Genomic DNA, 135,679 nt, shown 5'->3' with positions numbered 1-135,679 from the left:
ATATTTGTTGGGCTAAAATAAGGCTCGAATTATTGAGTTGACTCACAAAGTTTGGCGGGCTTTCATGAGCTCCAGAGGTTTATGTTCACATGTCACCTACTAAAGAGTCTCAATTTGCAGTAAAATATGTTAGGCCCAAATTATACCTATGTTTAAAATTTTTTTGGATTCTTATGACACCGATTAAAATTAGTAATGTATAAACCATAATTTATCTCAAATAGAACCCACGAAAGTGAATAAGTCCAAATCAATATTACTTACCAACCATAATCTTTTCCTTTATTATTACTGTTATTATTATTTTTATTTTTACCCCCAACAATGGGACTAAACTCATATATATATATATAGAGAGAGAGAGAGAGAGAGAGCAGAGCTATTGTGCTATTAGGAGCACAGCAGCCCTTGTGCTCCTAACTTTCTAACCACTCATCAAGTTTGATGGATGGTTAGAATGAGTAGGTTTTGTAAAAAATATATATTTTGGTAGTTGAATTTTTTTATAGTGTAAAATATATATATTTTGATTTCGAATACTTTTTTGTTAGTCTTATTTTTTGTGCTTCTGATAATTACCGACTGATAATTAAACTAACCCATGATGATTATTATAAACAAGTTGGTTCAAGCACATTAATTGTACTTAATTTCATGGTGGGTCAGGCTTAATAAATTTGATTCTGCGTAAGATAAGAAACAAATTATACAAATATCAAAAAGGCTAGACCTTAAATGGATCATGCATGATATGACCGAAACCTTCGACACATGCAACTCGTATACCAAATTACGTGATGGTGTAACAATACTGATCTTCGAGGCGTTTTGTGATAAATATATTAAACCACACAATGCATATATAATAATTACTACTTACAATTCGATAACAGTAAAAATTAAAAACCATGATGGAGAATATAATGGAATCATATCCATTCAATCTATATCTTTATTTGTTTATATATGTTTTATTTTGTGGAAAGTTAAAAGTCGGTGCATGACATCAAGATTCCTATTCTTATATAATATTTAATGTTACTGGTTGCTGTAGCATGCATGAAATATTCCTTTGTAACTTTGTTCCATTGCTAACATGGAGTATATATGTAGATGTGTCCATCCAACATAGATATTTTGAGATGCTCAAAACTAAAACAGTAACTTTGTTACTGTTTTTTTCACTAATCTAAAATTTATTATTAGTTACATTACCTACTGATTTTTTTTTTATTTTATACTGATTTATTTATTTTATTTATTAGATTTAAATATTTTTAGAAAGAAATCTACTTTAAGTTCATTCCTTAATTTATTCTTTAATTTTTTATTATTCAATACGGAGATAAATAATATTTAAAAATATTAATGAATAATAATAAAAAATAATGTTAATAATTATAATAATTTACTGTTTTATTATCTTCCCACCGCATAGCGCAGGGGCTTTTTAACTAGTATATAATCATTTTATGTTGTTCATTTAACTTATAATTTTAATAAAAATATTGATGTTTTGCTTTTGTTGGACGAATATTGTGGTTTTTGATCAAATCTCAATCATTGTTGAATAGAAATTTTGCACCTGTAACCCTCAAAACATAAATACCTTTCAGGTAAAAAGAAAATAATTTTTACAGTTATTTTATTTAATTTTTGTGAGAACTTTTTAGAGTTTAGAAGTTTGTAAAGCAAAAACTATAGTAACTCACACTTTAGATTATCTTAGAAACATTAATAATATTTATTCAAATGAGACTTGAGAGCATGCTCGGGCTATTTACGAAGATTTACTAGGATCAAATAAATTATAAAAAAAATTAGAGTTAGGCTGTTATACTATCGGTAGTACGGAGGCCTCTGTGCTACCAAATTATTTTCAATGATATGGCTTCCAAATCGACGATCGGCTCCGTGATCTACACTATAAAAAGTATTTGAAAACTAAATTTTATAATTTTTCGGTATCATTTACCTATCAAACGAGTAGTCTAAAAATGAACGGCTGAAAATAAAAATCTCATAAAAAATGGGGAAAACTTCAAAAACCTTCCATGTGGTTTCGTAGTTTCTCACTTTGCCCCCCCTGTGATTTAAAATGTATCAATTTGCTCCCCTGTGGTTTCTTTTTTCTCTTTTTCTTATCAATTTTATTTATTTTTCTTAAATCAGTGATAAAGTTAAAATTAAAGGGTACTAAAGTGAATATTTGATAAATCTAGATGGGTATCTGAAGTTTTTTTTATATAATTTAATGAAATATTAACGAAAAAGCTATCGAAAAGATAAAAACGAAACCACATAGGGGCAATTTGATACATTTGAAACCACAGGGGGGCAAAGTGAGAAATTACGAAACCACAGGGGGTTTTTTGAAGTTTTTCCTAAAAAATGATGATAAAAGACTTGAATTTAAGATCAGAGGTACTGATCTTACTTTAAATAGTGAAAAGAATTTTCTATAAAAATTTTATCAGATTTAGATTATTTTACACCGTTAAATTCACAAACGCATCACATCTGCCATTAAAAATGTCAATTTTGAGACCATTTGATCACTAACCAAATGATGTCGAAAAATTATGAAATTTAGTTTTCAAATATTTTTAATAGTGTAGATCAAGTCTAACAGAGCCGATCGTCGATTTGGAAGCCACATCATTGAAAGCAACTTGGTGGCATGGAGGCCACTGTGCTACCGATAGTATACCAGCCTAACTATATATATATATATATATATATATATATATATATAAAATTAGGCTGGAATACTATTAATAGTAAACGCTCTTTTTGCTATCAAGTTTTTAACCCTTGGATGAAAATTTGTAGGTGTTGCGCTGCCTAAAGTCCCGACCCTTGACCCGGTCAGATATCCTCCTCGAGAGGAGCGCCGGGATAATGAGCGGCTGCGGATGATGACCCTCGAAGTATGCGCCCACAGAGGATCAAGCGATTCGACCGATGAGGGATCGAATCAGCCGGGTTCGAAAACCTCCACAGTAAATTCGCTTCGGCAGGATGAGCCAAATAAACAGGGGAAGCCTATATCTCGGCTGAGGGATGAGCCGAATGGCTAAAACAACACGAGATCTGATCGGCAGGAAGAGCCGAAATGACTTTCTGTTAATAANTATATATATATATATATATAGAGCAGTGCTGCTGTGCTATTAGGAGTACAGCAGCCCTTGTACTCCTAACTTTCTAACAACCCATCAAATTTGATGGGTGGTTAGAATGAGTGAGGGAGGAGATATTAAAGAGAAATTCAAGGAGAAGAGAGATTGAAACACCCAATTTCTCCCCAATATTTCCTCCCTCTCTTATTCTAACCACCCATCAAACTTGATGGGTGGTTAGAAAGTTAAGAGCACAAGGGCTGCTGTGCTTCTAATAGCACAGTAGCCCTACTATATATATATATATATATATATATATATATATATATATATGCTGGAATACTATTAATAGCACCAAGCTATTAGTGCTATTAAGTTTTCTGCCCTTGGATTGAGAGATGGGCGGTTAGGATGATATGGGCCCCCTACGGTTGAGTGGGTTTGGTTGGATAGTGTGATCTAACGGGTGAAAATGATCAAAAGGGTAGATCTAACGGTGGAAAACTTGGTACCACCAAGTGCTTCGTGCTATTACTAGCATAGTAGCCGGACTCTCTCTCTCTCTCTCTCTCTCTCTCTCTCTCTCTCTCTCTATATATATATATATATATATATATATATATATATAATTAGGCTGGAATACTATTAATAGTAAAATGGTTTTTTTACTATCAAGTTTTTAACCCTTGGATGAAAAATTGTAGGGTTAGGATGATAATAATCGATTAGAGTTGAGTGGTCCCCCTAGGGTTGAGTGGTCCCCACTGGCTTATAGTATTTAATCCAATAGTTAGAAATAATAAAAAGAGTTGATCCAAAGGCTAAAAAACTGGTAGCAACAATAGGATTTTGCTACTAATAGTAGCCCAGTCCAACTCTATATATATACTAGTCATATGCACGTGCAATGCACGTGAGAAAAAATTAAATAATTTTTTTCTAAAATATATATTAATTTTAAGTTATTAATGAAATTGAAATATAAACCGATTGTACTACTATTCCACAATTATTACTGTTCAAATTAATTGAGCTTAATTTGAACAAATATTTTAACATTTTTTATACCCTCAAAAATATATATATATATATACAAATTGATTTGAAGAAAATCGTAAAAATATTAATATAATTTTGGGTGAATTTTGAATCTATCCTATAGATTGTCGATCACCAATAATGCGCATAGGCATATATCTCGACCACCGATGACATGTCGGTAGACCATCAACAATGCCGTTATGATTCGTGGACTTCCGTCGATATACATGCAATGTAAGGACGACGACGTCATGCTAGCAAAGGTGACAATGAAGTTGTGCCGGCGAGGAGGATAAAGATGTGTTGGTGAAGGTGATGACAACGATGTGCCGGCGCAAACCATAATAGAGGAGGTGTGGAAGGAATTAAAAAAAAAAACATGTATAGGTAACGGGTATTCTCGTCAGAAAGGAAATTTAGAAGATTTGATATATATTTTAATGTAAAAGAATCAAAATTTTAATTTATTTTTAATTTAAAATGCCACATCTAATTTTAAATTAAATTTATATTTACATTTTAAATTTTAAATCGTTATTGGTGGTGTATGTATATTATTTAATTATTTTTTTCTAACTTTAATTTATCTCTAAATAAGTTTTATATAATTTTAATTAATTTATACTATAAGTATTTTTCATATATATTTTGTAATATTTGAGAAAANAGTGAGACTTTGAGATCTTTAATTAAAAAAAAGTAAATCTAGCTAAAAATTAAATTATTAAAAAACAGATATATTAGTAATAGAAAAAAAAAGAAAAATTCACAAAAAATATATATATTAGCAATAGATATAAGATGAGGGAGAGTATTTAGATTGATGTGTATATAAATTATCAACGCATACATTGTTGACCACCGATGACGGGCATATGCATGTATCTCGACCACTGATGATATGTCGGTAGACCATCAACAACGCTGACATAATTTGTGGACTTCCGTCGATATACATGCAATGTGAAGACGACGACGTCATACTAACAAAGGTCACAACAAAGTTGTGCCGGCGAAAAGGAGGATTAAAGATGTGCCGGTGAAGAAACAACAACGATATGCCGGCGCTACCTATGCAATTACAAATGCATAAGTGGCGGGTATTACGTGTGAAAAAGAATAAGTATATATATAAGATTGGGATAAGAATAAAAAGATTGTGAGGTTAAATTATGTTAGGATATTTATCAAGATAAGCTCGATATCTGAGAAAGATGAGAAAAAGATGATAGGTAGCAAGTATCACTCGTCAGAAAGGATATTTAGAATATTGGATATATATTTTAATCTAAAAGTATCAAAATTTTAATTTATTTTTAATTCAAAATGTCACATCTAATTTTAAATTAAATTTATATTTATATTTTAAATTTTAAATCGTTATTGGTGGTGTATGTCTATTATTTAATTATTTTTTCTAACTTTAATTTATCTCTAGATAAGTTTTATATATTTTTAATTAATTTATAAACGTGCACAAAGTATTGACAGCTATGTCACAAAGAAAATATTTAAAAGGATATTACTAAAAAAATATTATATATTTTATATTTGATAAACGCATACGTAAAAATAAGGAAATACTAATTAAAAAAAAAATTCGGTGGGATCAAATAACATGTAGCAAAGGTGACGAAGGAGATAATATGTTGGTGATGATGATGATGATGAGGAGGACGATGACCATGTGCCGATGCCGGCAACGGTAACAAATGAGAAATGATTTACTAAAAAAAATATTTGAGAATAATTAAGAAAAATATAGGTGAAAATGAAAAAGAATATTACCAAAAAAATATATGCTTTATATTTGATAAATGTATACGTAAAAACAAAAAATATCAAAAAAAAATATGCTAAGATAGTATAAATGCATATTAAAAAAATAAAAAATTTGCAGGTGGGATCAAAATACCTCTCCAACTATAACGAAGGTGGCAAAAGTGACAATGTGCCGGTGTCGACGATGACGATCTACGATATACTAGTGCTAGGTGACTATACCAGTCGAGGATTGTCATGACCGGTGTAAACTGGTCTGGTTCTGTCATGAGTCCAGAATATGGATTTCATGATCGGACCTAATCCTTTGATTGGGTGGTTTGCAGTGTGTATTGTGTCTGGTTGCGAGGTCTGAATAGTAGGTATGAATCATAGTTCTTTTATTTCTTTTCTTGATCTATTCTATATATTCCGTGCTCCAGATACTAGAATAAATATCCGACGAGGTAGAATCATCTTGATAGGGGACAACTTAAAAAAATATAGGTGAAAATAAAAAAGATATTACTAAAAAAATATATTCTGTGTGTGAATAAATATTATAATGAAATAAGATTGGATATATAGTATAGATATTATATGTAAAGATATGTAGATATTATATGCGTGTGCATTAAGATATGCTCTATATTTGAGAAACGTAAAAGATTTTTGTGGGTATTATTTTTGAATATTTTATTAAAAATATTTAAAAATTTAAAATTATATTTAATTAACAATTTAGTTTTGATTAGGTGGATATTAAATCTTTCTAGCAATATTATATGCGAGTGTATTAAGATATATTCTGTATTTAAGAAACACGTAAAATATTTTGGCGGGTATTATTTTTGAATATTTTACTAAAAAATTCAAAATTTTAAAATTATATTTAATTAATATTTTAGTTTTGCTTAGATGGGTATTAAATCTTTCTAACAATATTCTACGTGATTGGCTCACGTATTACGTGTGAGAAAAAAAATATAGGAGATAACGGATATTTTAAGTTATGGCGGGAATTACGTTTGAGAAAACACGTACATATTTGTAAAATGCGTAGGTAGGAGATAACGGATATTGAGGGTATTTTTGTCAAGAAAAGTGACAGATACTTTTATTTTTAATCGTTGGATGATATCTAATGGTAAAAACTTAAGATATATATTTGAGAATAAATTATTATTTGAAAAATTATTTGAAACGNGAGAGGGTGGAAGCTAACTATATGTTGTTGTGACTAACTACATGTTGTGAGTAAAATTTTTTTAGATTCTCGCTTATATGTTGTGACTAACTATTGCTTATATATTGTTACTAACTATATGCTGTGAGTAGACTAACTATATGTTACTAGTGTAGTTACCCGTGCGATACAATTGGTAGCCATTATCGAAATAATTATTATTTTAGAAATAAAAAATATTAGTTTAAATGATCTGCCAAAATTGATGAAAAATTACTAAAGATGATCTTTTCATTCTTATTAATTCAATAATCTATATAATTAAACTTAATAGTTCAGCCAAGAAAATAATAAAATTATAAGAAATGATAGAAACATCAAGTATTTCTTCAATTTAAAAATTATCATATTTTTTTCTCTCTATTGTCTCTTGTAATTTTGCAATCATCTGCTTGTAGAATCAAGTGAAGAATAATAATAATAATAAAACATTTTAGAGTCAACAATACTAAATGCATGAGCAGCATTAGCCATTTAATTTATGATTGTAACTTTTTCTTCACATTTCTTGTAAGGGTTGTAGACTCTTGCTCTCCTGCCAAGGAGTTTAATTTTAATAAAATTTAAAATTATGCAAAAATAATTTTTGATTAGATTTAAAATAAATATAACTCTTAACTTTTATCTTTATGTGTAAGATTCGAATGGATCGAAATTTCTAAAAAATAGGAGATTTGAGATGTTTGCGACACTAAAAGAGTTGATGCTCTATAGTAGGATTGATTACCAAAGCTATTCTCCGTTATGATACATGATATGTTTACAAAATTTGCAAGTAAATTTATATTTATTTTAAATCTAATCAAAAATTATTTTTGCATAATTTTAAATTTTATTAAAATTAAACTCCTTGGCAGGAGAGCAAGAGTCTACAACCCTTACAAGAAATGTGAAGAAAAAGTTACAATCATAAATTAAATGGCTAATGCTGCTCATGCATTTAGTATTGTTGACTCTAAAATGTTTTATTATTATTATTATTCTTCACTTGATTCTACAAGCAGATGATTGCAAAATTACAAGAGACAATAGAGAGAAAAAAATATGATAATTTTTAAATTGAAGAAATACTTGATGTTTCTATCATTTCTTATAATTTTATTATTTTCTTGGCTGAACTATTAAGTTTAATTATATAGATTATTGAATTAATAAGAATGAAAAGATCATCTTTAGTAATTTTTCATCAATTTTGGCAGATCATTTAAACTAATATTTTTTATTTCTAAAATAATAATTATTTCGATAATGGCTACCAATTGTATCGCACGGGTAACTACACTAGTAACATATAGTTAGTCTACTCACAGCATATAGTTAGTAACAATATATAAGCAATAGTTAGTCACAACATATAAGCGAGAATCTAAAAAAATTTTACTCACAACATGTAGTTAGTCACAACAACATATAGTTAGCTTCCACCCTCTCCCTCTGCGAAATTTCTTCCTCCCTCCCCCTCTACGAAATTTCTTCCTCTCGATGCCAAGGTCATTAGAAAATTCGTTCCAAACATATAAACTCGGCATCTCCCCCAAAATTTCATTTGCATGTTTGCCCACTAAGTAAATATTAATACAAACATAAATGTACTGTAAACCCCTACTCATAACACATTGTTAGCTTAAATGGGTCAACATCTTACCCTATGGCATGAGACCAGGTTGGGTTGAGTCGCGTTCAAAATAATAAGAGGTCGAGTTGAGTCGAGTCATATTTGAAATGGTATGAGGCTGGTTAGGCTGAATCATAATCGAGATCCGTGAACGCTAAATCTGTACGCTTTAAGTGAATTAATTGCATCTTTCTAGTACTCCGAGCTTTTAGAATTAATAGTTAGCACCAACGATCCAACGAATGATAATAGAGCCATAAATCACCTTATCGGAATTGGTATGGTTGATTCCTACGTTCAATATTTTAAAAAATTAATTATCAAAAAATAATTAAAATAAAAATAAAATTAAAAATAAAATAGAAAAATAATTTAAAATTAAGTTTGCACCTTATAATTTAAATTTAAACTAAAAGCTAAATATTAAAACTTTGCATCAAATAATTGAAATGATAAGCCAAAATTTTAAGTGTAACTTTTAAAAATTTAAAATTGAGTGGACAATTCAAAATATAAAACTAATTTGTGATTTAACTCAGATTCAAACTTACAATTAATTTAAATTTAAATTTATAAATCAAATTCAAAATACTTGATTGAATTTATATTTTAATTTAATTTCTAAATGAAAATTTAGTGTTAAAAATTTAATTTCTAAATTAAAATTTATATTTTAATTATTTAAAGTCAAAAATAAAATAAAATTTTAAATAAAAAATAAAAAATATAATTGAGATATTTTTGTAAAGTACATTCTTTCCGTCAATTCGGCCTCATAGGCTAGATTGGAAAAATGGATGAGAAAAACTTGCACTCATCTATAATTGCTTACCTTCCATCCCTCCCGCCCTCTCACGAAAGTGCTCGTGCCATGCGCACGTATGTTTGGGATTAAACTCATATGTAGTAAATGATAAACAAGCTCTCAGATAAAGCCAATTTGATTTTGGGCTATCCAAAAAACTCGTAGGCCAAAATAAACTTTTTAAATCATTTTAAATTAAACGTATATCCTCCCCCAAAAAAATTTTAAATCACTTTAAATTAAAAAAATACTAACACAAACATAAACATGTAAACTCAGCCTCTCCCCGAAAAAAAAATTTTAAATCACTTTAAATTAAATAAAAACTAACAAATTACATGTTTTCCCAAATAAATATACTAGTACAAACATAAACGTATAAACTTTACTCAAATAAAATTTTAAATTACTTTAAGATAAATAAATACTAATATATTGTTGGCTTAAATGGTCAGCATCCTATCTTACAATAGAAGGCCAAGTTGGGCTGAGTCAAGTTCGAAATGATGGTAGGTCGGATTGGATCGAGTCATGTTCGAAGTAGCGTGAGGTTGATTGGGCCAAGTTACAATCGAAATCCATGATCGCTGTGTCTGTATACTTTAAATGAATTGGTTGCATCTTTTTAACTGCTCGAATTTTCAGAATTAATTATTAGTACGAACGATACGACAAATTATCAGAGCAGGCAGTCTACTCACAACATATCACAACTTCTCCTCTACTCTTTAATTACATACAAGCAACATATAGGAAATTCGTTCCAAACATTATAAAATTTGGTTCCCTCAAAATCATGTAAACTCGGCCTCCACCCCCCAAAAAATTTTTAGATCACTTTAAATTAAATAAAAACTAACACATTATATGTTTTTCTATAAATAAATAAAATTTTAAATTATTTTTAAATAAATAAATATTAATATATTATTGGCTTAAATGAGTCAACATTCTGTCCTATGTTAGGAGGCCAGGTTGGGCCAAGTTACGATTGAAATAGGAAGACATTGAGTTAGGCCAAGTCATGTTTTAAGTAGCCACCCCACTCTGACTCCCTTTAGTTCCAAGCCCTCACTCCCTTTAGTTCCAAGCCCTCACACAAAACCTACTCCCTTTCTCCCTTGTCCTCTCCTTTTAGTCACTTTCCTTGTCCTCATGTGGACACTTTCAAATATATGCACCCCGCTTTGAAATATGAATGCACTTAAAGCCCCACCCCTTCGAGAGCTGAAATATTTCCCTTTGAAATATCTCGACTATACATTACCTTAGACTATACTTTACCTTACCTTCCGAGAGCTGAAATATTTTCAAAGCCCTCACAACATATATAGTTCACGCCCACACCTTCACAACATATAGTTGAATATATCGACTATAAATAGCTCTCACCCACACTCACACCCTCACAACATATAGTTGCAAGATTAGTTACAATGAACGCCTCGCCATCTTCCTCCTCTTCCGTCGCCCTCTTCCTCACCAATCTCCTCTTCCTCGCCATCCACCTCCTCCTCCTCTTCCGCCGCCTCCCTCAGCCGATTGACAGCAACGTTACAATGAACGCCGACGGCTCCAATGCCGTTAAAGCCGTGGTGGGGGCGATAACGGAGACGGTGATTGTGGGAAGCCTCATAGCAAAATCCCTTCCCGGCACCCTCTCCGTCGCCTACGCCGCCCTCTTCCTCACCAATCTCCTCTTCCTCGCCATCCTCCTCCTCCTCCTCTTCCGCCGCCTCCCTCAGCCGATTGACAGCAACGTTACAATGAACGCCGACGGCTTCAATGCCATTAAAGCCGTGGTGGGGGCGATAACGGAGACGGTGATCGTGGGAAGCCTCATAGCAAAATCCCTTCCTGGCGCCCTCTCCGTCGCCTACACCGCCCTCTTCCTCACCATTCTCCTCTTCCTCGCCATCCTCCTCCTCCTCTTCCTCCGCCTCCCTCAGCCGATTGACAGCAACAACACTGACGATGCCAGAAGGCGACAGCGCACGGGAATTATCCCCGGATAATTCCTATGCGCGTGTGTGCGTGTAGTAATTCGCTGCAGAGGAGGTGGTGCCGCTTGGTCCTGCCGTTAGCTGTGGCGGCGAAGGCTTACGTTGTCCTCAATTCGAAAGCAAACGTTAATCGCGCATGAACGCAAACCCATAGCTGTGCATGGGTGAGGAGGCTTCCAGCGTGTCTAGATTTAGGGAGTTTGCCTTGTTTGAAGTATATGTGTTGCTTTCGCTACTTTTGGTATGTACTACTTTCTCTCTCTTTTTTTTTCATATTGAAAGCATAAATAAATGACTACGTACTCTGCTTTGGTCTCCCCGCAGCTCTACCATCGATTGTAATACTGTACAAGTTTTTAAACTGTGTGTAATAAATGGGTATGTCAATATATAATCTTTGAAAGAGAATGGTGGATGCTTAATTCCTTACGATATTCTAAATAAAGACAAAAAAAAAAAAAACTTTTTATAGAATTTTGGGTCATATCCGGGTTCTCGTACTTGTGTTTCGGGGATTTGTCTTGTCTAATCATCGAGAGTTGGCGGGTTGATCCCAATAAATATTGGGCCAGGCCGGTACAACATTCATTCTAGACAACACGACGAACCGATCTGTGGCCCATTTATGATTGTTTTCCACTTGTAATTTGTACCTCATGCGGCCCATGTAGGCCCATCTTCTTTTATCTTTCCTCTGGTCAAAACAAACCCTGGATCTACAAATACAGAAACAGGTACGGAGCGCCCCCGCTCTCTATTAGGAGCGAGAAGCTTTGAGAGAGGCACCGATGAGGGCGAAGGTGAGACCAATATCTCCCCTTCTTTTTTCCCTCTTTTCTTCTTTTCCTTTCAATTCGATCAATCTATCTCTCAATCCAATCCGAATCGTATTTTTCTTTTCTTTTTTTTTCCGAATTAAATCGTGTTCGATTTGCGACTTGCTTGTAAGCTCGTGGATTCGCTCTTCCATCCGCAGTTTCTGGTGATTCTTTTCGCATAATTAATTAACCTCGCTGTTGTTATATGTTGGAGTATCGTGGTTTGCTCGAAGAAATTCGTTGTTCTTCTCTGATGCATCATGTTATTATAGGGTTTACTGGAAATATCTCGAATTTTTCAGAAAATATTAAAAATATGTGGAATTAAAGCAACGCTCTCGCGATGCTCGGGTTGCGCTTATGTCGGAACACAAATTTGCTTAAAAGATGTTACTTTTTCCAATTCTGTAGAATTTTTTTTAATAATAAACTGGTTTTAAAAACAAACGGATTTTTATTGAGCAATACTATTCATACTCTCCAAAAATACTGTATATCATACATCGATTCTTACTCATCTAAACGGTGAGATTTTTTTTACTTATTACCTGTTGTGACAGATAAAAAAAAATACCTATTAAATGAATGAGGATAAATCATCCACCCATAAATGGGGTGTTGGGTTGCTTTTTGCCATTTTAACTTCACCAGCTATGCTTGATGCATTCGTGTAATTGGGCACGGAATTTTCATCCGTCATTAATACACGTCCTCTTTTCAATACAACCATATATTTATCAGATTCTTTTAAATAATATTTATCAAATGAATACATGCTAATTTGCTTGCTCAAGGACTCACCCTTACTCGAAAATGGTGTAAGAGGATTATGGCAAGAGATGATCCACGTGGATGATGAAAGCAGTCGTGGCAAAAAAGGAAAAAAAAAAAAAAAAGAAACCATGCGGTGGGCAATTTGAGTAGAAAGAAAAAACGTGATCTTCAGAGAAAAAGCTCAAGCCCAATACAGGTTTTCTCCTCACTCTCCTTGTCCCCTCTCCCTCCTCCTTTTTCTGTCCTATTTTTTGACTTCTGACTTTTTATGTTTTTTTTCGTTGTCCTTTTTTTCTTAAACCTGGAGGGCCTAGCTGCCTTTTTAATCCATAACACTTGAATTTTTTTTTTGGATGCAAGACTATCTTGTTCCGTATATTTTTTTAATTTATTTAAAAAATTTGTATATTTGATAAAAAAAAATATGATCTAATATTAAGAATAAAATATTAGAATTGAGTTCTTATACATTTAAAAGTACTAAGTACTAAGTGATTGATGCAGATTCGAAGGATTAAAATAATAGTGGTCTCCTAAAATTAAGTAGAATGGTGGGTGGAATAACATAATCTAAGAAATGAAATTGGTCAAAATGATAGATTTAACGGTGAAAACTTACAACCACCAAGTACTTATTGTTTTTACAAGCATCATAGTCGGACTCGAAATATTATATTCGGCTTTTTAATTTTTTTTTTCAAAATAAAATATATTATTTTGCAAATGAAAAATGCTATACTATCAAATTATGGATAGCAAAAATTTTTGCAGAAACAAAAATCAAACTTTTTAATTACGATCATACTAAAAAACTCTCGTACCAAATAAGTTATTTAGACATCCAAACAAGACCTCAATTAACGAAGCGAACAACCCACTCTCATTTTCTCAAAAATGATTATTTGCTAAATGCAATGGAGGGCAGATGAGCAGATCATGCATGGAAAATTTTCAATTCAGATAGTTATTTCCAAACCGTTCAAAGTTTAGGTTAGTTCTACGCAATTTTATACAAGTTGTTACAAATCAACCCATCAGGTGAAGGCATTTGGGAATTTGGATAATGACTTGAGAATTGTCTGTGCCCTGTGTATTAAAAGGGCCTGTTTGGATGCTCTGAAATTTTGTAGTGTTGGGATTTTTCTATTGTTTGTAGAAGAAAAAAATTATTTATATCATATTGTTTGGAATTTGGACCTTTTTTTTTTTGGGTATCTGTAAACAACAAAATATCAAACGATACTGTAAATTTGCTGTTAAAAAAGTTCTCACACTTACGTATCTTTGTATATGCTTCTCGGTGTAGTGTTGGGATGCACCGGCCGTATACCGTATTACACTAAGGGTGCGTTTGGTTCGCATTATGAAAAATTATTAGAAATAAAAGATATCCGAAAATCTTATTCCTATTCATCCTATTATTAAAAATATAGAATTCCTGTGTTTGGTTGGCACGGTAATATTAATTAGCCATGTTATTTAATATTACAAAAAATATACAATTAATTAATTTATTTATTTAATTAATTTTAGATAATGTTACCAAAAGTTTCAACATCTTTTTAGAAAAAAGGGAGAGAGAGTATAAGTTAGAGAGAGAGAACATAATTAAAAAAATAGAAAGAAAAATATAGTCGAAATTAGAGGGAGTGAGAGAGTTGAAATTTTAGAAAGAGAGAGAAAAAAAAGTTGAATTTTAGAAAGAAAAATAAGTTTAGAGAGAAATATAAGGTTAGAGTGTAAAGAAAAATAATATCAATTAGCCGGCGGGTAGGAAGAAAGAAAGAGATTTGACATATTATGATTATTCCAATCCATTAATATGAGGATACCCACCCTCCCTTAAGGAAATGAGATTAGTACTTTGGTGAATCTTATTCCCAAGTGAATCCAATATTACCAACTAGATTATTTAGTGCGTTTAGTCAAACACCGTCATATTTTTTTATTCCCATTGAATTAATAGAAATCTTTAAAAGATAGCGCGAACCAAACGCACCCTAATTACTACACACAACAAGATGAAACTCTGTAAGGATTTGAATCTTATACCATTAGTTCGGAGGTGAATGATTATGAATTTAATTGTACATGATTAGATATTAAGATAAAAAATATACAAATCGAAGTTCGCAAGGAAGAGTAGAAAAGAAGTTAATTGTGAAAGGGCTTGAAATTTAATTACTATATATGTGGTTTAACGTATGTATAGTATAAAAATAAAGATGTTTTAATGATTTCGAGTGCCCGAGTTTTAAGGAGCGCCAACAATTTATCCATGGTCTTTTGTTGTGTGATTAATGTGAGAACTGTTGGATGGGTGTTATATACGGAGATTTATTTGCTTGATGTTTATGAAGGGGCTTATTTGGCCGATTTGAGCTTCTGCAGGACTGCAGTTTGAATAGACTTATGTACAAGTGAGCTAACGACCTTTTATTAAACGTTCCTTGCCTTTTGCTGTAGCTGCAGAATACTAGCTGTATAAGAAGAATCATGCTAAGCTACTAACTCATGGCTATATTGACGGATTGCGAATCTCAACTGAGTCAGGGTGGTTTAAATTATTCCATTCATCATCGCTTAGATAAGATTCGTTTGAGTTCGAATTTTGCAGGCTCTTAATTGAACCTAACTTCCTCGCCTTTGTTTCCTAATTCCGCATATATGGCTTGCGGTCAAAATTGGCTTCCCTTTGAGAGGAAGCAGTGAATATAGGTAACTAAAATAAATTTCTTTTGTAATCATGTTTTAAGCCTGCAAGGGAAACACTCATTGGGCAAGTGATCAGACCCACTGAATGAACAAAAATATTTTTTATCCGTTTAAGGCATCACAACCTATATGTACAATATATTCCAAATAAGAGTTATTTACATGGATTGTCCAAAATGCCTCTTATTTAGTTAAATAAAGATTAAACTAGTTAAATCAACGAAATAATAATTTTACTTTCAGGGTGAAATAAAAATTTTACTTTTAGGATGTATTTGGTTCGAATTATTTTGCCATGATCACAGGCAATGCTGATGGTTTATCATCTGTAATACGGTTAGTAATGTAACATTACAAATGATGTAAAATTTTTTCGAAAATATTACGGAGTGGGTGGGTAGATATTTTATATTACTAAGGGCGGATAATCTTGCATATTACTTAAAATTATAATTTTACCCCTCTAAAAGAAAACCTTTTTCAATATGTTATTTTTATCTCTTTCTTATCTCTTTCGCTCTCTTTCTCTCCCTCTCTTCCTCCATTTATATTCGTACGAATTCTTATAAATAAGTTTCTAAATTAAATTTTATTTATTTTTTGATCGTATGAGTATGTAATATGATCTTTTATATTTTGTTCTTATGGATTGAGATTAGTTTTTGGCTTTATAATTTTTTTTTATATATGGTCTTTTTATTTATATTGTTTATTAATAGAATTAATTCTAAATTATATTAAATTATTGTTTAGTAAAAAAATATTAAATATGGCACAAGAGGAATTTTGCAATAAGCTAATAATAAATTTTATAAACTGAGTCAAATATAGTAATTCAATATTGAAATTCAGCATTATATTACTGTATTCAACCAAATATGGTAATACAATATCTGATTTAAAATTTTCAGATATCTAGTTATATCGAAATAATCTGTAATGCTCGAATCCAATTTGCTCTTAACTATTTCTTAAAGGCAAAATATTAATACAATTAGGATTTATTCTTTTATTTTATAACTTATAGCATAATTTTTTTTTATTCCTTATTAAGTTTAGGAAAAACTTTAAAAACTCTCCCTGTGGTTTCGCACTTTCTCACTTGAGTGCCTAGTGGTTTAAAGTGTATCAGTTTGGTGCCCTGTGATTTCATTTTAATCTTTTTATTATTAATTTCACCATTTTTTTTACCTTAAATCAGTGACAAAGTTAAAATTAAATGATACTAAAATGAATATTTGATAAATTTAGGTGGTTATCTGAAGTTTTTTTATATATAATTTAACAAAATATTAACGAAAAAGTTATAGAAAAGATAAAAATGAAATCACATGGCATCAAATTGATACACTTTAAATCACATAGCACTCAAGTGAGAAAGGGCAAAACCATAGGGGTTTTTTTAAAGTTTTCCCTTAAGTTTATGACCATTTATTTTTATTTCATTAATTGTTTAGAAGAGCATACTAAATTTGTGGAAATTACTCATCTACAAGTAAGTTTACAAGTTTTTGGCTCATCGGAAGGTGAAAAATAAAATTTAGAAATAGTTCATTCGATTTAAATAAAGTTCTATTATTAAGAATGTTTGAAAATATTTTTGATATTTATAAAGACACCGGCGATACTAAGCAAATATTAATGAAACTATAATTTGGTAAAAAGACATTTAGAAAATTGTTATGTATAATTAAATAATAGCAAAATTTTGAAATCATTTATTGCCTATGTGAGGTGCACTAGGTTGGTGCCCCGTTCCCTTTCAACCCTGCATCTCAATCTCTGCTTTAATCTTTGCTGTCCATTAAATTGCGTTTTTTTTTCTTTTGTTTTTTGGGTAGGGGACTTGGCTGTAATTAAGCCTTACCAAATGTGATTAGGGTGTAATTAGGGTGGGATGATTAGTTTTACTTGTCACATCGAATGAGATGATAGTTTTTTATTTGTCTCATTATTTCAACTCATTAAAACAATGAAAATGATGTGACAAGTAAATACTATCATCTCACTCTAGGATGGGAGGAATTCTACACTATCACACTTGCACCACGTCATCAATAACAAGTCAATCATATTCTTTCTTTTCAACCAAAAATACAATATAAATATTATTTTACAATTATGATGGGACATATATCCCTAAAAGGAGATAATTGATTGGTTTGTTACGTCACGTCATCAATATATCTGTTGCATTCTAGAATTTTTTCTACGATGGATGGGTTACATGGGTATATTCCATGCACCTCCTTCCCAAATTCTAACAAGGCCAAAGGACCAAAATAAGCAGGTTGGTAATAAAATCACTGATCTAAATTTTATATCCAATCTATTTAAAAGTTAAAATAATTTTTTAAAATTTTTAGTATTGAATTTAATATTAAATTTGATTTGATTTGATTGTTAAATTTGAAAAGACTAATAAATTTATTGAACTTTATAAAATTTTTAACTAAACTAAATATAAAATTTAAGTGAAAAAAATTAAGCGGTCTCCTAACTCTAAACCGTTAATAAGTGAATAGAATAGTCTGGACCGTAACAATTGGGTCATGCCGTCTCACTTCCAAAATAACTCACCATGTTCTCAAAGCAAAAGCAGGACATTTTTTTCAATTTAATATTTTATAATTTTATAATTTGTTGAATAATTGTTTAAATATTTTATTTAGTCAGATAACTCTATTTCGTCCTAGTAGTGAGATGAAAGAATAATTAAAAGATTGTGAATCATTTATTATTTTTAATAAAATTTAGAAGACAGTAAATCATTCACCATCTTTCTCTTAACAAAAATGACTATGTATAATTCTAACAACTTAAAACTCACAACTTATCCATATAATCCCAACAATTAAATAAAAATTCTAATAATTCGCATACAATTTTAAAACTCATACAAAAATTTTTACAATCTATAAATGCAATTTTTTTTTTGAGAGAGAGATAGGTAGCACGCTACCCGTTTCGTTTATTTCATTTAGAAATAAATTTAGTTGGAAATGTGAATCAACTAGGATTCAAACTTGGATCTCGGGTACCAACCACCAAGCCCTTTGCCACTTGCTCTAGAGAGGATCGGTACAATCTATAAAAGCAATTAACAATAATCTAAGAATAGTGAATAGATCAACAAAAAGATAATCAGTTGATCAAATAAAATTTTTTAAAAAATTGCTTTGATAAATTAGAAGTTTTTCACAAAATTTTATTGTGAAAACGATCACCACAAACCTTTTCAAAGTATCATGAAAAGTGCATCATCGATCATTCCAAAATGAGATGAGATGTGGGGGTAGAATTTTTCTCGCAAAAACGATGCCCCGGCCCACCCGACCCGTTGCGCCGCCCCTCCCTCCCCTATCTACCAAGGAATTTCCCACAATCCAGCGCACGCGTGGGTCTCCAAAGCGACAGCTGGACTTTTTTGTTTTAAAATTTTCAATTTAACACTTTAAAAGTTTATAATTTACTAAATAAAATTTTAAAACTTTTATTTGGTCAAATAATTTTATCTCATCTAATTTTTATTAGTTTTAATAAAAAAAATAATTGTCTTTATATCCTTCAAAATTTTAAAAATATCTAATTTACCATTACTTTTTTTTTATTTCAAATATGCCTCTCGTATATTTCTCCATTATTCAGAAATACTTCCGCAATTACTATTCGTTGAGTTATCTCGGATTAAACATGAATTAAATATCTACAGAGTTAAAATAAAAAAAAACAAATTACTTTTTTTATCCTTAACTTAAAGATAAATAAGAAAAATCGGTGGTGGTACAAAAATATATTTGAAAAGACCGAAAATCAAAATATTTTTTCTGTCCCTAACTACTTAAAGGACAAATAAAAAAAATGGTGATAATAAAAGGATATATTCGAAAGGATAAAATAGTAATTTTACAAAAATAACAGTTGTTGCTAGTCGTTCACTAACAGAATTTAACTTTAGGGATATATTTGAAATAACTTAGAACATTAAAAGTGTATTTTTAATATTAACATTTTAAGATGGATAAATCAGAAAGCTAAAACGTTTCAGGAATATATAAACAATTGTCTCTTTAATAAAAATTTAGAAGACAATAAATTATTATTTATCGTCTTTCCGTTAACAAACATTACATATATAATCCTAGCAACATAAAAAGTACCGGTAATCTATCCATGCAACTCTAACATTTATAAAAGAACTAATAACAATCTAAAAATGGCAAATGACTAGGCAAAATGATAATTAATTAGTTGATTAGATAAAATTTTTAAAAAATTATTTGACAAATTAGATTTTTTTTTTTTTGAGAGAGATAGGAAGCATGCTACCCAAGGATTCAAATTCAGAATCTTAGATACCAACCACCAAATTTTTTGTCCCTTGCGTTAGTAACTGTTGGTCAAATTGAAATTTTTTTACAAAATTATTGGGAAAAAGACCCCCTGCTCCATGACCCCAAACCCCCGGGAATTTTAAGCTCGTAAACTTGTGAAGTTGGGTAAGGTTGAGAAATAATATAAGCTTACAAAATAATTAGAAGATAATGAATCAATTGCTGTCTTTAATAATTTAGATGACGTGCCTTTCTTTTTCTTTTTTTTTTTCTGTAAAAAAGAGATTATATATAATTCTAAAAATCATATAAAAATTTTAACAAAAAATGATAGATAATTCTCTGTACTTCTTTTTTTCCCCACTAATATGATACTGAATTGGCAAAAGATTATTTAGTTGATCAAGTAAAATTTAAAAAAAATTAGGATAAACTTCAAATACTACTCCTGTGGTTTCGCACTTTCTCATTTTAGTATTTTGTGGTTTAAAGTGTATCAATTTAGTGCGTTGTGGTTTCATTTTTCTCTTTTCATCAGATTTTCGTTAAATTATATACAAAAAAAAAACTTCAGATACCGACCTAGGTTTATCGAATATTCATTCTAGTACCTTTTAATTTTAACTTTGTGAAAAAGGAATTGATAGTAAAAAAAGAAAAATAAAACCACAGGACATTAAATTGATACACTTTAAACCATATGGTACTAAAGTGAGAAAGTGTAAAATCACAGGATGGTATTTGAAATTTTTCCAAAAAATTATCTTAACAGATTATAAATTTGTATAAAATTATTGTGAAAACAAAATAGCCCCCAAAATCCTGTTCCGCTTTTGGTCGCGGGAAAACAAAAATCCAGTTACCATGCATAATATCGCTCCGTAGTGCAATTGACAGTAACTTTTACGAGTGTATTTATTATATCAACTGACCAAATCCCTCCGTGCGGCCATTCACACTAACTTTTGATCACTCCTCTTTGACACAGCACACCCGCTGACCCAACCATCATAAATTCGTTTGGGCTGGGCTATCACAGTAACCTTTACCAGTGTATACATGGCGAAGAAGGGTTGGGCATGTAGATTATATTGGTTCAGGTACGTACACATTTCGTTAACAAGGTGAGCGACAATGAATGTAATAGGAGGAGATCAGGGTGGTGGAGGAGTGTTTGTTGGTGGTGGAGTTGTGGGAGCAGATGAACAAGGAGGAGGAGGAGAGGGAGGTGAAGTTGTGGTAGTAGTGGAAGGAGGAGGGGAAGGTGATCAAGTTGCTGCAGAAGCGGAAGGAGGAGGGGGAGCCGCCGCCGACCGCTCCAACGCCGTTAAAGTCGTGATGGGGGCGATAACGGAGACGGTGATCGTGGGGTCCACCACCTACTGCCCAATAGCAGATTCCCTTCCCGGCGCACTCTCCGTCGCCTACGCCGCCCTCTTCCTCGCCATTCTCCTCTTCCTCGCCATACTCCTCCTCCTCCTCCGCCTCCGCCTCCCTCGGCCGAGTGCTGAAGCGGCGGTGTCGATTGTCGCCCTGGTTCTTGTGCTGCCGGTGGCGGCACGCGAGCCGCTTACGGTNTGGCTGTGCATGGGTACAGGGGCTTCGTGCGTGTCTTTTATTTGGGGACTTGTCTTGTCCCAGGTATATGATGTGCTACTCTATTTTGCCACTTTTGGTGTGTACTACTTTCTCTTTTTTTTTCTTTTCTTTTTTTTTTTCGTGTATTGAAAGTATAAATAAACGACTACGTACTTTGCTTTGGTCTCCCCTCAGCTCTACCCTCCATTATATTACTGTACAAAACTTTGTGCGATAAATGGGCATGTCAATATATATCTAATATCCTTATTGAAAGAGAATGATGGGTGTTTAATTTCTCACGATATTCTTGTTGGATAATATATAACTAATATTTTTTAATTTATTTAAACATTTTATTTATTTAATAGATATAAAATATAATAAAATATTTAGAATGGAATACCTAGTTGCCTCACTGATATTTGTAAAATTCATAGCATTTAAGCCCTCTTTAGTGAACGAATATCTTATTCCATTTGTTTTCTTAATTTTTTCAAAAAAATTTTATTTGATAGATAAAAAATATAATCAAATATTTAAAATAGAATATTATATTCGGTTTTCAAATTATTCTTTCAGAATAGATAAATTAACTCAGAAATAAAATATACTATCCTATTAAATCACGGAGAGCAAAACTTGTAAATTAAGAAACAAAAAATTAAACTACAATCATACCGAAAAAGTTCCATACCAAATAAGTTATTTTGACACCCAAATAAGTGAAATTTATTTCTAAATGAAATAAACGAAGCGGATTATATGCTATGCCAACAACCTACAGTCTTTTCCTCAGAAAAGATAATTTGTTAAATGCATGTAATAGAGGGCAGATGAAGAGATCATGCAAGGAAAATTTTCAATTCACATAATTGTTTCCAAGTCGTTCCAAAGTTTTAAGTTTGTTCTACGCAATTTTATCTAAGTTGTTACAAATCAACACTTCAGACGACGGCAGATGGAAATTTGGACAATGACTTGAGAAATGTCGGTGCCCTATGAATTAGGGCATGTTTGGATGAACTTTGTGACTGAATTCTATACTTTAATCTTATTTAAAATAAAAATTATCAATTTAGCTTTTTTTTTAAAACAATTTTTTTTAATCTTATCATCTTTTAGCTGATTAATAAAAAGAGGATACTAAAATTTTATTTCGGAAGAGCAAGGATTCAAATTAAAATTTTAAATCATTTTATATTAAATAGGGGCAATTGCTTTTATACTACTGAAAAGTTTTCGATTTTCTAATTTATTCCTCTTAGAAAGTTAATATTAAAAATACCCTTTTTACGTTCCTAGTTATTTCAAGTATACCTTTATCTCTTCCCAATATCTCTAATTCCTTATCTTATTGTAACCATCCATCAAATTTGATGGGTGGTTAGAAAGTTAGGAGCACAAGGTCTACTGTGCTCCTAATAGCACAGTAGCCTTGCTCTTTATATATATACTTATATAGGCCATGGCTACTATACTATTATGAGTATTGGAACTCTCGTACTCATAAGTTATTTTCAATGATGGAGCTTCCGAATCGACGATCCACTCCATTAAATATGATCTAGAGTATTTGAAACTTCTAGAAAATAAATTTCGTAAATTTTCGAAATCATAATAAAGTTCATCTAGCGGGCATAAAATGAACGGTCAAAATCGAACGACTTAGAATGGATGATCGGATCCTTCGATTCAAGATCGGAGTTATTGATTTTTATTTAGGTAGTAAATAGAATTTTTTATTAAAAATTCAACAAATTTCGATTCTTTTACACCATTAAACTAGCAAGTATTCCATACCGGCCATTAAAAATTGTCAAATTTGTGACCTCTTGATTGTAAGGTAAATGATCTCAAAAAATTATAAAATTTGATTTCTAGAAATTTTAAATGCTGTAAATAATGTTTAACGGTATGGATCGTTGATTCGGAAGCTCTATCATCGAAAACGATTTATGAGTACGAGAGCGATCGTACTCATAATAGTATAGTAGCCGGACCTATATATATATATATATATAGANATTTAATTTTTAAAATTTATGGTGGCACAGTATGCATTCTCGCAGCCCAGTCCAATCCAAGTGCTTTATTTGGTCTAGAATTAAATTAGGAATATGAGTCTTAGATAATTTGCAATTTTTTTTTTAAAGAGAGAACGGTAACATGCTATCTAACATGCTATCCTTTTTCTTTATTTATTTATTTATTTATTTATTTATTTTATTAGAAAATAATTTAGTTGAAAATATAAAATAACTAGACTGTTTGTAAAGCACATATTTTCATTATTTATTTATTTATTTTATCACAAAATAACTTAGTTGAAAATATGAAATAACTAAACTGCTTGTAAAGCATATATTTTTGCAATTTGTTGCCCGCTTAGCAATAATAACACCATATGAGCTCAATTATTATTAGCAACTCGCATTCGGTTTGGTACTAATTATAATAGTCCGACCTGCTAGTAATAATAATGCGTTAGATCCAACCATCTATCCAAAATACTTAAATTCAGTTATTATAACTAGCGTGCGATGCCTCATATATTCTAATCAGAATTATTTTTTCATCCGATATGGAATTATTTGGACGTTACAAAGCATATATTATGAGAGTCTAACACGTATAATTTTTGAACTGGTCAAATGGCCTAACTAAGATTTTACCTTTTTCTATGTTATAATCATCTTACTTAACATTTTTATGATACATCTCCAATCCACTTTGTCACGGACTTAACGGTTTTGTTCGCAAAGTCCGTGCGGCGCCCGCCTTCCTGCTCGAAAATGGACAAGCCTGCTTCTCTGCTTGCTAAGTTAGGACCTCACTCGTCCTAAAGTAAGTACAAGAGAGATATGAAGAAAGCTCTTTTATTATTTTGAAGTAGAGAGAATACAAATAAGAATTCTGAGTTGAGGGTGGAGGCCACAACTATTTAAAGGCCACTCGCCGCCTATAAAACAAATAAAAAGATACCAAGTGGCACAAAACTATAAGCCAAAATGGGAGGTTACGAGCTCCCAAGAGTCCTAATAAATAAGTCTTTTAGAAATATAGAAACTCTAAGAGATTTCTCGGTTCCTGCGCCATCAGTCTCGAGGTCCACATAGAAGCTTCTAGAAGATTCAAGCAGAACCTCCGACAGATATCCATTTTGAAGTTTGAGTGATTGTAAAGAAAAATCTCGGAGAAAATTTTTGAGTCCTGACATCTTGCTTACCATGCACTCCTCATTCCCAAGTATACCTCCAATACTTCTCCTATACATATGCAGCATACCTCATGGGTGCTACTTCTCAAGTTTCTAAGCTTTCCACCAATGCTACAAAAGTTTCAGCGACCACAGCAACATAAACCATCCATAGACTAACCCACATGATCAGCTTCCTTGCGGCGGTGGCGGCCGCGGCCCTCTGCTGGGGCCCAACCGGCACCGAGAGCACCAGAAGAAGAAACCCAAGAGTGAATGCTGCGAGCACCGCGACCGCATAAAACACCGCGAAGAATTTGTAACGCGACATCGTCGACCTCGGTACGCTGCTACCGCCGCCATGTCCGATGGTCGGAGAGCAGAGAATGCCGCAGGAAGCTATCGTGGATATGGAGATTGCGACTTTGAACATTGCGCCCGTCCTCGGCCTCCATCGACACAGCGGCGTCAGCGGCTGCCGACGTAGGTATTGCTGGTGCTTCTGTCGCTATATTAGACATGTTCAACTTTGGTTGATTTGATTGAATGTGAGATGAAGAGAGAGTTTTGTAAGGAATGACATTTTATAGTACTCAGCTTGTGGAAAAAGCAGTTCCTCCGTTTCCTTTCGGAGATCCGTAAGGGGACAGGAAATAGTTTGTCTCCTAGTTCAAGTGTCAAAAGTCTTAATGATTGATATCCAAAATTTCAAAAAATTTAATTATTTTACATTTTTAAGTAAGTTTGGTTTTAAAAGCAAATGAATGAAGTGAGTAGTATGTAGAGCTAAATCATGCATTTTTTTCCCATCAAAGAAATTTTTTTTTTTTTCACATCAGTCTTATTACTTTTGTATTTTCTTTTTAATGCTAAACATCAAACTAGATTGTTTAAGCATCTGGATAAGATGTAGCATTTCTTACAAAGGAAAAAAAAAAAAAAAAAAAAGAAGTTTGGCTTAGGAAGTCTCTTGGACTTGTACCACCTAGCGAGTTAAAAATCTATCATATGTAAACATGAAAAATTGTAATTATGAAAGTTCAAGTTCATGCCTAGACATCAAGTAGTCGCAAAATGGCAATTGTTATCTCTACTCAGGAGTCAGGATCTAATTCAACTTAGTCGAATTACCTAGTATCTCAAACTATAGACCTGAAATGTTAGAACAAGACATGTCTCTGATAATATGCTAATCATTAATTTTTTTTTACAGCTCTCAAATCTTATTATCATTCGATAATTGACTATTGGAGTGCCGCAGATCTCATTTAACCTGCCAATAAGCTAATTAAAAAGCATGCGACGTGTGGTAACGTAGGACTTTAATCTGAGTTGAACAAAAATAGTAGATCATGTTATGTTGGTTGACTTAAGATAGTCCTGAGCCAAAAGGTCAACGAACAAGACAAAAACGGTAAATGGGTTTGTCCCCCTAAAAGTGGGAGGATGAGGCTGTGGTCTACTGGGCTTGTTCTGCAGTGTTGGGAAAAACATGGGTTAATGGGCCCTTAACATAAGATTTGTAGAGATTATTATATTATTGGCAATATAATGACTTCAAAGCTCAAATAATGCGAAACAAAATTTTCATTTGTAAAATAAAAATATATGATTAGACAAAATTATTCTTATATAAAATAATTGTTACAGCAAAAAATAAAAAATAAAAAATAAAAAATAAAAAAAAAAAAATTGCGAAGCATCTTATACTTTTATTTAAGATAAAAATGTATAACTGAATAATATTGTTTCTACGTGAAATATTTGTGGCAAAAAAATGTTGACTATTTATTATTGGGCTAAAATAGGTTTAACTTTCTGCCGCGTGATAATAAGCCCAAAAGACTAATAAATTGAGTTTAGTGAGGCTAATAAGTTAAGTGGGGCTGCGGTCCATAAGAGGTCTAACGGCAAAAGGCCCAACAATAAATTCCATATCTAGATGGGTTGAGCCAGGTCGAAACCCGCGAGTGCTATGACTGAGTCCTTAAGTATTATAAATACGCTCTTTGTATCAGCACATTTTTTTAATATATATATATTTTTTTAAGAGATAGGTAGCATGCTACCCGCTTAGTTTATTTCATTTAGAAATAAACTTAGCTGGAAATGTGAATCAACTAGGTTTCGAATTTGGGATCTCAGATACCAACCATCAAATTCTTTGCCACTTACTCTAAGGGCATGTTTGGTTCATGATTGGAATAGAAGTCGGAAATGGAATTGAATTGCTTTGGAATGGAAAATGAAATGACGAATCATCCAAAAATATTTGGTTCATTACTGGAATGGAAATCGGAATGAAAATTTAAAATTTTTTAGAGAGGGTTTTAATTAAGAGAGAGGAAATTGATGAAGGGAGAGGAGGTAGGTGTTAATGAAAGAGGATTTTGAATAGTATACTTTGGAATGAGTCAATCCGGAATTCAAAGTTGGATTGGATCATAAATGGATTTGGCCATTTCCATTCCGGAGTGGAATGAAAATCGTAATTCGATTCCTATAAAACAAACAGCAATTATCGGAATCAATAAATTTCATTTCGATTTTATAGTTTAAAATAGATGAACCAAACATGCCCTAAGAACGGTCGGTCTCGTGGCCTCGTGGGAGACAAACACAACTCCAGCTGTGGATTAGAAAAGCAGGTGTGGAGGGGGTGACAAGATGACCTACATCACATCACACGAAGACATTCCCTACGCGCTATGGTCGATTATCAACTTTTTATATAGTGTTTTGATAAAAACATACACAACTGATATAAATTATAAATTATTTTAAGTTAACTATTTAATTTTTTAAAACTATAATTTTACAGTCTAATTTTTTTAATTTATTTGATTTGAGTTAGTCAGCGTCACTTTAATTTTAAATTTGAATCTAATTATTTTAATAAATTTATAGTTGTAAGAAATATATAAAATATACTAACTAAATTTATAATAATAAATAATATATTCAATTTTTATAGTCAAAGTGCCATTAACTTATTCAAATCAAATAAATTGAAGGATTACTGTAGAATAATTAAAATTTTGAAAGGTTGAATAGTCGAATCGAAATAATACTTATATTACATAAATTATATACATTTTTACCTAATATTTTTGTCCATATAGTACAAATTAAAAGGGCCGAAGCATTACAATTTGGAGACGCTGAAATGTAGAATGTTGATAAGAGCTTGAGCACTTGAGGCTTTAGGTTTGATCCGGCTTATGTAGTATGTTTAGTTCTGCTGTAGAATATGATTTAATTTAAAAAGTACGATTTTATTGTGACTATATATGATGCGTCATTTCAATTCACACTTGTTCAAACTTATAAGTAGCTCTGCTCTAAATAAAAATCTCATGAAAAATAATGATAAAAGATTTAAATTCAAGATCAGATATACTGATCTTACTCTAAATAGTGAAAAGAATTTTCTATAAAATTTTCATCGCATTTGGATTGTTTTACACCGTTAAACTCACAAACACACCACATCGGCCATTAAACTTGTCAATTTTGAGATCTTTTGATCACTAGTCAAATGATGTCGAAAAAATCTGAAATTTAGTTTCCAAATACTTTCAATAGTGTAGATCAAGTCTAACGGAGCCGATCGTCGATTTGGAAGCCACATCATCGAAAACAACTTGGTAGCACGGAGCGCTCCGTGCTACCGATAGCATAGTAACCCGACTCTATATATAGAGACTAGGCTACTATACTATCGGTAGCACGGAGCGCTCCATGCTACAAGTTGTTTTCGATGATGCGGCTTCCAAATCGACGATCGGCTCTGTTAGACTTGATCTACATATTAAAATATTTAGAAACTAATTTTCATAATTTTTGATATCATTTACCTATCAAACAAGTATTCTAAATTGAACGCTGAAAATAAAATCTCATGAAAAATAATGATAAAAGATTTAATTCAAGATCAGATATACTGATCTTACTCTAATAATGAAAAGAATTTTCTAATAAAATTTTCATCGCATTTGGATTGTTTACACCGTTAAACTCACAAACACACCACATCCGGCCATTTAAACTTGTCAATTTTGAGATCTTTTGATCACGTATCAATGATGTCGAAAAAATCTGAAATTTAGTTTCCAAATACTTTCAATAGTGTAGATCAAGTCTAACGGAGCGATCGTCGATTTGGAAGCCACATCATCGAAAACAACTTGGTAGCACGAGCGTCCGTGCTACCGATCAGCATAAATAGTAACCGGACTCTATATATATATATATATATATATATATATATATATATATATATGATCAAAAAATAATATAATAAAATTCAATCTTACTATTATTATTATTTTTTGGCCTTTTGGGCGACAGGGCAGGGCGTTTGGTTCGAAGTTTTTTTTTTTTTCTCCTGTTTTGGGCGGTTGGGCCACCCGCGACCGCGAGGCCCGTGAGTCCGCGTCCGTGACTCCGCGCGCAGGCTGGTAGCAACCAGCAACCGGGCCGTTTTTTTGGGCCGAATTATTCGCGAATCCCGTTTAATTCACGAATAATTATTTTTACCCAAAAAAACGCGAATTTTTTTGAATTTTTGGGAAAAATACGAAAACGGCCGTTTTATTCGGGTTTTAAAAAATTCACGAATTATTCGCGAATAATTCGCGAATTAACTAACTATGGTTAAAATTCAAGTTCTTTCCATTGCTACAGTAACGGTTTAGCAAAAAAAGTCAAAGTTAAAACTCAAGTTCTTTCCATTGCTACAGTACCTGTTTAGTCTTTCCTCAAGTTCTTTCCAAATATGTTAATGTACATTGCTACAGTACATGTTTAGTCTCTCCTCAAGTTCTTTCCAAATATGTTAATGTACATATACAAATAATATAAATAATATCCCGTTGCTACAGTACTTGTTTAGCAAAAAAAGTTAGCAAAAGTTAAAACTCACGTTTAGCAAAAAAAGTCAAAGTTAAAACTCAAGTTCTTTCCATTGCTACAGTACCTGTTTTGTCTTTCCTCAAGTTCTTTCCATTGCTACAGTACCTGTTTAGCAAAAAAAAGTTAGCAAAAAAAGTTAGCAAAAAAAAGTTAGCGAAAAAAGTTAGCAAAAAAAGTTAGCAAAAAAAAAAGTTAGCAAATATTCCTCAAGTTCTTTCCATTGCTACAGTACTTATTTAGCAAAAGACTTTGAAGTCAAAGTTAAAACTCAAGTTCTCTCCATTGCTACAGTACCTGTTTAGTCTTTCCTCAAGTTCTTTCCATTGCTCCAGTACCTGTTTAGCAAAAAAAGTTAGCAAAAAAAGTTAGCAAAAAAAAGTTAGCGAAAAAAGTTAGCAAAAAAAAGTTAGCAAAAAAAAAAGTTAGCAAATCTTCCTCAAGTCCATTCCTCAAGTTCTTTCCATTGCTACAGTACTTATTTAGCAAAAGACTTTGTTCCCTACGCGTTCCTCCTCCCAACGCATCGCTTGACCTTGCTACAAACGCACTTCGTGGGCCCCTCTCTCACACTATAAATACCTCCACACCCTTACACATATAGTTGCAAGGTTAGTCACAATGAACGTCGACAGCTCCAACGCCGTTACAATGAACGTCGACAGCTCCAACGCCATTAAAGCCGTGGTGGGGGCGATAACGGAGACGGTGATCGTGGGAAGCACCACCTACTACCCCATAGCAAAATCCCTTCCCGGCGCCCTCTCTGTCGCCTACGCCGTCCTCTTCCTCACCATTCTCCTCTTCCTCGCCATCCTCCTCCTCCTCCTCCTCTTCCTCCGCCTCCCTCAGCCGATTGTCAGCAATGGCAGTGACGATGCCGGTGAAGGTGACAGCGCAGGCGGCTCCGGAGGCGGTGGTGCCGTGGCATTCGCCAAGCGCGCGGCGATGGCCGTTGTGTTCTTGGTCCCGCTGTTAGCTCTGGCGGCGAAGGCTTACGTCGTCCTCAATTCGAAAGCAAACGTTAATCGCGCGTGAACGCATGCCCATGGCTGTGCATGGGTGAGGAGGCTTCGAGCGTGTCTAGATTTGGGGAGTTGTCTTGTTTGAAGTATATGTATTGCTTTTGCTACTTTTGGTATGTACTATTTTCTCTCCTCTTTTTTCCTATTAAAGCATAAATATATGGCTACATACTCTGCTTTGGTCTCCCCGCAGCTCTACCATCGATTGTGATACTGTACAAGTTTTTAAACTGTGTGTAATAAATGGGTATGTCAATATATAATCTTTGAAGGAGAATGGTGGATGCTGAATTCCTTACGATATTCTAAATAAAGACAAAAAAAAAAAAAAAAAAAAATAGAATTTTGGGTCATTTCCGTGTTCTCGTACTAGTGTCTCGGGGATTTGTCTTGTCTAATCATTGAGAGTTGGCGGGTTGATCCCAATAAATATCGGGCCAGGCCGGTACAACATTCATTCTAGACAACACGATGAACCGATTGTGGCCCATTAATGATTGTTTTCCACTTGTAATTTGTACCTTATGCGGCCCATGTAGGCCCATCTTCTTTTATCTTTCCTCTGGTCAAAACAAACCCTGGATCTACAAATACAGAAACAGGTACGGAGGGCCCCCCGCTCTCTATTAGGAGCGAGAAGCTTTGAGAGAGGCACCGATGAGGGCGAAGGTGACCAATTTCTCCCCTTCTTTTTTCACTCTTTTCTTCTTTTCCTTTCAATTCGATCAATCTATCTCTCAATCCAATCCGAATCGTATTTTTTTTTTCTTTTTTTTTCCGAATTAAATCGTGTTCGATTTGCGACTTGCTTGTAAGCTCGTGGATTCGCTCTTACATCTTCTGGTGATTCTTTTCGCATAATTAATTAACCTCGCTGTTGTTATATGTTGAATTTGTCATGGTTTGCTCGAAATAATTCGTTGTTCTTCTCTGATGCATCATGTTATTAGGCTTTATTGGAAATATCTCGAGTTTTTCAGAAAATATTAAAAATGTGGAATTAAAGCAACGCTCTCGCGATTCTCGGCTTGCGCTTATGTCGGAACACAAATTTGCTTAAAAGATGTTACTCTTTGCAATTCTGTAGATTTTTTTTAATAATAAACTGGTTTTAAAAGCGAACGGATTTTTATTGAGCAATACTATTCATACTGTCCAAAAATATTGTATATCGTATATCTTACTCATCTAAACGGTGAGATTTTTTTTACTTATTACCTGTTGTGACAAATAAAAAAAAATTACCTATTAAATGAATGAGGATAAATCATCCACCCATAAATGGGGTGTTGGGTTGCTTTTTTCCATTTTAAGTTCACCAGCTATGCTTGATGCATTCGTGTAATTGGGCACAGAATTTTCATCCGTTATTAAGAATAAAATATTAGAATTGAGTTCTTATACTTTTAAATGTAATTGAAGATGCATGCAGTTGGAAATCCAGCAATTACAACTACATGCATCATGTTTGGTTGGATGTAGTGGAAAGCGCTGTAACTATAAATAATTTATTTGGTTGCATGCAGTTGAGAAATAATTTTTAAAATTTTATCATTTAATATATATAATGGTAAGATTACCTTCAGGGTGCGTTTGGTTCGCATTATAAAAGATTACTAGGAATAAAAGATATCCGAGAATCTTATTACTATTCATTCTATTACTAAGAATGTGGAATTCCTGTGTTTGGTTCACACAGTAATATTAATTAGCCATGTTATTTAATATTACAAAAATTATACAATTAATTAATTTATTTATTTAATTAATTTTAGACAATGTTATCAAAAGTTTCAACATCTTTTTAGAAAAAAGGGAGAGAGAGTATAAATTAGAGAGAGAGAGCATAATTAAAAAAATAGGAAGAAAAATATAGTCGAAATTAGAAGGAGTGAGAGAGTTGAAATTTTAGAAAGAGAGAGAGAGAAAGCTTAGTTTAGGAGGAGCTAAAAAACGTTGAACTTTAGAGAAATATAATTAGAGAGATATAAGATTAGAGTAGATAAGAATAATATCAATTAGCGGCTGTAGGAAGAAGAAAAGTGTTAGTATAATTATGATACATCACAATCCATTAATATAAGATACCCACCTCCCTCAAGGGACATGGATTAGTACTTTGTGTGCAATCTTATTCCCATAGTGAATCCTAATATTACCAACTAGATTACCTTAGTCGCTTAACCGAACACCGTCATATTTTTATTCCATTGATACTAGGTCGGATTTAAAAATAGCAGCGCAGACAAACGACCCCAATTAAAAAAAATTTTATTATTTGCTTAAAAAATATTTTAAAAGGTAAGGTTACCTTATTATTAAATTTTTTTTTTTTTTTGAGAGATAGGTAGCACGCTACCCACTTCGTTTATTTCATTTAGAAATAAACTTAGCTAGAAATGTGAATCAACTAGGATTCGAACTTGGGTCTCGAGTACCAACCATCAAGCGCTTTGCCACTTGCTCTAGGAACAGTCAATCTTTTATTTAAAGTTACACTCTCCAACTGTTGCAGTTGGAACTGCGGCCAATTTGGGCATAGTTTCAACAGCTGCATTTGGACCTCCTCCTGCAGTTCTTACTACAGCAATTGGAGTTAAATATATCAAACCAAACACCGAATTTGTATTTGCATATAGTTATAACAGTCGTGCGGTTACAACTACATGCAACCAAACAGCCCCTAAGTGATTGATGCTTGTAAGTTTTTGACCTTTGGATGCAGATTTGTATGATTAGAATCATAGTGATCTCCAAAAATTGAGTAGAATGGTTGGTAGAATAACATAATATAAGAGATGAAATTGGTCAAAATGATAGATTTAACGGTGGAAAATTTACAACCATCAAGTACTTATTGCTTTGACAAGCATCATAGTCGGACTCGAAATATTATATTCGGCTTTTTATTTTTTTTTTCAAAATAAAATATATTATTTTGCAAATGAAAAATGCTATATTACCAAATTATGGATAGCAAATATTTTTGCAGAAACAAAAATCAAATTTTTTAATTATGACCATACTAAAAAACTCTCGTACCAAATAAGTTATTTAGATATCCAAACAAGACCTCAATTAACGAAGCGAGCAACCTACCGTCATTTTCTCAAAAATGATTATTTGCTAAATGCAATGGAGGGCAGATGAGCAGATCATGCATGGAAAATTTTCAATTCAGATAGTTATTTCCAAACCGTTCAAAGTTTAGGTTAGCTCTACGCAATTTTATCAAGTTGTTACAAATCAAACCATCAGGTGAAGGCATTTGGGAATTTGGATTATGACTTGAGAATTGTCTGTGCCCTATGTATTAAAAGGGCCTGTTTGGATGCTCTGAAATTTTGTAGTGTTGGGATTTTTCTACTGTTTGTAGAAGAAAAAAATTATTTATATCATATTGTTTGGAATGTGGATCCTTTTTTTGGGTATCTGTAAACAACAAAATATCACACGATACTGAAAATTTGCTGTTAAAAAAGTTCTCATACTTATGTATCTTTGTATATGCTTCTTGGTGTAGTGTTGGAATGCACCGGCCGCATACTGTATTATACTAATTACTACACACAAGATGAAACTCTGTTAAGGATTTGAATCTTATATGATTAGTTCAGAGGTGAATGATTATGAATTTAATTGTACAGGATTAGATATTGAGATAAAAATATACAAATCGAAGTTCGCAATGAAGACTAGAAAAGAAGTTAATTGTTAAAGGGCTTGAAATTTAATTACTATATGTGGTTTAACGTATGTATAGTATGAAAATAAAAGTGTTTTAATGATTTCGAGTGCCCGAATTACCGAGTTTTAAGGAGCGCCAACAATTTTTCCGTGGTCTTTTGCTGTCTGATTAATGTGAGAACTGTTGGATGGGTGTTATACACGGAGATTTATTTGTTTGATGTTTATGAAGGGGCTTATTCGGCCGATTTGAGCTTCTGCAGGACTGCAGTTTGAATAGACTTATGTACAAGTGAGCTAACAACCTTTTATTAAATGTTCCTTGCCTTTTGCTGTAGCTGCAGAATACTAGTAGTGTAGGAAGAATCATACTAAGATACTAACTCATGTCTATATTGAGGGATTGCGAATCTCAACTGAGTGAGGGTGGTTTTAAATTATTCCATTTATCATCGCTTAGATAAGATTCGTTTGAGTTCGAATTTTGCAGGCTCTTAATTGAACCTAACTAACTCGTCTTTGTTTCCTAATTCCACATGTATGGCTTGTGGTCAAAATTGGCTTCCCTTTGAGAGGAAGCAGTGGATGTAGGTAACTAAAATAAATTTCTTTTGTAATCATGTTCTAAGCCCGCAAGGGAAACACTCATTGGGCAAGTTATCAGGCCCACTGAATGAACAGAATTTTTTTTTATCTGTTTAAGACGTCACAACCTATATATACAATAGATTCCAAATAAGAGTTATTTAGGTGGATTGTCCAAAGTGCCTCTTCTTTAGTTAAATAAAGGTTAAACTAGTTAAATCAACCAAATAACAATTTTACTTCCAGGGTGAAACAAAAATTTTACTTTCAGGGTGCATTTGGTTCGGATTATTTTGCCATGATCACATGCAATGCTGATGGTTCATTATCTGTAATACGTTTGATAACGTAACATTACAAATGAAGTAAAATTTTTTTGAACATATTATGGAGTGGGTGGGCAGACATTTTATATTACTAATGGTGCATAATCTTGCATATTATCTAAAATTCTTACCCCTCTAACCTCTCCTCTAAAAGAAAATCTTTTTCAATATGTTAATTTTATCTCTTTCTTATCTCTTTCTCTCTCTTTCTCTCCCTCTCTTCCTCTATTTATATTCGTACGAATTCTTATAAATAAGTTTCTAAATTGAATTTTATTTATTTTTTGATCGTATGAGTATGTAATATGATCTTTTTTATTTTTTTTCTTATGGATTGAGATTAATTTTTGACTTTATAATTTTTTTATATATGGTCTTTTCATTTATATTGTTTATTAATAGAATTAATTCAAGTGTAAATTATATTAAATTATTGTTTAGTAAAAACATATTAAATATAGCATAAGAAGAATTTTGCAATAAGCTAATAATAAATTTTATAAACTGAGTCAAACATAGTAATTCAATATTGAAATTCAGCATTATATTACTCTATTAAACCAAATATGGTAATGCAGTATCTGATTTAAAATTTTCAGATACTTGGTTATATTGAAATAATCTGTAATGCTGCATAACTTGAACCCAATTTGCCCTTAACTATTTCTTAAAGGCAAAATATTAATACAATTACGATTTATTCTTTTATTTTATAACTTATAGCATAATTTTTTTTTTATTCCTCATTAAGTTTATGACCAATCATTTTTATTTCATTAATTTTTTTAGAAGAGCATACTAAATTTGTGGAAATTACTCATCTACAAGTAAGTTTACTAAGTTTTTAGCTCATTGGAAGGTGAAAAATAAAATTTAGAAATAATTTATTCGATTTAAATAAAGTTCTATTATTAGGAATGTTTGAAAATATTTTTGATATTTATAAAGACACCAGAGATACTAAGAAAATATTGATGAAACTACAATTTGGTTAAAAGACATTTAGAAAATTGTTATGTAAAATTAAATAATAGCAAATTTTTGAAATCATTTATTGCCAATATGAGGTGCACTAGGTTGGTGCCCCGTTCCCCTTCAACCCTGCATCTCAATCTCTGCTTTAATCTTTGCTGTCCATTAAATTGCGTTTTTTTTTTTTTCCTTTTTTCTTTTTTGGGTAGGGGACTTGGCTGTAATTAAGCCTTCCCAAATGTGCTTAGGGTGTAATTAGGGTGGGATGATTAGTTTGACTTTCACATCGAGTGAGATGATAGTTTTTTATTTGTCTCATTATTTCAACTCATTAAAACAATGAAAATGATGTGACAAGTAAACACTATCATCTCACCCTAGGATGGAAGGAATTTTATACTATCACACTTGCACTACGTCATCAATAATAAATCAATCACATTCTTTTTTTTCAACCAAAAATATAATAAAAATATTATTTTACAATTATGATGGGACATATACTCTTAAAAGGAGATAATTGATTGATTTGTTACGTCACGTCATCAATATATCTGTTGCATTCTAGAATTTTTTCTAGGATGGATGGGTTACATGTGTATATTCCATGCACCTCCTTTTAGGGGTGCATGGTGGATTTTTCCTTCCCAAATTCGAACCTCCTTTTAGGGGGTGCATGGTGCATTTTTCCTTCCCAAATTCTAACAAGGACAAAGGACCAAAATAAACAGGTCGGTAATAAAATTACTGATCTAAATTTTATATCCAATCAATTTAAAAGTTAAAATATTTTTTTAAAATTTTAAGTATTGAATTTAATATTAAATTTGATTTAATTTGATTGTTAAATTTGAAAAGACTAATAAATTTATTGAACTTTATAAAATTTTTAACTAAACTAAATATAAAATTTAAGTAAAAAAAATTAAGCGGTCTCCTAACTCTAAACAGTTAATAAATGAATAGAATAGAATAGTCGGGACCGTAACAATTGGGTCATGCCATCTCACTTCCAAAATAACTCACGATGTTCTCAAAGCAATAGCAGGACATTTTTTCAATTTAATATTTTATAATTTTATAATTTGTTGAATAATTGTTTAAATATTTTATTTAGCCAGATAACTCTATTTCGTCCTAGTAGTGAGATGAAAGAATAATTAAAAGATTGTGAATCATTTATTATTTTTAATAAAATTTAGAAGACAGTAAATCATTCACCATCTTTCTCTTAACAAAAATGACTATGTATAATTCTAACAACTTAAAACTCACAACTTATCCATATAATTCCAACAATTAAATAAAAATTTTAATAATTCGCATACAATTTTAAAACTCATACAAAAATTTTTACAATATATAAATGCAATTTTTTTTGAGAGAGAGAGATAGGTAGCACGCTACCCGCTTCGTTTATTTCATTTAGAAATAAATTTAGTTGGAAATGTGAATCAACTAGGATTCAAACTTGGATCTCGGGTACCAACCACCAAGTCCTTTGCCACTTGCTCTAGAGAGGGTCGGTACAATCTATTAAAGCAATTAACAATAATCTAAGAATAGTGAATAGATCGACAAAAAGATGATCAGTTGATCAAATAAATTTTTTTAAAAAATTACTTTGATAAATTAGAAGTTTTTCACAAAATTTTATTGTGAAAACGATCACCACAAACCTTTTCAAAGTATCATGAAAAGTGCATCATCATTCCAAAATGAGATGAGATGTGGGGGTAGAATTTTTCTCGCAAAAACGATGCCCCGGCCCACCCGACCCGTTACGCCGCCCCTCCCTCCCCTATCTACCAAGGAATTTCCCACAATCCAGCGCACGCGTGGGTCTCCAAAGCGACAGCTGGACTTTTTTGTTTTAAAATTTTCAATTTAACACTTTAAAAGTTTATAATTTACTAAATAAAATTTTAAAACTTTTATTTGGTCAAATAATTTTATCTCATCTAATTTTTATTAGTTTTAATAAATAAATAATTGCCTTTATACTCCTCAAAATTTTGAAAATATCTAATTTATCATTACTTTTTTTTAAAATTTCAAATATGTCTTTCGTATGTTCCTCCATTATTCAAAAATACTCTCGCAGTTACCATTCGTTGAGTTATCTCGGATTAAACGTGAGTTAAATATCTACAGAGTTAAGAAAAAAAAATCAAAATACCTTTTTTGCTCTTAACTTAAAGGCAAATAAGAAAAATCATTGATGGTACAAAAATATATTTGAAAAGACCGAAAATTAAAATATTCTTTTTGTCCCTAACTACTTAAAGGACAAATAAAAAAAATGGTGATAATAAAAGGATATATTCGAAAGGGTAAAATAGTAATTTTACAAAAATAACAGTTGTTGCTAGCCGTTCACTAACAGAATTTAACTTTAGGGATATATTTGAAATAACTTGGAACGTTGAAAGTGTATTTTTAATATTAGCCTTTTAAGATGAATAAATTAGAAAGCTGATGACGTTTCAGGAATATATAAATAATTGTCTCTTTAATAAAAATTTAGAAGACAATAAATTATTTATTGTCTTTCCATTAACAAACATTACATATATAACCCTAGCAACATAAAAAGTACTAGCAATCTATTCATACAATTCTAACATTTATAAAAAAAAGTAATTACAATCTAAAAATGACTTGGCAAAATGATAATTAATTAGTTGATCAAATAAGATTTTTAAAAAATTATTTGACAAATTAGAATTTCTTTATAAAATTATTGTGAAAAAGCCCCCCGGCCCCATGGCCCCAAACCCCCGGCAATGTTAAGCTCGTAAACTTTTAGTTGGGTATGGTTGAGAAATAATATAAGCTTACAAAATAATTAGAAGATAATGAATCAATTGCTGTCTTTAATAATTTAGATGACGTGCCTTTCTTCTTTTTTTTTTTCTTTCTTTTCTGTAACAAAGAAATTATATATAATTCTAAAAATCATATAAACATTTTAACAAAAGTTGATAGATGATTCTCTGTACTCCCCCCCCCCTAATATGATACTGAATTGGGAAAAGAATGTTTAGTTGATCAAGTAAAATTTAAAAAAAATTAGGATAAACTTCAAATACTACTCCTGTGGTTTCGCACTTTCTCACTTTAGTATTCCGTGGTTTAAAGTGTATCAATTTAGTGCGTTGTGGTTTCATTTTTTTTCTTTTCATCAGATTCTCCGTTAATATTTTGTTAAATTATATACAAAAAAAATTTCAAATTCCCACCTAGGTTTATACAAAAAAAACTTCAAATTCCCACCTAGGTTTGTCGCATATTCATTTTAGTACCTTTTAGTTTTAACTTTGTCACTGACCTAAAGAAAAAATTAGTAGAATTAATAATAAAAAAAGAAAAATAAAATCATATGGCACTAAATTGATACACTTTAAACCATATATAGGGTGCTAAAGTGAGACAGTGCAAAATCACATGGATGGTATTTGAAGTTTTTTTAAAAAATTATTTTAACAGATTATAAATTTGTATAAAATTATTGTGAAAACAAAATAGCCCCCAAAATCCTGTTCCGCTTTTGGTCGCGGGAAAACAAAAATCCAGTTACCATGCATAATATCGCTCCGTAGTGCAATTGACAGTAACTTTTACGAGTGTATTTATTATATCAACTGACCAAATCCCTCCGTGCGGCCATTCACACTAACTTTTGATCACTCCTCTTTGACGCAGCACACCCCCTGACCCAACCATCATAAATTCGTTTGGGCTGGGCTATCACAGTAACCTTTACGAGTGTATACAGGACGAAGAAGGGCTGGGCATGTAGATTATATTGGTTCAGGTACGTACACATTTCGTTAACAAGGTGAGCGACGATGAATGTAATAGGAGGAGAGGGTGGTGGAGTTGTAGGAGCAGAGGAACAAGGAGGAGGGGGAGGTGAAGTTGTAGTAGTAGTGGAAGGAGGAGGGGAAGGTGATCAAGTTGCTGCAGAAGCGGAAGGAGGAGGGGGAGCCGCCGCCGACGGATCCAACGCCGTTAAAGTCGTGATGGGGGCGATAACGGAGACGGTGATCGTGGGGTCCACCACCTACTGCCCAATAGCAAATTCCCTTCCCGGCGCACTCTCCGTCGCCTACGCCGCCCTCTTCCTCGCCATTCTCCTCTTCCTCGCCATACTCCTCCTCCTCCTCCGCCTCCGCCTCCCTCGGCCGAGTGCTGTGGCATTCGCCGAGCGCACGGCGGTGGCCGTCGTGTTCTTGGTCCCGCTGTTAGCTGTGGCGGCGAAGGCTTACTCCGTCCTCAATTCGAAAGCAAACGTTAATCACGCGTGAACGCACGTCCATGGCTGTGCATGGGTGCAGGGGCTTCGTGCGTGTCTTTTATTTGGGTACTTGTCTTGTCCCAGGTATATGATGTGCTACTTTATTTTGCCACTTTTGGTGTGTACTACTTTCTCTTTTTTTTTCTTTTTTTTTTTTTTTTCGTGTATTGAAAGCATAAATAAACAACTACGTACTTTGCTTTGTTCTCCCCTCAGCTCTACCCTCGATTATATTACTGTACAAAACTGTGTGTGATAAATGGCCATGTCAATATATATCCTTTGAAAACCAATCTTTTCCATAGCAAGTGGCAAAAGACTTGATGGTTGGTATTTGAAACTCAAGTTCGAATTCTAGTTGATTTACTTTTCTAACTAAGTTTATTTTTAAATAAAATAAACGAAACGGGTAGCGTGCTATCTATATCTCAAAAAAAAAAAAAAAAATTCTTTGTAAGATAATGATGGGTGTTTAATTTCTCACGATATTCTTGTTGGATAATGTATAAATAATAATTTTTTAATTTGTTTAAAAATTTTATTCATTTAATAGATATAAAATATAATAAAATATTTAGAATGGAATACCTAGTTGCCACACTGATATTTGCAAAATTCATAGCATTTAAGCCCTCTTTAATTAGTGAACGAATATCCATTTGTTTTCTTAATTTTTTTCAAAAAAATTTTATTTGATAGATAAAAAATACAATCAAATATTTAAAATAGAATATTATATTCGGTTTTCAAATTATTCTTTCAGGGAGAGCAAAACTTGTAAATTAAGAAACAAAAAATTAAACTACAATCATACCGAAAAAGTTCCATACCAAATAAGTTATTTTGACACCAAAATAAGTGAAGTTTATTTCTAAATAAAATAAACGAAACGGGTAACATACTACCTTTCTTGTAAAAAAAAACACCCAAATAAGGGCTCAGTGAATGATGCCAACAACCTACAGTCTTTTTCTCAGAAAAGATAATTTGTTAAATGCAATAGAGGGCAGATGAAGAGATCACGCAAGGAAAATTTTCAATTCACATAATTGTTTCCAAGTCGTTCAAAGTTTTAAGTTAGTTCTACGAATTTTATCTAAGTTGTTACAAATCAACACTTCAGACGACGGCAGATGGAAATTTGGACAATGACTTGAGAAATGTCGGTGCCCTATGAATTAGGGCATGTTTGGATGAACTTTGTGACTGAATTCTATACTTTAATCTTATTTAAAATAAAAATTATCAATTTAGCTTTTTTTTTAAAACAATTTTTTTTAATCTTATCATCTTTTAGCTGATTAATAAAAAGAGGATACTAAAATTTTATTTCGGAAGAGCAAGGATTCAAATTAAAATTTTAAATCATTTTATATTAAATAGGGGCAATTGCCTTTATACTGCTGAAAAGTTTTCGATTTTCTAATTTATTCCTCTTAGAAAGTTAATATTAAAAATACCCCTTTTACGTTCCTAGTTATTTCAAGTATACATTTATCTCTTCCCAATATCTCTAATTCCTTATCTTATTCTAACCATCCATCAAATTTGATGGGTGGTTAGAAAGTTAGGAGCATAAGGCCTACTGTGCTCCTAATAGCACAGTAGCCTTGCTTTATATATATATACTTATATAGGCCATGGCTACTATACTATTATGAGTATTGGAATCCTAGTACTCATAAGTTATTTTCAATGATGGAGCTTCCGAATCGACGATCCACTCCATTAAATATGATCTAGAATATTTGAAACTTCTAGAAAATAAATTTCGTAAATTTTCGAAATCATAATAAAGTCCATCAAGCGGGCATAAAATGAACGGTCAAAATCGAACGACTTAGAATGGATGATCGGATCCTTCAACTCAAGATCGAAGTTATTGATTTTTATCTAGGTAGTGAATAGAATTTTCTATCAAAAATTCAACAAATTTCGATTCTTTTACACCATTAAACTAGCAAGTATCCCATACCGGCCATTAAAAATTGTTAAATTTGTGACCTCTTAATTGTAAGATAAATGATTTCAAAAAATTATAAAATTTGATTTCTAGAAATTTTAAATACCGTAAATAATGTTTAACGGTATGAATCATTGATTCGAAAGCTCTATCATCGAAGACGATTTATGAGTACGAGAGCGATCGTACTCATAATAGTATAGTAGCCGGACCCTATATATATATATATATATATATATATTAACAGTTAAAACTCCGGGAAACTAGTGATCGGTTTACTACAGCTTTTTAATACTTTAAATCAAAGGTTTATGAAAGTTATCACATCTAGTTCAGATTGCCTCGGCTAGCAGCTAAACTTTCGGCGTAGTAACTTTTGTTGAACCATCGTGCCTCCGGAGGCACGATGGCCTCGGAGGCACGATAGCCTATCATATGGTCGGATCGATATATATATATATATNAATTTAGATAAAATATGACTATTTAATTTTTAAAATTTATGGTGGCACAGTATGCATTCTCGCAGCCCAGTCCAATCCAAGTGCTTTATTTGGTCTAGAATTAAATTAGGAATATGAGTCTTAGATAATTTGCAATTTTTTTTTTAAAGAGAGAACGGTAACATGCTATCTAACATGCTATCCTTTTTCTTTATTTATTTATTTATTTTATTAGAAAATAATTTAGTTGAAAATATAAAATAACTAGACTGTTTGTAAAGCACATATTTTCATTATTTATTTATTTATTTTATCACAAAATAACTTAGTTGAAAATATGAAATAACTAAACTGCTTGTAAAGCATATATTTTTGCAATTTGTTGCCCGCTTAGCAATAATAACACCATATGAGCTTAATTATTATTAGCAACTGGTATTCGGCTTTGGTACTAATTATAACAGTCCGATCTGCTAGTAATAATAATTCGTTAGGCCCAAACCACCTATCCAAAATACTTACATTCAGTTATTTTAACTAGCGTGCCAGGCCTCATATATTCTAATTAGAATTACTTTTTCATCCGATATGAACAAAGCATATATTATGAGTGTCTAACACGTATAATTTTTGAACTGGTCAAATGGCCTAACTAACTAAGATTTTACCTTTTTCTATGTTATAATCATCTTACTTAACATTTTTATGATACATCTCCAATCCTCTTTGTCACGGAATTAACGGCTTTGTTCGCAAAGTCCGTGCGGCGCCCGCCTTCCTGCTCGAAAATGGACAAGCCTGCTTTTCTGCTTGCTAAGTTAGGACCTCACTCGTCCTAGACTAAATACAAGAGAAATATGAAAAAAGTCCTTTTATTACTTTGAAGTAGAGAGAATACAAATAAGGATTCTGAGTTTAGGGTGGAGGTCACAACTATTTAAAAGCCACTAGCCGCCTATAAAACAAATAGAAAGATACCAAGTGGCACAAAACTATAAGCCAAAAGGAGAGGTTACGAGCTCCCAAGAGTCCTAATAAATAAGTCTTTTAGAAATATAGAAACTCTAAGAGATTTTTTGGTTCCTGCGCCATCAGTCTCGAGATCCACATAGAAGCTTCTAGAAGATTCAGGCAGAACCTCCGACAGATATCCATTTTGAAGTTTGAGTGATTGAAAAGAAAAATCTCGGAAAAAATTTTTGAGTCCTGACATCTTGCTTACCATGCACTCCCCATTCCCAATTATACCTCCAATACTTCTCCTATACATATCCAGCATACCTCATGTGTGCTACTTCTCAAGTTTCTAAGCTTTCCACCAATGCTACAAAAGTTTCAGCGACCACAGCAACATAAACCATCCATAGACTAACCCACATGATCAGCTTCCTTGCGGCGGTGGCGGCCGCGGCCCTCTGCTGGGGCCCAACCGGCACCGAGAGCACCAGAAGAAGAAACCCAAGAGTGAATGCTGCGAGCATCGCGACCGCATAAAACACCGCGAAGAATTTGTAACGCGACGTCGTCGACCTCGGTACGCTGCTACCGCCGCCATGTCCGATGGTCGGAGAGCAGAGAATGCCGCAGGAAGCTATCGTGGATATGGAGATTGCGACTTTGAACATCGCGCCCGTCCTCGGCCTCCATCGACACAGCGGCGTCGGCGGCTGCCGACGTAGGTATTGCTGGTGCTTCTGTCTCTATATTAGACATGTTCAACTTTGGTTGATTTGATTGAATGTGAGATGAAGAGAGAGTTTTGTAAGGAATGACATTTTATAGTACTCAGCTTGTGGAAAAAGCAGTTCCTCCGTTTCCTTTCGGAGATCCGTAAGGGGACAGGAAATAGTTTGTCTCCTAGTTCAAGTGTCAAAAGTCTTAATGATTGATATCCAAAATTTCAAAAAATTTAATTATTTTACATTTTTAAGTAAGTTTGGTTTTAAAAGCAAATGAATGAAGTGAGTAGTATGTAGAGCTAAATCATGCATTTTTTTCCCATCAAAGAAATTTTTTTTTTTTTCACATCAGTCTTATTACTTTTGTATTTTCTTTTTAATGCTAAACATCAAACTAGATTGTTTAAGCATCTGGATAAGATGTAGCATTTCTTACAAAGGAAAAAAAAAAAAAAAAAGAAGTTTGGCTTAGGAAGTCTCTTGGACTTGTACCACCTAGCGAGTTAAAAATCTATCATATGTAAACATGAAAAATTGTAATTATGAAAGTTCAAGTTCATGCCTAGACATCAAGTAGTCGCAAAATGGCAATTGTTATCTCTACTCAGGAGTCAGGATCTAATTCAACTTAGTCGAATTACCTAGTATCTCAAACTATAGACCTGAAATGTTAGAACAAGACATGTCTCTGATAATATGCTAATCATTAATTTTTTTTTACAGCTCTCAAATCTTATTATCATTCGATAATTGACTATTGGAGTGCCGCAGATCTCATTTAACCTGCCAATAAGCTAATTAAAAAGCATGCGACGTGTGGTAACGTAGGACTTTAATCTGAGTTGAACAAAAATAGTAGATCATGTTATGTTGGTTGACTTAAGATAGTCCTGAGCCAAAAGGTCAACGAACAAGACAAAAACGGTAAATGGGTTTGTCCCCCTAAAAGTGGGAGGATGAGGCTGTGGTCTACTGGGCTTGTTCTGCAGTGTTGGGAAAAACATGGGTTAATGGGCCCTTAACATAAGATTTGTAGAGATTATTATATTATTGGCAATATAATGACTTCAAAGCTCAAATAATGCGAAACAAAATTTTCATTTGTAAAATAAAAATATATGATTAGACAAAATTATTCTTATATAAAATAATTGTTACAGCAAAAAAGACTATTTATTATTGGGCTAAAATAAGTCTAACTTTCTGCAGCGTGATAATAAGCCCAAAAGACTAATAAATTGAGTTTAGTGAGGCTAATAAGTTAANAAAAATAAAAAATAAAAAATAAAAAATAAAAAAAAAAAAATTGCGAAGCATCTTATACTTTTATTTAAGATAAAAATGTATAACTGAATAATATTGTTTCTATGTGAAATATTTGTGGCAAAAAAATATTGACTATTTATTATTGGGCTAAAATAGGTCTAACTTTCTGCCGCGTGATAATAAGCCCAAAAGACTAATAAATTGAGTTTAGTGAGGCTAATAAGTTAAGTGGGGCTGCGGTCCATAAGAGGTCTAACGGCAAAAGGCCCAACAATAAATTCCATATCTAGATGGGTTGAGCCAGGTCGAAACCCGCGAGTGCTATGACTGAGTCCTTAAGTATTATAAATACGCTCTTTGTATCAGCACATTTTTTTAATATATATATATTTTTTTAAGAGATAGGTAGCATGCTACCCGCTTAGTTTATTTCATTTAGAAATAAACTTAGCTGGAAATGTGAATCAACTAGGTTTCGAATTTGGGATCTCAGATACCAACCATCAAATCTTTTGCCACTTACTCTAATGGCATGTTTGGTTCATGATTGGAATAGGAGTGGGAAATGGAATTGAATTGCTTTGGAATGGAAAATGAAATGACGAATCATCCAAAAATGTTTCGTTCATTATTGGAATGGAAATTGGAATGAAAATTTAAAATTTTTGAAAGAGGATTTTAATTAAGAGAGAGAAAACTGATGAAGGGAGAGGAGGTAGGTGTTGATGAAAAAGTATTTTGAATAGTATATTTTGGAATGAGCCAATTCGGAATTCAAAGTTGGATTAGATTATAAATGAATTTGGCCATTCCCATTCCGGAGTGGAATGGAAATCGTAATTCGATTCCTATAAAACAAACAGCAATTATCGGAATCAATAAATTCCATTTCAATTTTATAGTTTAAAATAGATGAACCAAACATGCCCTAAGAACGGTCGGTCTCGTGGCCTCGCGGGAGACAAACACAACTCCAGCTGTGGATTAGAAAAGCAGGTGTGGAGGGGGTGACAAAATGACCTACATCACATCACACGAAGACATTCCCTACGCGCTATGGTCGATTATCAACTTTTTATATAGTGTTTTGATAAAAACATACACAACTGATATAAATTATAAATTATTTTAAGTTAACTATTTAATTTTTTAAAACTATAATTTTACAGTCTAATTTTTTTAATTTATTTGATTTGAGTTAGTCAGCGTCACTTTAATTTTAAATTTTAATCTAATTATTTTAATAAATTTATAGTTGTAAGAAATATATAAAATATACTAACTAAATTTGTAATAATAAATAATGTATTCAATTTTTATAGTCAAAGTGCCATTAACTTACTCAAATCAAATAAATTGAAGAATTACTGTAGAATAATTAAAATTTTGAAAGGTTGAATAGTCGAATCGAAATAGTACTTATATTAGATAATTATATACATTTTTACCTAATATTTTGTCCATATAGTACAAATTAAAAGTGCCGAAGCATTACAATTTGGAGACACTGAAATGTAGAATGTTGATAAGAGCTTGAGCACTTGAGGCTTTAGGTTTGATCCGGCTTATGTAGTATATTTGGTTCTGCTGTAGAATATGATTTAATTTAAAAAGTACGATTTTATTGTGACTATATATGATGCGTCATTTCAATTCACACTTATTCAAACCTATAAGTAGCTTTGCTCCAAGGCCTCCGAAATCTTAATGCTATTGTGTGCGACAAAACTAACAAAAAGCTATGCAACTGGAGAGATGTTACTAAAGGAAATTAGAACCCTTTTTTTAAAATTTTTTACTATTTTATTTATTTATTCATCTATTAATTTTTGAGAATCGGAAGATTAAAGCTCAGTAAGTATGTGTTATTCTCATTAGTTCTCATAATCCGAGCTTGTTTGGACACCTTATAATTTTCTTGTGAAGTAATTTACTTTGGTATATGCTTGATAAATTTTAGCACTATAACAATAAGTCCGAAGATCTAAAGATTTGAGCTCTTTTTACCTTAAAAAATTTACAAACTGACCCTCAAAAGATCTTTTCTTTACCACCAAGGGCTCAGCCAAAGAGACCTGAAAGGAAGTTAAAAGAATGAAAATGATTAGGTAATTAATAACAATTTAGAATATGTACTGCGATCGCGTGGCCTAATGGATAAGGCGCTCGCCTCCGGAGCGGGAGATTGTGGGTTCGAGTCCCATCGCGATCGAATTCCGCGTTTTTGCACAAATTTCACGCGAACCCGGGTCACGTATATTAATTCGTGTAGTGCAAATTACTAACCCAAAAGAAACTTCTTATATATTATATATTATACATTTTTCTTGAGAAAACTTCAAATATCTCAATTGTGGTAATGTGGTTTCACTCTTTTTCACTTTAGTACCATATGGTTTAAAGTATATCAAGTTAGTACCATGTAGTTTCGCATTTTCTCACTTTAGTATCTTGTGGTTTAAAATGTATCAAGTTAGTATCCCGTGGTTTCGCACTTTCTCACTTTAGTACCATGTGGTTTAATATTTCATTAAGAGAAAAATAAAACTATAGGGTACTAACTTGATATAAAAATAAAATCATAGAATACTAACTCGATACAAAAATAAAATCATAGAGTACTAACTTAATATACTTTAAAGCACATGGTACTAAAGTGAGAAAGTGCGAAACTATAGGGTACTAACTTGATACACTTTAAACCATAGGGTACTAAAATAAAAAAGTGCAAAACCACATGGGGTTTTTTAAGTTTTCCCTTTTTTTTTATGTTTTGAATTTGTCCCCGGCCTTAATGGGAAACTTGACTCGTGTAATTTTAATCCGAGAGAGGCAGCGTTTGAGAATGTTGACACGTGTAATTTCTTCCTTTATCAATAGTCAAATAACTAGTAGAACATGAGAGGGTCGAATGGTCGATAGTGGACCATATGAACAAAGGGAACGTCCTGGTGTGATGTTAAATTACTAAACTTAACATTACAAAAGACAATCTACTTAAATTAAGCTAAAATTCCTTTGTTAATATTATGGCCCTCAATAAAAAGTGTCTTCTACACATAAGTAATCTATTTGCTAGGCAGTTCTTGCCCAGGAACACATTCAACCTGAGAAGTAAATAAAGAGTTTATCCGACCGCATACATGCCATAAACATCATCTTATTTTATGAAATTAAAGTACGCTGGTTTGCTCCAGAAAAACAAAAAAAATAGAGAAAATAATAATAATCCCGGCATGTACAGAGCGAAAACGCTTGGCAGATTAGATTCTCCTGCGAATACCAAAATTACAGGAGAAAACTACAAATCAACATCTCAATTCATCAAGAAATACAACAATACAGGAAAAGATCTTCCGCGACGACAACAAAGATTCGGATCAGCCGAACCATCTCATTTACCTTCTTGACAATCTACATATGGATAATATATTCCTACCTCAAAGCTCATGAGCTCACGGAATCCACAAAGGCAGACAGAAACTGCATTTGCAAGGTATAGCCCAAGACCATGAAAAAATAAATTGCAGGATGATTCCCTGATGCGATATAATCTGTGAATGAAGAAACTTTATCGGACATCCCAATCAAATAAGCCCCCAAGGGATCAAATCCTCGATTGCAACTGCGTGTCCACTCATCACTATCATTCCCGCCGAAGTATAGTCATTTGGTGCAGAAGCTCAATATAACCTTTTTTGTTAATACGAGAAACATGATAATCGATGCTTGAATAGATAAATTCAAGTGAAAAGACTCTGTGATACGGCTTTTTGCTCTTTGCTTAGTTTGGCGAACCAATTTTGTATTTGTAAAGAAAGACTGTACTGGCTTTTATCCAATGGTGATTTATGATCCCCGTCGATGATTTCTTTGAATGTGAATGGAAGAAGATTAAGCAATGCACTGATAGCTGATATCTGAATAGGGAAGCTCTTTTTCTCATTAGCAGGAGATTCCGTAAAGAGTGACAATTTCTCTCTAAGTTCAACAACTTCACTCTGCTCGAAACCACGCTCATCAATACCAAACCTAGCAAAATAAGCATAGATCATACTGAGATTAGAATATAGATAAGAAGTCAAGTTCGATATGGCAAGTCATCTGTTGCAGTATAAACTGATGAAGAAAATGCCAAAAAACTTATGCATTATTATGTAGACGACTTTTACTCACTGTAGCAAATGTTAGATATTGTACAAAAGGGGTGGAAAAAAAAAATTGCCCGCCTGCTTACAAAGCTCATCAATTCGGCAAAAGCAAAATATCAAGACAATTGGCTCTGTTAATGGGCCTTGATCTGAGTCTCAACATGGCGAGTTAGTAGCCCCATTTAAGCAACAAAAGAATGAAAATAGAAGCATGGAATATGTAGCCCCAGTTAGTAGCCCATTACATATTTCTCTTAATCCTTTTATTTTTTATTTTTATTTTTTTGTTGGGGTTGGGTGGGGGAAGGGGGGTTGGGGAGGGAGGGAGGGAGGGAGCGGGCAGAGAGGTTGGGGGAATATTATTCAAATAGGAATTGTACACGTTAACCAAGTAAAAACCATTTCAATAGATTTTAGCACCATAGCTTACATTATAATGTGGAACTAACAGATATGCGCCGATAAAGAAACAAAGCATACAAGGTTAAGAGGGAGAATACCTTCCCAGCTGACCAACCAGCACAAAAAGAGCAGCTGAAGGGGCCTCAGATCTGCATGAGTCCAAAATCTTCAAAACGCGGACCACAACTTCTTTGTACGTCCAATCCCAACCCTAATTGCAGAAACAAACAATTTGATCATCAGATACATGCGATAACAGATAAAGACTTATAACTAGGAATGTTCCATAAACAGACATGTATAATTAATATTCAAGTAATAAGCATAACAGGAAAGTTTTTTTAAAAAATACTTTAAAAAAAAAAAAAAAAAAACATCAGCTGCAACAAAAGTCCATACCATGTGGAACCCAACAAGCTCAACCAAAGAAACTATATCCATGAGGTAGCAAATGTTCCTCTCAGATAAAGAGTCAGTTGAACTAGCATCAAGGTTTCCATACTCGAGTAAATAGCAATCCTCACCACAGTCAAACTTCATACCCTTTTCTTCACTTGCACAATTCACATCTCCACCTATCATGGGGCATTCTGCAACTTGATAAAATGAAGATGGGCTTGAACCAGCCGCACAATCTTGTAGCTTGTCCAGAAGCAAGCACATAAAGTTACTTACACAATCTGAACCAGTAAAAAAGGGGCACTTCTGACAAGGCATGAAGGTTGCTGAAGTTGACTCAAAACCCAAAGGACTAGCAGATAAAGACTTGTCCCTGCCCTCTAGCCGAGAAACCACCAGCTTTATTGCAGTAATGAGAAAGTCATAGTTGTCCAAAATTAGAAATTTCTCCCCGCATATAGAAGCAAAAACATGGAGGCCCAGCAAAGTCCAAGAAACATAACTTCTATCAGCACGAAGAATTTTGTAGGAAAGTTCTAAAACCAGACTGATTTGGTCAGTTCTAGCACAGATGGAAGCCAATACAGCGCACCCACAAATAAACTGTTCAAATGTAGCAGCTGCAGAAGAAAATGGCCCACTTTCTCCCTCCAAGAACATGAAAACTTTTTTGTGGACAACGAAGTCCTCCAGTAAGTCAATGAGGACGCCTAAAAGACCATCTTCCAAAAATAATAAAAGGGTTTCGCCGCCGTTTATCACTACACACACAAAAAATATAAAAGAAAAATATTGAGCATATTTCAGCCAGTTCAAACCTTAAATGAGTAAGGATCTAAGCAAGAATGTAGTCAAAGTATTTCTGTATTTGTTAAGCAGGTAACCACAAAATGATATTATTGTAATTGTTTCCTGATTTTTGCTGACCCGTAAAACAAAAAAAGGGTAAATTTGGAAATATCAAATAGATTGTCTTATTATAAACTAATAATTTTGTCATAGGGAATACATTTCTTGTTTAGAGTTGTAGAATTTCATTAATCCGTCCCAGTCATTGATGGTTCATCTTCATAGAGACAAAAGAAAAGATGTAATAAGAACAAGAGAAATATATAATAGGCAAATAGGCAGTTTCTTGCTACCTTAGACAGTTCTGCAATTTTAATGATGTCCATTAGTATCTGAAAACTAGCTTAAAGTTATTACAGTATATCTACACCCATGATTTCTAGTTTTGTGTGCAGAACCCATGCCTATTTTATACATATTCATTGTAAGCCTTATGTTTCTACACCTTATATACACCTCAAAGTTAATCATTAACCACACTTCAGTTCCTGATCAAACTTTAACAATTGCCCAGATTTTCCCATGGTAGATGGAAAAGATATAGCAATCTACTCCAATGGCATCATAGAGACCTTAATAGAGATCATTTTTCTATAAATATAAAGTCAACTCAGCAAGAACCAAAGCAACAAATAGAACAACAGAAGTAAAAAATAAATAGCAAACAGTTCCAAAAGCATAGTACCACCACCAGAAGAAGTTCAAGGTGAACCAACTACAAGAACTAGGAATGCAGAAGGGCCATGAGTAATCATCTACCAAGTAAATAATAGCAAAATCATAAAATTCACATAAATAGATATTAAACAGAAAAGACAAGATAATACAACGCAAAATGAAAAGTAGAAGTACCTTTATGAACTTGATTTGCAAAAGAATCAATACAAAGAGAGAAATCTCCATTCACGATGCATTTGGAACTCGACTTAACTATCCCAGATAAGTTGCGGAGTAATAATGAGAATGCGATCGAAGCCTTTTCCCTGTTAAAACCAAGAAAGAGAGCACTCAGATAGAGCGTTGAATACAGGTTTAACGTAAAAAGAAAAAAGATTCAGTAAAGAGTAAGTGATTAATTCAAATAAAAAGAACCTAAAAAATTAATTCCGGAAAATAACTTACTCAGATAGAAGCTCTTTGTCCAACGCTATTTTGTGGATTGCTTCAGCAACAACATTAACTTCTTGGGGAGCAGCATATTCTTGACAATGTATTGTGTCCCAATATCTAGCAATCCTACTTATGTTGCTTTCATTCATGCTTGAGAACATGACAAAGTACTCTTGAGTTCTCTTATTTCCATTATTGCCCCTGCATTGATCGCCTGGCGAATTGATGTTCGGTAAAGGCATTTGCTTAGTAATTTCTGTCTTTCTACCGCAGTCCGAGACCAGGAGATGACTAGTTTGACCATATTCTGAAGCTTTGAAGTTTTCTTCTGTTTCATTTTCAAATATAACATCAGTAAGTGCTTACAAAGATTGCTGGTTCTAAATGCATATATAAAATTTGAATTTCATATACCCCTCGAACGTGCAGCTTGCTGGTTCTAAATGCATATATAAAATTTGAATTTCATATACCCCTCGAACGTGCAGCTTTCTTACCAAAATACTCTCATCTTAGGTAGGGAATTCCTCCAATTCATGGAGAAAGATGTTTTGTATTAGATAAGGTTTGTTGAATAAGGGCATCTTTGAAAGTACAACAGTATATAAGTAAGAAATTAGGTTTCTAAAGGGCATATATGAACATTCAAATTTGGTAATGATGTAAATACAGGAATAATTTTTACAAGTTTGCATATGTAAACTCGTCAAGATAATTATCTTACAACAAAAAGGTCAAGTAATGACGGGAAAAGTTGAGATATTACTTACCACCTTCCAAGTTTCTGGCTACGCGATCAAAAACTCTGTGGCTTACACTTGGAGCAAGTGTTTCATTTGATTTGGTAATAAGTTGAGTCGCATTACTTAATGTATTGCAAATCAGAGATGTACAGTTTTCAACCTTCAATAAATTGGAATTGATTTCTAAATCAATGACATCAAATGTAGGATTGGAATCCATTCTCTCAATTTCAGGCAACTCGATTTCAGGCAAAGTGGGCGAAAGAGGCACTTCCATTGCTCTTCTATACCTTTCCTCATCAGCTTCATCATCCAGATCAAGTAGCTTCATGTAATCCCTACCACGTATCATCTCCTCAAAGCAAAGCAAAGCATTGGATGGTTCTTTCACGAACTCAGCATCTCCTTTTGCTAAAAGATCTTTTAACTCAGAAATTCTGTCCCTTACCTTTAGATGAAAGATATTGTCACTAGAATATGCTCGAACAATAGATTCCAGAGTGTTTTCTATCCTCCTTTTTTTATTTTTGTGCTCCCTGGCATCAGGAATGGAAGATGTCAAGCAGTTGATTCTCACATTTTCTTGATGACTTCTAACCACAATCGGATTCGGGGTGGTTCTACGCACTTCAGAAGAAAACTTGCCAATGGATGATCTCATATTGGAATTCTTTTCTATTTCTGCAGATGAAGTTGCAAGAGAAGCATCTTTTCCCTGTGAGCCCATGAATTCTCTATCAGAAAAGGATGTGGGATAGGAACAGTGTGACTTGATTTTGAGAGAGCCCCCAACAGGAGGATCTAACTCAGATCTAATACCTGAAATTGGTCTCGTACAGCTTCTCCTAGAGAAATGAGGGTCATTATGTTCTTTTGTGGAACCAGAACAGCCAAAAGAACTAGTACGGGATGTCTTCATCAACTGAGCATCTACCAGCTTAGGAGGCAAAAGGCTTCCTTTAAACTGCAAGACAAGGTAAAGTAGTGATTAGTAACCGCCAACAGCTAAAACAATGCAAATCATCTGTCTTCACCGAGAAGCTAAGAATGATCTCAAGGAAAATATGTAAGTCAATAAACTGGCATACTAAATATTTTTGATGCTTTGCGATATAAGGTATCCTCTTTGTTGCAGTTAAAGTATAACATGTTTATTTTAGGGTTAGCTAATAAAGCCCCTGAAGCTTGACTGGGAATTCAATTCCATCCTTGGAGTTCCAAATGCAACAATTTAGTCCCTGAATTTATATGTTGGTTACCAGTTTCCTCCATGAAGTTCCACTTTTAACAACTCACTCCCTGCAGTTCAATCAAATTCCAGTTTCGTCAATCTGAACTACAAGGACAAAATTTATCGCAAAGCCGAACTTCAGGGACTAAATTTGTAGTTAGTCATTTACTTCAGAAATGATGTTTAAAGAAAAGACCAGTAGCATGCAGGCACACAAGGGACCTTGTAACACATAAGTTGTTGACACACACAATCAGTCTTTAAGAAATGTGATATTCTAAAGAAACACAAAAGATGCCCAAGCAATTGCAAAAGGACGAAGAAGAATGCAAACGGAAAAAGCATCCAATATAGACTTGCAATCTTGCATGTTTGATAATTATAAGGAACAAGAATCAGCCAATGAAATCAGCAACTTTACTCTCACAACAATAATATTATCCTTATTCAGTTAGCATGGATTATTAATAAATTGGACACAAACCTTTTCCATGTCGTCAATACCTCCAATGCTGCCAGTGAGGCAATTGTCAAGCATGTTGAACCGGCACAACAACTGCACAAAATCCTGCTTTACAAGGTGAAGCTCTTGCCTGATCAAATGGTTTCTAGCTTTCTCTAGATTTGCCATTTCCGTCAAGTGTTTCTTTTGCTCTTTTTTCCGCTTGAGTTTCTCCTTTAGATGCTTTATATCAGCACTTTCTGTAACCATGTCACTATACATCCTCTTTCTCCCAGAAGACAGATCATTTTTTCTTTTATTTTGTAAATCTTCATTCCTTTTCTTTTCCACCTCCAACTTTTTGCACAAATCATCTGCACGGGTCTTCTCTTTGTTTGCCTTTTTTCTTTCAATTTCCACAAGTTTCCTATACTCCTCAACTCTTGACCTCTCTGACTTGGCCCGCTCCTTTTCTATCTTTTCATTCGACTCTTCTAACCTGCGAATATCGACAAGTAACTGCTCTCTCACTTCATTAGCTTCACTCTTTATGTTTTCTAAAGTAGCCCTCAATTCGTTAGCTATTTTCTTCTCTTTTTCTGCAAGTTTTCTTTCTTCTTCAGCCTTAGTCTTTTCCATCTTTAGTAGCCTCCATGCTTCTGCAGCCTTTTTCTTCTCTTCTGTGGCCTTCTTTTTTTCTGAAGCACTTTGTTTTTTCTCTTCCTTCAAAAGCTCTTTTAGTTTGTTGATTTCTGCCTCCAAATCTTTGTCGGCCCTCCTACATCTTTCAGTACTGGCGAGCGAAGAATTTTGTGCTTTCAATTCATCAATTTGTGCCTTCAATTCATCAATTTCCTTCTCCATCTTATTTCTTATACTGGACTCTTTTTCATTCTCTTCTTTTGCTTGATCAGCTTGCGTCCGCTCCTCCTCGCAAGCTAACCATCATTACAAAAAAAATAATAATAATAAAGAAGGGACTCTTAGAGGATAAACTATTAAGCAACAGAAAGAGTGGAAATCCGTAGCATAACAAGAAGCAGATAATTATGGCATATCACAAGCTAATCAGCATAGCATTCAATCACATAAGTCTTATCTTAAGCTTAAAAAACACAAGAAAATGGAAATAAAATTTGCAGTTTGTGCTATTGGAACAGCAAATTTCTAGATAGACATTATTAGAGGAGTAATCTACAATAAACAAAAATAACAACAACAATGACAATAATAATCTATGAACATATAAATAGAGTAATGGTTGATGATTCTAATACTTACCCTTCTTGAGATTTTGGTTCTCACTTTGAAGCTTATCGATCTGATACTCCAAGAGCTTCACAGCTTGCGAGAGAGCATTCCTCTTCTCCTTCAGCTTCTGATACCTCTTCTCCACCTGATAAATCGCAAAAAAAAATCATAAAAATACGTTAGAAAACGCCAAAAAACCCAGAAAAATAAATGAAAAATAGAAAACAGGAGAGACGGAGAGCGAAACCTCCGCACAGCAAGGGTTGGCGGAAACAGATTCTAAGACCACGTCGGCCGCCATTGGAGAGAGGAGAGAGAGCTCGGAGAGAAGGAGGAGGAGGAGGAGGGTTAGGGTTTGGGGGAGAGGAGATCGGGGGTCTAGGGTTTTGTGGCGGTGACGAGACGCCGCCTCGGAGCGGCGAAACACAAGCTCGACGAAGAGGGAGGAGGAGGATTTACTTAAACCCTCGACTCTTTCCCAAACGTGTGCGTTCGCACGTATGGTTTCCGATGAGTAATTATTTACACTACGATCGATTTGCCACGTCACCGTGGACCGAACAAAATTACTACAAGTTTGTAGCCTAGTCCAATGATTTTTTTTTTTTTTCCCCGTGGTAGAAATTAACAAGGCTCACCTGGATTTTAATTTAAATTAATTTTAGCTAGTTGGATTACAATATTATTAAATTTTAGCTTTTTTTTGCTTTTTATTTTTAGCCTTCAGTGGACTATTAACTTCTTCGTATTTACGAAATTATTAAATTTTATATACTTTCATATATTAAATTTTTATTAATAGAATAATTTGAATAAATATAATAAACTATTAATTTTCGATTATTACTGTATAGAAGCAGTGCGACACCAGAATAGAATCATTTTACTTTACAAAATAGTAATTATCTAAATTTTTCTTTGTCCTCTTCCTATATATAAATATATATATATTGTGGACTCCTCATCACCATCGCCTATTTTATTTTAATTTTCAATTTAAAAAATTTAATAAATTTAAAATTATTGGTAAAAATAAATATATGAATATATATACTATCAATAACACCAAATTATTGGTGTTATTAATTTTTTAGCTTTGAATTGAAAAATTTGCGGTTAGAATCCTCCGAAGGTTGAGTGGATGATTTGTTAAATAGTATAATCTAACGGGTAAAAATAATCAAAGGGTTAAATCTAACAGTGAAAAACTTGATAACACCAAGCCCTTGGTGTTATTGATAGTATCCGAGCCGGACTATATATATATATATATATATATATATATATATAGATATAGATATTAGAGAGAAATTGGGTGTCTCAATTTCTTTTCTTTTTGAATTTCTCTCCAATATCTCTTTTTCCTTTTATTTTAACCACCGATCAAGTTTGATGGGTGGTTAGAAAATTATGAGCACAAGGGCTGTCGTGCTTCTAATAGCACAGTAACCCTACTCTCTCTCTCTCTCTCTATATATATATATATAAATTATTCATCATTTTCAATCGGTTCCTAACACATCAAAATTCTAAATTTATTTCTCAATCTTTTAATTTGTTCATTTGTATTGGTTAACGATATTTTGACTTCAAAAGATAAACTAATTATTTAATTTAATAAATTTATCTAGCATTATACTATATAAAGTATTGTAGCTTAATATGATAAACATTAAATTTAAAAATTTAAATCAAAATACTATTGACCCACTCAAATCAAACAAATAAAAGATTGAATACTAAAAGCAAAATTTCAAAAGATTGAATTGGAAACTCAAAAGAATATATATTTTAAGTATGTTCTATATAATTATTTGAATTCAAATTTAGATAGATTATCAAAATTATCATTGCAACCTAAAAGTTAAAAAAAAGATACGGATAGAAGGCCTACTGATGACGTGGTGGACTCGTTCCACCCAGCATCTCATTCGGCAATCTAGATGTCAGATGATAATTGGTCCGGTCTACAGATGACGTGGGACACGAAGTCTACGAATACATTTCCAGTTCACAAGTAAATCATCGGCTTCAAATCTCCACCTCGGCCCTCCGACGCCCCCGAAGCGGTAAAACGGAGCCAAAAAGAAAAGGGAAAAAGAAAGAAATGGGGGAGCGGCGCTACAGCGAGCTCGAACAAGCCCTCGAGATCAAATCCCTTCGCCGAATCATCAGCGCCTATCTCAAGTATCCCCCACAATCCCCTCATCTACAATTTCCTCTATTATTTCATAATTTTTTATTTTTTTTTCCCTTTTTTCCCCTTTTTTCTACTTAATTCGATCATTAAATCGTGTGACCTGTGGTCCTCTATCGATTTTTTTCATTTTTTGAGTATTTTTGGCGATTTACTTGCCTATATTCATCGGTTTTTTGATTCAATTGATGTTATGTTCACTTAGATCGTCTTTTTCCGATCGGGGCCATGTGAAAAACCGCTCTCTAACCACTATTAGGCTAGCATTCTTCGATTAGTGACAAGTATACTGGGTATGATGTTATAGTGTGATTTGGAACCAATGAGGCATGGCTCATTCAAATAGCTATAATTTGCCATAGAACAATTGCTTTGTTAGCTGATAATGGCGTGAAGTAATTGGTATTTTCAAATTGACTAAGTATCTATAATTTGTTTTGCTTTTTTAATTTTACTTTGCGGTTAGGAAAGTACATATCTTATTGTTTCAAGTAATCTGAGTGTCAGTTGGCGTGCTATTTTTGTTGATTCTACTATCCCGAATGATGCAATTGTAATTTTCAGTAGATTGGTCTATTGTTTGTGTCGATGACACTGCAACTGTCAAGGGATGTGATGTGACTCCTATTTCTTACTTGAGCTGGCCAACATTTTTTATTTCTTGTATTATTTATCTTCCACAAACCTTTCCACTTCGGACGGTTTAAATTTTTACTGTCCAAGTTTTTATTATACTTGCTTTGTTTCCTCTGATTACAAAAGCCTACTCAATCATATTATTTTTTTTAAAGAAGTAGCAAACATCACTTGCTAAGATCAAAATGAAGCTAACAATATTCGATAAATCTGAAGGTTCTCTTCATCTATTATTAGTTTCATAACAATATATGACAGAATCAATATGAACCTTCTCCTTACCTGTTATTGGTTTCAGAAATGTGACATATATTACTTGTGAGACTTACCTTTTCAATACCTAGCCTCACTGATTCTGTTATGCATGATTATTGCAAAATCTCTGTTAGTTATCCAGATGCTGCAGAAGAGGATGTCAGAAGATATGAAAGATCCTTCAGAAAGCTTTCACCCACCCATAAGGTGACATTTTGCTTGTTATTAATGTCTGCTTACTGTCTATTTCTGTCATAGATCCCTTCTGATTAGGTCTAGATTTGCCGCCATATGAATTTGCAGATAGTCTAGATACAGTTGTCTTATTTGATTATGCACAACTTGTAGCTTTTCGAGAATTTCTATTCAATGCTTATTATTACATTAGTTCACTGGTATATTTATTTTTCACGCTTGTGCAGGCACTTCTTTCTTATCTTCCCTTAAAATTCCAGAGAATTAGGCGGTAAGTATATATTCAAACCTTCCTTCCTTGTGAGAGTAACTTATATGATGGTTACAACTTAATGTTATATTGGTGTTAATTACTTTAGAATTGGCTGTTGAGATTTATAAGTGGGCAATGGAATTTGCTCGCATTTTTATGTCAGGATGCTGATATAATGTACTCTCGGTATTGAGCTTCTAGGCCGTTAAAGCAGAAAACAAATATTAACTGAAGTAAACATTGTAGTGGTGCCTTGTTCGAAGTCATTTGAGATTTGTTCCACCACGAGAAGCTTCATCTTTTCAATTTGTCAAAAATTGGCTTCTGCTTCTTAAGTAGGGAAACTATTTCAGAGATCAGGCCGGACCGACTTGGGCAGTAGTAAGCGAATTGATTGAATAAACTGTCCCATAGTGAGTAGCATATGATGCTTTTCAAATTATCAATAAATCTGGTATTTAGTAAGTGGCTTTTGATTTTTGAATTCTGAGCGGAGCATGAGAGATGGGCATGCTAGCCTGCTGCCTACCATCACATCATTTATATTTTTGGTTAATTGTGACACTGACGGAGACAATTATCTTGGTATTTGTGGATTTATGATCCACAAATCCCCATATATATATATATATATATGCTCATCTAAGCAAGTTTTTATGTGTTGCACAGTAAGAGTAGATGGTCGAAATAGCACTTACGTAGCGATATGCTTTTGTGATAAAAATGACTGGAAACTTGCAACCTCTTGATTCAGAATATCTGTGCCTAAACATGCAAGATGTTGATTGTCAAGTTGGAAACTATTCTGAACTACTCTTTGACTTTGCAGGTGTATATCTGTGAATTCATATTTTATCATGAGCATGCTTCAGGTATATTTTCTTCTCAGTAAGTTATATTTGTGAACTATTTTATATATCCTCTGTCTGAGAGCTATTATATACCAGTTGGTTGTTCTCATGGTACACAAACCTTTAAATGTTATATAAGTAATCAATAATAGAATTTGGATAAAATGTGAAATTCTTCATGCTTGGCTGCTCTAACAAAGATTTGTGCAGGCATTTGAACCCCCTCTTGACATGAGCATTGATATTGATGAAGATGAACATCTAGAGAATACCGCTGAACATTATCATCCAGAAATTCCTCGTTCATCAGAGAGGAGTAATTGGTCAAGGCACTCTGAGTCTATCACTGAAAGCAATTCTTTAATTCCCGAGCCATCTACTTTTCGTGGAGAAAACAGTCTACCTCGAGATGACATGAGAAGTGATGATAAGGTCTTGTACTTGGAACCTTATATTACAATTAAGGGTAAAATGAATATCCTTGTACTGTTCAGATTTAGTCCTTAGACTATGTCATATATTGCTATATTGCAATATCATTGCTAACTGTGCTAACTGTGAAAAAAAGAATATAAGTTTTTTCTAGCAAAATGACTATTTTATTCCTTCTATAAAATGACTTCTTGTTTTATATTGTGTACAACAAGTCATTTTCTTGAAATAGTCTCGTGCAGTTAGATTTCCTTTAGCAATCAGGGATGGGATTGCACAATATGAGAAAGTTCAGGTATTAATATGTTTAAGTGAAAAGCAGGGACTACCCAATCTTGGGTTAGTACAGGGACTCTCCGTATGTTTTACCCACAATCAAGGTGTAGAATTTTACGCTACTTATTTCTAGAAAGGATGCTGACTACAGCACCTTTCAGGAACTCTTATTTAGGCTTTTTATTAGAGATTTGACTTCTGTAGATAACAGCAGGAGCTGAACGGCAATGCAATTATGGATGGTGCTACCATCTCCCATGCTCAGAAGAAATCTTGTGGCAGTGACAAAGATAGTGTTGGAGTTGCTGCTGTTCCGGCTGCCCACTGTTGTGGCTCTTCTTCTAATGGAAATGTGAGACTATTATCTCCTTGTTTTAATATCTTTTTTCTCCTCACATTATATTTTCTTGTAAAATTTCAAGTATATTATCTATGTACAAAGGATTTAAGTGCCCATCAGCACGATTCGTGCCCATTGTATCATACCGTACTAACAAGATATCGGTAGATAAAACCTCTATGCCGATGGCCAAGCTCAAAACCCTCTTTCCTTTGAAATTAGCAAGTATTTACATCAATAAAGCTCGAAAGATTTGATAATGATGTATACTAGGCAATTAGAATATATTGGTGCCAAAGAAAACATATATTTTATGCCATAAACTATTTTAGAGTGCTGTTCAAGACAACTTGCTTTGAACTTTCAATTCTGCTAGCTTATAGTGGATTAAATTAGTGCTTTATTATGGGATTCACAGGTCTTCTTCAGTGCAGGTAAAACTTCTTTGTATTATCGTCTTCTAATTTATATTGTTATTTTGCCCTTTTGACTTCCCCACATTTTTTTGGGTTCAAGCCTATTGTGTGTTTCTAACCTTAAAGCTGTGTATAAGGTTAATTCATCACGTGATTGGATGGATCCATCTTCGCAGTTGAATGTCCCTCCAGTGGATGTTGACAAGGTACTGGTTTTCTACACAGCATTACTATTCAGTCATGAAATTCCTTAGTGAATATTTTGTTTATAAGAGTCCACAAATTTTTAGAATTCACTCAACTCGAAACTGAAAGACATAACTGAAATAATAATTTTGCCATCAAAACCTTCTATAACACAAAATTCTCAAACCATAGTTTTTGAAAAGTTAAAACTGTTTGCCAATCTTCGCTGAACCTCGTTTTGGCATTATTTTTTATACTTTTTCATTCTTCGATTCTATTTTTATGTCAGGTTAGATGTATCATACGAAACATTGTGAGAGATTGGGCACAGGAGGTATTTGTTCGTCTTACAATAATTATGGCGTGAAATATTCTTCTTAAAGACTTGCAAATTTCTTGTCTTTTGGTAAGCATGTGTAAATAATAGAATTTCTCCCTTTTTTTGTTTCCTGTTTCCACAGGGTCAAAAGGAACGTGACCAGTGTTATAAGCCCATTCTTGAGGAGCTTAATCACCATTTTCCAGATCGACGGGAGCAAAGGTTTACTCTTTCTGCCAGTGGCCATCGTTAATTGACAAGACGTAGTTCTTTTGGCACATTTTCTTTAGTACATATAGAGCCTTGAAGTCTTTTTGCTTAATCTAGTATTTACGCATACCTTATTAGTTATTAATTAGAAAAAGTTTATTCTTTGTATTGAACTTTATAGCCCCCCTTCTTGTTTAGTTCCTGGTGCTGGATTGGGACGACTGGCTCTGGAGATCTCTTGTCTTGGTATGCAAAAAATATTGAAGAACATTTTCTTTTTGGGTTCTTCTCATTGCAAAGTTGTTCAAATATCCTTACAGAGTCAGTAGTTGTGTGCTTGCCCCTAGAAAATGTATTTATATCCATTTGCACCCTTGCTTTACACAAAATCAGTTTTGCATTAGTACCCCAGCGAGGGCGCACACAAATCCAAACATTGTGGGGACATTTGTATAACTTCCCATATTTGCATGGGCGTATATGTGCAAAAACCCTTATTTTTTACCTTACAGTTTTGCTGCTCAAACGGTCACTGCTCTTTGCCTCATTGTGCAGGTTTTGTGAGCCAGGGAAATGAGTTTTCATATTATATGATGATCTGCTCCAGTTTCATTCTGAACCAGTAAGTGATTGATCATAAGAATTAATTTGAGTTATCCTATATTACCTTAAAATGCTAGAGTTTTTATCTATCTGCGTTTGTTTTTTCGTTTTGATATGCATTTTTATTGTTGGTAATTTCATCTCTCAGCACCCAAGAGGCATATGAGTGGACAATTTATCCGTGGATTCATAGCAATTGTAATTCTCTTTCTGACAATGACCAACTTCGACCTGTTTCTTTTCCAGATGTTCATCCAGCAAGGTACCTTTTGCCTTCTGTTGCAATCATTTTGGTGCTATAACTTGCTCATTTTTTTCTTTTTTTATTGTTAAAAAGAATAATTTCTCATTTTTTGCACAAAAGAAAAAAAAAAAAGAATAGTTTCTTATTAAGGATCATAATTTTTAGCTTAAACCTGTTGTCTCGCTGAGTTATTCCATGTAGGGCCTATTCAAGCTCAAAGGTTCTTGCGATCCATTGGCAGATATGTGGAAATTTTTGTTCTTTTATATTAACCATCACAAACAACATTCACACTTCTTCATGAGTTTTTCCTTGTGGATCTTTTAACCTGTTTGTTTTTGGTCAAAGGGCACTCTTTTTGTATGTGAGTTATGTGAATCCTGTTTATAGGCAAGCACATACATATTTCCACCATCATGTGTGATCGACAGTAAGAAAGAACAAACTTAGGCCTTTAGCCTATAATTATCATTACTTGAGTTGAAAGCTTTCTTGAAGTTTTCCCAAATCACTGCAAGGGAGCTCGAAATGACAAACAACTTTCTCAGAAGCATAATTGAACTTTTAGGCAGCGCATTTCCTTTTCATTGCAAGTGTTTGATAATTCTGAAGTGAATTCCATCCTGATTTTGTGGAAAATCTTAGCCATCAGTAATTGGAAATGTGAGACCCCAGGATTTGGAATAGTCCTATCTATAAGGTATAATAGGACTAATACCTCTTAACCCGGCTATAGCATTTTAGGCGATGGCCAGGCTCAAGAAGTTAAGAAGGTTAAGTGTGCTAGTATTAGAGTAGTTTTAGGATGGGTAATCCCCAGGGAAGTGGAGTGTTACAGAAAATATGAGAGGAACATAATTTTGTATACTGTTATGGAAATTGCAAAATGATTACATTATGGGTGTGTTTGGTTCGAAATCGGAATTGGTATTGAAATCGGAATGAGAATAAGTTGGAAACGGAATTGGAATGATTCATTACCTCATTCTGTTTGGTTCACCACCTGAATCGGAATCGGAATGAGTCATTCTCATCATCGATGTTTGATTCAGATAGATATTAGAAATATAATTAAATTAATATGCCAATTTTATCTTGATAATATATTAGTTTAAATTCAAACTGAAAATTAAATATTAAAAATTTACGTCAAAATTTTAAAACGATGTCAAAATTTTAAATATATTTTTTTAAAATGTTAGAAATTGAACGGATAATTCAAAATATAAAACTAAATTTCAATTTATTCAAATTCAAACTTAAAATTATAATTTAAATTTTAATTTGAATCCATAAATTTAATTTAAATTTAAAATAAAATTTGAATAAACTTCATATAAATTAAAATTTAATTTAAATTCAAATTTATAAATTAGATTCAAAATGCTTGATTGAATTTTAATTTTTAATTTAAGTTCAAATTAAAATTTAAATTTATAAATATAATTTTTAAACTTAAACTTATATTTTAATTAAAAAATAAGCTTAAAAAAATTAAATTTAATCCGAACAAATCCATTCCGTCCGGATTCAATTTTCAACCCGGCATCCTAAATCGGATTGGAAAAAAGGGTAATTAGGGGCATTCTCATTCACCCGGAAATCGGAATCGGAATGGAAATCCCCCATACCAAACACGGACAAATGGATTCGTCTATTCCGGTTCCGATTCCATGGTGAAAAATGGGCAAACCAAACACGCCCTATAATTTTACACGGTCTCTAATACATTATTTGATGTTGGCCGTTGTGAATCTTGATTTGTGCTGGCTTCTAGAGCTACTTCTCTTTTCTACAAAGCAGAAGCTTTTGTAAACCACGCATTTATATTAACAAATAATCTAGAGCTTTTGCTATGGCAGAAAGTTAACTCTAGCTTTTCGGTTCAAAGTGCAAAAGCTCTATTTTGAAGCTTTTATTTCTTCTGCAACAAGAAGCAATCCTGGAGATCATGATTAGAAAGCCATCAGTGCTTCTTGAACATCTCTCTATAGAAAATTTAGCCCGGCAAAAACAGGCCCTAAGTATGCTGTTGGCTTTTTACCATGCATTGACTGGGAAAATAAGTGATTCTTTGCTATAGAAAAGTAACAATGATATTTCATTTATGCTTGGAAGTGCCTAAAGCCCAGTGGAAGTTGCTTAATGAATGGTTAACAATACATATGTTCTTTATTTGTTTACAATGTGGAAAATAATTGATACTAGTTGAATCTTTTCCTTTTAGTTTGATCAATTCATGTTGATTTTTGACATTATGTTTAGTGTAGGTAAAGTTTGACATCCATGTAGTTGCCAATCAGTTTAAATGGCAGGTCGAGTTAGTGTTCTCACTCTGCTCTGTTACTACTTGTTCATCTTTTCCATCATTTCTATGTGTTATTTCACATATTACTTTTCTTGGCTTCTTTTATAACTGTTGTTTCACATGATTAACTCATTCTCTACCAATATTTCTTATGTTATCAACAGCGCAGGAATCACCGATGGCTTTTCAATGTGTGGTGGTGATTTTGTGGAAGTCTATAATGATGAAAGCCAAGAAGGTAAAAACTATTCCTTATACGGCATAGATAGCCAACTTCGTCTCATAGAAAATGAACGTTATATCAATATTCTCCAAGTAGGAAAATGTACGATCTGCACATATTTTTAAACTTTGGCATTACTTGGAGTACGTTTATTCTAGCATTACAGATAAAAATCATCTCACCTTCGTCTCTTCGGTCTTTGATTTTTTAGGTAAAAATGAACGGACCTTACTTGAACTATAGTGCATTTTGAAATGAGCACCTCAAGTATAGAACTTTCTTATTTTACTACCTAGCCATAGTGTTTGATTAAGTACTTCTCCATCAAGTTATAACTGTACTTCACTTTTTTAAAACATAATATTCTGTAACTTTATAGAATATTCTGTTACTTGAAAAAATATTCTGTAATTTCCTAATCAAAACTAACAAATTCTAACGAAATTTCCTGAAATTAGAAGTAATGAAGAGTTTGGTAGGAAAACCAAAATTACTAATGTTTGGCTAGAATTTTCAAAATAAGCTAACATTTTCTTCTTGAATTAAATTGTGCTATTCAACAGTCTCATTGCGCCTTACAAGCACGAAAATATAGGAGTAACTTTGCTCTCCTTTATCCAATTTCTCTATGAATGGTGTTTTTTAGGTTTGCTTACTATATGTGTAACCTAGATATACTTAACTCTTTCAATGCCCTTTACATTTTCTATTTATTGCAGCTTCTTGGGATTCTGTTGTGACTTGCTTCTTCCTGGATACAGCACATAACATTGTTGAATACATTGAGATCATATCAAAAATTCTCAAAGATGGCGGAGTAGGTTTTCTCATAACTATTTTTAACAGTATTTACATTTTGTGTAGCGCTCTTTTTGTTGCTACATGATTGTTTATCTCAATTTGTTTTGCAATTCAAATACATCTCAAATAAAGTTTCTGCTGTACGTCTGTGAAGCTTCTGATCAATGTTTTCGAATAAGCAGGTTTGGATAAACTTGGGTCCTCTTCTCTATCATTTTGCTGACTCCTATGGGCCAGAAGATGTATGTTATTTTAGAATTATATATTAATATACCCCGACTTAGAACGGATTAATTCCTTTTCTTCTTCTTTTTTTAAGAGAGGAAATGTGTCCAATATCATGCAGGAGATGTCAATTGAACTTAGTCTGGAAGACGTGAAAAAGGTAGCTTATCACTATGGATTTGAAATGGAGGTAAATGCCGTACTCTTAATATTACACAAGTCATGAGGCTTTTTTCAAATTGGAACTATTTTTTTTGTCCCTTATCTGCAACTTTGTTCCACTTTTTTTTTCCCCAATTTTGACTAGTACATCTTTTTATGGACCAAAATGTCCCTGACTGAAAATTCTGATGCATATATTCATCACATGGAGTCTATGAAGGAAAATGTGGTTGGAAAAATGGGCCAACTTATTTGTAGCAAAATTATTCATGTGGTTTCGTGACCTTGTTTTACGTGTTACAGATGGAGAAAATGATAGAAACAACTTACACTGCGAATATGCGATCGATGATGCAAGTAAGCTCTCTTAAGCTCTCTTAGATATCTCTAACTATAATTTCTGATTTTCTCAATATAATGTAAATCATTTGGTTTTTTTGGATTCAAATTATCTTAGGCCAGTTAGCATCTCGTGCATTGCTCAGATTTTTGGCTAGTAACATTATGACGTTAATATTCTCAGTCATTATCCTGTGCACCCCATGCTACTGTTGGTTGCATGCCAGGCTTCTATCTGAAGGAACTTTTGGCTAGATTACAAAATTCACCATCCATGCACTTTTGCTGCTATCTTAATTACGCCCCTGCAATTTTTATCGTTTCAATTCTCGTAGGTTGATTCAGGACTTTACAAATGCGCTGACAGATGATTTTATAACTAAATAGAAAAAAAATCACATAAATTGATTACATTGTCAAATAATCTGCAAATTTCAGTAGCTGTAATGGAGATCTCTTTCTTTTTTGTTTATTTCTCAACCTGCGACTTAGATGTTCAGTTGTAAAATCCGCATTATATGTGATATGTTCTTGTGATTTTTTATTCGACTTTTGGACAAGATGACAGTAAGGCGCAATGTTGAGATTGAAGCCAATTAAAAAGGGATGATTGAGAAAGGGGGGAAAATGCTGGGGTTATATTTATCATACAGCTTGTAAAAGATTCAGAATCATATAATGAATAGTCAGCATATACTTATACCCTTATTGTTGGATTGCAGAACCGATACAATGCTGCATTCTGGACAATGAGGAAGAAACCCCAATCAAGAAGTTAAAAAAAGCTTTTTCTGAAGGTACAAGTACTCGGATTTGGCGAGCATTTACAGCAATTTTTTTAAAAAAAACAAGAAGAAGAAAAAACTGGTCACAGGGTAATGTCGGCAGGATGAGTTTTCATAGAAAGTCTTACCAGTTGCTTTGTCCTGAGGAATTTGTCGACATGGTAATCGCATAGTTATTAATTTAATTGTTAGCAGAGTTCAGGTTAGTAGGGATTATATCGGTCGGAGGGAAGTCATTTAATTATCATTAGCTGCTGCATTTCTTTTTTTTCTAAGAGGTCGAGTTTCTGAATTTTATGAATAGAGTTTTGTCGACTGCGAGAGCAGCCGGCAATTCGAATGGGTCGACCGAGTCCATTGGGCCGTCAGGCTGGCATGAAGGGCTAAGATTGGGCTTACTTTTGTCCGACCCAAATGTGATCTGGCCTAAAATGATTGTGTAATAGTTTGTTGTGCTAGATATGTATATTTGGTCGTATATTAAACATGGAAGTTAAAATTTTATTTTGTTATGGATATTTTAAGGCCTTTTTGGCCTTGGTAGCGGCATTCTCCTTTCCAGGCTTAGACTGTTGTCGCTTTTTTTTAGAAAATAGTAATTATATGTAATATGTAATTTGAAAGATTGGCAGGGAGACTTGTTGTCATCATCATCGGTGGCTGGCAATACATTTTGGCCATATGAAGAAGGATGATAACTTGTTTAAATAAAGAATTTGAAATTAAAAAAAAAAATTTCTAATTTCTATTTTTTTGAATGTGAGGATTGCATGCACCCACCTTCTCTTCTTATACTATTTTATGTATTATTTGAAAAAATAAAAACAAATGACGGTCGCGCTCACCAAATGTGGCCTTTAATTTTTATCCCTCCTTTCTGTTATTGCAGAAGTTGTAGTAGACCTTGTTGTTTTGTTTTGCTGCCTCGCTGTTAGTAAAATGATACCTTTCCCCACAAGTTCTGTGAAATGACTCGTCTTTTAGCACGCGAAACAGCGGTAAATTGATCCTTTTTGTGTTATATTCTCTTTTAGCAGCCTAGGATGGCAGAACGGTCTTTGAGAATAAGTCCATGGTCTAAACTGTTTAAATAAAAGTCTGGGGACCAACCATTTTCACATTTTTGTCATTACAATATAAAAATCAAAGGTAAACAACCAAGACTATAATGCACAAAACAACCTTAATTTACAACTTTCCAATCTTAGATAAACCTAAGTACAGATTTAATCAGCACTCTTAGTGGTAAAAAGTGCACAAGGTAACGAGTGAGAACCCTCAAATTGACAATTAGCATTAGTTGCACTTAAAAGAGGGCAAATAAATTAACATGACTAAAACACAGGAACAAAGGATCATTTATAACATCGGCAAAATTAGGGGGGTAAGTTATCAGTTGTTTTTAGCCGAGGTCCTGGATGGGGGTAATGTCCCGAATATTATGTCCCAGAGCGACGAAGTAATCCCGAAGCCCTTGTTCTGAATTCTGAAGTGATGATTCAGATGATACTTCTGAGATAAGAGGAGCAATCGGTTTGTTAGAATCATATGCAAATGTCTCAAAAACAGTTGATGAGTTTGTAAAATATGCTAAATTGCAGGTAACTCGAGTGAATATCACAAATTTCACTTTGCCCCGCAAGGTATTGCAATCCATGATTATCTTCATGAACTGTAAGATTTCATCAACTGCGCTTATATGTCACTTTGCACTAGGTCGATGAGGTAAAATTATAGGTTTAAAATATCAAGGGGCAGGTGAAAAACTCGACATTTGCCAGGGATTTTGTGCCTTTTAGCCAATTAGAGACTCACCTTGAGATGTTTAGCTGGGTCGTTCGATGGCTGTCCGTGGTGCAGATAGTAGTGAGTGCAATCGTACATCACATAGCCCAATAGGCCGCCGCCAAACAACGCGGGAGTTACGGATGGGGCAGTCAAGAGTTTAAGCAGATTCCAGAACTATAAAAGGACAGCCATAAAGAGTCGTCGGCAGATTTTTCATGAAAATATAAAAATTATTAAGTAAACTCTCAGTTATGTAACAGTAAGTTGAGAAGTTCAAGGCAGATTATGACAAAATCAAGGTCAGTAGAAATAAATAGAAAAAAAATGCTTGCAGGTATACACATTTACTGAGAAGTGATATGGTCGGGATAACTACACATTTTGTTCTTGTAGTTTGACTCCGATTATCATTTACATCCTTAAAGAGTACTCTAACAACTCAGTCTTGACAAAGAGTTAACTTGTTCCATTAGCCTAACGAACCAAGAAACCATGCAAGCATCATTGTTAGGCCGCAAATTATGCTGACGGGTATTCCATTCTGCTTAGACAATAGGGTGCCAGAAGAATTTACTTGGTTAATTGGTATGCGGAATAAACTTCAAAGACTATATTGTTAAACTTTATAGATGAAATTCATAGAATACTATCTAAAAACAAACATTCACAGTCCTTATTATGGAATGTCAAGCTAGGAGTCATACCGGCACACACAAAATGGCCGTTGCAGCGGGAGGGAAGACAAGACGAAGCCCATCCATTGGGTGCTTATGATGGCACCCGTGAAGAAGATAGTGCAGAGTATTTCCCCTGCCACAATTTTCTAGATCTTTTAGCTCTGTATCAAAATCAACTTTAATATTTATAAAAAGAAACAAACTAAAATAAAAGGGAACAAAATCAAATAAAAAAGTTAACCCACCAATAGCTTTTAGTCTTCATATGGAAAAGGAAACGGTGCAAAGTATACTCGATCAATGTCCACAAAAGTATTCCACCAACAACTGTGAGACCTACTTCAGGAAGTGTGCGGCCCACCCTGATAGATGTGGTTACACACCAAAAAACAACCGGTAGCCATACGACCGGAATAGCCCACCATCTAGTACGTGTTAACAACTGAAAATTTATATTGGAATGAGCTAAAACATAGTGATTTGATCCTTCCATAACATAGGATTGGCAAATAGGCACAGATATGTTACCTCCATGAAGTCATTTTCGAAAAAACGTGGCCCTTCCTTGCTGACAATAGGCTGGTGAACCCATTCCTCATACTGTTCCCCAAGATGACCAACCTTAGTGGTTTCACAACATATACACCACAGATCAATGGGCAGTTTTATAGAAGAATGAGGATCGAAGCTTATAGCAAGAATCGGCAATAAATTATGGTCTTTTTGACACATAGAGAACGACAATAATTAGAATATCAACTAAACATGATTTGCGATAAGAATCCAGCAAAATTGTTAGTCAATATAGGAGAACAGCATAGAATGGGTCAAGTAACTCAATATTCAGAGAAAATGGGATCCAGCAGAAGTTTGCTAGTTATGCTCACAATTCCGATAAACTTTTTACCTTGATGCGTTAGAAAGCAGATGAAATTAGATTTGAGCAGCCTACTTCTATCCTAATGGGTAATAATAGCAGATAAACAATCCTTACCTGAAACACTAGAGGTTTATTCAGATCAACAGTGAACCCCTCCGCAACCATATCTGCGCTTGTATAATTACTGCACAAAGGCAAAAGAAATCAACAATAGAACCTAGTGATATATATACATAGGGATAACTTTAACCGTTGGCCTGTTTTCGGATGACTATCAATATGTAAAAGTTTAGATTTTGCTACCTCAGGTCTCATTGTTTAAATTGAGTCAGTTAATGTCTCTTCAAAAAAGATCCTGGACATGACATTTACTTTCACGGATTTGATTAGAGTATCTCATGTAATTAATGCGGCTCCATTCCCATTAAAACTATCGAGCAACCCAACTTTGTTACACTAGAACTATCAAATTACTCGAGCAAAACAAATTGGAAGATACTTAAAAAAAAAAACAAAAACAAAAGAATTGATAGATTGGGTAGCAAAATCAATAAGCCATTATGAAGACAATAGCACATGCAGAAACTTCTCTTGGCACAATCAATCGTGCGTTTGCGATGGACACTTGGACAGTTCCCAAAAACTCCCCAACTAACCCTAGTTTTCACATAATGGACTTCAAAATTGTGTACCGCGGTGACCCGATAAGGCCCCTATGATTAGGGGTGTAAATGAGCCGAACACGAGCGAACTGGAGTCAGCTCGTGTTCGGCACGAGCTGGCTCGTTAAAGTATCGAGTCAAAAAATTCAGCTCGTGTTCGGCTCGTTTATTAACGAGCTGAACACGAGCTGGCTCATAAGCTGGCCAACGAGTAATAAATTAAAAAAAATTAGATTAAATATATATAAAAATAAATTTATAAAATTTTATCCATTAAACTTTGATCTAATAGTTGAAACTTTACATATAAATNATCGAGCCGAACACGAGCGAGCTGACCCCAGCCCGTGTTCGGCTTGTTTATTAAACCAGCTGAAAAATTCGGCTCATGTTCGGTTCGTTTACTAAACGAGCGATTCGATCTCGAGCTCATTTCGAGCCGAACACGAGCGAGCTGACCCCAGCCCGTGTTCGGCTTGTTTATTAAACCAGCTGAAAAATTCGGCTCATGTTCGGTTCGTTTACTAAACGAGCGATTCGATCTCGAGCTCATTTCGAGCCGAACACGAGAACAGTGAGCTGGATTGCCACCCCTACCTATGATGGCTATTAACCACGAACAAAAAAAAAAAAGAAAAGGAAACTAATAGAACTAACAATCGCATCTATATTTCATTCTTCAAACTCAGAACAAAAAAATAAAAATAAAACCTCAACAAATCCCAACGGAATTTCTCAAAGCGTAACCAGCGCGATTAAGGGATTCGAAGTCGTTTAACCACAGCATCACAATTGCAAAAAAAAAAAAATAATAATAATAATTAAAGAAAAAGAATCTAAACTGCACAATAGTATCATCCGCGTCATAACGCGCGAATCCCGGGGGTTTTTGCCAATTACATAGGAAACATCGTAGTCATTAAACAGAAATCTTCTCAAATGCATAGAAAACGAACAATGTGGCAAACCGATTGGGCTCAAACGAGCCCTAGATCGAATCCGAACGCACCAAAACCGCGCTCACCTCAAAGATCGAGTATCCGCCGCCGCCGCCGGGATATCTCGGAAACCCTAGCGATCTCACCCGTACGCCGACAACGACGACGACTCTTCTCCTCCGATGGGGACGAAGAGGAAGAAGAGGAGGGGGAAGAGAGAGAGAGAGAGAGAGAGAGAGAGAGAGAGAGAGAGGNTTTTTTTTTTTTTTTTCTTGGCCTTTTCAATTTTGCGAACCCGCATTTTTCAATCTTTCGATTCCGCCAATCACTCTCGCCCTACGGTGGTGGGGCCCGGGCGCCAGCTCAGACGCCCGTTACGAATCGTGACGGTAGCGTAACGGCGACTGGACGGCGCCCTGACGAACGCCGTTACCGTTTCTGCCGCCCTAAAAATGTACGGTACCACCTCAACAATTGGCCAATCAAATTCAAGTACTTATCGCTTAACAACGTCATCTTATTTGAATGAAAATTTTAAGAAGTGTAACTCATATAGTTATTACCCTATTTTTATTGAATTTAACTAAAAATGACCAAAAATATAAAAAATAAAAATATGTTTACAGTCAAAATATAAAACAAAAATATAAATATAGTGTCAAATAGTACAAATTTTGTCAACGTTATTTGAGCCAAAAAGTCTTTTTGTTTTGCTGTTAAATTATTTTGTTGCAAATAAAACTAATCAAAAATATAAATAGAGACAAAAATATAAAAAACATATATATAGTGGCAAAGAGTATTAATTTTGTCAAAATTATTTGAGTAGATTCTTTTAAAACAAACATTATTTGAATCAAAAAGTCCGCTTTTTTTTTGCAATGAAATTACTTTGTGGAAAATAAAACTAATAAAAATATAATAATTTAAATACAAATACAGTCAAAAATATAAAAACAAGAATATGAATGTAATGGCAAATAGTACAAAATTTGTCAAATATTATTTAAGTCACAATGTTTTTTTTTTCCAAAAAAGAGGAAAAAACACAAAACGCCGTTGCCGGGGATCGAACCCGGGTCTTCCGCGTGACAGGCGGAGATACTGACCACTATACTACAACGACTTTATTTGTTGTATAAATTGTAAATAATGTATTTTATATAAAATTTATGTGAAAACCCTTCGCTTTGAACCTAGTTTTTTAATTATAAAATTAAAAGAGACAAAAAAAAAAAAGAGAAAAGAAAAGAAAACAACCAACCATCCAAAAACACTGAAAAAGCATACCAACCACTTTCCATGTAGCTTGATTTGCTGTAGTTGTACCCTTCTGAACAGCCACTATCATAATAATAAAGTGTAGAGCTACTATTCTATCGGAAGTATAGAGTATTTGATGCTTTCGATCTTTTGACCATTAAATCAAGAATTATACGGTTTGAATGATTACAGTCCTTTTTAGGGTTGAGTAGTACCCCTAGGGTTGAGTAGTCCCCACAAGATAATAGTTTTAATCCAAAAGTTAGAAATGATAAAAAAAGTTGATCTAAGGGCTAAAAAGTCGGAAGCATCAGATTCTCTATATTTTCAATAGCATAGTAGCTCTACTCAATAATAAATATTAAGTTAATTTCATACAACTCTATGTAGACATATTGAATAATAAAAAGTTTAACTTTGTATATTTATATTTTTATAAAAATCTAATGATATTCATATTTGTCCTTCTGATTTGTTATCGTTACAGTACTGCTTATTTTTTAATAGAGGATAAGTGAAATAACATTTTTTTTATCACAAATATATCCATTCAAAAGCCCCAACTGTTAGAATTATATATAAATGACCTTCAAAAAATTTTCAAAGGTTATTTTTTTACTTTCTGCCATCACGAATAATACAAGAGAGGCAAAAAGGTTAATTTACCTCATTCATTAATTAAGATTAATTATTTTATCTATAGTTAACTATACTTTTTTAACGAATCCTAAAAGCATAGGTATAGTTGAAAACACTAGGATTTTTGTAGGAATAACTATAAAAAATTGATTATAGTGATATATCTATTATTCGATATATTTATAGGAATCTGTATGAAATTTATATATAAAAGAATGTTTCTTATAGTGCATCGGCTATCGCTAGATAGTTTATTTCGACATTCAAATAAATCCAGAAAGTTTAAACAGCCAAAGAATGATATTTAACATATTTTGGTAAGTTGTAAGTTGTAACTAAATCGAGATATAATAAACACTATTTTTGACTCCGCTACATTTTAGTTTCCATGTTATTATACTAGCCGAACTATAAATGATGATTGAAAAAATTCGACCGTTACCCAACGGTCAAGTTGAATCTCTACTCCCAGTATAAGCATTCAAAAAATAATAATAATAATAAACAAAAAGGCCCCTCTCCTCTATTTATACAGCGACCCTTTTGCTTTGAAGCTGCACACATACACAACAATGGGTCTTGTGATTGTACTCTCCCTTCCTCTTATCCTCTTCACTATTTTGCTCGGATTCGGATGCTACTTCCTCGGAAAGGCGAGGGGGCGCGAGGAGGCGCGGACGGGGGTCGGCTCGCAGATCTACGGCGTCCCGCAGCCTCCGCCGGGCTCCGCGGATTCGTCTCCTGCATCTCACATAAAGAAGCAAGGGCATGGGCCAGATCATGTTTGAGATCGAAATGAGTTAAGGAGAGGAAAATGTTTAGTTTGTTTTAATTATTTGGTAATCTTTTCTAAATAGTTAGTTGTTTGGTTTGTTTGGTAATGTGTGAGACATGTTAATTGGTTTGGCACATTTTATAGAGGGTGGAGTGGAATTTTGTATTTGTTCATATGTTGAATAAATTGGTCTTGTTATTAAAGAGAATTTTGATCTTTTTAACTTGTGTTATATTTCTCTTTGAAGATGGGAATTTTGATCTTTTCTTGTTAATTTCTACTCCAGAAGAAGAATTACTAGTTAATTTAGGATGGAGATTTTGCTATCTTTCTTGGGATCCATAATATTTTTTGAAAAATTTAACTTTTGAATCTAATTATTCATAAATATTCTAATCTCTTACTATTGTTTTTTTTGAGAGAAAAGTAACATGCTACCCGCTTCGTCTGTTTCATTTATAAATAAACTTAGCTGGAAATATGAATCAACTAGGATTCGAATTTGAATCTCGGGTATCAACCACCAAGCCCTTACGATTGTTGATTCACTGTCGATGGTGAACGGTAAGATATATCTTACTATCACATGGATTGCAGAACAATCTCATCTGAAGAAAAACGTACAGATAATACACGCTCACAATTATATGGGTTGGATTGTTCACACGCTATGATTAAAATGTAATTGACTTAAAAAAAAAAAAAATCACATAGGAGTTTCTCAAAATTTCTCCTCATTCACAAACTTTTATTAAGACATTCAACTATAGTTCAAAGACATTATAATGACAAATTTTTATAAAAAAAAGATGGATAGTGTACTGACTAGTGATTAAATACTTAGCTTAAAATCATATGATAGTAAATTATCAAAATTTTCCTTCATTTTTTTATATGTAACCTAACAATACAAAATCAAAGGACCTGTGATTTTAGGAAAAATGCTGTATATATGTACACCTCCTGTATAATATAAATCTTACACCCTCGAAATTCAATGGTTTAAACTTTTTTTGAGATTTTTAGTTAAAAAAAAATGATAAGTCAAGTAGAAAACTTTACTCTATACAAAGGCTAGGGTGTAAGATTTGTACATCTGAGATAGATCTACGTGTTACAGATAACATAGCTAATTTTAATTTCAAATTTTCTAATAGAATAAATGCATAAACACCCTATTAACTTTAAGAGTTTTTTTTTTTTTTTTTTCAAAAACCACATTAATTTTTAATTTTAACAACTAGATTTATTTTCTTATCAAAATTTGGGCCCATATTGGACCATTCTCTTATCAAATTTTCTTAAATACTAAAAATTTAAGTAATTTTAAACTTTGTGATGAAGGGGGTATATCATCCACCCCCTTATGGGAATTATAAATAGCATTTTTTCTTTACTTTATGGCTACATTATTAAATTACACTTTTGGTCCTCAAACTGTAATATTCATGACACATTGGTTTTAAACGTAATTTATTATTATAACTATTTGTTCAAACTTTTAAATTATTATAATTAAAATTCACAGTCCTATTTAGAGACTAAATATTAATATTTAGCTAATGTGATAGTACTATTATATCTTAGTAATTATTTCATTATCGATTATTATACTCTACATCACTATTACATTAATAACCCAACCAATTGGAATCAACTATAAAGTTAATTATAATAATATAAAAATTTTGAGTCAAAAGTTATGAGAAATAAAAAGTGCATTATTTTATTATATATTAAGTTTTATTGTTTCTTGGTGGATGGGCTAGGTTGCATACGGTGGTCGAGAGTAACGGGATGACCAATGCGGTGTATAAGTTAATAATAAAAATAGGCTAAATTGCAAGTTTGGTCCTCAAACTACGAGAGTCATGGCTTTCCATCCTTAAATTTTAATTTATTATAATTTTTTATTCAAAAATTTCGAATAGCTGTAATCAAGTTTCGCAACTTAATTTAGATAATAACTAAATATTAACACATCAGTTATATAAAAATAATATAATATATCTTAATTATTATTGCATTATCCACTGTAATATATAATGTATTAATATTTAGTTAATTAAATTAGATAGTAGACTTTGGATTGTAATTTTAGAAATTGATCCTAAATATTATGGTAACTTAAATTTAAGAATTACAGTGTCACGTGGTTTATAGTCTGAGGACTAAACATGCAATTTAGTCTCTAAAATAAAAAGAAAATGCTACTGGTTATTCCCAAAAAATGCACATAGAAAATAAAGCACACAGAAAATAGAAGGAAAAAACAACGGAACTACCGTAAAGAATACAAAATTACAGAAAAGGACAGAATCGAATATTTCCCAATCTTCTCGCCCACTGCTCCACCCTCCCTGATCCCTTTTCCTCTTTCTAGGGTTTCATCTCGCTCCGATCATCTGGTGGAGCATCAAAGCGGAGGAGGAAACCCTAGGTTCTCCTATAACCCTAGAATCCTCGTCGGGGGCGGTGGCGGGGGCGGCGGAGGAGATGGATCCGGAGCAAACCTTCCTCCGCGTCCACGCGCGGCTCTCCGGCATGCTCTCGCAGCTCCTCACGCCGAGGATCCGCCTCGCGCTCGAGTACGCGCACCTCGCCGTCGCTGTGGTCCTCTTCTGCTTGCTCGTCGTCATGCACACCAACTTCGTGCAGCAGGTGAGGGGTGGGATTGGATTATGTTTGTTTTTTGATGTTTAATGGTGTCTTTGATTGTGAAATCGGAGGAGGAATTAGGGTTTCTGCGTGGGGTTTGGTGTTGGTTGTGGTGTGAAATGCTTCAATTGGGTTGTAAATATCGTTCCTTTTGGGACTGTTTGGGCTGGATTGGCCTGTTGCGTGTACTTGTTGAGTGCTTAAGTATTGGGAAGGAGTTAGGGTTTTGACTGTGAATTGAAGTACTTTTGTTGTTATTGTTGGAGCGAGCTTCTGCAAAGATGTTGTTTGAGCAGAGCCGCCTGAAGAAGCATGGCAACTAAAGAATTCTCCAGATTGTTTCCCACTGCACTTAGAAGCACTAACAGTTTCATGTTAGAGCTTCTACTTTTCTTGGGCAGGAACTCATTTCAGAATTCGGCCAAATCCAGAAACTTTATATTTTTCATTTGCTAAACGCCCAAAAACCATGGGAATAAAGCACATAGTTTAATATAGTCTACTGAGATTTTGAACATGATTACTGCTTAATGCTCAATTTAAGATCAGGAAGCTCTTCTAGTCCTTTTTTAGTACCATCTTGATCTAAATTGTTGAAGGATGGCTGGTATTTTTAACTGATATGGTGCTTAGATAGAAATCTTTGATTTTAGGTTAGTTTTCAAGTATTTCTTTGTGATTGGATTACTAAAGATCACATTTTGCTTTGTCTTGGTTAGCACATATATATTCCCTTATGTTCTCTTACTCAAATATGTTATTTTGACATGTTAAGCCCGGCTGTTCAAGCAAGTTCTCAGGAAGTGAATTTACTGAAGCTCAACTTGTTCAGATTAAGGTACACCTAATTTACTCTCATCCTCTGCGTGGTTTGAGTAGTTAATTAGCACCTTTACTTGCTAGATTTGTGATGTTTGAGTTAAAATCCATGTGTTCCCTCAAAACATTATGCATACTAACTATACATTTTCACCTCTAATTCCAGTTCATGAGCTTTTAGAATGATGCAATTTATATTCGACAGGATTTCAATCTTTCTTTTACTTGATCTTTTTTCTATCACATGTTTACTAATATTGTGCATGCTACGACTTCACAATCTTTTAGATAGTCAGTGGTGGTCTATGGGATGCAAGTGCCACTAACCACAACACCGTGGGTTTCCAAAATCATGAAAATCCAACTGAAAACTCCAAACTTTCTGAAGTGAATGGCGATGAGTTTGCTGTTCTGGCAACCAAGTTTTGGTCAAATTGGATCGGTTCAGGCACTAGGAGGAGTAAATTAATATTTAGATCTTCAAAAGGCGATAAAGATAAAGAATTTCACGAGCCTCAATGGGAATATGCAGCTGATACTACTACTACTGCTATGAAGACTATGCAAGGTGAAAGGGGTATGAAAGAATCATTCAGAGCAGCAGTTATCCATTTCTTTAGTAAATGGTACAAACAAATTATTACCTTCTGCAAGAATGCAAGGCTTGTTGCGGTTAATGCTGCCCAATTGATGGTTAGAATCTTCAACAATAAATGCATAAGTTTCAATGTTTTAAGTTGAAAAAAGGTCATTTTGTTGTATAACATATATTTCTTTTGATCTACGAGATTAACTTACCTGTTGCTGCCTTATATGTTCAGTACAATTCAAGGTGGAATGAATTTCTTGATAATTTGAAGAGTCTTCATAAGCTTCGAATGGAATATCTTAGCTCATTGATAGGTAAGATATATAAAATTTCTCAATATTTCATGTTACTATAATGCCTTATCTGTTAAAAGTTTTTGCTAAGGTAGATAATATGAATGGTGCACACATTGAGCTTCCCATACTGTTTATCCCTCTTGACAGCTTGCTTCTGTTAGAGCTATTCTATTCTTCCCTACTTTCTCTGAATAGTTCCAGCATTCATTTTTCCTAACTTCTGGCTAGGTTCTGGTGTTTATTACAGTGAAATGGCTTGAGAAAAGAAGCAAAGCATTTGAGCCAACATATCTTTACACTGTAGACAAGGTATTGCACTATGTACATGTTTATGTTCGTTCATACATCTTGACTCAGGTATAAATAGTTTCATTAACCTCGAGTAAGGATGGCCTGACTCGATGCAATCTTCTTATCTCCAAGCATCTAATGGCTTGAGATAGTTATCTTGGTCAAACATTGGGTTTATCTATCCTTATGTGTTAGCTCCTTCAGGACTTCTCTGTGCTTTTATCATCTTTAGGAAAAAAAGATTTGTTGAACAATATAAAATGCAAGATCCTGTAATCCCAAGTACTTGGGATTGGGTCTTTACTGCTGGATTTGTATGATAATCCTAGGGAAAGAAAAATTCAAAGTTGTGTCACCCTTTCTTAATTATTGGATAATTTGAATAATAAAGATAACATGTGTAGCCTAATTTCTTATTTCATGTAAGGCATATCATTTTAAGAAGTGCCTTTTGGCTTCTGCTTTTTTATTGCAGGGTTATTTCTTACTTTCTGAAGGAGCTAAGTCGCGACATGGTATTCGGACCATCAACATTACAATTTCTGCTCAAAGTTCCTGCTTCGGAAATAGGTTCTTACTGATTTCTTACTTAAGGAGTTTTAAAATTGTGAAATGTGTGGACTTCATAGTATTTTTGCATAGTTACTTGTGGTAATTCCAATATTTGTCAACTTTGTAGCTTCTCGACGTTGTTTAGATATTTTCTCTATTTTGGTCATGAACTTTAACAAGGAATACTGTTCAGTTCTTTTGCTAGGCAACCATAAGGATTTTTTTAAACAAAAAAAAACTTCATGGGGTGTAACGCCATGGCAATCTTTCTTGCCTTTTCAGGTGGCAACAGCTTCTGATAAACAGTATTGTTGGTTATGACACTATTCTTACAAACAGTTTATTGAGTTCTCCTGGGAAAGGTAGGATATGTTCTTCCTTTCATTATCATACAATACTCATTCTTTTTCATCAATTAGTGATGTTATATGCCTTTTCTATTGATTTGTTTTACCTTGCTTTCTTTGTACTCCAACAGTATATGCTTCTTTATGCAGGCTATCTATATAACTTTCAAACGAAGGAATTTTATGATCTCAGTTATGGACATGAACCAGCAACAGCTCCAAGATTCGGAGGTTTGCTAAACTATCATTATCTTTGGAGAATTACTACTCTTTTCTCTTAATCATTCTCCTTAAAATATGTGTCATTTGCTTTGTAATTTAGTTTGCAAGTATGTCTTCTGAATCTTGTATAACAAGTCCTACACACTTAAAAAGTCCAAAAGAATCTTTTCTCCGAGCATAGTTAGGGAATTCTTCTCTGATCTTTGATTATTTTCATCATAATCATAATTGTTTGGTAACTCTAGAAAACCTAGTGAAGTTATGGAAGTATTTACATTTATCCGAAAGTATCTATTAACACGTGTACTCTGTGAAATCTGAATTTTCATACAGGGCATTTACCACTTTTTGAAAACCTTTTTCTAATAATTAACCATGTCCCCCAGTAATCAAATTAGTCATCTACTTTAGATAAGGGTATTTTTATAAGAAATTGCATTGTCGAGGGGGATATATTAGATACAGATTATACATCGGTATATATGTAAATAGATGTTTCAGTAATAAGAATTTAAAACCTTCTTTCTTTTTGCTATTGGGTGTTGGATGCTGTTTTGTGTTTGAAATGTACTACCTGCATTATTTTGACTTATCTACTTAATCTTTTACTCATGCAGACTACTTTGTGACCAAATGTGGTGTGCTTATCATGTCACTATTTGTTTTCTTCACAACCACAATGTCAGTCTCATTTACCTTAAGAGAGACACAATCACGCATGCTCAAATTTACAGGTTTAAGTTGCTTCTCTTATGTTTGATTTGGTGGATGATAGCTAATATTCCTATCATTTATCCAAGATAACTTACTCTTTTTTTTTTTAATAACAAATTCAGTGCAGCTTCAACACCATGCGCGCCACCAGCTTCCCACATTTCAATTGATTTTTGTGCACGTCATTGAGTCGTTGGTTTTTGTGCCGGTGAGAGCATTCTTCTGTAAAATTAAGAATAGGCCGAATGATAAACAGTGCTTTAAGCAAATACTTGTTGAAATTTTTGCATATTTTCTTTCTCATGCTCTTTTTTTTTTCGATCCTTGCAGATTATGATTGGAATCCTGTTTTTCCTATTTGAGTTCTATGACGACCAATTACTAGCATTTCTTGTTTTAACTCTTGTATGGTTGTGCGAACTCTTTACAATGATCAGGTAATTAACTTCCCTTTTATTAGTTGAAGGAAAAGTTAGGTAGGGCTAATGCCTGTTTGGCCAGGCTTGTGCAGCTTTGTTGATAGTGTCATACTTACCGCCAATTTTAATATTATGAATGCAATAATCAAATTGTATTGCTTGATATACAGTGTACGGACGAGGATCTCGATGCAGTTCTTTCCTCGATTTTTTTTGCTCTATTTCCTGGTTTTCCACATCTACCTATTTTCTTATGCTTATGGTATGCAATCTCAAGCCCCGTCAATTCAAAGGTACACATAGCTATATGCCTTTGAAAGAAAACTAATGCATTTATCTTGATACTAAGGGTTCTCATATCTGGCTTTCTCCGCAACTGCTGCATTCATGCAACACTTGATACTGTATTTCTGGAACCGCTTCGAGGTAAGTTATCTCTGTTTTAGTTAGTGGATATTCATTTTTCTCTTGGAACCCTTTGCTATAGATTTTAACTGCCATTTTGTATTCGCTTCCAATCCAATGATTCTTTATAAATTGCCACGTTTTATTAGTTCACTAACGTCTTCTACTGAATAACACCCTAGAGACGTGAAAATTACAGTTTTTACAGGGAGTTTGCTGTATTTAGCCTTCTATCAGCATGTTAGGCTTTTAATCCTTTTATTACTGGTCATTATACTCTGTGTGCCCCTTCGTAGGTCCCTGCTCTTCAGAGGTTCATCAGAAGCCGAGGCCAGCTTCACCTTTCGTCAACCATATACACCTCAACGCTTCACATTGCAAGACTAAATGTGCGGGACAATCTGGAACATCCTCCTCATGATCTTCCAGACCCTTCAAGAACAACTCAAACTCAACAAGCAGGCCCAAATCCTAACCGGGAAGAAGTTGCTGACCCGCTCCGATTTCCGGACCCAGGTGCTCAACAACCGGAGAACAATGGGCCAGGTGGCCCGTTCGGTTCGCTCTTGCTTTGGCTATTGGGGGGCGGCGCTTCTGATGGATTGGTTTCCTTTTTTTCTATGTTTAGAGATGTTCGAGAACAGGGCCAAGTTTTCACAGATACCCCACAGAATGAAAATGAACAAGTGACATAGCGCAATTAAAAAGAAAAGGAGAAAACAAAGAAAAAAGTTGGATGCTTTAATGGTAATATCGAACAACCTAAAGATAAAGAGGAGTTATCTACAGCTACTTCGAAGGATGTGTTTTGTCGCACTACGATGAAGATGGATGCTTATTGCAGCAGATGCGGAATTTGTTTGGATGTGTAATATGCTATACTATTTGTTGATCTTTCGTTTCACTTTTTTGTCATCTGCATATAGGACCAATTTGTATCATTTTGTGATGTACATAAACAAATGGGGTGCATAAGTAGCATACACAACTTTCACTGAAATTGGAAAGATCTGTTTTGTTATTTATTGCGGTTGGAAAATCATTAAATCCGGAACGGCATTCTGAAAGTTCAGGATGGTTGATTTTGGTGAAGTTTGTGTGTTGCTTAGTTGATTTTGATTATCACTTTAAATTTGGTTAAACATTTGAATTGTATGATTGCTAGTGAGATGTTTTTAGCTTGTTTGTCTCGCTTAGAAATCATCCAATTTTTGCAGGCATAAAAATGACTGGCATTTTTGAAGTACAAGATCTAAATCCAAGGGGAAGTGCTTTTATTTCTAGAAAATTTCAAACAAAAAAAACCTTCAACAAGGACAATTTCATCGTACTAAGATGGCGAATAATTTTTATTCTGGGCTTTTCTTCATGACTGCACAGCAGAAAGGTCTAAGAAATTGAAATGTAATTAAGTTGAATGACGAGTGCTATTTGTACTCATTCTATGCACTATTTATTGCTTTTCTTAAATCTACTCAAAAGTGGAAGCTATATACCTAGGCAATGTTATCTTTGTAGCAGTCATTCTATATAAAAATAACATTCAGTCAAAACTCTCTCTTAAAATTATGAAACTAACATTATTTTTTTTCTTTATTTAGTATAAAATTACAATGTTACTCTCATTTAGACTTTTCACCGTTTCATGCTCAATAGGATCGACCAGTTATAAATCCTAAAGAGAGGAGACTTTCTCACAAACAAGAAGATCCAATATTTGCCGTGAATAATTTACAAATAATACAAGCGATGTAATTTACCATCCAGTCCATAATACACATTGAATCATCACAAACAAGACACTACCAATGACCTTTTTATTCATCTCTATAATTTAATACAACATAGACATTACATAAACAACAGTATATCTTACCAAATATCACCACCAGAAAACTCTATTCCTTTATCATCCTCAAAGTAGAAATCTCCACACACTTTCTTAGCATAGTTGTCTACAATCGCATCATATTCATTATAAAAAAAAAAAAAAAAAAAACCTTCTCTATCATTTTATCATCAAGAGCCCTTTTATCATGGTTGGAAAGAACTCTCATTAACTGGTGGGCTCACAACTGGGATATCCAAGCTGCCCCCTTCTGATTCAGGGGAGATTTCTCTAACATCGGCTATTCTTGCATCAGATGGCCGAAAATCGCCCGCCCACTCTGGATCACCGATCAAACCTATGTCGACTCCATCAACTGCCAGCTGCACCATGCTGTTCTCAGAAACCGGTACCGTTCGCGAGTCGCTCAAACAGGCCTTGTCCACGTCATCCTCGGATGAATCCATGTGCTTCGTCAGTGGCGGATTGTTGCGGGCCCCACTGGAGCACGACTCTGGTCTCTCCTCACAGACTTGTTTCGTGCTGCTTTGTTCCCTGAAAAGGAATCGAGCGTAATAGTGTAACCAGAAATATAACTGCCATGAAAGTAACTTTTGCACTTCTCAATTCTCATATAGCAATTATGCAAGTATTTCTATCCAATGTAACCAAGAAATTCACTAACATAGGATAAGACACTAAACAAATTGGAAAGATCAGGGATCCAACTGTAATATTCGAAAGTTTTTAAGGGCTAAAGGAAACCACTCAAAAAGTGGAAGTTCTTGTGCAATTTACCCATGATTCCTAATATTCATCTTTTTGTTACTTGGGATAACGAACCCTTCATTAGAACAGAAGTATACCATCTGTATGTAAATTTTCTTCTTTTTTTTTTTTTTTTGTTTTTTGCTTTTTTGTGTTTGTGCAGTAGTAAATAACTAGTAATTTTCCAGGGATCCATCATATATTCTTAGTAAGGAATCGCAAAAATGTATTAAGATACTAGTTAGCTAGATGTTTGGTTCTTCATATCCTTCTTTAATGATGAAACACTGCTAATAGAAATATTGTAAACAATTATAAGATCATGACCCAAACCTCTGGACTTGAGATTGCAAAAGATTCACAAGAACTAGGAGCTCTTCTTTCTCTTTTGCAACGGCCTGCAGTTTCTCCGCAGCATCCTTTACTCGGGCATCTGCATCTGCTTCTGAAACTCTAGCTTTTTCTTCTGCTCGAGCAACAGCTGCTTCTAACACCACTGCACGCTCTCTAGCTTTCACAAGCTCAGAGCGCCACAATTGTGCCTCTCGAAGGGCTGAATCTCTTTGCTTCAGCAAAACCTCTTTTTCTTTACTCAGGGCTATTACTTTTTCTTCTGATTCTCTTAACTGAGAAGCGCAAAGAAAATATTATTAACATCATTAAGCTGGGCGGCCATTCTGTTCAAGTGGCAAGTTGGTTTTGTATTAGAAAGAATTTCTGTTCTTAAAAGAGGGGCAGTTTTATACGCGCAAGGGTTTTGTATTAGAAAGAATTTCTGTTCTTAAAAGAGAGGCAGTTTTATAAGCACAAGGATACATAGGGCATATGTGAAAATTCATATTCTGCAGGGACGTATGTAAAGAGGTGATACTGCAGGGGAATTATAACAAGCGAATATCTTTAATAGTACTACCCATTATTGGGATTGAAAATTGCAAAAGTTTTTATATTGAACAAAGTTATATACTTCAACTAAGTCCAATCTACCTAGGCAAAATTAGTTGTCAAGTTTAACCAAAATAGTCAAAATTAATTGTCACCTTGAGCATGAATGATTCAATTTGTTTCCCTGAGTCAATTTTTAGACGCTCGATTTCAGCGCAGAGAAGCCGTCTCTCTTCATCCATTGCATGAGCTGCAGAAGCAGCAGCTTCAGCTGACTCGGCAGTCTCAGTTAGCTTATCTGCTATTTCTCTTATTGTGGAGTCTCGAGCACGAATATCCTTAGCTAATTGCTGCAGCTCCTCGTCTTTGACACGAAGAGTCTCCTGTAAATAAGAATAGAGAGGCACTAATATCAATTTATATAGAACTCTTGAAAATGTGTTATTGACCATTACTGACTGTTGTAGCATTATACTTTTCAAATCAACTAACAGAAAGATATGAAGAAAATTTTTTATTTTTATATTATCAAACTAAATGCGGATAACCTTAATAGATGGATATCGTCTATTCTAAGTCCCTTCTACATCCTAAAGCAGCTTCAACTTGATTGAAATAGCTACTCTTTAGTCTGCATAACATATGGTCTTGATGAACATAACCAAACCATTGAAAAAAAATTTCAAACAATTATTCCTCAGCAAAAATTGGGACACCCAAATAATCCCACCTCGGATAACGTCGGGGATTGTGAGGGCCTTAAATATGGCTAGCACTCTAGTACTAATAACTTGGGCTAGAGCATTTTAGGCCAATGGTTTGGACCCAACGGGCTAGGTCGTTACAAAATTAGTCAATATAACTACCGAAAGGCCTTGATTGAGTTACTTAGAGACCATGCTGATTTCGAAGGCAACAATGCATCTATGATCTAAAGTGGGTCATATACATCAGAAGCAAAATTCATGGTTTATTAATCTTAAAACTAAGCCAGTTAAGAAGGCTGGTGTAGAAATTTGATATCTCTAGTTTCTTGCTTATGATCAAGAGAATGAACATTTTGGTCAAAAGATCATAAAAAACGAACATATAATGCAGCTAATAATGCACACCTTCATGATCGTTAAATCATCGAGTGGATCTTCATTGGGCTTACTTGTCATCACGCCCAAAGCTGCTTTCAAAGAAATCTTCATAGCTGCTTCTATTTCTTTAGAGGCCTCCATTGCAGTTGCATTCGCAGCTGCCACCACAGCAGCCACTGTTCCTAATTTTGAAGAACCATTACCACCCAAAGAATTCACCGCCTCTTTATGAGCCCGGAGTACCAACTGAGTCGCACTAATCATTGAACAGGATGCATCATTATCAGAAGGAGCTTTCACAAAAATATCCCTGGAAAACATCTATTTATATATCTGGAATTTCATATATGTTTCTTGAGATTGCAGTTTCTGATAACAATACCCTTAAGTTCGGTAATCATTCAAATCATTAGAAGCTGGTCTCATACTAGAATAATTTTTTATAGAGGGGTATCTTTGCAAGTACAGAGGTATATAACTTTGAGAAATAAGCAAATTAGATCTTGCAGGAATATGTGTAAACACATTTGCGGGAATGTGAGGATGAAAAAGGAGAATATACAGACAAGGAGAGCTTTTGAAACAGTTATGACCACAAATGATAATGCTAGGAAGTGGAACAGTTCTTGAATTGCAAAAATGTACTGCTGGATAAATATAGTCAATAATAAATCACTTTGGATAAAATATATGCATAGTCCCTTACCATTTCTACACCACGACTTAGTTCCTAAACTGTTCACTTAAACACTTTAGTCCTTAAAAAGTTTCTAATACTGGCACTTTGACATATGTGGAGAACACATTGTTTTTTTTTTCTACGAAACCTCCTCAACCTCATTTCAAGTAACAAAACAAGGAAGCATTTTACACGAATGATTGATTATTTTACAGAAAATCCTAGATTCTTTTGACTGCGATGGACGTCATCACAATACACGAGAGAGTTTATGAGTATAGACGTAGAGCAGGAACTATCCATACATATTACCTTATTAATTAAGTTCTTCAACTTCATCTTTTCAAAGGTAAACTACTCGTAGAACAAAATACAATGACTTTCGATTGACTATCCATCCCATTAATCGGTAGATCATGAGTAAATGAAATTCCAAATTACTTCTCTTTGAATGGGACATCATTGTATACATGTTTCCCTCACATCACCACACTAAAAATAGTCTACAATCAAGTGGCCTAGTTTTCCAATGATTAAACAAAGTGAAAGCTTGGCTTGCACATCCAGCCAGCTTACTATATCCTCGAATTTAATAAAGGCAAAAAAGAAGGAAAAGAAAGAGAGAGAAAGAAAATAGGTTTCACAAGAGCACAAGCCTACCGTAAAGTGGATACCCAAGCTTTTGCAGCACCGGGAGTTTCTGCACAAAGGAAATACTCCTTTTTCTGAAGAGTACCAATATCTAATGAGTTAGTTAAGAAACCAACACCATTAAAGATACAGCCAAGAGCCTGAAAAGTAACGAAAATCATAGCATAATGAAATAAAAACCACAGGGATACAAAAACAACAGCCATCATACTTCTGCAATCCACTGCAACAAGCAAGAAAAGAACAGATCAGAAGGTTTTTTAAGTAGCGAACAAGATAAATTAATTCATGAATAGATAACTGACATACTGGAAGTTCACAGGAGATAAAGAGATTGTGCTAGTTGCATCAAATACTATTGCTCCCTTGACAATTGGGTCACTTCTCCGAGTCCTACGCCAAGAAATAAATAAATAAACACAACAATTAAAAGACTAACAGTAATTAGGGTCTCAAAGTGGGGCATTTCAAACAAGCCCAATATGCTTACTTGTATTCCATCTTCCCAGTTGTTGGATCTAATATCACCCACCTCTCATTCCATTTTCTCAACTGTTTAAATAATTTAATTAGATTAGTGCATATAAGTAGGAAAAGCTCCAAACAAGTGAATGATTACAAAGATCCACCATTAGCTGCTCATGGAAATAGTTCGCCATATTGTGTTGAAGATAACTATAACCATAATGACAAATCCCTGTTATTGTTGTGAGCTTCCACGACGATTATTCAACACGCATCCACTTTAGTTCAGTGTGATTAATGATGAATTTAGGAACAAATCTATAACAAAATTTCAGTGTAGTTCAATTTAAACAGTAATTCATTCAAAGAACAAGGTACAGGAGTTCCCACCGTCTCAGATCGCTTGAGAAGAGGCCCCTGAAGCAGATACCTCCCCGACCCCGACGTTAGCTGCCTCTTGATCCTCTCCAAGCTATTCTCCGTATCGGAAACCCTCTAAAATCACCAAAAAATCCAAGCTTTTCACTCATCCATACAATCTGGGTCGAATTTGATCGCGAAAACCCTAATCAGCCAAAAACAAGCGATGAAATCGCGAGGGGGAAGCGAAAACCTACCGCGGGGCTCCCGTTGGAGGCCATGGGAGGAGGGGAGGACGAGAAATTGGGGAGATCGGTAGGGTTTTGGAGGGGAATTTCTCGATTTCTCGCGAGAAATTGTTGGAATGGGGAAAAAAATTGGGGATTTGGGGAAGCAGAAGCTGTTGGGTTCAGCTTGGTGCGACTAGCCGGTGCGGCGTTGATGTCGATGATATCGCACTGCTATGGGTACTCATAAGTGTACCCCGAAGTGTTCCCGTAAAAATACACGCAAGCCCCTCAACTATAAACACTCTTTTAGATGGCCCTCTAAATTTTTTTTTATAAACATAGGTAAACTTCAATTTACCTTGTTGTAGTTTACATTTGTGCTTTCCCACTCTGCAATTTTTAATTTTATTTTATTCTAAACCGATCAACTTTTAATTTATCTTTTTACTTTATAAATTATATAATATAAAGTAATAATATACAATTATAGGATGATAAATTTTTTTTTGTCAATTTATGCTTTAAAAATATATCACTTTATTGGTATATTAACATATGACAATGATTTTATAGTAAATAAAATTACAATTACATGACTAGCAAAATGAAAGTGCGCTAAATCACACTGGAATAAATTGAACTTTATCCTACAAATATTTTTTTATATCTTCTTAACTTAATTTTTTTAAAAAAAATTAAATAATTAATCAAATTAATAATCTAATCATATTTTAATGCATAAAATTAAAATATTTTACTTAATTATTTAAAATAACTTAAATAAATAGGTTATGTGGTAAAGAGAATAGCATCAATTAAGGAAAAAGATAAAGTTGAGTGACCACTTTCAAAGTGTTAAACAGTTTGAGCACATTATTGCCAAAATAGTGAATGAAATTTGAATGGGGGTCTTTTTGGAGTATGCAATAAATAAATCAAGCATATTCCCCACAGAATATCACTAAGATGGGATTATATTTTATTAATGACTTAATTACAATTAATTAATTATAGTAATTAGTGATACAAAAATTTTGCGAACTATGAGCATAAGTGCATAACTAACCGGGAACCTCTCTACCACGTCGTCTATGTACCGCACCAACAAAACTGCAACACGTGTCCCTACGAATATTACTTCCCAATCATTCGATAAAAATTTAACAAATTTACAATTTGGCTTGCGATATTAAAAAAATTGATTTTTACTGCAAAATAACTTTAAAAATAGTTTGACGTAAGTAATTTATTTCACAAATCAACTATAAGAAATAAAATATATAAAAATAATTTTTTATATCAAGAGAAAATACGAAAAAAATATATATAAACACAAGTGACTAGGTTGTGGTTCGCACTTATCACTAATAACTTATCAGGAACAAATTCCTTTTTCCTTTTCTTATTCGTAAAATTATCAAAATATCTCCGTAATATACCGACCATAAACCGACAATCTAATTTGTATTCAAATTGAACAGCGTTACTCAAAAAACACTTATAAATATTAACCGAAACAAAAGAAGATTACAGTAGAAATTTCGCTGAAAACAAGTTGTAAGATGTAAACAATATACAACTATTTTAACCGGAAAGGAGAAAGATGGGGCCCGATCTCTAACCTAAATTCTTTGAACACTTAAAAAAAGGTACCTCTTACTGGTTCCTCCCTTCATGACCTAAAATAGTAAGAACTTTATACAAGAAATGAGAACAAATATATATAAATTATATTTGCACCGAAGTTCGGATAAGTGGAGATTGCCATGAACTTGATCTTCTCATTCTTCACTGCCTCTTGGCTAATGTTTTCTTGAGGCCTTTTAGGATCTTTCCAAACCACATCATGTTCATGATGAATAATATTGTGGGCACTAGAAATGTGAGAACATACCCAAAGATATGCATCTGTTCGATCTGTCAAAAGCAAGAAGAGTAAATTGTATTGTTATAACGGTCTACATAATAACTGCTCGCTTGGTCCGGCGTTAAAGTAGCTTCTCTGCTCTTAGATGCACTTTGCGAACACAAATTTTGGCGTTTTTGCTATGGTCGGAAGCTAAAATGGGTTTCTAGCTCCAAAAGCAGAAGCTCCGATATATGAGAATGTTTGTTCGTGGGGATTTTAAGGAAAAGATGTTAGTGCCACTTCAAATCGCACTAGTAAAGTAGGACTTCAACAGAAGTTCCAGTCGAGCCGAAAAAGCTCTAAAGATCAAAGAGTCATTTTTCAGGTAGATGTTTTACCTGGTCATAGTGCAAATATATGTGATAGAACAAGTAGATGAATAAAAATATTCTCGCCACCTGCAAAAAGTAAACAGAGATTTAGAGAACTCCCAAACCTATTGAGGCAACATAGTAAAGTAAGAAGCATAAATGCTAATTAAAAGTCACAAAAGAAACACTAACTAAAAGTCACAAAATTTTCATACTGTAACATTTTGGAACATGATCAATATATCAAGCTTGTTTGGTACTCCTTTGTTTGTCGCATTATTTTGTAGTACCTTCAATTATGTGAGAGAGAGAGAGAGAGAGAGAAAGTATTTATATACCAGCCATGCAACGAACATTGCAATTCCGTTAACCATATAGGCTTTGGATCTTTTCATTCCAGCAGTGTCAAGAAACCTTAACAACGCACAGAGATACAGAATGTAAAAAGGTTCAAAATAGTATAGTTTCTATGCGATTTTGTGCAAGTAATTTTTTTGTACAATTTACCATCTCAAGTTTATCCCTGGTGTGGTCGTCTCTGAGATGAGAACCATATATGTGTATAACTGCCCCTCCCCAGATAACATTGCGTAAATGATAGCAATTATAGAGAGCAAATGATGGAGAACCTGAAAAGTATTTCATCGAATATTTAAGTAATCCGTCAGATTAATTTGCAAAACTACAAAAGTGCTACTTGAGTAGAGGTGTCCGGAGATGCACTAAATGGCTTAATCAACAGCCTCAGGTTGAAGCACAAGCGAAAGCTTCTGATTTGAGTGGCTAATTTAGGAACTGAGAGGCTTCAATTTAGCTTCCCACCACAACAAAAGCTCAGATTCTTTTGTTTTGTTCAGCAAATATCTAGCTGCTATTGCAAATAGAAGATGGTTACTAACATATTCCATTCCACCGAGGGAAGGATACAGCCAAAGTATCATCACAATGTCCGAGATGAAGTACCCAACGGAAACCTATCAAAGGTAAAATTTTCAATTGTAAAATTAACAAGAGGAAATAATTAGTAAGTATTGAAATAATAAACAAAAAGAAAAAAAAAAAGGCCGCTTGATAGAAGTCTTGTTACCCCTAATGTAAAATTGGAAATGTTTGAGCTTCGAAATGTAACTAATCCTTCAAGGCGATCAGAGAATAGATCTGAGAAGAACACCAGATATAATGACATAACTGTAATAAAAACGGCATGGGCGCTGGACATTCCCCTACAAAAGGTCAAAGAAAAATATTAATGGGATTTTAAGAAAGGATCTTTTAGATGTATATGCGTGAAAAATCATCTATTTACATATATATACCCCTGTAAAATCTGATTTTCCATATATGCTGCTTAAGCATCATTTTCTTACAAAGATGCCTAATTTAATATGGATCCAACTCATGCGGGAAGTTGAATTGAGTAGCGTTCTGTGATTGTAACTATAAGGGGTATATGCCAGAAACTAGGTTATTCAGAGGCATATGTGAAACTCAGATTTTGCAGGGTATAACATGTATAATTTCACAAGGGTACAGATATAAAAATGTCTATAAAGATAAAAATAATAATAATAATAATGGAGAAAGGATAACAATAGCTTGTGATAATTCTCACCTGTTGTTCCACTCAATCCGTTGACTCTTTGTAAGGGATGCATACCCCTTGAAATATAGAGAGCTGATTAAATGTGTGACATTATATGCCTGGCCATGAAAAGATAGATTATTGTAAAATAATAAGAGATGACCCAAAAAAAATCCTATTTTGTAAAATAAGAAGAGATGACCCAAAAAAAAAAAATCCTATTATAGTAAGATGAAAAAAAATTTCTACTGTTGTCAGAAAAGAAGACGAAGAGAAGAGAGGACACAAAAAATTCTACTACAATAAGATGGTTTTGTTTTTAAACTAGACCCACATGCATGCAACATATTTTTTTTCAAGTATTTGGCCTTAATCTAACAATATTTTAGCACAAATCAGCAGAAATCATCAGCCAATCATGAGTTGGAGCAATACACAGACAAGACAAGCGCAAGCTTACAGTTTATTTCGATTTTCATAGATAAAGGTACCAAATTGATAGAAATATGCATCAAATTCAATAAAGTTATAGCCTAAAATAAATCATTAGATCAGCATAAATACTAATGAAAGAAGAGATTTCTTGCTATGAAATTTCTAGATAGCAAATAGGTCTCAATCTTAAGCAACATTGTGACAATAGTTGTTAAAGATGGCTCACTTAGACCGATCGGCCCAAAGTATGATGACTACAATTATGGGTGCAATAGGAAACTAGGGGATATTGTCCAACTATTCATTATCCCATCCTGTAATATACAATGCTGCACAGATACAGAGAGAGGATACAGACATGAGACAATACGGCTATGAAAGCATAGCAAATTCTAACACACTATTCTTAATCTGTTATATATAAAGATGTATAATGGAATGGTTCAGATGAATAATAACATACAATAACAACCAAACCATTTTGTGCCAAAATACAAAAGAATCCTAGCTTTGTTCATTGCTAAAAAGATAATAAATCAGAGCAAACAACAATATTGAACTTGATCAACCACGAAGGCGCAATGCAAGTGTCATCAAAATCCATATTAGCACCAAAGCAAGAAAGCAAAATGAACAGAGTCATGAAGTGGTTTAGCGTTTCTGGTGGAAGGTCTTTAGTCGATTCCAATCTAAACTCAACAAGTCAACATATCACTTGTATCCCTCAACTATCCAGACATTTCTTTTTCCCCAAATAGTTGAAGAGAATCTAATATTGGATATTCCAATGAATCATCCATCATGTATCAGGTGCGTATAGGTATCCAATACGTTTGTGAAATGGGCAAAGAAACCGAAATCAAGTATTTGGTGTATTTGCTTCTCTACTTTGCACAAATCTGCTAACAACTCATCGTGGTAAAATACCCAGTTTCCTCCTCAGAGTGAAACTTATTATACGCTCCATGTTGGTGCATCCCTTTCTTGTCCTACAGAATACTCCATGATTCCAGTTATGCACACTCTCACAACTAATCAAATAAAGCAACATCAAATACCTATTTTGTTAGGTATCCTAATAAATATCATTAGCAAGTTAAAAATATTTATATGGTCTTCTCTCGACTCAAAGATCCCCTTACCCAGCTCTTTACTCTTCCACTATCATACATATCCCAAATTAGCAGCTTACACAATTCATATACTGAGGCCGCAAGATGTGTGGAGACTATACATGAATTTTCATCTACCACCTCTTCTTCAGCATCATCTTTGTTTCCACGATATAAAAGGTCATACGCATGCGAAAATTTTCAAAACCAACTTTGTTAAGTCCACAAAATAGATTATACAAAATGGAAGATCATTACGATATATACCATTTTGCACATGACAATGCCACCGAGAACAGCGGTGTATGGGACGATCGGATCGGCTAGCAAGTAATCTTTAACCAGCGCCTCTGCTTGGTACTTATAGGACTTAACCGCCATTACAGAACTCTTAGAGACCTGCATCATCATATAATATATCCTGACACAACAGCATGATCAATATATTTGAAAAGTAAACATATTTACTTATCCATTGAAAGCCCAAAACACAGTTCTAATCAGATTTATCATGGCGGAAACTTAATGCACAATTGATGAAAAAATATCTGCAAAATTGTGTGAAATTGAAGCAGTCCAGGAAGAACATAAGAATCTGGCAAATTAAATAGGTTTTTTAAGATATAAATTAGAAAACGGTGGCCGAAGAGGTTGAGGTATATCTAAAATTGAGGGGCTGGAAAAAGAAAAGATGCACTTTTTATTGCATAAATGAAGTGATATAGATGTTTCCTACATACATCAATCAATCAGGAGAAAAGGACCAGGCAAATTTAGATCATTCAACTCATTAATTCACAATTTTTCCGTACATTCAAAATTAATCAAGCAAAGGGAAGAAAAGGAAAAATAGCAAAAAATAAATATATATGTGCCCTAAAGAGCAATATATCAAGACTAAGAACAGGGGGAAAAAAATGAAAAAAATGAAAATTTACCCTAATAAACACCAAAAAGTCTCAAATCCCAAATAAACACAAGATTAACCAATAACCGAGATCAAGAACAACAAGAAAGACGAAACCCAATTCGCATTTCGTCCCCTTCGATCTAAAAAAACAAATTTTTATCCCAAAAAGAACGCCAAAAAAGGCAACCCAGATAGAGAAACAGGGAGAAAAAGGAGATACCTTTGAATGGGTCTAGTGGGATTGGAGAGGAAGAGGGTTTGTTGTTGGCGTTGGTGATGGAGTTGGATTGGAGAGGAAGGGATTGAAGCGCACGCAATCCATGGGCCAAAAAGGAAAATAAGAAGAAGAAGCAGAAGAAGCAGGAGAAGAAGAATCGAGGATGGGAACAAAAAAAAGGTCTTTTTATTCGCACAGCAACGATTAATTCACACCACCACTACACGCCCAATAGGAAAGGCACCACCCAATTAATTTTAGAGTAATTGTGACATGTTCTCATAATTAGGGTTACTTTATACTGTGGATTCTTATTTTCAACAACTTATTTTAATAATAATTTTTTATTTAAGTGCATCTATCAGGGCCGTTAGATTGACATACCCATCAAGGAATAGGAATGATTTCAATGCTTTTGGGAAAAACTAGAATACTAGAAAATTAATAATATTTATTTTTTTATTATTTGCTAAATGTCTAGTGTTTACTATTTGATAATAGTATTATTACTGTAAATTTAAAAGCTTAAAAGTTAGTACTAACTATTATTTATTTATTATCAATAATATCATAACTCGGCTCCTTGTGTGTGTAATTTATGAATGAATATATTTTGATTACAGTAAATTAGATTAGATGGATTGAGTTTCTCTTTTTTTTTATTTGTGTAATTGGCCATTGATTTATATATAATCTATTCTAAATGGATTAGATTAATATGTTATAAAATAGTAGATTAGCGTGGACGAGTTTTGTTATTTAGATAATTTGCACTAGTCTATTGAAGTTTAAGATTAAATGAATATATATATATATATATATATATATATATATATATATATATATATATATATATAGAGGTTCCATGGCCTATATGGGTCCAGCTACTATATTATTATGAGTACGATCGTTCTCGTATTCATAAGTTGTTTTCGATGATAGAGCTTTCGAATCGACGATCCACACCGTTAAAAGTTATTTACAGCATTTAAAACTTCTAGAAATCAAATTTTATAATTTTTCGATATCATTTACCTTACGATCAAAAGGTCATAAATTTGACAATTTTTAACGGCCGGTATGGGATACTTGGTAGTTTAACGGTGTAAAAGAACCGGAATTTGTTGAATTTTTGACAGAAAATTTTATTTACTATATAGATAAAGATCAATAACTCCGATCTTGAATTGAAGGATCCGATTATACTTTTTTAGGACGTCGTTCGATTTTGACCGTTCATTTTATGCCCACTTGATGGACTTTATTATGATTTCGAAAATTTACGAAATTTATTTTCTATAAGTTTCAAATACTCTATATCATATTTAACGGAGTGGATCGTCGATTCAAAAGCTCTATCATTGAAAACAACTTATAAGTACGAGAGCTCCAATGCTCATAATAGTATAATAGCCATGGCCTATATATATATATATATATATAGGTCTAATCTTGACCATTTAGCCTTTAGCCATATCGCATTGGATTTATCTTAATTGATGTGAAAATAAAAGTGTCTGATGTCTGATAATGCAAAATCAGATGTTATATATAAGACCACTATTTTAGTATAAAATATGTCGAACTTGATTTTTTTAATAAATGACTATTTGAAATGACCTTTATATATGAGTTTTTCATTATATACATGTGCATGTAAACTTTGTGTGTTTTAAAAACATTGTACAAGAAAACCAAGCTAGGGGGGAAAAAGCATAAAAGTTATACAACTTAGAGAAAGAAAGACTTATTAATCTATGATATGAGCCGAGTAAATAATTATATCAACAAAATAAATGCATTGAATCTAATTAGTGTTCACAAAATTTACCACCATAATATTTAAAATTTGTTAATTGTCCAGGATCACATCCTGTAAAAGTGTGTTCTGGTCAAACAATAATCAAATCAGTGATTTCAACCTGGTGGACACATTATTAATTGGAGGGTCAATTTATCACTTTATTAATAGTATGGTCAATTTGTTGAGGACACTGTGCAATGTCCCTGTAGTATATTCATGAGCATTAAATACCCATATGGAGGATTGGAGAACCTGGAACCAAGCATTCAATTCCACAACTAAAGCTCTCCTCTCTCTCTCTCTCTCTCTCTCCTCTTCTCTTAAATGTTTCTATCCAAAAAAAAAAAAAAAAAATTGTTTGCAGCACAACATATACCTAATAATACTATTATGTTATGTGAGATATTTAAGAGTAACAATCACTAGTAATATAGAACATTTCACTGGAAATGATGTTTTAAGAAAATATTCTTACCACTTTTATATGAATTCCATGACAAAGTAGAAATTATTTTCTCTCTCTCTCTCTCTCAAATTCTGGGTGGTTCTACTTGCTTACATAATGATGCATTGAGGCCCCTAATGCTCATCTTAATTTGTTGAGATTGCATATATTATTATTATTTTTTATATTCTCTTAGCCATATAAAAATAGTAGTATAATTATTAGAATTTATTGCAGGGAATTATGCCTCACCTTTCCACCTTACCACGCCAGTTGACCACTTCAAGGGTGGTATAGACCATAATGCAACATAAACATAACTAAATCAAAAAGTAGACCATAATTTAGGTCTTAATTAAACAACTAAAATATACATGTATATATAAAAAGTTCTTGCTTTAGAATTAGGCCAAGTGGCACAAAACTAGTAGCAACAACACCACTCTAGTATAATCCATATAATAATAATAATAATAATAATAATAATTAGCTTAGATGTGACATGGATACTTCGAATAACCAATGTCATGAGAGATCCAAATACAATCAAATCTAACTTGTGTTACCACCAAGTTCCAGTAGGTTAGTAGAAAGTACCCAACTGCGAAAGCAAATCCTATAGAAAGTACCCAACTGCGAAAGCAAATCAAGCCATCTGATAACTGCTGCTAGTAAAAGCACTTTACCAGCTGAATCTGAATCTATCAGGTGAGTCAATTGACTCTTCTTTTTCTTTTCCTTTTCCTTTTTTTTCTCTTCAGTTCTGCAACACACAATTCATCTTCGTTTCTTACTCATACATTGATTATTATATTAAAAAAAAAAAAGTCTCTCTTTTTCTTCTTCTTTTTTTTCTTTTCTTTTTACTTTTTTTTTTTTGTTGTTGCAATAACAGATCGTAAGCAGCCTAAAAATACAAGCCTAGTTTCCATGTTCTGCAGAACAGAGTTGGGGCATCTTAAATGATAAGACCATGAAATCCACACGATGGGGGGATAAAGAAAAGAAACTATTTGAGTTACATGATGTATTACCCTAATTTTAGATGCACAGCCGACCACCTTGTACTGCTGTAATAAGAAGCACTTTTTCCACCACCTTCGCACATTCGACGACTAAGCACCCATCCCTATAAACAACAACTTCCTCCCATCAGATGATCTGCAACTTCTGATTGGAACAGCATTATACAAAGTCATTAAGCCTTTTCAATGTTACCGTCATGTCGATACTTGATCATATGCTTCCATATGCATCAACCCCAACAACCCCAACATCGTACAGAGGAAGAGAAGACTGAGTGAGAGTACTTGTATCATCGAGAAACACTTCCACGCTGCCGTTTAAACGACCTAATCCTTGGGGTGGCACTAACAGCGCGGTTACCGTGTAAAAAAGGCTTTTCTTGGTGAAAAGGCCTTTGAACCGCAGGTTGGGGAAGAGATTGAGCAGAGACGCTACTTCTATGCATCGTATTATTCCTTGGTTTTTCGGACATCAAGGATTTCAAGAAACCGCTTGGAGAGACGTAACCTGCTCCTCTTCTTCCGCCCCATTTGCTCGGTTCACCCATGTCGGATTTTGATTCGATAAAATCATCAGAAGGGACGATAGTGGGCAAGCCATCATACGAGAGAATACATGCTATTGCGTACATTGATGCTCCAAGCATGGGAGGGAGAACGGCCAGCGGATTTTTGACCTGCAAAAAGGATATCAATTTTCTATAAAAAGTGGATCTGGCAAAAAAAAAAAAGGAAATAAAAAAAAAACAGCTACAACTAAGCAAGTGAAATAGAGGTTGGCTTGAACAAGGTAAAAATTTGCACTTGACACTATACCACTTCTAAAAAATGGATGCCTGGATTCTCATAATCGTGATTTAACCACCTAACTTTCCAATGAACTTGATTTATTTAAGAAAAGGTTGCAGAAAATTTCACCAACTAATAATATAACCAACTACAAAGAAATATTAGGTAGAAAGATCATAACTTTTGCAAGTTCAGGCAGCAATTCCAAATCGCGCTATAGTTCATGCATAAAGTCAGTAACTCTTTTATGTCTTACTTTGAACAGGACTGCAGCAGATAATCGCTCCCTTAAGCAGTACATCTGAGCAACATCAAGTGCGGTCGACTCGAATCTCAGCCATCGATCAACGACAACTGAAACAGTGTTATCTGGATAAGACATAATCTCCTCACCCCGAGGCCCAGAATCTGCATTCATGGCCACATCACCATCCTCATCACTTGAACCCTCATCATCATCATCGTCACCAGTCTCATCATCACCCTCATCATTCTCTTCCAAAGGAGCAACAACCATTTCCATTGCAAGCAACAATAATGGATACGGACCAACAAGAGAACAATTTTTTATATACATCCCACCGTCCCCACGAGTAATCTCATCATAAATGATAAGTGGCCCACCACAATTTTTATTAAAAGATAAATTGAAGTTCGATGAATGCGGATGTAACCTAACTTTGGCCCCACTAGCTGTCTCTACAATCGCTCTTTTACCATTTTTTCTCCTTGGAAGCAATTTCCCCACCATCGGGTATAAACCCGCCATTAGAACTGCTCGTAGAATACCTGGATCTTGAGAATTTAGACTAAAATTGGATATATCCTGGGGAATGAACCCATTCTTTGCAAGCTCGCTTAATAGTTGCTTCCTCATACTGAATAGCATATTCATGGTGTTCGAAGAAACAAAGTACCTTGAACAAAACTGGGATTCTTGACCTCTTTCTCTCGCTCTCCTCCAACATTCAAAAGCAGCAACAACTGCTAATTGATCACTGTACCCACCAAATAACGAAGCTAGTTCAACTTTTGCCATGGCAGCTTTCTTTCTCTCATCTGGGGCCATCGGAAGAATAAAGGGATCTCTGTAATCAGCGGCACAGGCTAGGGTTAGGGCGGGGTCCAAGCAGTTCATTAAGATGGCGAATAGCAGCATCTTGCTTGTGGAGGGGTGAACAGGAAGGGACCCTATTTTTTCACCAAGGTCAGTGAGTTGTTCATCTTGAGTTAAAGCACCGAGATCTTGGAGAACTATTATTGCATTGCGTACAGTTTCTGGGACTGGAGGATCTAGAGTTTTCTGTAGGAAGTTGGCAATTCTACACGTTGGATCAAGGAGTTTCACCTGCAAGGAGAAATTTTCAAGATAATGATTTCGTACTCATCAAATATATAAAAGAACGGATAAATTATGAAATTAGTCCATAATCCTAATCTCAAACTAGGTCATTGAATTATAATTGTAAAATAAATTCAGTCTCTAAGGTTTGTCCAGCATAATAATCAAGTTCATCTATTAATCCTCTGTCTGAAAGGCGTCACTTAATCAACATCACTACAGCTTGTTGACATGACTATCTTTTTGGGCTTAAATTTCGACTACACCAATGTGGCATTCTTTTCAAATATTAGACTGAAAAACGGACTTAATTGTTTTCCTTTACTAGGAAAAAGCACCAGGACAAAACCATTGAAATTGAAGCTTTGAGACCATAGTAGAAATCAGAATCAAACTTCATGAACTCAATTTGTCAGTAACCCTGAAAAAACAGAAATCAATCCTCACCTGCAAGCAGAGTTCCTCAATTGGCATCCTCTTTATTTCGGGAACTTGATACTCTGGCAAAGATGCCGCACGGAACTTCGAGTATAGGTGGTAGCAAGTGCCAGGCTGGCACCTGCCTGCTCGTCCTTCACGCTGCCTCGCACTTGCCTTTGAAATCCAAGAAGACTGAAGAGTTGATACATTGTTATAAGGATCATAGCTTTTCTCCTTCATGCGACCACTATCTATAACATACACCACATCATCAATGGTGATGGCAGTCTCTGCAATATTGGTAGAGAGAATTATTTTGCGGACCCCACCCGGCGGTCGTTTGAAGACCTTTTTCTGCTCCGAAGAAGGAATCAGAGAATGAAGAGAGAGAATCAAGAATTCTGATGCATCTCGGAAAAAAGGAGAAGCAAGCAATCTCTCTCTTGTTTGATTTATGTCATCCCATCCAGGGAGAAATACTAAAATGGCTCCTTCGTCAGAATCGGTACATATTTTTCTTAAGAGTCGCTCTATAAGAACAGTGTCAATGTGTTCTGGATTGATGCTTGCTAAATATTTGTTTAATAGCTCTTCCTCTTCTGCTGAATTTGATGCATCATTTTCTGTATGCTTCTTGACAATTTCATAAATTTCTTGCTGATTCTCTTTCTGAGCCCAATCCAATGCAGATCTTCCTTCATTATCTCGAAGAGAGGCATCAACACCAAATGATAAAAGCATGCAAACATCGCCTACTCTGCCCTTTCCGGCAAAAACCATAAGAGGTGATACACCAGTGAGTGAATGCTGGTAGTTGTAGATTTTTGGGTTCTGTTCAGTAGAGATGAGTTCGAGGAGAGGATCAAATTCATCAGTTGACAAAGCCAGATTGATTGATTCATCAAGAGCATTGCGGTAATCTTCTGTCAATGGGGTATCATCTTTTGTATCATTTTCAACCATAGGAGTAAGATGGTTCTCATCACCAGCTTTTAAAATGGAAAGTACGTCCTCCAAATAGAAAGTTTTTACCTGAAGAACAAATACATCTAAATATCAAGAAAAAAGTAAAGATAGCGCAAGAGCTTGTCTGGTGACTGTTTGGCAAATGCAGAAGCTCACAAATCAAGGGAGAAAAAAAACAAAGTCTGGATTTTAGAATTAATGAAGTATTGGACCCAGAAGCAGAAGCACGAATTAAACTTTTACTTAAAATGTAGCGAGAAGCAGTAGCGGAGATTTAATGAAAAAGCTTCAAAGAAATTTGCTGAAATATCACTTTCAAAAGCTCCAGCTGGCCAAACATGCCCTAGACTGATAACAAGGGAATAAAGAGAGCTCTTACGGGATATGTAAATCCTGGGACTTGAATAATAGGACAGCCATCGAAGTATTGTGAAAATCTCTCAGCATCGATTGTAGCACTCATCAATACCTGTTGGATTAAATAACTGGCTATAATCACCATGGATAACAAGCATGATGAACTATTATATTCTATATTCTGCATTCATAGGATGCTACTATATTAGTATGTAGTGGGAAGTATGAGGATAAAACCAATGCTCACCATGTGTAAATGAGGATAGGCAGGCAGGAGGTCTCTGCAGATAAGATCACAGAAGATAAGTTAAACAAATAGCTAATGTTTATATGATATTAAAGATGATATGGAGGGGCAAAAAATGCAATAATTATAAGGATAACAAGGGGTAAAGTGAGGGATAACACTAATCCATTGATGTGCTGTCATAGTTGTTCCTGGTTGTCCTAGATAATCAGGTTTGACCCAAAAAAATAACCCTAAGTTTTGTTCTCTTTTTGTTCTTTGTTTTTGCTATGTTTGGTAAAGGGAGATCAAGATTTCCTGTTCAACTTTAGGATCAGGTCAACAGCATCAGGGAACCTAGTAAGTGCAACAACTTTAATTGATAGATGACTCAACTACATTGATAGTGGCTCACAAAGGCATGGTCTATACACACAACCAAAAAGAAAGAAAGCTGGGAGGAAGCAAAGTTCAGCACCTCTTTCATGAATTACAGATAAAGTATAAACACAGGAACAATATACACGGACACAGTAATGATAATTATCAACATATCCTGCTTTGAGTTGAACATCAAATGGGCTATAGTTAGAAATGATGCATGTATCTAGGAATAATTTAAACCAGAATGCCGTTTTCAGGTACCTGAGAATTGCCAACATAAAATCAGAAAACCTATCCCTTTCATGAATTTCATCCTGGAAAGAGACAAAGCAAGGCTATAAATTTCTGGTCAAAATAAAGAAAATATATAAATGACTACACAAATAAAAGAGAATCTCTCTTCTGCAAAAGCAGTGCATATCTGGGACTTCGATCAGTTAATTTTACGTTAAAATATATTTCCTCTTCAAACACCACAACCAATTGGACTGTTCTCCATGAAATGAGGAGATAAACTTATTATACTATGTCAGTTCTTCGTACTATGGTCCATAATTTTAAACTCTTTCATGTTGTGTTAATTAAAAATTTCTTGAAGTTTGAATTCCCAGCTGCAAAATAAAAACGAACTGTTTACAATAACGTATACAAAATCCTCAAAACAAACAGCATGTAAATTACTAGAACCATCCCTGTCTGCCAAATTTTCCTTAAGATATTCATGAACATAATTTACATGTATTGGTTTTGGTTTATTATCTACAAAACAAAATTTGTTTCCATACCAACAAACTTCAGTGGTTAACCTACTAAGGACTGTTAAATAAATTTTATCAGGTACAATATGAGTACCACGGATAAAGTTCAGAATATGCCAGAAATAGATACTGTTACGTACCACAATAATATGGGTTATCCCCATAATACTGTCCTCCTTTGAGCGCTTTGTAACCTCTGACTTTGAAATATTTGCACCTCTACCAATCAACAATCTCAAGAGAACACCATTTGTGCAAAACATAATTGATGAGTTTTTCCCACCTTTGGATTCCAAACGAATCTGAATGTTTCCAAACAAATAATGGAGAATAAAAAATTAATCACAAATTTTCAATTAATTGAATAAAAACAGCCTGAGAACTGCACGTGCTATGAAAGAACATTGAGAAAAGCATTCATAGTTGTTATAACTTGGTTCACGGAGTTGTTATAACTTGGTAATGGCCTTACGATAAGCATTTGTCTTTGAATTTTACATGAAATACAGTTTCACAATAACAGTAAGGCATTCTTGCCATCAATAATCACCATCGACACCCTATCATAAAGTTAGATATGCACGACTTACGCCTTCAATTTGAATTGTTTGCAAATAGATTGGTCGACAATTATTCACAATAAAGCTATGCGAACACCATTGTGAAGTACATTTCTGCTTAAATACATTGATGTGCCTCCAAACAAGTTATACTTGTTAGGTTTATCCTTATCAAATACAACTATAAAAACAAGAGCGATGCAGTACTTTCCCATGCAGAATCATAGGAAGCTCAATTTAAAGAATTCTTTTAGTGCACAGTTTCAGAGGAAGCACGTACCTTATATCCTACATCTTCCCCGACAGGTTCTCCTCTCTCAAATGATATTCTCTCAGCAACTAGAGATTTCAAAATTGAAGAGTTAAGAACAGAATATAACAAAAATTAAAAGCAGAAATATCAGATAACGTACGAAATTACCTGAAATTGCTGATATGCGTCTTGGTTGTGTGCAAACAATTTTACATGTCTCACCCTTTCCCCACATACAGTCCAAGATATACTGAGGGACCTGAAATTTAACAGTAATAAAGTACTTAGACAAGTAAGAAAGAGATGACAGATAGGAGGTGTCATAGCTCTGAGCTACAAATGGAATATATTTCCAAGAAAAAAGCAAAAAACCTTAAACGTAACAAAGAGGCAGAATAAGTGGAATTAAATTGGATTATTGATATCCAACCTTGAACCCCCACGTCACATGACTTAGGGTATTTACTTTGGGAGAGAAAATTTCTTGTTAATCAATTGATTCAAATGACACTGCACAAAGTAGAGACAATTTAATGCAGTTCCTTTCGATACAAGGCACTTAAAGGCGCCCTACAAGCTATACAAACATTATAGAGCCTTAAAAACTAAATAAGGCAAGCCTTTTAAATCACAGAACTTTAAATAAACTTTACCCAATTCTTGGTTTAAGTAACACTAAGTGAATCTCATAGCAATATGAAAAATAGAATTCCAAAGAAAGTAAAAGTGATGTATCCAAAGTTGTGCACAGACACACACAGACAATCCTTATTCAATTAAAATGCAATAAAAAGACTCGCGATCAAGCAAACAATTATGTACAATAATATCACTTTCGCTCACAAAACTATTATATTAGAGAAGAAAATAGAGAAACAGTAATACCAAAAAACTTGGTTATCCAAGATATGGATTTCAAGAAGAATGCATCACTTAAATTCATGAATGGAGATTCACCATACACTTAGAATGAAAAAATTAATAAAACGGAGTAAAATAGTAAAAGAAGAATTATCTTTTGTAGTTCCCCGTGGCGGGCATGTTTAATGTACCAGAAAGAACATAAAGCAAAGAGCTGGCAACCTGAGTGGTTTTACCGCAACCCGTCTCACCAGATATCAGCACCACCTGGTAATTGAAAGAAAAAGGGACATAATTTTTCATGCGCGCCGATTACCAAAATTATCTTTCTATAGAGGTAAAAGTGAAATGCATAATAAATCAAGTGATCACAAACCCAAATGTCAAAAAGCTTAGAGGGTACATTAGCTCATGAACAGAATTTCACAATATTAACACTACAGTTCTTTGCTACCTAAACTCATGCAATCATTTCATTATACGCCTAACTCTCTTGATGGTCATAAAATATGCAATCATTTCATAATACGTCTAAGAAGAGTTCCATTACAAGACTACTTATAGAGGTTTTATACAGGTAATTTCACCTCATTCTCAATTTTGATATCCCATAATAAAATTCAGATTCATCATATAGCCACATGCATCCAGACAACTTAAATTATTCACACGATTACTAAATCCTACATGCATCTGAAAGTAGTGAATGGATAAATCTAGCAGTATAAATAAAAGCAGAAATAATCTTACATGAAATTAAGAAAAATAGCTTGATCAACTGTCCAAGCTTTCACACTCTGATTGTGTACTTAATATATCAGCCCCAGAACTAGGGGAGAGGAGATAAAGAGTATATTTTCCATAAATAAAATGGAATGAAATATCAAGCATCATCAATTTTATCAAAGAAGAGAATAAGTTGGAAAACAGGTAGAGAACCTGGTGCTTTTCCAATGATGAAGTGATAGCATCCTTGAAAGATGCAATAGGAAGTTTACTTCTGTCTTCCATAACCTGCACATACATGCTTTCCTAATTACTTAGATCAGATGATATGGAAATTCTGAAACTCACTGTGTGACAAAAACCCGGAGAACTTACACATATAACCATGCAAAATAATCTATTTACATGTTCCCTGTAAAATCTGAATTATCCACATATGCCCTTCAAAAGTTAATATTCATATATAATCCCTCATACTCAAAAAAGGCCTCATTAAAAACTTTTTGCAATGCAACCTACCCCGTGTAAATTGGATGACCTACTGACTTAAAGAGTTTTTTTTAATAAACTGCAATCTTGATGGGTTTAGTAAAATAAGCGTAAGAAAAACAACATTTACACCTATATGCTGCTGCAAAATTATTTATTACATGTGCCCATGCAACATTTTGAATTTTGACATGTGCAGTTCAAAAGTTTCGTATCTTTCACATATATACTCTTGGAGGTTTTAAAAATGCTTCAATTTGTTATTATTTTAATAAAAAAACCATCTTTAAAATTTTTTTCTGATGCAAAAACCAACTTCTACGCCCAAAATGGATGAGTCCACAAAATTAAGAAAATTGAGATAAGAATATTCTATAGCAAACAACAGTTTTTATGGGTACATTAAAAATTAGATTTTATAGGGATATGTATGTAAATGGATAATACTAAAGACTGATAATACATGTGAAAGAGCACCAGAAAAAGAAACAAAAAGAGAAACTCTTAAAACAAAAAAGGCGGCACCTTTTTCAGCTGTGCTGACTCGTTTACTTTAGAAGCAAGCAGCTCCAACTTCTTTGCTATATCAGACTTGCGCATCGAAGGTTTGCAAAAGCTATTATCTTGCTTCCACTGTACCTTACCAACTTTCTCGCTTGAACTATTAGTTAGTGCATCTCCACCCAACTCTCCATCATCTGGGGGATAGCGTGTAAATAAATCCCGTAGAACATTTCTTGTCTCCTCAGAAAACTTCAAATAAGTAACACTATCTTCGTCCTTCTTAGTAGGTCCCTGCTGCTTTTTAGTTTTGTAGACAGATAGTCTCCGCCGTTGTCCATTTCTGTTAAAGTTTTACATGACACAGACAATAATACTTCAAATGCTGTTAAATGTAAGCTACACCTTGACCAAATATTTTGTTTTCTTATGGTAAAATTGGATGGAGACTCCCCTATAGGCGATTTTGAATTTTGCCCCCAAACTTTGCTTTCTTTTTCACCAACACTCCATCAACTTTTGCTTCTGTTAATTTGTCAATCAAGTTGGGGATTCTATCGAATTAAACAGGAGATTCTGTTAAAATTAACAGTTCTCTCAACCTTTTGCCAATGTAACTATTTGTTCTTCTATGAAGTAACAGCAGATAGTAATATAGCGGTTAATTTAACAGATTCTCCAATTCAAATAATAAAAATAACTTAATCAAAACAAGAAAAAGTTGAGAAGATGTTGGTCCAAACTGATATAGTTGGGGCACTATTTCAGATTGCCTATAGCTAATGAGGTCTCCATGCATTGTAACCTTTTTCAATGTGCAAGCATCTGTGAGAACGTATAAATGTATTTTGTGTGTGTGTGTGTGTGTGTGTGTGTGAAGTCCTCCATGCAAACTACCAAAGAACTAAATATATTTGGGTCCATTCACTCCAAAAAGTGATTATATACACCAAAATAAAGCTATATTGTATGCAATTATATTCAAGCTTTCTAATATGGCTGTTGATACTCCAATTTCTCGGTTTTTTCACAATTAAGTGTGAGGGCTATATAAAAAAGGGTTATGTGCTATTTAGAAGAAGCAGTAATATACAAAAAATTGTTCAAACAAGAGTTGTGCTCTCCTTGATCTGAAAACTCATGTATTGTATTAACAGCTATGCTGAGAAGTTTAAACATAAATACGCTCAAAAGAAATATGGAAAAGTTTATGTAAAATATGAAGGACTTAATAGGGCACGTCAGCCTTCCAAGGGAGAAAGCTACAAATACATATTACTTCTATACTCACCCAGAACTTTTTGATATCATACCCATTTTTCTGCACATTTCATGAATTGCAGCTCGTTCTTGTTTAGACAGACCAGGTTCAAAAGTGTGAACTGCAAACAAGCATCAGTGGTAGAAAGCCCACTTTCAGGTCGAGTAATATAATAAAACTAGAATAAATACAAAGAAGACCATGAGAAGACAAATATAATTTTCAAAACAAAAAAAAAAAGACAGGGAAAGAAGAAAGTAAAGAAGATGACATTCAGAATCAACAACCATGTTAAAATTTCAGATTTATATGAACTCTTAATTAATTAATTATTTATTTACCATATAATGGATTCAAAATGTAGAGAACGCCTATTTTGGAAATGTAGTTTAACTTGAAAAAGAAAGGATTTGATATTTTAAGACAATCAACTTCAAAATGTGTTTCATAAGAAAACAATTGCCATACTTAAAGGATTACCTAAACCCTACTTGTAGTGAAAATTCGTCTAACAAAGGGTAAAGAAAGATTGCTCAACATCAAATGCCTTGATGATATTAATTTGTCAAAGTATTGGAAAGGAACTTCAATAGCCGCACATCCTATAAGAAGCAAGGACTTCCAAACAGCAAATTTGAGATCCATAAATCTTGTCATCATTCAAAAAGAGTCAAATTCAATGCAGTACATATCATGAACTACCAGATTCTTTGCAGCAGATTACAGTAAATATCATGAACATTTATAAATCTTTAAATTCAATAAAAAAAAAGATTAAATCATTTATTCTTTAACCGTATATTTCATTATCTACATCGTTATCTTTCTTCAATATCTTGATAAAAATTTTACATTTTCTGCTAAACATACGCGTTTACCAAAACATCCAAGGCCAACAAGACCTGCATCATTCATTTCTCTCTAATTCTTGACTAATTTTGCTTTAAAAAAAAAAGCAAAATTTATCAAAGAAGCAACACAAAACATCAAAAATTCGCAAATTTGAGCTAGAATACCTAATAATAAACCCAAAATAATGCGAAAAAAAAAAAAGAAACTTAATCAGGGAAAAAGAAAATAATAATAATAATAATAATAAAACAAACCTTGGGCATCGGAGATGCGAAACTCCTCCAAGACCTTGCCGATTCGCACGAGCGTCGCCTCGGTGACGACCCCCGTCTGCTGCGGCGCCGGCCCCGCCGCCGCCGCCGCGACTTTCCCCTTCCTCTGCCCCTTCTTCCCCATTATGATTGGTATTGCTGCTACGCTTCTCCTTCTTCTTCTTCTTCTTCTTCTTCTTCTTCTTCTTCTTCTAGGGTTAGCTCGGTTGAGAAGCGCTTCTTCCCCAAGCTTCGGCTTTTGGCGCTTTTGCGGTCGATTTCGATCGAACGATCGATCGAATCGAGCGATCACCGCTTCTTCCCCCCTCTCTCTCTCTCTCTCTCTCTCTCTCTCCAAACGCTTTGGGTTCACGTTTGGGTGCGCGGTGTCGGGTCGGTTACGTGTATGTATGTATTATACGAAAACCTAAAATGAGCGGCGGCGTGTAGAGTACTCTAGAGCAGTAATCCCCTCGCGCGAACTTGTACCAAATCAAAATAGAAATTTAAATTAAATTTATTTGTAAATCTTTTTTTTCAAATGAAAATTTTTATATAAAACAGTGTGTGGGGCATTAAAACTACATAATATAGAAATGAAATATAATAATGTTGTACCCATATACACATTTTAAAAAAAAATTTATTAACACTAACTAGCTTGGAGAATTTCAATTAGATAGCAACTAGGGCTGTCAACAAGCCAATCATTAGTTGATTCGTTAAAATATCGAGTCAAAAAATTCAGATCATATTAACTTGAGCTGACTTATGAACAACAAGTTAAAACAATTGTGAGGGATACGTATAAAAAATTTTTTTGTAAGATCTTACCATTTGACTTTGATCAAATAGTTTAAATTTTGCATATAAATGACTTTTTATAATTGAGTTTGGCTTTATATTTAGATTAAGCTAAAAACTAATTATTTATTTATATATATATAAATATATAATATATGTATTTAAGTTGTTATCGAGCTGACTCTAGCTCGTATTCGGCTCATTTATTAAACGAGCTGAAAAATTAATCTCGTATTCGGCTCGTTTATTGCACGAGTGATTCGATCTCGAGCTCATTTCGGGCTAAACACAAGCTGACTCGCAAACAACGAACTGGATTGCCACCCCTAGTATAGAAAAATGGTTTAATTTATGAAGAGAATGATAATTATTATAACAAAAGTACTAATAGAAAATTGACAATAAGCTTAAAGTTAAAAAATTATGGGCTAAATTACTTTAATTTCTAAATATAAACTCATATTTTAATTTTAAAAAGTTGAAAAATAAATTTAATCCGAGTAAATATCCATTCCGTCCGCATTCAGATTGAAAAAATAGGCCGGATTGAAAAAAATAGGTGATTGGGTGATTCCTATTCCACTCGGGAATCATAATTAAAATGGGACTCTCACGTACTAAACACCCATAAACGGATTCGCCTATTTCGATTCCGATTCCGATTTCATGATGAAAAAGAAGCAAACTAAACACTCCCTGTTTTTTTTTTGTTTCGAAACATAGTTAATTTGATATGAATTTACTTATTTTTACACAAAAACAAAAATTGATCCTATAATATAACTACTAATTTTTACACGTTTATCCCAAACTACATAAACTCCAACAAATATCTAGTCGAAATGATCATAAAATGATAAAATATCTTATCTTATACAAAATATAAAAATATAAATGAATAAAAATATTAGTTATTATTAAACGGTTTAGAAACAAAATTAACTACGTATATCTATGAACTCTTAACTATAACTAATAACTTTTAAGCAGTTAACTGGGAAACAACCAATACGAAACATCTCTATCAAATATATCGTAGAGATAATCATAATAAAATATCTTGTACAAATATATATACAAAAAAAGATTGGATTTTTTTTCTTTTTATTTCATTCATCTTTACAAGTTAAACATTATATAATTTATTTAAATTTTTTTTGAATATTATATCTATTAATTGTTAATCAATCAAATTTTATTTTACTAAAAGAATCAAAATCACTTATGGACTTGATAAAATTTAAAACTTACTCCCCTCACAATCTGATTTCTCCTTACTAAGAGAGTGTCCAAATTTTTTTAAAATCAAAATCTAATTTATTAGATATGAGTTACACTATTTAAAAGGTATAATTAAACATGTTATAATGAAAAAATGTCTTAATATTAGTAATTATTAAACGGTTTAGAAACAAAATTAACTACGTATATCTATGAACCCTTAACTATAGCTAATAACTTTTAAGCAGTTAATTGCAAAACAACCCATGCAAAACATCTCTATCAAATATATTGTAGAGATAATCATAATAAAATATATTGTACAAATATATACAAAAAAAAGATTGGATTTTTTTTTCTTTTTATTCCATTCATCTTTACAAGTTAAATATTATATAATTTTGTTTTAACTAAATATTTGATTAACATGAAAGAAGTTTGGCCTTCGATAATATATTATTGTGTTTGAAGTATTGTGTTTGACAGATTAATTTTTTGAATATATCTATTAGTTGTTAATCAATCAAATTTTATTTTTACTAAAATAATCAAAATCACTTATGGACTTGATAAAATTTAAAACTTACTCCCCTCACAATCTGATTTCTCCTTACTAAGAGAGTGTCCAGATTTTTTTAAAATCAAAATTCAATTTATTAGATTAGATATGAGTTACACTATTTAGAAATATAATTAAACATGTTATATATAATGAAAAATGTCTTTGACACTAACATACTTCCAATCAAATAATAATCCTTTCTCTATTAGCTCTTGATGACACAGTTTGGTATTTAGATAATAAATTTTCAAATTTTTACAATTTTTTCTAATAATTTTTTTAAAGTTAAATATGGCAACATCCCATGAGGAGTCAAAACGGGTCGGTCAAGGTTCGGGTAGGACTCCGACGGATCCCCGTTGGAGTTCGCACCATCCCAGCCCGTCTCTTTGAATTTCGCGCCGCTCCAAATTTGTATTTTTTTTGGTGCGCGGAATTTAGATAGATCTCTTCGTATAACAACTGAAATAATTTTTACGTAAAGGGACCTTANAAAAATTCAGATTTATTTGGTTTATTTACTCTGCCCAGTTCTTAAATTATAGAATCGAATAGAACCAAATTATAGGGAAAATCAGGGCTAATTAAACTTATTAATTTGGGTGGGTTTGATTCGGTGACTCAATTTGGACCCACTAATGCTCACCTGTAGGCCTTTCGTTGGCTAGAGCACATGAAGGGGTTGGTACCGACCAGGTCCCGGAGACTTCGAATTGCCTACTGATATTAACCCGAAATAATAATAATAAATTAATAATAATAAGGACGAGACACTCATTCAGGTTTTTGGAGTGTACGATGGAGAGGGGACCTTCGTATCCGACCTAATCTCCCACATGCCCCATGCCATTTATTTTCGAAAGCGACGCATACATAATTATTGCACATTATTGAAGATTTAGGTTTAGTGGCCACAGTGCCAAGTTATATTATTTGAAGAATTAAATTGCCTTCGCGGCTCTGTTTCATCATCATTAATTAGGCAATTTAATCGTAGCATTGTAGCGCGAGAAAAATATTAGCAAATTATACAGGAACCAAGTTTGTCAGGTAGAGTAGTTTTTCTTTTTTTTTTTTTTTTTTTTTTTTTTAAGTAGCAAGATCGGTTTATTCTACCGGAAAGTTCGTTCTGATGTTTTAGGTCTCCGTGCCGGTCCTGCCGCTACCTCGCAGCCTCGTCGCCGTGGTGCCGCACCACCAATTCTGTCCTCTACCGAGCCCGTCCTTCCAAATCGACAACCTCCCGGCTTTTCACCTGTCATGCCCCGAGCCCGTAACAGAAGCACCACCACCAGGCACGTACACAGATCCGCCGAACAGACAGAATTTTTTCAGTCCGCCGAATACGTCGCACCGGCCTTGCCGCCAGCCCCAACGCCCATTGGGGCAGGCCGTCCCCCATTCCCCTGGGCCGGCGACTGCCCCGCGACCGTCCGCCCCATCAACTGGCTCCGCGCGAACGGAATCACGCACGTCCACGGCGAGGTGCGCTGCGGCAGCTGCGGCGTCCAGAAGGTCGTCTCTTACGAACTAGAATCGAAGGTCGGCGACACCAGGAATTTCATGTACAGTCTTCGGCACTACCTGGACGACCACGTGCAGCCGGTCTGGAGTAAGGCGAAGCTGCTGCCGTGCGATTCGTGCGGGGGATCGGGGTGCGTGGGGCCGGTGATCCCCGCGCGGGACGAGGACATCAACTGGCTGTTCATGCTGCTCGGGCAGACGCTCGCCGCCCTCAGTCTGGCGCAGCTCAAGAACTTCTGCGGGAAGACACGCATCCACCGCACCGGCACCAAGAGCCGGCTGCTCTTCAACGCCTATGTGGAACTCTGCCGGCAGCTAATCCCTGATTGGAAGATTAATACCGATCAAAAAAAATGATCAGTAATAATCTCCTGCATGACCAACCGTCTTGGAGCAAGTGACAAAGGGTTTGGTGGTTGGTATCCGAGATCCAAATTCGAATCCTGGTTGATTCACATTTTCAGTTAAGTTTATTTCTAAATAAAATAAACGAAGTAGGTAGCGTGCTACCTATCTTTCAAAAAAAAAAAATCTCCTGCATGCACGCATCTCACCTCTGGCTCCTCGTACGTACTTTATTTTATTTTGTTTTATTTTTCAAAGCCATGTAAATAATGTATAGAATAAACTTCAAATACCATCTTTGTGGTTTTATAGTTTCTCACTTTAGTATTATGTGGTTTAAATTATATCAACTTAGTACCATGTGGTTTCTTTTTTTTTTTTCCGCCAGCTCTTCTATTAATATTTTATTAAATTATATATAAAAAACTTCAGATATCCTATCTAGATTTATCGAATATTCACTTTAGTATTTTTTTAATTTTAATTTTGTCTCTGATTTAACAAAAAAATAATAAAATGGATAATAAAACAAAATAAAATTAAGATACTAAATTGATATATTTTAAACCATAGGGTACTAAAGTGAGAAGTGTGAAATCATATTGATGGTATTTGAAGTTTTTCCTAATCTATAATATGTTGTGTTTGCTTTTAAGAAAATATTGATTTGTAACGAAATAACTACTTGTTGCATGTTTGGTTCTTACGAATTCTCAAGATTTAGTATTTTTATTTTTCAATTTTTTTAATCTGAAAAACAAAAAAAGTGACATATTTTTTTCAAAAAATAAATTTTCACTTGTTTAGGAGAGACCAAACATCCGGGATGTGATTTAGGGGCCATTTGGTTGGATATAGTTATAAATACTGTGTAGTTAAAATTACATGTAATTGAAAATGCAGCAGTTGTAATTATATATAGTCTGTTCGGTTTTGTGTAGATACAACTGTTGCAGTTGTATTTCTTTTGTTTGGTAATTTAAAATTGATAACTGCATTTGTAAATCTTATCGTCTCTTTAGATAGAGTGTTCACTATACATAAAATAATTATATAATTTTATTAATTATTTAAATTTACTATCTATAAATAAATAAGTGGATATATATAATATTTTTATATTTTTCAATAATTTTCAACTTATCAATCGACACATTTAAAATTTTAATTTATTTAATTTTAATATGTAAATCAAACTTTAAAAATTTAAACAATTCTCTCATTTTTTTAATCAAATTTAATAATTATAATTAATTAAATCTTATTAAGTTGACATACACAATCATATTCTATGAAAATTTAGAAAACAAAAATATTTTTTATATTTTGAATAAAATAAATTTTAAAAAATTTAAATTTTTTGCACAAAACTTGTGTCCCCTAAAAAATTTTATTAGTATGAGTTTATTTACAAATATTTTTATTTATCTATATATATACATATTATTTATTTATTATTGTTAATTTGTGGGTGATCCTATTCCTCACCAACTGCTGCAGTTGGAACTATAATTGGACCTTGTGCAGTTGCAACCGCAACAGTTGAACTACATTTGGACCTTCTTGTGCAGTTGCAACGGCAGCAGTTGAACTCAACTGCATTAAACCAAACACAGGAATTGAGATTGCATGCATTTGTAACTGCAGTGCAGTTGTAAATGCGTACAACCAAACAGCCCCTTATTGTGTTAGCATTTATAGTAGAGAAATCTAATCTAATCTAGTTCTGCATAGTGCTTTTTTTTTTTTTTTTTTTGGGTTAATTGCATCATTGGTACCTCATCTTTAGTGCATGCCTAAACATTTTTTGCTATTAATTTTTTATTTTTTGCAATTTGTTTCAGTTAGATTCCAACAATCATTTTCTTGACAAATTTGATGGAATAGGCCGCGACCATTTTCAATAAAGTTTTGCCAGCTTTTATAGCCTTCCATTAATCTCGGCATTGTCTTTTCCAACTTTCCAGTAACTTGTAAAAAACGTGGAATGCTCCAAAAAAAAAAAAGACCGTAGAAACCCAAAAAAATCGTAAGGTAGAAAAGGTTAGGGATCAAAGTGAAAAAAAGTAAGTATTATGAACTAATGGTGCAATCAATCCTTAATCAATCATGAAAGATTAAGGATCTATTTGCCAAAACAAAAAAAAGAGATTAAGGATCTATTTGCCGAAAAAAGAAAGAAAGAAAGAAAGAAAGAAAAGAGCTACCAAAGTAAGAAAAATCAGAAACCAAAGTAAAAAAATCAGTTATGGATAACGACCAATGGTTTGATTTTCTAACACAAATTAGCCATTGACAGCAAAAATATATAAAGATATCCTCTCTCTTCTTCTTTTTTTTTTTATAGAATACAGAAGCATATTCCTAAATACTTTTTTTCAACTCCATTCTATCTAATAACGTTCGATCCACTTCAATACCAAACTAAGCCTAAGTATCTAGTAATCGACTTATTGCAATAGATGCAATGGGAAAATAATAAAGCCAAATTGAAACTAACGATCCCTCTGGGCACTAAGACCCATCAATGTATACCCGTTTGGATTGGGGACAAGGGTGGAATAAACCCTTATCCCCCCTTTATACCCAAACACCCCTTTATACCCAAACGCTAATTTTTTACTCGAGAATAGTAGTTCTCGAATATCTAAAATAAGTTGGTATAGCTATCCCCCCAATACCTCCATTTTCTATATATAAATCCAAATACTATTTTTTTTTATCCTTAAAGAACAATCCAATTTTCATCCAAACGCTATTTTTCTTATCCCTGTAATAGCTAGTTCTTGCTTATATCCGAACCAAACGGTGCCAGATCTATTCTTTTTCACTTTTTGGGAGGCGGCAATGTCTAAGGGCCTATTCACAAAAGTAAAATATATTATGAAAGCACAGAGCTCAATCTTCCTACGATTCCAGACAGAGCAAAGGTTATTGGATTTTAGACCTGATCCATCCATTTCCAACCAAATAAATCTGTGGTTTCTGATGTTGAATGATAATCAAAAATGAAAGTTTTAGCAACTAAAGAAGACAGGGCTACAGAAACAATCTTAATGAAAAAATTGGCATAGTTTCTTCAAACAATTACACGCATCCAACACTACTTTTATTGAAACTCCTCTAAAAAGGCATAAACTAAATTGCTAACAATTTTTGGTACATAAAAACACAAAGTGGTTCATATTCTCTCTTTATCCATAGTGGCTTCTCACATATCTGAGTCTCACGTATCTCAGTCAATCTCTAGTCCATCTCTAAACAACCAAATAAATTCTCTATTTCATGTTGGTATTTCCATGCAACTTTATTTAAAAGATCAATGGAGTATCAATTGAAGCAATAAATTCCCAATATGTCTAGCAGCAAGTATATCACATAGTTCACAAGCAAAAATGTCCCAGCCAAACAACTGAAATTCTCAAAAATAGATGCAATAAATTTCCATGAAAATTCTGATACCAAAAAACATGCCAAGCGAAAAAGCACAAACGAAAGCACTCAGTAGACATTACGACACAAGTACTTTGAGACAAGGGGTTTGCTTTCATACTGTGCGCAAATACGCAAACGAGCCGAATGAGATGCAATCAGATTTAAATGAAGCAAAACACACATTAAATTCATGTAAGAAAGAGGCATGAGGAAAAGCACTAATGTGTAAAAAAAAAAAAGAAGATAAAGATTGTACTCGGAAAATCTGTACTATCTAAAGATAAAAGAAGGCAAAAGAAATGAAAGATTGAGGCATTTCACCCAACAAATAATGAATGTCTTCAGTATCAGTGACTTTTACCAGCTCTTCATAATGAAACTAAATTTAACTTCAACGTGTGGGGCCAGCATTTCCATGGTATATAGGCGGCTGTCAGAGGTTGCACCTTACTGAATGATTCAGTAAATTAAAATGATACAAGAAAATTGTGTTTACAAACAAAGATGATGAAATAGTAATTATATCGGTACCTGTCCGGAGCCCCCTGGAGCTTCTCAGTAGCATTTTTTGAGTTTTTCTGTTTGAAGAAAGCACTGTACAAGCTATGAAATACTTGGCTACGAAAAGCATTTCAGAGCAGAGGTATTACAAATGTTAGTTCTTCAAATTAAGTTTCTTACCTTGGTTACACAGTAGATAGTCTAATATGAAGGCATAAATCTCTTATGTTAATCAAGCGTCAGAATTTTAATTTAGATAAAAGAATTAAATCTCATTAGTGACGAGAAATGTTTTCAAACACTGAAAACAATAAGCGGTTTCAGATATTAAAGATCTTAGTCCAAGAGAGCTCATTTAAAAGAATTAAGAAGAATTTTCCATCACTCTTAGCTTTTTGTTCATGCATGTTTACGCTAAGCATAGATCAGATTCACAATGCAGCAATTATAGAAAAATATGAACCAAATAATTAGATTTGTCGCAGAAAGCTAGCTAGGCTTTTGTAGGATTTACCCTTATTACATTTTCTAGAGGTTTTACAAATTACAATGTAGAGAATTGATTTTCACCTTAATTACCACAAAACCAGTTGAATAACTACAAAGAAGGATGAGACCATTTGTTAGGGTGGAAAGAATTAACCAGAACAAGATAAGTGATGAATTGCTGGTGAAGAAGTAGGTATAACAAGCATCAGAGAGAAACAGCTAATGTAGTTGAATAATTATCTAAATTACAAAATAAAACAAATTATCTAAGAAGAAAAACAACAACGTATATTTACATAATTGACCAATATTAACAACCTCTTTTACAATAATTCAATTTTCAATCAATTGATCTTATTGAAATCTTCAAGGCCAAATTTTCCTTTAAGATCAACTAAAAACATAGAGAACTTACCACACTCCCCCTTAATTGCTCGCATCAGAACATGGCCTGATGATGAGCATCACAAACTGATCGCAGAACCTCAATAGAGGACATTTCTAGAGCAGGTTGCAGCCATCATAATCCTCCACACATAACTGAACTGCTAACTGACCCATGTTGAACACCTCTTTTACCTCGAATCAATCTTTTAGCAGTGATCTTGAAGAAAGCTTCAAATCCTCGAATTCTTCTTAATTCTTTAAGAAGAATTGAAGAATTCAAAATATTGACAACTTACTACCACTGCATTGCTTGCATCAGAACTCAGCCTGCCGATGAGCGAAGCAAGCGATCGTAGAATCTCACCAAAGGACATTTACTGAGCAGGTTGTGGCCATCATAAGCCTCCATATAAATTGGATATGGATTTTCCTATATCCACCACCTCTTTTACCTCAAATCAATAGTTGAGAAATCAATCTTAGTGAAAGCTTCAAATCGCCAAATTTTCCTACATGAGTTCTTTACACTTGCACCGAATTACTTGCATCAAAACAGGGCCGTCCGATGAGTGAAACAAACCGATCATAAAATTTCAGTAGAGGACATTTATCGAGCAGGTTGTGGCCATCATAGGCCTCCTTAAGAAACACGGTACTCCTCGCCCCCTTATTTGTAATGTAGAATATTCCATGATTCTTAACCAAGCAAAGCAACAACTTACAGGGCAATTTATACTCATTGTGGAAAGCATCAAGCTTATCCGAAGTCAACCTCTTCTCCATAGTCAAGCTAAGGAGCTCGTGAAGCACTGCCACCGCGCGTTTCCGGGCTTGCGGAGTCGCAGGCTCGAACTGCCTCGCGTTCAGATACGGAGAGGGAAATGCCATTTTCTGCCACTTGAGAACTTCTTCAATGTACTTCTTGTTCGGCCGGAACCCGGCAGGAAACTTCAATTTGAATGCGAAGGGGCCGAGAAAGTTACCATCTTTAGAAAAACTCTTCTTGGCATCAACTGGAATGGTCTCAAGATCCAATTTTTCCTCGCGGGTGGTGATTGCTAGAGAAGAATCCCAGCTCTCGAGGCACAGGTATTCAACTCCTCGGATATTTTGAACCGAGAAGAATTGGGGATATCCAGGGATTAAGCAGGTTTTGAAGGTCGGAGGTAACCCTAACTCGGGTGCGATGAGCTCGATCTTCTCCAGGGGGATTCGGCAATCCATGGACATCATCAGAAGCTTGCGGAGGTTCCTCACCAAGATTGGCTCCATCAGAGCCCTAGCTAGGGCCTCCTCGTCGGAGATCCTCGCGGCTTTCTCAGTGAGGCGCACGGCGATGGGTCCGCCTCCGCCGCCGCCGCCGGAGACCTTGAAGACGGAGGGGTGGCGCTGGATGAGGGAGAGAAAGGTCCACTTCTGGACGAAGCCCACCTCCTTCTCGAGGTCGCGGAGGAGGAGGGGGCGGGACATGGAGGAGGCGGAGGAGGAGAGGATGAGGGATCGGAGGCGGAGGAGGAGGTAGGGTTTCTTCTGGAGGTCGACAGCGTGGTCCAGCTCCCGCTCGCGGTGGTACACCTTTTTCTTAGGGCGGCGCCCGCCACCTCCGCCGCGGGGCCTGGCCGGAGAGGAGGAGGGGGAGGTGGAGGAGATGGACATGGATGGGAGGAAGGGGAGGAGGTAGGGTTTCGGTGTTGCTCCTCTCGTAGCGAGCATTGTGTTTATAGAGAGAGGTGGAGGGAGAAGAAGAAGTAGAAGAAGAAGGGTATATTCGTAAATAACGTGAGGGGTTGAGGTTGCTTCTATGGTGTATAAGGTGCCTTCGTACCGCCGCGGTGGGGTTTTGGTGCACCGAGCAGGCCGAAGGTGTTGCGTGGGCCTGGTTCACCACGTCATCCGTAGACGGTCCAATAATTTGTGCCTTATAAAAGACGTAGAGTCGACCAAACTCGGCCCGGCCCGGTCCGGTCCAAGTAGGTCGCAAAATTGAAGCCCAATAAAATTTAGATCAACTCTTTTTTTTCCTTTTCTTTTTTTTTTTCATTTTTTTTAGCTGATTCAGTGCAATTTTAGTTTTTGAAAAATTAACATATACATCTACTTATCTACTTATAAATATAAATCTTACACCTTTTGAATCCTAGGATTCACAAAACCCCATTTGAATTTTAGTTAAAAAAAATTAATATAACAAATAAAGAATGAGAGAGTCGTATGATTTACACCTAGTCTAGTTAGGAGTTTTTAGCTACAACAATAGATGATTATAGAATTTTTGATAAATAAAAGTTTATTACTTTTATTTAGCAAAAAAGCAGAAAAAAAAATTCTAACCCTCTTCTCATATCGTCGCTATTTTTTTTAATTTTTTTTTAAAAAATACTAATTTTATATAATTTGATGTGTTAAAAAATACAATCTTTTTGTTGTTATAGATGGTAGGCTTACAATGCGTTCGGTCAAGTAATAAATAATAATTTATTTAAAAATAATTTAAAAGAAAAAAAAAATTTTTTAAGTTTTTATTTTTTATCGCCAAGTAAATACTTTAGATGAAAAGATTGCAAGTAAATCATTGTCCATTCCTGCACTTCAAATACAAAAATCTATTTCAAAAAAAAAAAAAAAAACAAACATAATACCAAACAGGATCAAAAGCTTTTCCTGTAAATTCTTTTTTTTTCTATTATTAAAAAAAAACACGTGCCAGAGGTCGAATCTCGAATCTCGAATCTCTTCGTATGCTAACCAACTTCACTAAACAATAATAATAATTTGATACTTTTAATTTTATTACATAAAAAAAATTATTATTTAAGACCTAGCTTCGTAATGTATTTTCGAAAGCATTGTGCATCAACTGGTGTCGATCGCTATGGTAATTTTACAATATAAAAAAAATTTAAAAGCACTTTTAAAATTCACAAATTTTAGAAAATATAAAAACAAGTGTTGACCATCACACGTGTGTGGGATGCGGTCACGCGGGAAATGACCAACCACCACCGTCCAGAAATAGGTTCTCTCCTCCTCCTCCCTGCCTCTATACACTTCATTAATTATAATTTAAATAATAATTATTATTACATTTTTTTCCCAATTTTTTCCTTAATTTTTTTTTAATGTTATTGGGTGATTCAAATAAAGGGGAAACAAAAGTAAAAAGAAAAAAGAAAGAAAATGAATGGAATTGGAATGGAGGGTTGGTGATCGGAGAAGGACGAAACACACAGCACCCAAATGCTTCATTATCTCGATCACCTCGTTCTTCTCCGAGACACCCTTCTTATTAATTAATTGATTAATTGATCTTCATAAAAGGGCAAAATTATCATTATTCGATCCGCAACATGTGGAAGAAGGCGAGATACGCAGAACAATCCAGAAAAATCGAGACAAGAACGCCGCAGAGAGATGAGTAAAACAAACAATCCGACGTAATTTCGATTTCTGGATATATCCGGCTTGTAAGTTTTCGTCGCTCTATAATTTTAGCATATGTTAGTTTTTCCAAAATTGTTTGTAGATTGTGCATTTCGTTTTTTTATTATGTATGAATGTTGGATTTGTGGGTGTTGGTGAAATATTGGTGGTTCATTAATTAATCTCTTTTTTTTTTTTTCTGAATAGTATGCACATTTTCTTGATTTACCATTTTGTTTGTTTTTGCAAAATCTGATTAAGCTGCGATTTTTTAAAATTTTAGCGTCGATATTACAATGCCTTCATCAAAATCCCCTCCACCACCACCACCTCCACCGCCACCTCCGCCGCCGCCGCCGCCTCCACCGCCGGAATCCTCTGGCGATGGCTCTTCTTTTTCTCCGCCGCCGACGCCTCCGCGGCCGCAGGGGGCGAAGTCGGGCCAGCGATCGGCCGCCATCGCGCCCATCGCCGTCGGGGTCGGGGCCGGGGCCGGGGCCGGGTTGCTCCTCGTGCTCATGGTGGCTGCGTGCGTGTGCACGTCGGGGAGGAAGAGCAAAAAGCCCCACAACCCCATGAAGTATTATGCGGACGCCGATCCCTCTAGTTTTAAAGGTGCGTCGCGAATTTTAAAGCAAGGGTGTAATAAAATTAAGCAAGTTTTTTATGTGTTGAAGTTTTAATCATTTGGTTTACGTTTGAGCATTCAACTTTAGTTGTCAGGTCAGGTAAAAGTGCATTATCAGTCACGTAACTAAAATTGCAAAATTTCACCTTCAAATTAGCTGTAAAATATTAGATTTTTTGGTCAGAGAAATAATGTGACAGTTAATTCAGCATCGATTATATTACAGGAAGTAGCTATTATAGTAGCGGACCACGGGGACAATGGCCACACAATGGACACCAAAACCCTCCCCCGCCGCCGCCAGGGATGGTTTCGGGAGCTATGAGTAGCGGGAACGTGAGCTCGGCTTACTCGGGCCCGTTCGCGCCTCCGCTGCCGCCGCCATCGCCGGCGCTCGCCTTGGGATTCAACAAGAGCACCTCCTTCACCTACGAGGAGCTGGCGGCGGCGACGAACGGCTTCGCGCAGGCCGACCTGCTGGGGCAGGGCGGGTTCGGGTACGTGCACAAGGGAGTGCTGCCCAACGGGAAGGAGATCGCGGTGAAGCAGCTGAAGGCCGGCAGCAGGCAAGGGGAGAGGGAGTTCCACGCAGAGGTCGACATCATCGGCCGCGTCCACCACCGCCACCTCGTGTCCCTCGTCGGCTACTGCGTCGCCGCCGAGCAACGGTTGCTCGTCTACGAGTTCGTTCCCAACAAAACTCTCGAGCACCACCTCCACGGTCAGAGCCCTCGTTTCCTCGTGCATACACATCTAACCTAATAAGATATTCGTGCATTTCAAATAAGACCTTAATTTCGCGTCAGATCTGCGTAGAAAATCATGAATAGCAAGATCTCTACTTAATGGAATGCTCTTGAATCTCGAAGAGTATTTGATTGATGTGTAAAGATTATTGAATCTGTTGATTGATTACTGCAGGAAAGGGATTACCAGTAATGGATTGGCCTACAAGGCTCAAAATTGCATTAGGATCAGCAAAGGGCATCTCTTATTTACATGAAGATTGTGAGTAACTCTTACCTATAACTTGTTTTCCTCCTCTTATTTCTCAAACTCTTCGTTGCTCATCAATCATATCTGACTCTAAATTTGCGACACGAAACACGAAGGTCACCCTCGCATTATTCACCGCGACATAAAATCCGCCAACATTCTTCTCGATTTCAAGTTCGAAGCCATGGTTAGGGCGCTCTCAAACTCGTATCCTCTTTCTCGCCCTTTTGTTTCGATCATTATAGTGGTCATATGATGTTCTTATGCTAATTTGAGGTATGATGCTAGCTAAACTATCTTCTTATGTGTCGATTTGTTTAGGTTGCGGACTTTGGATTAGCCAAGCTATCGTTCGACAACCACACGCATGTTTCTACCCGCGTCATGGGAACTTTCGGGTATCCTTTCTCGAGCGACGACTAATCCTGTATTTACAATCTCATGAATTCGATATATTCTCATTTTCATTCCGAAAAAAAAAAAGGTACTTGGCACCTGAATATGCTTCCAGTGGCAAGCTAACTGAGAAATCCGACGTCTTCTCCTACGGTGTGATGCTCCTCGAACTGATAACGGGGCGAAGACCCGTCGACAGCAATCACACATTCACGGAGGATAGTTTGGTAGATTGGGTAAGCAAAAACCAGTCACTTGTTTTCAATACTTAGCTGAATATCTCATTTCTCTAGTTTTGGTTTTACTAGTTGATGCTTTCGCCAGGCGAGGCCCGTGCTATCGTTAGCATTGGCCGACGGAAACTATGATGAGTTGGCCGACCCGAGACTGGACGGAAACTATGACCTGATGGAGATGGCGCGCATGGTGGCGTGCGCTGCCGCCTGCGTACGCCACTCCGCCCGGAGGCGCCCCAGGATGAGTCAGGTTCATATATACGTTTAACTCTGATTTGGTTCTGAAGTTTTAATTCTGATTTCAATTGTGTTCTTGAGGAACTCAATTGAGACTGATACCTAAATTTGAACTGTCACTGGTAATGCGCTGAACAATGGACAACCGACAGATTGTGCGGGCGCTGGAAGGCGACGTATCGCTCGAGGACTTGAACGAAGGGGTGCGGCCCGGGCAGAGCATGCTCTTCAGCTCGGGCTCGGGGTCCGAATACGAGTTCCCGAGCTCGTACACCGTGAACATGCAGCGGATCAGAAAGGTTGTGGTGGCCAGCCCCGAGTACAGCGGGGAGTACGGGGACCTGATATCGGAGTACGGTGGCCATGACCGATTGGCCTCGAGCGGCGAGGGGGCCGTAGCCAGCTTCTCCGACGAGTTCAATCAGGTCGCGAATCATAAACACAAAACTCTCCCACAATTATGAGAATGTTTTCACCAGTGAGGATGAGATGGGTCTTAAAATGCATTGACTGGTGAGGGATTTTGTTGGTGGTTAAGAATGCATTCTTCAGTTTTAATGAATGAATAGCACCTTTTGGAATACATATTTTCTTGAGTAATTTTTTTTGTTCTTTCTCATTTTTATGATTGTTTGTCCAACAGTTTTCATGTTAATTTGTTGATTATGATTCAGAAGTAAATCATCTCGCACGTAAAAAGCACTAGAATTTTCACACAGAGCAACAACACAAATTACCGCAAAGGGCATGCTTGTTTCAGTAAAAGTGGAGAGAGATAAAATCGTTTTCGGCCGTAAACGATCATTTCCGTTATTTATTTTGCCGTAATAAAAATACGATCGAAATTCAAATTACCGAAAACAGCGTAATTAATACCGGCCCATGATAAAACAAGATGAAAAAAATAATAAAAATAATATAATAAGTAATGCTAGTTATATTTAAATATATTTAATTATGACATTAATTATTTTTTTATTTAATTTGCATATTTAAAATATAATAAATTTAATTAGTGAGGTTTTAGTATTTCTTTACTTAATTTATACATTTAAAATATAATGAAAATTAATTAATTAAATATTTAATATATTTTTATTTTATAATCTTATTGTTGAATTATTATAATATATATATATATATATATATATATATAACCGGAAGAAACTTCACTTTCAAAACTTCACTTCTACGCTTATGAAACAGACAAAAGGAGAGAAATAATTTTTATGAAACTCTATTTCAACTCAAAATTCATTTAAACCTAATATCCAGTTTCGATGAAACAAATATGCGGCATCGACACTACTACGAGTTCGACAAAACAGTAGAACAAAAGGCACAGGTAAGAGATTGGTATCACCTCCAGATCACGAATTCGAGCTCCGAAAAAATTTCGGGTCAAACGCCAGTCGATCCGAACCCTCCCTCGCCCCTCGCGGTGGAATCAAGATCGAGCACCTCCACGACCTCCGGCGTCATGATGCGCTCGATGATCAATTGAGCGATCCGGTCCCCGGCCTTCACTTGAAAATCCAAATCCGAGTGGTTGAACAGCAGGACGCCGACCGGGCCCCGGTAGTCCGCGTCGACCACCCCCGCCCCGACGTCGATCGCGTGCTTCCACGACAACCCGGATCTCGGAGCTGCGTCATCCAAAGCACAACCATATTATTATTTATGAGGCATTTTATCAAACATATAAAGCGCAACTCCTCGGAGGGCTCGAATAGCTCGAAAGAGAATGAAAGAACGGGGACGCACCGATGCGAGCGTACGTCTCGACCGGGATCGAAATGCTGAGATCCGTAGCAACCAGAGCTCTTCCGCGAGCGGGCACGGTCGCCTCCACCGCACTGCAAAATGGGATCAGAGAGGTGTTTGCGAAAATTCCCAAATGGGTGGAGAGGAGGGGGTTTGGGGGCACCTGGAGAGATCGTAGCCGGCGGAGAGGGCGGAGGCTCGGGAGGGCAAAATGGCGTTCTGGGACAGCTTCTTGACTCGCAGGAGCGGCTTTTCGGGGTCGCAGAAGCCGTTTTGGGACATGGTGGTGTGGGAGAGGGCGAGGGGGAGGGGACGGGGAGGAGAGAGAAGGGTGGTGGGTGGGTTTTGGCGGAGGTGGAGGAGGAGGGGGCGTTTTGACAGGGGGAGAACGCGCGGGAAAATCCCGGCGCCAATGGCTCTTCCCGCCATATTTTGAATAAGGTGCTGGTTGCGACTTGCGAATGGTTTTATCTCCTAGGGTGGTTAGTATGCATGCATTGCTTCGACGGTTTGGGTTGCCCGTTGTTAGGGGCGAAGCCGCGATAGTGTTGGGTGAACCTGGTCCACCATGTCATTCACAAAAAAATTTACTGTATTACAATTGCAGCACATCATCAATAACAAACCAATTACATCTTTTCTTTTTAAAAAAAAAATATAACAAATTTTTTTTTATAATTATAATGGATCGAATAAATTCAAAAAAAATTATTTGATTGGTTAAGAACTAATATAACTCGCGCATTTTAGAAATTTTCCTATACACTATCCATCTCTTTATCTCTATATTCAATCTCATCTGTCCGTTTTCTCAAAAACATTATTTCTTCTATTAAAAAAAAATAACATCTGCTCAAAAGTTATCATCTTGTACGAAAATATAAGATTTTTCTTTAAAAACACTATAACATGAAATTATTATATTTTTCTTCATTGAATTCTTTTAAAAAAATAAATATATATCTATGGCATTGAAAGCTTTTTTAAGATCTTGAGCGACCGACCTGACACAGATAATGGATAAAAGATAAAAGCAGAGAATTTTAGCCGAGGATATAGCTTACAAAATAGCAAACAAAATACAACAAGATGATTGTAAACAAGAGAGAGAACGAGAATAGAGAGCAAAAATACAATACAGCAAAAGCTTAGAAGATACAAAGAAAAATACATATTGGAGGAACAAATGAATCGATTAGCAAGATCGGATATGAGCGATTACTTCTCTGTTTATGATCTCCTCAGAAGAACATTTTCTCAGTTAGATGCCCAAACAGTCTCTGATGCCCTGCTCGAATTCGTCGAGCGCAGAGATGGTATCCGTCAATCCTTCTTTCAACTTCTCCCTGCAGTGTAAAGGGGAATTTAAGTACTTACTTTTGCGTCCTCAGCTCATTCTAGCACAAAAAAAAAGACAAACTAAGAAACCAACAATCAGCCCAAAAGTATGAATTTTGAGGGTCATGTCATTATACTAAGTTGTCGGACATGCTAAATTTTAGACCCTTATTTTCACAAATTACCTATTGATGTCCAATTATGTTCTTACGCTATGTTATATCTTGGACAGCAGTGGGATAAATCGAGTTATCCCCCCTATTCTGCTAAAGGCAAGCAGTTTGACAGGAAACAGTGCTCGTCAAATCAGAGCACTCTAGGATAACTCCCGAACAAGAAGTTAGCTCCTGAACTAGTGTTTTACCTTACTTTATCCTTATTTATCACCATAATAATTGCAAAAACTTTTTGAAGCATAACGCAGATTTGCATACCTATCACTATCGAGCTGAAGGTTGCTTTGGTTGATAACACTCCCAATAGAGGAAAACAATCTGAATAGCAAGACAAAAATAGTAAAAACATAGATGAACATTTCGTTGAATAGGACTAGAAAGTATAGATCTACTTAAGGGATATATGGCCGTCAAATTTAGTCAAAATGAATGCCAACATAGACTCATTTGGCTTGGCTTCTGAAGTAGCATCTCTACTTTGAGAAGCAGCAGCACCCAGCCAATTGGAAAACCAAGAGTCTAGAGCGTGTTCTACAGGAAAGAGACGAAACAAGTTTTCAGATCGTAAAAGCACAAGCTCCAATTTTGGTCTTTAGTCTCTGCTGTAGTAAAGAGCACCTCAATTTCTTCCCACTACAGCAGCAGCTTTCATTCTAGGGCCTAGAAACTCATTTCAGCTTCCGATCATGGCAAAAGCGATTCTTGGTTGCCAAATGCCTAGCTACAGTTTCTTAAAGTAGAATAGGCAAGCCAAACACGCACTTAATACTAAACGAGGCTTACATGTTTTGCTTGACTTACTAACCAACCAACCAACCAACCACCTTTAAATTGCATTCTACTTTCATGAAGAGCCCAATCATTAGAAATAAGCTTGACTACTCAACAGCCAGGTCCCCTTAAATTCTAGTGGAGCTCCTAATATACCGACAAAAGGGAAAGCTTACTCATCAGGAGCATCCGAGGCGACTTTCTTACTTAACCCGCTAGCAGTTCTTTAAAAATAAAACCAGAATTAGGAAGTGAGAAGAAAGGAGTAGCGGTCTACCTTATGACTTCAGCAAGCCTGGCTTCTGCCTCCAACTTCACAGGATCTCCATTGTCGAGTAATGAAGCAGCATTATTTACTAACAAGCGAAATGTGCAAACCTGCAAAAGATTTCCTGCAAGCATTAACGTTTGTTTGGATGTTGGAGCTAGTTATTAAGCCATATCCTGTGCAATGAGGGAATATTCTTTTGTGATTCTAGAAGTTTAGTTTTTAGCTATTGTGACAACTGAATAATTCTGACTTTTCGCAACAGTATGCTCCACTACGAGGTGATTTATGACATTAGAAAAACGATTTAGAAGTTGTATAAATTATGCTGTTGTATAATCTACTCATGCTCCACATCCACGAATTACCACAAGCCCCGTGATCACATGAAAGAGAGATGCCAATTCAAGGAGCTGTATGGATGTTTGAACAAGTTACATAAAAGCTAGCATGTTCGCCTAATGAGCTCTGTTATAGTACTCTCAGAAAAAGTGATTTCGAGCCAGTATGGAAGGATTCACATTGAAGCTTCTAATCTGCCGCAGCATGAAGCTGTTTTCTGAGATATCTACTCAAAACAATACCATTGCAGAAGCCCCCAGCTGAGGCCTTGATGCCGATTTGGCATTACTAACGAATTAGCTCCTTCATCGGATGTTTGCCAAGCTAAATTTCTAGAGCTTCACATTGCGGCAAGAAACCAAAATGTGCTTATAGTCCTCAAGTGCTGAATCTGCAATACGAAGTTTCTGGTTTCTAGCTGCAGTGCGAAGCCGTTCGGGAGATTTGAGAGCCACTAGTACTTTGAAGAGATCGAGATAAAGAAAGAGACTCAAACCTCGACCCCTGTTTGAGACTGAAACGCAACCAGCGAATTCCTCTGCTCGGGCACGCAGTCCCTCGCCGCCGAATATAGTAGGCTGCGAAGCTCTTTGGTTTTCTCCGCCGCTGAATCGGGTGCGGCCTCTGCCACCATTGGCAACAATCCAGGACATTCAAACTAACAACAATTCTAAAGTGCCGAAAATAACCCCAAAAAAAAAAAAACTAAATTTCTAATTGCAATTTGCTCCACAAAGCTTTGATTTTGTGCAAAATAATTCACTAATATCTAATTGCACTGAAGTGGATCATTTCATTGAGGAGACATCTTTTCCACCAAATTACATTTAAGTAGGTCGAATTCGAAAGATAATAAAAGAATTAGTGGGCGATTAAAAAGGGAAATCAAAAAATTGAAGCAATCGATGAGGACGAGAGATTTTACCGAGTAATTGATAGGCATTGCGTAGGGTCTAGCGCGAGGCGTCGATCGGCGCCAACACGTACTTCGCCGCCTTCTTCTTCTGCTCCCTCAGCCACTCCTTCGGCCCCGCTTCCGATCCCAAACCCAAAATCCAAATTCACGAATGCAAATTCACGAATCACCGATCAAATTAATCAAATCCTGAGGAAGAAGAAGGAGAAGAAGAACGCGTACGGATTCCCAAGGAGAATGCGGCGTCGGCGGAGGAGGAGGCGGAGGTGATGAAGGGGGTGGCGGGGGCGGCGGAGCAAAGGAGGAGGAAGAGGCGGCGCGGCGGCGCGGGAACGGAGGGTGCGGCGGCGCGCGGCGGAGGAGGCGGCGGAGCAGCCACGGAGCGGATTAGGGTTCCGACGTTCACGGTGGCCATTGTTATCGCGCGCGTGCGCTCTCTCTCTCTCTCTCTCTCTCTCTCTCTCTCTCTCTATGCAGACTTTTTTTTTTGGGGGGATTTGGGCCGGGCTTTGTGTGTTGGGCACGAGGAGGTAGTGGGCCCGGATACGAAGAAGTCGTTACAGGTCTCGAAGTCGGCGCTGTGTTTTCCCGTACAGTGTATACGTTGCCGACTTTAGTTGGTTCGTTCTATACATCTTCGTAGCCCCCTAGCAATAGTATTTTACCGTTTGTTTGAAGCAACTTTTTCTACGATTATTGTGCCATGAAAATTGGTTAGTTTTTTTTTTTTTTTTTTTTTTTTTTTCAAAAAAATATAAAAAGAAATTCATAGAAAAAGTTTCCGTTGGTTTTGTTCCGAGCAAAAACTAGTGTTTTTGAGAAAAGGTCTTCCCAAATTTCATGGAACTGTGTGTTTTCTTTTTTCGATTTTGTAAGAAAACAAAAATACCAATGTTTTATAAAATTTGAAAACGAAAGTTTCAGAAAAATTAATTTTAGAAGTCAAAGTTTAAATTCTATTAAAAACTTGGAGTACGAGTGCGAGTACACAGAACCGACCGAAAATTCTATAAAAGATTTTTTTTTTTGGTCCTTATTTATAAAATCATGAGGAATTATACGCTCATCATTAATCACACACGGTATTAAAATCTGAATGGGACAAAACCAACTACGTAGGCATTTATTCATGCTTAACACAAACTAACAAACAAGGAAAAAAAGAGTACGTAGCACACGCCAAAAGTACATATATGGCAAGAGTAACATATATATATAACTCTAACAAGACGACTTCCGAAATCTATAGATAGAGCTAGATATGACATACATGCACAGCTCGACGTGTTGTGATTAAGGTACGTTTGCTTTCGACTTGAGGACGGCGTAAGCCCCCGCCGGCAGAGCTACCAGCGGGACCAAGAACATGACTGCCACAGCAGCGTGCTTGGCGAACTCGACGGCACCGCCACCACCGCAGCCGCCTGTGCTGCTGCCGCCATCTTCGGCCGCATCGTCACTGCCGCCTCTGCCACTCGGGCGAGAGAGGCGGAGTAGGAGGAGCAGGAGGAGGGGGATGGTGAGGAAGAGGAGGATGGTGAGAAAGACGGCGGCGTAGGTGACGGAGAGGGCGGGGGGAAGGGACTTTGCTATGGGGTAGTAGGTGGTGCTCCCCACGGTCATCGTCACCATTATCGCCCTCACCACGGCTTCAAGGGCTTCTGCTGCTCCTCCACCGACGCTACCAACAACTCTTCCTCCTCCTCCGCCTCCTCCTCCTTGCTCTACTTGTTCCTCTCCTCCTGTCACATTCATTGTCACTCGATCGCCTTCTTAACGGATATATATATATTATATATACCTGAAAAAATATACGGATTAATTGGATTGAAAGATAGATTGATTGAATTGAAAGGAAAAGAAGGAAAAAAAAAGAAAAAAATAAAAAAGGTGAAATCGGAGGAGGATCCACGAGGGATCTCACCTTGGTAAAAAATATTAGTGTTTTAAGTGAATTGGTTGTATATTTTTAATCGCTTGAATTTTTAAAAATGATGATTAGTGTCAACGATTCGATAAGTAATATCACAGTCAAAGATCATGGATTCAAAAAATATGCAGGTGCACATTCGAAACTACGTGAGATTGGATTGAGAGGTAAATTATTATGTGACATGAAAAAAATACTACAAGAGAAAAATAAAAAGAATTCGACAACTTCACACAGTAACAACACCATGGTAATTAATTATGTGAAAATTAACAGAAACAGAAAAAAAAAAAAAAAANTATCTTGCTTCAGCTGTGACCAGAGAGTCGGGAGCTCCGCTTATATTTATAGGAGCGGGGGGATGTGTTTCGCCGATGCGTTTTTCTTGCTTCAGCTGCATTAGTAGGGAGGGGGAGGCGCATGTGTTGCAATCAGTCGGAGGGAAAAACCCCGACTGATTGCGACATGCGACTTCGCAAAGTCGCATAGTCCTTGCTTCAGCTGCATTAGTAGGAGGGGGACGGGAGATGCGCATGTGTTGAAATCAGTCGGAGGGAAAAACCCCGACTGATTGCGACTATGCGACGCGCGAATCAGTCGGGGAATCAGTCGGGGTAGGGGTCTTTTTCCCGTACCCAGAAATGAGACATCTATTTTGTATTTCTATTACATTAAAGGAGGATTGAGGTTGACACCTGTCCTCCAACCCTCCACTTCATTCTCTTTCTCTCTCTCTCTCTCTCTCTCTCTCACACACACACATATATATATTTTATAAAGTCTTGCTATGGTTCTTGTAAAAGCACCAAGTATTTGTTGCTTGTAATATTTTTACCAATAGATCAATATTTTTGATCATTTTCATCTGTTAGATTATATTATTCAACCAACCATTCACTAAACGTTAAAAACATTACTATCATCCTAACCATAATCGCTTTATTCAAGAGCTAAAAATATAATAGCACCAATAATTTTGTGCTATTAATAGTATTATGGCATAGTTCTATAAATTAGCCGATTTATCATTAACTTTTATAAAACAAATATCGAACTGCAACAACATGAGTAATACCTATCCAATGCTTTACATGGAGAGCTCCAATTTGAAGTTTTTAAATATTTACTTACAACTCTTAGGACAAGTATATTAAAATAGTACAGCTAGAGTTCCAACCATATTGAACGTAGTCGATGTCTAGATTGGGCCATAAAAACTAATCGAATCTTTGCATAAAAAGAAGCAATGGGCCACCGAGGTATAATTATGATATCTAGTATGTAACAGAAGCTCCTCATCAAAAGTGGAAAACAACATAGTCACTGTAGCACCGACTGTTTCTAAAGCAAGTGGCAAAAG

General features: G+C 34.7%; 13 protein-coding genes, 1 long non-coding RNA gene and 2 other non-coding genes across 23 annotated transcripts; 7 read left to right on the top strand and 9 right to left on the bottom strand.

Annotated features, from left to right (window-relative positions):
• On the top strand, window positions 12,313–14,358 carry LOC109708490. Its single transcript, XR_002215760.1, has 2 exons — window positions 12,313–12,393; window positions 13,206–14,358. It is a non-coding gene; the product is annotated as an uncharacterized LOC109708490 (long non-coding RNA).
• TRNAR-CCG lies at window positions 48,308–48,380 on the top strand. Its single transcript has one exon. It is a non-coding gene; the product is annotated as a tRNA-Arg (tRNA).
• Window positions 49,313–57,229, bottom strand: LOC109708947. 2 transcript variants are annotated; one of them, XM_020230913.1, is made up of 10 exons: window positions 56,994–57,229; window positions 56,777–56,891; window positions 55,538–56,433; window positions 54,642–54,786; window positions 53,850–54,503; window positions 53,092–53,407; window positions 52,822–52,952; window positions 51,121–51,881; window positions 50,820–50,932; window positions 49,313–50,200 (listed from the first exon to the last, which is right to left on the bottom strand). In XM_020230913.1, the coding sequence occupies exons 1-10, from the start codon at window positions 57,045–57,047 to the stop codon at window positions 49,912–49,914; spliced, it is 3,474 nt and encodes a 1,157-aa protein (XP_020086502.1). In that variant the 5' UTR covers window positions 57,048–57,229; the 3' UTR covers window positions 49,313–49,911. The 2 variants fall into 2 exon arrangements, with proteins under 2 accessions (XP_020086502.1, XP_020086501.1); XM_020230912.1 differs by having other exon boundaries at window positions 53,850–54,786.
• Window positions 58,792–69,611, top strand: LOC109709440 (carnosine N-methyltransferase). Of its 2 annotated transcripts, none has more exons than XM_020231687.1 (18): window positions 58,792–58,933; window positions 59,969–60,041; window positions 60,257–60,300; window positions 61,112–61,154; window positions 61,344–61,565; window positions 62,056–62,193; window positions 62,735–62,803; window positions 63,073–63,117; window positions 63,245–63,324; window positions 63,494–63,558; window positions 63,868–63,934; window positions 64,064–64,177; window positions 66,632–66,705; window positions 67,410–67,507; window positions 67,674–67,733; window positions 67,838–67,906; window positions 68,182–68,235; window positions 68,940–69,611. In XM_020231687.1, exons 1-18 carry the CDS (start codon window positions 58,854–58,856, stop codon window positions 68,994–68,996), a joined length of 1,452 nt encoding a protein of 483 aa, XP_020087276.1. In that variant the 5' UTR covers window positions 58,792–58,853; the 3' UTR covers window positions 68,997–69,611. The 2 variants fall into 2 exon arrangements, with proteins under 2 accessions (XP_020087276.1, XP_020087275.1); XM_020231686.1 differs by having other exon boundaries at window positions 62,053–62,193.
• Window positions 70,102–74,191, bottom strand: LOC109708542 (dihydroceramide fatty acyl 2-hydroxylase FAH1). Its single transcript, XM_020230332.1, has 7 exons — window positions 74,034–74,191; window positions 72,462–72,531; window positions 71,996–72,088; window positions 71,713–71,909; window positions 71,495–71,600; window positions 70,818–70,964; window positions 70,102–70,514 (listed from the first exon to the last, which is right to left on the bottom strand). Exons 2-7 carry the CDS (start codon window positions 72,510–72,512, stop codon window positions 70,395–70,397), a joined length of 714 nt encoding a protein of 237 aa, XP_020085921.1. The 5' UTR covers window positions 72,513–72,531; window positions 74,034–74,191; the 3' UTR covers window positions 70,102–70,394.
• Window positions 75,002–75,073, bottom strand: TRNAD-GUC. The gene has a single exon. It is a non-coding gene; the product is annotated as a tRNA-Asp (tRNA).
• LOC109709564 lies at window positions 76,399–76,847 on the top strand. The gene has a single exon (XM_020231861.1). It carries the CDS (start codon window positions 76,422–76,424, stop codon window positions 76,635–76,637), a length of 216 nt encoding a protein of 71 aa, XP_020087450.1. The 5' UTR covers window positions 76,399–76,421; the 3' UTR covers window positions 76,638–76,847.
• LOC109709228 (membralin-like) lies at window positions 78,938–84,985 on the top strand. Its single transcript, XM_020231343.1, has 14 exons — window positions 78,938–79,285; window positions 80,058–80,120; window positions 80,390–80,794; window positions 80,923–81,004; window positions 81,234–81,295; window positions 81,753–81,847; window positions 82,112–82,191; window positions 82,327–82,407; window positions 83,016–83,132; window positions 83,235–83,320; window positions 83,443–83,549; window positions 83,702–83,793; window positions 83,881–83,957; window positions 84,233–84,985. The coding sequence occupies exons 1-14, from the start codon at window positions 79,121–79,123 to the stop codon at window positions 84,629–84,631; spliced, it is 1,911 nt and encodes a 636-aa protein (XP_020086932.1). The 5' UTR covers window positions 78,938–79,120; the 3' UTR covers window positions 84,632–84,985.
• LOC109709315 (switch-associated protein 70-like) lies at window positions 85,717–91,088 on the bottom strand. The gene is made up of 10 exons (XM_020231490.1): window positions 90,915–91,088; window positions 90,688–90,792; window positions 90,323–90,384; window positions 90,142–90,225; window positions 90,024–90,055; window positions 89,842–89,923; window positions 88,530–88,758; window positions 87,573–87,800; window positions 86,866–87,158; window positions 85,717–86,319 (listed from the first exon to the last, which is right to left on the bottom strand). Exons 1-10 carry the CDS (start codon window positions 90,936–90,938, stop codon window positions 85,971–85,973), a joined length of 1,488 nt encoding a protein of 495 aa, XP_020087079.1. The 5' UTR covers window positions 90,939–91,088; the 3' UTR covers window positions 85,717–85,970.
• LOC109709547 (transmembrane protein 56-like) lies at window positions 92,371–97,618 on the bottom strand. Of its 2 annotated transcripts, none has more exons than XM_020231830.1 (9): window positions 97,367–97,618; window positions 96,504–96,635; window positions 94,720–94,808; window positions 94,195–94,330; window positions 94,007–94,081; window positions 93,615–93,736; window positions 93,446–93,521; window positions 93,135–93,194; window positions 92,371–92,804 (listed from the first exon to the last, which is right to left on the bottom strand). In XM_020231830.1, the coding sequence occupies exons 2-9, from the start codon at window positions 96,615–96,617 to the stop codon at window positions 92,676–92,678; spliced, it is 801 nt and encodes a 266-aa protein (XP_020087419.1). In that variant the 5' UTR covers window positions 96,618–96,635; window positions 97,367–97,618; the 3' UTR covers window positions 92,371–92,675. The 2 variants fall into 2 exon arrangements, with proteins under 2 accessions (XP_020087419.1, XP_020087418.1); XM_020231829.1 differs by having other exon boundaries at window positions 96,504–96,657; window positions 97,367–97,617.
• LOC109708633 (DExH-box ATP-dependent RNA helicase DExH6) lies at window positions 99,992–112,032 on the bottom strand. 5 transcript variants are annotated; one of them, XR_002215798.1, is made up of 15 exons: window positions 111,637–112,032; window positions 110,561–110,651; window positions 109,294–109,612; window positions 108,493–108,567; window positions 107,776–107,820; window positions 106,861–106,951; window positions 106,720–106,778; window positions 106,020–106,181; window positions 105,383–105,435; window positions 104,759–104,792; window positions 104,534–104,623; window positions 103,216–104,220; window positions 101,683–102,774; window positions 100,831–101,314; window positions 99,992–100,741 (listed from the first exon to the last, which is right to left on the bottom strand). XR_002215798.1 is itself a non-coding variant. In XM_020230440.1 (14 exons), the coding sequence occupies exons 1-14, from the start codon at window positions 111,776–111,778 to the stop codon at window positions 100,928–100,930; spliced, it is 3,645 nt and encodes a 1,214-aa protein (XP_020086029.1). In that variant the 5' UTR covers window positions 111,779–112,032; the 3' UTR covers window positions 99,992–100,927. The 5 variants fall into 5 exon arrangements, 4 of the variants coding, with proteins under 4 accessions (XP_020086029.1, XP_020086030.1, XP_020086031.1 ...); XM_020230440.1 differs by having other exon boundaries at window positions 99,992–101,314; XM_020230441.1 differs by lacking the exon at window positions 111,637–112,032 and having other exon boundaries at window positions 99,992–101,314; window positions 110,583–110,653.
• Window positions 115,481–116,101, top strand: LOC109708753. The gene has a single exon (XM_020230573.1). It carries the CDS (start codon window positions 115,481–115,483, stop codon window positions 116,099–116,101), a length of 621 nt encoding a protein of 206 aa, XP_020086162.1.
• Window positions 120,711–122,716, bottom strand: LOC109708458 (protein ROOT PRIMORDIUM DEFECTIVE 1-like). Its single transcript, XM_020230210.1, has one exon. It carries the CDS (start codon window positions 122,612–122,614, stop codon window positions 121,424–121,426), a length of 1,191 nt encoding a protein of 396 aa, XP_020085799.1. The 5' UTR covers window positions 122,615–122,716; the 3' UTR covers window positions 120,711–121,423.
• LOC109709398 (putative proline-rich receptor-like protein kinase PERK6) lies at window positions 124,057–127,439 on the top strand. The gene is made up of 9 exons (XM_020231613.1): window positions 124,057–124,365; window positions 124,605–124,936; window positions 125,176–125,670; window positions 125,871–125,957; window positions 126,062–126,132; window positions 126,267–126,343; window positions 126,430–126,577; window positions 126,666–126,827; window positions 126,967–127,439. The coding sequence occupies exons 2-9, from the start codon at window positions 124,618–124,620 to the stop codon at window positions 127,276–127,278; spliced, it is 1,671 nt and encodes a 556-aa protein (XP_020087202.1). The 5' UTR covers window positions 124,057–124,365; window positions 124,605–124,617; the 3' UTR covers window positions 127,279–127,439.
• Window positions 128,036–129,195, bottom strand: LOC109709722 (deoxyuridine 5'-triphosphate nucleotidohydrolase-like). The gene is made up of 3 exons (XM_020232053.1): window positions 128,742–129,195; window positions 128,579–128,670; window positions 128,036–128,460 (listed from the first exon to the last, which is right to left on the bottom strand). Exons 1-3 carry the CDS (start codon window positions 129,005–129,007, stop codon window positions 128,216–128,218), a joined length of 603 nt encoding a protein of 200 aa, XP_020087642.1. The 5' UTR covers window positions 129,008–129,195; the 3' UTR covers window positions 128,036–128,215.
• On the bottom strand, window positions 129,596–132,847 carry LOC109709721. The gene is given in 6 exon segments (XM_020232051.1): window positions 129,596–129,924; window positions 130,351–130,410; window positions 131,141–131,241; window positions 131,970–132,097; window positions 132,399–132,506; window positions 132,612–132,847. Coding segments are annotated over 6 exon segments (675 nt in total). The 5' UTR covers window positions 132,805–132,847; the 3' UTR covers window positions 129,596–129,839.

This window comes from Ananas comosus, linkage group 4, assembly GCF_001540865.1.
Source record: "Ananas comosus cultivar F153 linkage group 4, ASM154086v1, whole genome shotgun sequence".
In the NCBI taxonomy this organism is placed as follows: domain Eukaryota; kingdom Viridiplantae; phylum Streptophyta; class Magnoliopsida; order Poales; family Bromeliaceae; genus Ananas; species Ananas comosus.
This window is presented reverse-complemented; position numbering and strand designations above follow the sequence as displayed.

Excerpts from the sequence above, each read along its gene's own strand:
- LOC109708947 (XM_020230912.1), bottom strand. The coding sequence starts at position 57,047 with ATGGCGGCCGACGTGGTCTTAGAATCTGTTTCCGCCAACCCTTGCTGT. Across the intron at positions 53,408-53,849 it reads AGCCAGAAACTTGGAAGGTG|AAGAAAACTTCAAAGCTTCA; the intron begins GTAAGTAATATC and ends AAAATGAAACAG. Across the intron at positions 50,933-51,120 it reads AGCTTGTTGGGTTCCACATG|GGTTGGGATTGGACGTACAA; the intron begins GTATGGACTTTT and ends TTCTGCAATTAG.
- LOC109709440 (XM_020231686.1), top strand. The coding sequence starts at position 58,854 with ATGGGGGAGCGGCGCTACAGCGAGCTCGAACAAGCCCTCGAGATCAAA. Across the intron at positions 60,042-60,256 it reads AGCTTTCACCCACCCATAAG|GCACTTCTTTCTTATCTTCC; the intron begins GTGACATTTTGC and ends ACGCTTGTGCAG. Across the intron at positions 63,118-63,244 it reads TGAGAGATTGGGCACAGGAG|GGTCAAAAGGAACGTGACCA; the intron begins GTATTTGTTCGT and ends CTGTTTCCACAG.
- LOC109708542 (XM_020230332.1), bottom strand. The coding sequence starts at position 72,512 with ATGGTTGCGGAGGGGTTCACTGTTGATCTGAATAAACCTCTAGTGTTT. Across the intron at positions 71,910-71,995 it reads TCGAAAATGACTTCATGGAG|TTGTTAACACGTACTAGATG; the intron begins GTAACATATCTG and ends ATAAATTTTCAG. Across the intron at positions 70,965-71,494 it reads CGGCCATTTTGTGTGTGCCG|TTCTGGAATCTGCTTAAACT; the intron begins GTATGACTCCTA and ends GTCCTTTTATAG.
- LOC109709564 (XM_020231861.1), top strand. The coding sequence starts at position 76,422 with ATGGGTCTTGTGATTGTACTCTCCCTTCCTCTTATCCTCTTCACTATT.
- LOC109709228 (XM_020231343.1), top strand. The coding sequence starts at position 79,121 with ATGGATCCGGAGCAAACCTTCCTCCGCGTCCACGCGCGGCTCTCCGGC. Across the intron at positions 80,795-80,922 it reads TTAATGCTGCCCAATTGATG|TACAATTCAAGGTGGAATGA; the intron begins GTTAGAATCTTC and ends TTATATGTTCAG. Across the intron at positions 81,296-81,752 it reads ATCTTTACACTGTAGACAAG|GGTTATTTCTTACTTTCTGA; the intron begins GTATTGCACTAT and ends TTTTTATTGCAG.
- LOC109709315 (XM_020231490.1), bottom strand. The coding sequence starts at position 90,938 with ATGGCCTCCAACGGGAGCCCCGCG. Across the intron at positions 90,226-90,322 it reads ACTGGGAAGATGGAATACAA|GACTCGGAGAAGTGACCCAA; the intron begins GTAAGCATATTG and ends TTCTTGGCGTAG. Across the intron at positions 90,056-90,141 it reads TTATCTCCTGTGAACTTCCA|TGGATTGCAGAAGTATGATG; the intron begins GTATGTCAGTTA and ends TGCTTGTTGCAG.
- LOC109709547 (XM_020231829.1), bottom strand. The coding sequence starts at position 96,647 with ATGATGATGCAGGTCTCTAAGAGTTCTGTAATGGCGGTTAAGTCCTAT. Across the intron at positions 94,809-96,503 it reads GCATTGTCATGTGCAAAATG|GCATATAATGTCACACATTT; the intron begins GTATATATCGTA and ends TTTCATGGCCAG. Across the intron at positions 92,805-93,134 it reads TATATTTGCACTATGACCAG|ATCGAACAGATGCATATCTT; the intron begins GTAAAACATCTA and ends TGCTTTTGACAG.
- LOC109708633 (XM_020230440.1), bottom strand. The coding sequence starts at position 111,778 with ATGGGGAAGAAGGGGCAGAGGAAGGGGAAAGTCGCGGCGGCGGCGGCG. Across the intron at positions 106,952-107,775 it reads GTTGCGGTAAAACCACTCAG|GTCCCTCAGTATATCTTGGA; the intron begins GTTGCCAGCTCT and ends GTTAAATTTCAG. Across the intron at positions 105,436-106,019 it reads GGATAACCCATATTATTGTG|GATGAAATTCATGAAAGGGA; the intron begins GTACGTAACAGT and ends GTCTCTTTCCAG.
- LOC109708753 (XM_020230573.1), top strand. The coding sequence starts at position 115,481 with ATGCCCCGAGCCCGTAACAGAAGCACCACCACCAGGCACGTACACAGA.
- LOC109708458 (XM_020230210.1), bottom strand. The coding sequence starts at position 122,614 with ATGCTCGCTACGAGAGGAGCAACACCGAAACCCTACCTCCTCCCCTTC.
- LOC109709398 (XM_020231613.1), top strand. The coding sequence starts at position 124,618 with ATGCCTTCATCAAAATCCCCTCCACCACCACCACCTCCACCGCCACCT. Across the intron at positions 124,937-125,175 it reads CGATCCCTCTAGTTTTAAAG|GAAGTAGCTATTATAGTAGC; the intron begins GTGCGTCGCGAA and ends ATTATATTACAG. Across the intron at positions 126,828-126,966 it reads GGCGCCCCAGGATGAGTCAG|ATTGTGCGGGCGCTGGAAGG; the intron begins GTTCATATATAC and ends GACAACCGACAG.
- LOC109709722 (XM_020232053.1), bottom strand. The coding sequence starts at position 129,007 with ATGGCGGGAAGAGCCATTGGCGCCGGGATTTTCCCGCGCGTTCTCCCC. Across the intron at positions 128,671-128,741 it reads GCCGGCTACGATCTCTCCAG|TGCGGTGGAGGCGACCGTGC; the intron begins GTGCCCCCAAAC and ends CCCATTTTGCAG. Across the intron at positions 128,461-128,578 it reads CGAGACGTACGCTCGCATCG|CTCCGAGATCCGGGTTGTCG; the intron begins GTGCGTCCCCGT and ends TGGATGACGCAG.